Source organism: Pinus tabuliformis, chromosome 7 (genome assembly GCF_031772625.1).
Source record: "Pinus tabuliformis cultivar Carrire ecotype Pingquan chromosome 7, CPIR1, whole genome shotgun sequence".
In the NCBI taxonomy this organism is placed as follows: Eukaryota; Viridiplantae; Streptophyta; class Pinopsida; order Pinales; family Pinaceae; genus Pinus; species Pinus tabuliformis.
The window spans coordinates 1,119,556,251-1,119,700,429 of NC_142293.1; the positions used below are offsets into that span (position 1 = coordinate 1,119,556,251).

Below are 144,179 nucleotides of genomic sequence, written 5' to 3' on the forward strand. Positions count from 1 at the left end.
GCATATGTACAAAGAATGAATTCTTTATTTGGATCTGCGATTTTTAGTACAGGGGATATGGTTAACAATTGTTTCAGATTATCAAAGCTTTCTTGACATCTAGTTGTCCATTTAAACTTCACACCATTTTTTTGCAAGGAAGTGATATGATAGGCTAATCTTCAGACGGCTTCTATGAAACTTCAATAATATCCTGCAATTCCCATGAATGAGCAAATTGCAGATATGTCCCTTGGTATGGGTCAATTCATGATATCCTCAATCTTTTAGGGATCCATCGATAATCCTTCCTTGGAAATATCATGTCCCGAGTATTGTATTTTGTATTTATAAAACTCACATTTGCTGAGTTTTGCATATAGTTAGTGTTCCCTTAACATTTGTAATACTAGCTTCAAATGTTATTTGCGTTGCTCTTCATTCCTAGAATACACTAGAATATCATCTATGAACACTAGCACAAACTTATCAAGGTGAAGGTGAAGTATATTTTCCATCAAGCAAATGAAAGTTGTTGGTGCATTCGTGAGACCAAAAGGTAACACAACAAACTCATAATGGTCGTATCTGGTTCTAGAAGTTGTTTTCTAGATATCCTAATTCTTTATGCGCAGTTGATGGTAACCACTTCTTAAATCAATTTTTGAAAAAAATGTCGCTTCTCTCACCCGATCAATCATATCATCGATTTGAGGCATTAGGTATTTGTTTTTTATTGTTAATTTATTCAACTGGTGATAATCAATCCACATTCTAAATGTGCCATCCTTTTTCTTGACAAAAAGTACAGGTGCCCCCATGGTGAAACAATGGATATGATGTATCCCTTGTTCAAGAGCTCTTGTAATTGCATTTTCAATTCTAACAGTTCTAGTGTGCTCATCCGGCACAGGGCTCTTGACACAACAATGGCACCTGATACTAAATCAATGGTAAAATCTATGTTCCTATGCAAGGGTGACTCTGGAATTTCTTCTGGAAAACATTTGGAAAATCCTTAATGCTCGGTAAAGTATTTAAATTTCCATTTTCTGTTGATTGATCACTAGTTTCCACCTATACCACATACAACTAACATCCTTTCCTTGCACTTATTTTCAGTTGTAACGTTGAAATTTGTCGAACTGATATTGGTTTTGGCTTCCCTCTAATTAACCTTGTGTGTCCATTTTGATCCACACAACTGATTGTTTTCTCTAGGCAATTTATAACAACTACCTGCTTTTCCAACCAATCCATGCCTATCAACAGATCATAAGATCATAAGGAAAGAATATTTAAACATGTTGTTGTAAGATAACCATTTAGATTAAGAAGATGCTATTTAATTCGACTGGTTACTTTTCTTTTGGTACCTGTATCTAACTGTACCAACCATGCATTCTTGAACCTTCCAGATTTTAGATTACACCGTTCCAGAATTTGGGGGCTGATATAACTTAAACTAGCACCCAGGTCAATTAAAACAGACAAAGTTTGGTTTAATATAGTACCTTCGATTTCAATCACAATAAATTTATGTTCAATTTGTCTCTCCTCCAACGCTGCACTAATTCTAGCAATATTCTGTGCAATGTCATTCACGGTCCCTGCCCCTTGAATTGCCTGAATGTTCTTTATAGATCTAGAATTATGGGGGAAATCTCTTCGCAAGTGTTGTTTTTCGCAACCCCGACATTTTAACGGTTCTCTCTCCTTTATGCTATTGTTTTTCTTGCTATTCAACTCTGTGGTTTTTGAGCCAGTATAATACTGTGCAGGCGGAAGTGCATTTCCTTTACTAAACTTCTTCCTTTGATGATCCTTACCAAAATTCTTGAGGTAATAAGGTTTTTGTCTTTTCACGCTCCCTCCAACCTTATTGCTCTCCTTGTTTTTCCATGATTTTCCACCTTCACTTCTATTCTTGAATTGTTGGTAACACAATCTAGCCTTCCTCACCACTTCATCCATTGATTTTGGGTTATCAAACTCAATTCTCTCTTTATACGAGGCTGGAAAACAATTTAAGAATTGTTGTACTTTGGCCTTCTCCTCTTTAAGGTAGGGCATGTACTGTAACAAGTTTGTAAACTTGGCCACAAAATCATCCATGGTAAGCTGTCCCAACTTTAATTCATGAAATTCCTTGGCTCGATCATCATAATAATGCTCGCTAAGATACCGTGACTTGAACTGCTTATGGAATTCCTCCCAAGAAACTGTCTTTTCTTCTAATAGCTGCACACTTTTTACCCCTTCCCACCAAAGCATAGCTTTACCCTGCAACTGATAAATAGTTGGCGTGCCTTCAAATTACTCTCGTATTCATACACCTGGAAATATTAATCATGTTTAGCAGCCATGCCTCTACATCCTCCTCTCTTTCCCCATCAAAAGTAGTGGGCTTGATCTTCCTAAACTCCCCCTGTAACTCCATCTTCTTCTTTCCTTTCCACACCTTTGGAGAATTATGACCTGACCCTTCCCCACTTTTATATTTTTCAAATTCTATCATACTCTTCTTTCTTTTTAGCCCTTCCATCTCTATACTCTTGTGGCTGGACTTTTCGGTCCATTCCCTAATCAGTTTTTCCTGTTCCTCACTAGATTTTAGTAACTGTTCATTACTTCTCCAGATCTATGTCAATTCTTGTTGCATATTTATCACTATATCCATGAACTGAGAGGGTAGTGAGGTGCTACCTTCACCTAGTTCCACATACAAATACTCCCCACCGGTGATAGCTGGGGGAGAGTTCTCCATCCTTCTACTGTAGTCTGCTTCAATTCAGAACCCTATGAAACATACCAATTACCACCAATAAGTTACATTTAATTCTACTACTTCTTACTATATAACTATGGTGGTGCCTTTTGTCTTAAGAACAGTGTGGTAACTAGTGCTCTGATACCATTTTTCAAATAAACAACTTCCAAAGAAACTCTATAATAAATAACATTGTAATACTATATATGGTGTGTGCTCTTTAAATTTTTTTTCCTTAGTGTAAATACATGTATAAATAACATCTTATGATAAAGATTGCCCATATTTATTTTGAATGGTATTTAAAGTTAATGCTCCTTTTTCCCTCAAATTACTCTATGGTATATGATCCACCTTGATTATGGTTTATACTTATGTTCCTAAGGCTTGCTATATCAATCTTGGCTCACACATATGTTCCCATCGATTATATTTATTACGCCTAGTTCAAAGTTATCATAACCCATGGTTGGGCGCTTATCGTTGATTAATTTTGTGGGTTAGACCCTGTTTGATCATGGCTGCATCTTAGTCCTTAATTAGGCGCTACAGTTGCTACCGATATAACACCTCATCCTCCAATCCGCTTGTTGCACATTGTTTAGCCCACATGAACTTGGAACTCTATCACATGGTCTTCACCGTAGCTGAGGCGATGGGGCTTCAACGGTTCAAATCCATCCTCACTCGTTAAGGGCAGAGACTTATCCACACAAAACCCTAATTATTTTCCCTATACGCCTTATCTCCTTTGGTTTTGTTCTTCGACTACCCAGGATGAGGCTCTACAAAAATGGAAGGTGTCCTTGACTTCGACCACCACCGCATGGATTCCATGTCACTATCTTGTAATGTAGGGTGTCCATCTTGTTCTAGGTCTTTGCCTAATCCAGGTGGTTCTAGAGACATGCAGAAGTCCCAGAGGACTCAACAGGGGTCAAAATTCAAAGTGACCAGATTTTTCCCAAACCAACAGCAGATCGAATTACTTGTCGCCCTGATTCCAACGGTGTGAATGACACTCAAATCCGATCTCGTATGGAAGAGATAGATCCAGTCAAAGTTGCGGTCAAAGTTGGGCAGTGGGCTAGGTTTAAGTGTCCTACAAATTCACCGTCAACCAGCGTGGGAACCTAGCTCTCGAAAGTGGGCGAATTTGTTGGATACTTAATTTGTCTAATATCCCTTATATTAGACAAAATCACAACAATGGTTATTGTTATTAAAAAAATAAAAAATTAAAAAAGGGTGGCAGGCCATGACCCCCACCACCTCCATCGGACCCCAACCTGCATAACAAATTAATATTAAAAATAGGGCCAACGGCCATGACCCCGCCGGACCCTCCAACTACTCACACAACCAAACATATTACATAGATTATATATGGCGAGGCGGGCCACCTCTGGTGGACCCGGCCCACGCCCCCCCTCTTGTCACATAACTCTTTAAAACAAATGTGGAGCCGGTGGGGATTGAACCCACCTGACCCACATGTGCCGACCCCCACCAAGTAGCCCCATGTGACATTTAATACAACAAACAAACACCAAAACCGCACAGTCAATGTAACCATGCCAACCATAACCATTACGTATTTTGTCATCGTTACAAAATGGTTTCGCAGCGTGCCAAAAAATATATATATGCATGCCGAATTTGGCAGAGGAGGGGTTTGATCCCCCGACCTCTCCTTAACCACTTCTCCATTTTTACCAATGCGCCCAAACAACCTACTTGTTTTATCTGCCCACAAATTTTATTATAAACCCACATTTCCTCAGTGTGCGGGTGATGAAGGCAGAGCACGGAGTTCGAGACAATTTTTTAATTAATCACTGGTGGAACCATGAGCATGGAGCAGAGGCAGGCAAAACCATGATTGAGCCCAACTTTTAGGAGGGTGGAATTTTTCCAGTGTCCAAATTGGACAAACCTTATGTCGATCTTACACCTCCCAATGACACGAACCTAATGGCGCAGACAGAATTTTGATCGAAGCAATAGATCTTCAAATGACCTGGAGGAGGGAATCTTTAAGGAATCTATGGGGAATCTAAAAGATTCCAGTAGCCCTAGATTTTCACTTTGGCAGAATTCAGAAATTTGATAGTCAATTTTACACTATTTGACACCACGAATTTGATGGTGTAATCAGATTTTCCATTTGATCATTCCATTTTCAGCCACTTTTCAAAGTGGAGTGCAGGTGTCAGCATTCAATGTGCGAGCAGTCATTTCCATGATATTCGACGCCACGAGATTGATGGTACAGCCAGATCCAGCAGTTTATCATCCTCTTCTTTAGATAACTCCTTGATGTGAGGTATATGCAGTGTGATCATGTACTTCTTTGTCTCTTTGCTTGAGATGCATTGTGTTGTATAGATCCATGTTTGATGTGGGATCTTGTTTTGTTCTTGATGTGATATGTACTTATTTTCATGTTTTGATTGGGATCCCTTTGTCGCCATGTTGACGGGATACTCATGTGTCACCATGTATGTTTGAATTGAGATCCCTTTGATGCCATGTTGGCAGGATGCTCATTATTATCATACATGAAATTATGTCATGCTGATAGGAGTCCTTTTGTGAATGAGAGTTCCTGCAGCGGAACATCTCGTGGAGCCACTCCTGCATGAGGGAATATTCCTTGCATGATATAGAAAACGCATTCATGTACATCATCACTCTTTCCAACACTAAATGAAGTGGGCAACACCATCTTGACACCGAGCCCGGAGACGTAGTCCACACTGGACGAACTCCATTATCAACGTCTTGTGTTTTATGTTGCTAATTCTTGTCATGTTCCTTCTTCTTTACAACATGCATATATTTTCCTTTATGCTTTTTTAAATGCAATTCTAACAACATCACGGAAGCAAAATATCTTGGTTAAATCCAGGAGTTGAGTCAACTCGTATCAAGTTAGGTATCAGAGCGGTCTTCGCATGGATGTGAATTGCGAGCGTGAACAATGGAATGTGCAGCGATGGAGGATGACAAAGCAATGTTAGAGACCATGCTCAGAGTGTCCCAAAAGGTGGAAATAATGTATGAATATCTACAAAAATAGATAGAGGAAAAGCAACAATTACAACTTCAGTTGTGAGCCATGGTAGAGGACCTAGAAGAACTGAAGCACAATAACCAGAGTCTTCAAGCAAATAACACTGAATTGAAGATACTTCTACAGGAAGAGAAAGAGGAGAAACAAAGTTTGCTACTACAGCTCCAAGATAAGGACAAGGCATTGGAAAAGCTTAAGCGTGAACTATGTGAGGTAAAAAGTAATTCTACGTCTTCATGTATGTCTTCTGATGATGATTTTGTTGTTTTTGGAAATCATACCACAAGAATTGGCTCCAAACTGCTGAAGAAAATGGGGTATGAAGGGAAAGTTTTGGGCGTTAATGGCCAAGGCATTGTCCACCCCATCAACAACAGATGATGAGAAACCCTCATCAGTTCTTTCCAACTCGACAGTGGAGGTAAAAGATGTTGATTTCCCTTCAGTTTCATCTTCACATAGTATGATTTCTATTGGAAATGTGGAGATACCAATTACAGGGACAAACATGAGGCTCCTTACCAGGATGAGGTACAAGGAAGAAGAAGAACTTGGTGTTAATAACAAAGACATTACTCAGCGATTAGAGGTTGTGCAAAGACCTCGATTTGTAGGCTTGGGATACAACAAAGGAGAATGATCGAAGGTGTTAGATGCTTCCGAGACATCATTGAAATCTTCAAGGAAAGAGAATGATGGGAACACATCACCATCATCCCATGGCAGTTCCCATTGCAGGGAAAGAACTGAGGCAAGCTCTCATCGCCATAGTTACACCAGAGACAACAAGGAAAGGTATAACAAGTCTAAATATTCGAATGTTCATTTCGATTATAATCATGTTGTTAATGATGGACATAAATCAAGGCATCGAAAAACATGTAGCTTTTGTGAATTACATAACCATACAATTGTTGAGTGCTGGAAGAGAATGACAGCATGGAAAAGGATGAGGCGTGAAAGAACCTCTCAACAGTAGGCAAAGAAGAAGGTAAAGAAGATCTGGAGGAAGAAGACTTATTGCAGTCATTGCGACAGAGGTGGCCATCAAAGAGCCACATGTTGGAGGCTCCATCCATAGCAACGCCTCAAGGACAAAGCATCAGTGCATGAACCAGGTGAAACAATCGTTCGACAAGCAAAACCACCACAGGGGGATGACCCATTCACATCAATAAGTGAAAAATGGTTTCTAGATATGTTAGCTTGTCATGGTCGTGCTTTTGTAAATCATTCGTTGCATTTTAAGATGTAAAAGTGATGATGTGTTTGCCATCACTTGTTAAGCAACAATGATGTCTGGTCTTATTTTGTGATGCATTTTAAACTGTGAAAGTGATGATGTATTTCCATCACTTGTCATTGGCCTTATTTTTGTGAATCATGTGTTGCAATGATGATGTGTTTTCCATCACTTGTTGAAGCAACAATGATATTTTGGCCTTGTTTTCATAGCTGGGGCATTGTTTCCATTTTGATGTAAACTTGACCACTGAATATGTGTTACAAACTCGTGGAAAGTATGGGATGCTTGGGTCATTAGTTGTTCATGTAATTCAAGCATGTGATTTTCAAAACAATGTACTACATGTTTGCAGAGGTTGCAGGTGTCAGCTCATCGCTTATGGCTCCTGTGGTGAAGTAAAATTATAAGTGCGGACACAAACAATTCCTCTAGCCCGATAAGGGGTCTATCCACTAACAAGTCATTCTATGGAAGATTTCCTTAGGTTAGAACCAATTAAGAGGGCCTACCTCTTAGTACGCTTATCCCGTTTGGTGATGACCTTACTTGCTCGCTCCAGCTATTTCCCATTTCCTTCTTCGAACACCTAAAACAAGTAAACAACAACAAACAACAACCATGATAATAGAAAAAATGTAATTCAACCTAGTTAACAAGTCAAGAAACATTAAGCCATAAACATGTGAGATGACACATTATGTAGGAAATCAATCGATAGTTGCATATATATTGAATCAAGAAGAGATTACAACCATTGTCTTGACATTGCTATTCTCCTCTGACAAAACCAGGTTCCCACACACTTCCGTTAGCATTCGGTGATGGCCTCAACAATGATAGTTTTAAGGCTCTTCCCTTTAGGTTTCACACTAAACCAAATTCACACTTCTCTCTCACACACAACTAGAGAGCTACAACTATGAATAGCTTTTTGTTTACTCCAAAGTTAATTAGCACTAGCACACCAACATTAACACTAGCTTGTGCTTGGGAAAAATGGAGGTTTATATAGCATGAATGGATGGGAGATGGTTCCTCTTCTCATGGGAGAAGGTCTTATCTCTTGAGGTAGTTCCATCCTTATAGGGGAAAGGAGCCCAAACTAACATCCTTGACTCCATTTGGCTCAACCATTTACCAGACTTCCGTTACGAAGCTTCTAGAGCTGGAAGCTTCGGCTCCTTATTTAAAAAACTTTCCAAAAGAGGATCAGTGTGACTGGAACAAAGCTCAGTCGCTCTGGTCGGCGCTAGGGACAATGTTAATCCCTGCATATCGGCATAAGGAGGACAAGGGTCATTAGCGTCGGTATTGTAAATTGGGAAAAACATAATATTCTTGGGAAATGGTGCAAAAGGGAATTGTTCTGCTCATGAAGTGGGACACAATGGGAGTTTCTTCATGAGGGAAAGCATGTAGGGTTCACTGTAGAGGTCCTCCAGGATCAAGGAATGGGGAGTACAGGGATAGTGACAAAATGATGTGTAAAAAATACCCCGTAAAGCGTGAAGGCCGAACTAGAGTGAGGGATGAAATGATTTATGACTCAGTGCAGGGAACTGAAGTCTGTCATCGGAAAACCTGCAAGCAAGTACAGATACATATACATAAAAAAACTCTGTCAAATGATACATGAATCGTGGTATGGATGAAATCATCCATAGAATGATCATGTAAATGGATCCAGGCATGGGCGTAACCATTCGATGAAGAGGATCATATCGAAACCAAGGTATGGTCGTAGTCATCCAATAATGAGAAGGATCACATATAATAACTCATGGTATGGTTGCAGCCATCCATCTAAGAGAGACGTGTATATCAACATAATCATGTCACACCACTTTGCAACATGGACTTTTGTGATCTGACCCCAGGGTCTTGCGCTCCAACACGACCCGATCAAAGTAAAAATTCTAACATGTGAATAGATGTGTTGACGTCGAACATGATAGAAAATCGCTTGATTACCAGCCAATGATGTAAATTGTTAACAAGCATGAGAGAAACCACCAATAATGACAATGGTCCTCAAGGTACTATCAGCACAATTCATGGAATGTGAATAGAGGAACTGAAGTCGAACACCCGTGAAATCACTCGATCGAAAGCCAATGATGTGAACTTGTCATCAAGTGTGAAGAACTTGCCATTAGGGCATGCAAGCTCTAAGGTACTAGAAGGGAGTCTCTCGGTCAACTTCCCAGATAATGAGCTGAAGTTGACAGGAAGTGACCATGTCGAAGGAGGGCCATAATGTATCCCACATCATCGACACGAGACAAAGGGATGCAAAATGATTTTGGATGATACAGAGAATCAGGGGTAAGTGTAACTGCAGAAGGACAACTCTTGAACATATCGGCGACACGACTGGAAGTTTGGCAGATTTTGGATCCATAGGATTGGTGGTCATGATGACGGGGCAGAAATCAAATAGAAGTAAAAAATGAGTGGCCTAACCCAGAAATGTCAATGATGCAAAGGAGGATATCCCATCCTGACACGAAGCAGAAAGTGTCATGTTCAAGAGTGAGCTGCCGACACAACTGATTAGATTTCCAAATTTTTCCCCACCATTTCTGGTAGGTACCCCAATTATTTTTTAGTTGAAAGCTTGAAGGGGATAGCATATTCTTGCACTGTAAGTTCATCCTTCTGACGAATCCGACCTAGTAAGTTTAACGAGCCCTAGGAAGGAGAAGCTCATGTTCGTCATGGTGACGAATCCAATGTCGTTTTAGTATTTTAAGGAGTTCGAAAAAGGTGTAACTCAGTATCTTTTTCATGTTTAGAGAGTTTGAAAAAGACACAAAAAAGAAAACTCCACATGGTCCCTTTTCGTACATTTGTGTCTCTCGAGCCCGAAAAGGTAGAAAATAATACTTGAGAGAACTGCTTGACCATTTCAGTCAAGGAGTACCTTTTTCGTAAATAGTTCATCCCAGCCTGAAAAAGGGGTAAACGTATACTGGGTAAGCGACGTTTTGCAACCTTATGAGTTCAAAACGACAATAGCTCGACAATCTTTTCGTGTTTAAAGGGTTAGAAAAGAGCTTGAAAGCGGACCCCCCATTTTATTCTCTTTAACGAATCAAAAAGGGGAAAAATACTCAGCAACCTTTTCATGTTTTACGAGTCAGAAAAGAGCTTAAAGGTGACTCGTCCTGGAGGAATGAGTGGTATAAATGGTAGCAACTGGTTCCGACAATGGAGGAACTGCTCAAAACATGTAATGGCCAAGAGGCTCGCTAACAAAACCACTCATCGTTGTGGTTCCTCAGGAAAGGAAAAACAACTAAGTGAAAGCATATGATCGGCGAAAGAGATGGTAACGATGGAATGAAACAACCAAGGTTCATCATAAATTAGCTAATAAAAAGGGCAATCACGGGATGTAAATCGGGCATGGGTTCATTGTTACACAAGCTTGAACCATGGAGAACTTTGCTTGGATTCGGTTTCATGTTTACACAAGCTCGAAACGAAAAATTATGCTTGAATAAGTTCGCATGCCCCTAGCATAATGACGCAATCGAGGTACATGACCCCTAAGCTTCATTTCAATCAACTAGATGGATGGAATGAAGGTTCACTTTCGAGATCTTGGAAAGACTCGACTGGGATTTTATAAGATCTTAATCAAAGACTCAATTTGGAAAAGGGAGTCGCTTCATTTTTTAATGAGGTTGACACAGTAAAAGAACTATCCTCGAGACCCTTGTTTCATTTTTTAATGAGCTTGACACAAGACAAAGAAATATGCTCGACTCCTTGATTCATTTTTTAACGAGGTTGACACAAGACGAGGAACTATCCTCACAATTCCTTGTTTCATTTTTTAATGAGGTTGACACAAGACTAGCAGCCACCCTCATGACGTATTTTCATGACCCATAAGAGAACATGGCTCCTAAGAGGTCTTCACTAGATGGAAGAACCACGCTCTAGGAGGAATACATGTCAATTGGTACCATAGATAGATTGGGTTCCAATGCCCCTATTACATAACGTACTATGCCACATAATTTACGTGTGGCAGGGAAGGTACTGCTTGCAAAGAAGAGCCGATAGGGGACAATGGTTGGAAAGGAGGCACTTGGTGACCAATAAACAACAATTGATCAATGGTCACTATTCTTCCTTCATGTGGAAAACAAACCACACCTAAAATCGAAGAAATAAGAGCTCCCATGACATAAACATAGTCACGTCCAAGGAGAAGATTGAAATCTAACGGACCTTGGACTACCATCACATCTATATAGACGGTCTTTCCTCCCAAAGTAATAGGGAGCTTCAGAAGGATCCCTAAGGGCTGACTGGTTTCTCCGTTGAAAGCCAACAGATTCTGGGTGAGAGGCACAAGCTGTGGGGAACCAAAAGCTTGCCAAGTAGTAAAAGACATGATGCTAACAGACATGCCTTCATCTAATATAGTGCCATGTACTACCATATTATAGGCTTGTACTGTAATCTGGAAAGGCACATAAGATGGGAGGCGGAAAGAAGTCAAGTGACTCCAATCGAAAGAAACGACATAACTACTTGGTGGGGGCATCATATGATTGCCCCCATGCTATACAGGAATAGGAGAAGGACTCTCCTGAACAACTGGGATGAGAGGGTCACTCTTCGATTCATGAGAATCTTTGGGGACGAGAAGAACTTGAGCAGTATGATCACCACTCTCTTCCGGAACGGAGTGATCAACTGAAGGTGGAGACAAGTCGACACTCTTTTTGACCAATGGTTGGTCGGGAACAGACACAAGAGAGTCACACTCAGGAAGAGCGGGATGGGCAAGAGATGTACTCAAGTCAATCTCTTTACCAATTGAGAGAGGGTTAGAAGAAAGCCTCTAATAACCAACAGGAAGTTGGGGTTGAGGAGCTGCAAGATTTTCCAAAAGTTTGGAAGCTTTATCCATAAGAGGACAAAGGTGAAGAAGATGCTCTCCTTCACATAACCTACAGGGGAATCTAATCTTCCCTTTCTTCTTACCATTGCTAACTGAAGGTGCAACATCGACATGATCTCCAGAGGCCAATGGGGATGGTCGATCCAAATTTTGAGACCATACCTCTAAGACTCTGGGAATGCCAGGACAATCTCGAAGGAGATGGTCACCCTTACACAACTTGCAAGTGAATCGAACCTTTCGTGGAGGATTAGAAGATTTGTCTACAGGAGGTGCATTTGGAGTAACAACCGCATGGTTGGCCTCTCTCTTATCTAACTTCTTATTCTAAGTCTTATTCTTATTCTTAGCCTCCTGGTTACTATATTTGAAATTTTCACTAGGCGAAGTAGAAGAGGAGGGTGAAGAAATGGGGGAAGAAGGCGAGGGGTCAACCTTAGAATCATCGTGATGTGATTCAAATGAAGGAGATGTTTGGATAAGAGTCGGGACGCTCGGGACCACCGAGGTCGAAAACAACCAGACAGGTAGACCAATGGTTAACCCAGGAAGGGACAACGTCGCCATATAAGGAGCACCAACGTTTCCAAAAGAAGGAAAAGGACCAGGATTCCCATTTGAGGGGAATCCTTGACTAATAGATTTTGGAAATGTTTCCATTGGAATCAACCCTAAAGAATTACTAAGGAATATAACTTTAACCAGGAGTATTTCATGAGAAGTTAATTTTAGAACATTGAAACAAAACTTTGCCTTTTCATGTTTTAAGAGTCGAGAAAAGGATGAAAGGTGACTCTAGTCGCTTTCGGAATTAACTAGCTTGAAAGGACAAGTGCTTGATGATATTTTCAATTTTAAAGAGTCAGTAAAGATAAAAAATGACTACTCAGGGTATTCTTGGCAAAAGGATTACCAGGTAACCGTGAACTACAAAATACCTCCCGGTGAACCGAGAAGTACGAGCAGGCAATCTCCCCAAATTCTGTGTTTGGTGTATCACATTTACAAGGCAACATACTCAACTTCCTATGGATAAAGTATTGCAACCTAGAGTGGTCTCCCTTTATATACTCGACGGTACAGGGAGCACAATTCCATACTAGTGTTGTCTAATTCCGAAGTGAACGATAGCTACTAGGTTTAAAGATGCCGGAACATGCCTCTAGCCTAGACCTCTAAATATAAGCGTTAAGTTTCAATGATTCCTTAGGTTAATTCAATAAATTTTAAAGGTTGATCTTGAATTAGGTTTCAATTTCAAGGCCCTACCATTGTCATTTGACAAAACTCCTACATGCAGCTATATGAAAAAAGACCCTTTCAATTCGATGAATTGTCTACACTAGAGAGGGTATAAAACACACAATCAAATTAAAAAAACCAAGCAACCAAAAGCAAAATTATTTTTCACTACTTCACTTCTCGAGAAAATAAACTAATGAAAAATACATTCCAATTCCTAATTTCCTGACAAGTACACTCTAACAGTGCTTTCAAAAGTCCCGGATGCGGGTGGTTATAATGCATAACAGGTCAGTGGCTCGTCATAAGGGCATGTGTCAGCCCAGACGAGCCACATATACCAGGACGATTCACATATGGTCTAGCCACGTGATGCATTTAAGAACGGAGGCGATGGTTTATTGCAGTGGAGTCCTTTCGGCATTTACTGCCCTTCTTGGTAACGGGAAAATGGCGTTACAAAGCCATGGTATCTCTGTCATTCTCCCGCAGTTTGTGTTGGCTCACGCTCTGGTTCTGAGGGATGTTGTGGTGGCTCACTCTCTGGTTCTGAGGGAGGTTGCGAGGGGGTATTCTTGCTCTCTGAACAATTCGGGGATGTATGACATCTCTGTCATTCTCCCGCAGTCTGGCATAAGGTTTGGGTGCTCGGAGGTTGTGTTGGCTCATGCTCTGGTTCTGAGGGAAGCTGCGAGGGGGTATACCTGCTATTTGAACAATTCAGGGACGCAGCGTGAGCGCCAAAGGATGATAAGTCGGCGCGGAAGTTCCAGAGGTCGGGCTTCGTCTCAGAGGCAAGCCCCCTCCCCCTCCTCCTCAATCGAGGTTTCTTCCGACCGCAGACGCTCCAGGGGACGGGCAGTTGGCCGAGGTAGAGCAGTGGAACACCGAGAAATTATGGACTGTAGGCACTCTGCACATCCCATGGTGAGATATCGTATTCCATGTACTCTGTCAAATTCTACTTTCTTTGTTACGGTTTCGGTGGAGCATTGCAGCAATCCTGGAGGTCAAGACGATGCTCTTCAAGCCAGCCCTCCGCGGATTCCTGGGTCGGCTCCCACAATAGATATGCAAGTTCCTGCCATTGATATGTTGCGCCCTATCCAAGAAGGCTTCTCCCCAGATCCTGGGGCAGGCCCAAGTGAACCTGCGCAGCGAAACACTCTCACCGAACCGGACATCCACAAGCTTCCCAGATGCAAAACGGAGGAAGATCCGCACACCACTGATGATGACTAGCTCGCTCTGTAGTTCGCCTCAGGTCTCTGAGAAAGGAATTTTTTCACTGTCTGCTCTCACCGCTATCTTATATGTGTCAGGTCTTTGTCCTTATGTAATTCTGTCCTTATCTGTTACAGTGACGGATATCTATAGTTGTTCCAGTCTCTATGTGTTTCAGTTTCGGCTAATCATGTATGTTCAGTGTCGGTCTCATGACTGTCGATTTGGTTCAGTGTCGGTCTTATGTAATTTTGGAGATGATTATTCCTGAGCTTACTGTCAGTCCTTCGACAGGAATCACAGGGCTACGACTCTGTTGTAACACTGATGATGTAAATTTTGCCTTTTTTGTAATATAATAGCTTAGTCTGATTCAGAAAAAAAACAAAAAAAACAAAAAAAAACAGTGTTTTCAAAAGCAAAGAGAATTCTTTTCCTTTTCAAATGCCAATGCAATCCTAGTCTTCAATGATGCTAACTACCATAACATATTGATGCAACAAACTAGAATTTTATACTTTTCATGAAATGACAAAATGAATTTCTCATAAAACACTTTAATGAAAAAGATTTCGAGACAATCGGTTCTCAAGCAAATGAGAAACACTAAAAGAGAACCTCTTTCAAACTAATGACACAACAAATTTACCAAAAACAAGAAAAGAAATGTGATCTATGCCGGAAAAGAGATGTTTAGACAAGCAAACAAAACTCTTCAAACTTGTGTAATGGAGGTCAAAGCTGTAGAAGGACCATAAACGAAATGCAAGGAGTAAATGCACCAACAACTTGACTCACTGAGTTCACAATCAACTAAATGGATGACAATCTAAATTCTCTAGTGCCACTAACCATCCAATGACCCAAAAAATCAAGCGAAAAGAAGGCAAATCAACAAGCAAATAAACCAAATGAAAAGCAACTTTCTAGTCATGGAGAAGACGGTCTAAAAATCTTACAGGGTAGAAATCATGAGAGAAAAACACACTGGCCAAGATCTGGGGTAAACCCTAATCTTCACTTACAGGCATTGGTGCGACTGTCTAACTGACAACAAGCACCAAAAGGGGGTTGGCACAACTGTTTCTCAGCATATCGCATTGATCGGTGCAACTATCAGCGAATTAAGCACGCTGAGCGAGGATGAAAAGAAAAAAATAAAAAATTTCAAAAGTTGGGAACAGACTTGCTACTATGAATTTCAAACCCAGAGCAGTAAGTAAAGGAAATCAAACAGAACTATAGGGAAATGGTGAAACTAGAAAATTTCACACAAAACCATGGAATTCCAAGCAGACAAATAGAAGGATTGGATTCCCCAGCGGAGTCTCCAATTTGTGGTGAAGTAAAATTATAAGTGCGAACACAAACAATTCCTCTAACCCGATAATGGGTCTAGCCACTAACAAGACATTCTATGGAAGATTTCCTTAGGTTATAACCCATTAAGAGGGTATACCTCTTAGTACACTTATCCCGTTTGGTGATGACCTTGCTTTCTCGCTCCAGCTATTTCCCGTTTCCTTCTTCGAACACCTGAAACAAGTAAACAACAACAAACAACAATCATGATAATAGAAAAATTGTAATTCAACCTACTTAACAAGTCAAGAAACATTAAGCCATAAACATGTGAGATGACACATTATGTAGGAAATCAATCGATAGTTGCATATATATTGAATCAAGAAGAGATTACAACCATTATCTTGACGTTGTTGTTCTCCTCCGACAAAACTAGGTTCCCACACACTTCCGTTAGCATTCCATGATGACCTCAACAATGATAGTTTTAAGGATTTTCCCTTTAGGTTTCACACTAAACCAAATTCACACTTCTCCCTCACACACAACTAGAGAGCTACAACTATGAATAGCTTGTTGTTTACTCCAAACTTAATTAGCACTAGCACACCAACATTAACACTAGCTTGTGCTTGGGAAAAATGGAGGTTTATATAGCATGAATGGATGGGAGATGGTTCCACCTATCATGGGAGAAGGTCTTATTTCTTGAGGTAGTTCCATCCTTATAGGGGAAAGGAGCCCAAACTGACATCCTCGACTCCATCCGGCTCAACCATTTACCAGACTTTCGTTACGGAGCTTGTAGAACCAGAAGCTTTGGCTCCTTATTCAAAAAAAATTCCAATAGAGGATCGGCATGACTGAAACAAAGGTCAATTGCTCTGGTTGGTGCTAGGGATAGTGTTAATCCCTGCATTTCAGCATGAGGAGGACAAGGGTCATTAGCGCCAGTCTTGTAAACTGGGAAAAACAAAATATTCTTGGGAAATGGTGCAATAGGGAATTGTTCTGCTCATGAAGAGGGACACAATGGTAGTTTCTTCACGAAGGGAAAGCATGTAGGGTTCACTGTAGAGGTCCTCCAGGATCAAGGAATGGGGAGTACAGGGACAGTGACAAAACGTTGTGTAACAGCTCCGAAGGACAAAGGTGAAGGAGAAGGAAGGGTGACATATCGGATACTTGTAAGTGCAGACAGGGTAAAAAGAAGTTGTAGATTATTTTTCATGCTTTTGGAGGACCAAAAGCTCCTTAGTGGGGAGGATTGATCCAGGTAGCTCCAAACACATGCAGAAGTCTCAGAGGACTCAAAAGGGGTCAAAATTCAAAGTGGCTAGATTACTCCCAAACTAGCACCAGATTGAAGTACTCGTCGCCATGATTCCAACGGTGTGAACGACACTCAAATCCGAGGTCATATGGAGGAGAGAGAGATAGTCAAAGTTGGGTAGTGGGCCAGGTTTAAGTGTCCTACAAATTCACCGTCAACCGGCATGGGAACCTAGCTCCCGAAAGCGGGCGAATTTGTTGGATACTTAATTTGTCTAATATCCCTTATATTAGACAAAATCAAAACAATGGTTATTTTTATTAAAAAATAAATATTAAAAAAAGTTTGTGGGCCATGACCCCCACCACCTCCATCGGACCCCAACCCGCATAACAAATTAATATTAAAAATATGCTCGGCGGCCATGACCTCGCCGGACCCTCCAACTACTTGCACAATGAAACATATTACATATATTATATATGGCAAGGCAAGCCACCTCTAGTGGACCCGACCCATGCCCCACCTCTTGTCACATAACTCTTTAAAACAAATGTGGATCCGACGAGGATTGAACCTGCCCGACCCACGTGGGTTGGCCCCCACCGGGCGACCCCATGTGACATTTAATACAACAAACAAACACTAAAACCGTACAATCAATGTAACCACACCAACCATAACCATTACATATTTTTCCATTGTTACAAAACGGTTCCACAACGCGCCAAAAAAGATATATATGCACACTGAAAAGGATATATATGCACACCGAATTTAGGAGAGGCAGGATTTGATCCCCCAACCTCTCCTTAACCACTTCTCCATTTTTACCAATGCACCCAAACAGCTTACTTGTTTTATCTGCCCACAAATTTTATTATAAACCCACATTTCCTCAGTGCCCAGATGGCGAAGGCAGAGTGCAGAGTTTGAGACAATATTTTATTTAATTGCAGGTGGAACCATGAGCGTCGCGCAGACGCAGGCGAAACCATGATTGAGCCCAACTTTGAGGAGGGCATAATTTTTCCAATGTCCAAATTGGACAAACTTTATGTCGATCCTACACCTCTCGGTGACACGAACCTGATGGCGCAGATATAATTTTGATCTAAGCAGTAGATCTTCAAATGACCCAGAGGAGGGAATCTTTGAGGAATATAGGGGGAATCTAAAATATTCCTGTAGCCCCATATTTTCACTTTGTCAGAATTCAGAAATTTGACAGTCGATTTTACACTATTCAATGCCACGAATCTGATGGTGTAATCATATTTTCCATTTGATCATTCCATTTTTCGGCCACTTTTCAAAGTGGAGTGCAGGTGTCAACATTCAATGTGCAAGCAGTCATTTCCATGATATTCGACGCCACGAGATTGATGGTACAACCAAATCCAATAGTTTATCATCCTCTTCTTCAGATAACTCCTTGATGTGAGGTATATGCAATGTGATCATGTACTTCTTTGTCTCTTTGCTTGAGATGCATTGTGTTGTATAGATCCATGTTTGATGTTTGATGTGGGATCTTGTTTTGTTCTTGATGTGAGATGTAATTATTGTCATGTTTTGATTGAGATCCCTTTGTCACCATGTTGATGGGATACTCATGTGTCACCATGTATGTTTGAATTGAGATCCCTTTGATTCCATGTTGGTGGAATGCTCATTATTATCATACGTGAAATTATGTCATGGTGATAGGAGTCCTTTTGTGAATGAAAGTTCCTACAACAGAAGATCTCGTGGATCCACTCCTATGTGAGGGAATATTCCTTACATGATATAGAAAACACACTCATGTACATCATCACTCTTTCCAACACTGAATCAAGCAGCCAACACCATCTTAACACTGGACCCGAAGATGTAGTCCACACAAGACGAACTCCATTATCAACATCTTGTGTTTTATGTTGCTAATTCTTATCATGTTCCTTCTTCTTTACAGCATGCATATCTATTCATTTATGCTTTTTTAAATGCAATTCTAACAACATCACGAAAGTAAAAGATCTTGGTTAAATCTGGGAGTTGAGTCAACGCGGATCACTACCAACTAGTTTGGATTGGTTTTACCTTAAGGTGGCTTGGTATGCCACTCATTCCCTGCATTCTCTCTTACTGCCAGAAAGGAAGTTCCAGAGGAGAATGACGGAGGCCATACCCTATGGTTCCATTCACACCAGATACATCTCTTTTTGCCCCTCTTGGGATTTTTTTTTTTTTTTTTATTGGTAAATAGACAACCATTACTTTTATCAATATTCTAAATGCACTTCTGCCTAATAATGGAGGTGAAGGTTCGCTATAGGGCCAAGCTTGGGATTTAGCCGGTTGGAAGTTAATCGCCCTCCAATTCGCCACATTACACCTTAGGTAAGGTTTATTATCTTTGTATCCGTGAAATTGGTTCACCCATTCGGGTATTCATCACTATTAATGTAAATTGTGTTGGGGCTTTTCATGTCTTGGTTCATTTTCAGGAGGAGGACCCATGTTCCACCAACGTTACACAGGTAATTCCTGCCCCCCCTTCCCCTTCCTTCCTCTGTGTGGATATTCTCCTTTGATATAGATTAATGTTTCTCCTTCACTGATAGTTTTATTTTCTACTGCCTTTGAATGTCACAAGTAAAATTTCTAGCGTTCCTTTTAGCCACACCCACCGGTTTCCTAGCTTTTCCGATTACTAATAGGCGTTCCTTCACTTCCAGGTCAGTTCCTTTGACTAAAAACTCCCTCCCAGGAACGTTTTATCACTGTTGAGGAGTTGGGAAGAACACATGGTTTTCTTGTTCTTTTCTAGGCTTGCCCTATTGTTGCTAATCTGGGACTATCGGTTATGGAACTTTTCCTTTCGGTTCGAGTAATTTAAGGACATTAGGTTAAAGAACGAAGCACTTCCTCGACTCCCTCGCAGATACATGCTTGATTAACTTTTGTTTTAATGGCGTTAAACCCCCGTTTCAACGAATCTCGTTTATTTTTCCTTTTTATTGCTGGTGGTACATGTGCGGCTCTATTCCGTAAAGTTGTGCTATTAGCTGTAATACTATTGGAACAATGACCTTTTTCGATTATTGAAATATTTTCGACTTGCAGTAAACGTGAATCTCGTTCACTGTTTTTTCCTAGCTTGATAGATGGTTCAATATTTCGTCTATCGTTTAAGATTGATAATAAGAATGGGTTTCGTTCTTTGCCTTATACTCCTGAATGATCTAGGAATATTTTTGTTATGTCTTGGAAACTTGCAGCAAAAATACATATCGCTCTTGCCTTGATACCTTGAATGAATATATACTACTTATGCAAGTTTTGAGCATGATTATTGCATCGAATCCACTATTGTGTTTTATTTCTCGCAGTTGCGCTAATGTCGACCACTACATGCCCAGGGTATAAATTAATAATTTTACCCACTCTCGTATATGTTGCAATATGTAATTTAACTAGGAGTTTCCATTCGAGTATACGCTGCATTATATGTTTTAAATGGGAAGTACCATCCTTGTATATGCCGTAACATGTAAATTAAATTGCAATTACATTTATGTTATAATGGGTATGTCTGTGTGTGTTTTTTATGCTATTTCCTCTCTTATTCAACATGCACTTGGCTTGTAACTAAACAGTCGATGCGACTTACTTTCTAAGTCTACCTTGAACCTTGTTTTTCCAACTCTCGTGCTACTAATGTTATTTTATGTATATGCCTCTAAATTACCCGCATTACAATTTACAGCGAGTTGCTACTTGTTCGATTCATTGTACCAGTCACTATTCTACATTGTGTAATTACAATCCTTATCTAGGTATTTTTTATTATAATTTCTCAGATTAGGATAAATACTTTGTACGAGCATAACACTTCTTTTCTGCCTAATAATTTCATTTCCTTGAATAGTAAAATTAGATTTATTCCATCTTGTTACTTTTTGGTTGCTAGTTATTTTATGATTCGAATAGGATGGAACTGTGGAATAGATAGTGACCCACCCTCATTCCTTGGATCTTAGATGTCTCTATGGAGCAGATAATTTACCCCTAAAGATGACCTTTCCCTCCATCTGGGTTTTACTTCAATTAAAATTTATTCCAACCCGTCAACTTCAAGTAGAGACACATAGGAACCCCCCCCCTTGGGGTTTCCTTTTAAACACTACTCCTAGTTTCCATGACCTCACTTCAACCCCACTCAGCCGAAAGAAAGGATAAGGGTAGTTATAGGGATTGGAATTTGGATACCCCATATGTTACTTCCTGAAATTTCTATAAGAAATATTAACTCATGCTTGTAACAACTTACGACATTTTTTTTTGGTCTCTCTCTCATTCTTCATCCCTACCACACTAAGTCTTATTATATGGTCATATCGTAAGATAAAATGTACCTTTTTAGCATCAACAACATAGTTGTATGCTTGCAAATTCCACCAATTTGCAAGGTTCAACATGCAAGGTTGTAACCACTCCCAAACCAGATTTTACTGATCTACACAAAGTGTCTAATCATACCCTACCTATGGTTTAGCTACAAAGTTGCACATGCAACCCCATCGACAATCAATTATCCACAAAGGATGCTACACGTGAGCCACCACCCAGATACTTTTCCTTTTTCACTATTGTACTCATATACGTGTCAAACTTTGTATCCCCTTAACCAACTATTGCAAATATTATTATAACATGAAATTAAAATTAATTCCAGCAATGCATAAATCATCCTCATAGAAGAACAAAGACTATCGTGAATATTATCATAACAAAAAACTACAATTCTTTCCAACAATACAAAAATTTATCCTTATAAAAAGAACAATGACTACCAAGGTATTCTCAAAACAGAAATTTACACTTAATTTAAGCAAAACAACAATCATTATTATTCTAACCAATTCACAACCTATGACAAGCAATTTAGTCTGGAAATCGTGTCTACGAAAACACTGATCCACGCAACCTTGAACCAACCACTAGTTCCCCCCAAGCTAAGATGTTCTTGCATGGAATCAATAACCCCCTTTGATTCCACATAATGTGTTTTTAACATTATGTTTCCAACAAATTTTTCCTTGGCGGCGTCTCGCCTTTTAGGGATCTGCTCACCCTTCAACCTAGGATTTTCTTTTTTTTTTCCTCATAAAGATTGCTTTTCTCTCTCGCAGTGCTTTTCTCAGTATTTATCTTCAACTGAGTATTTTTATTTAAGGAATTTTTAATCAAATATGATCCACTCCATTTGTATATCTATATATATATATATATATATATATATATATATATATATATATATATATATATATATATATATATATATCAACTTAAGGTTACTTATTTTGTTGTTGTATAATCTAAAAGCTTCAATAATATATTGGCTCGAGGATTCTTTCAGGGTTACTTTAAAATCGTTCATTTCCTTACACTTTTTTTTGTAAAAGATTTTGACTACACATGTAACAACTTGCCAAAGGAAACAAAAGATCACAAACATTTATTTTCCAACCAACAACAATATTTCCTTGATCATGTGAAAGGTCATATGATAACTTTTTAACCAAATACATTTGAGAACATGAATGCTTTTCCCTTATGACCCAAAGTATGAATTACAAGGTCAGGAATCAAAGTGATTGACTTAGACTAGGTATTCATTGGTTTTTATTCTCAGTGATCCATAGATAAAAACCCTCTTGTCATCACTACTTCCTTATAGACACTAAGGAGTGAGTCACCAAAAAAATGCAACCAATAGAACCAACTTGAACATTTGGTAGCGTGCAATATGAGGTGAATATGTATGTATGTGCTCACTCAAACGAAATGTTAAGGTCTTAAACAAGGAACATGACTCTGCTAGTTTTTTATACTACCCACCCACACACACCTTGTATGTTTATGAGCATTAACTCGACAAAGCGTGACTAATGTAGTCATTTAAACAAAGATGTTGAGTTTGTTGAGGTTGGAAGAGGGTGAGGGCCTAAATCAAATTGTGTCTACATTATCCAACGTATGAAATAAATTGTGATTGTTGAAAAGACCAAATAAATTAAATGACTATGAGCATTTCAGAGTGATCATGAATATATATAGCATTCAATCGTAGTTCTCATAGAGACATAGATATAAATTGGTTATTGTAATTAAGCATAACTCATAATTCCTAAAAAATTAGAGCATCAACCAAGTACTTATCTATATGATTCAACGACAATTGAAGGAGAGACTTCCACTCTCCTCCTAACTATAGTCAATTACACTTTGAAGTCTCTTGTAGTTAATCACCCCTGAGCCAGATCCAAGGTATGAAAAAGCATAGGTCTTTTGACAGTGATATGGTAATGAAACCCAATAAACAAACAAATCGGGGTGATGGTCATGATGAAAAGTGATGTGAAGGTTGTCTTAGTTCCAACGTTGGATGGTTAACTAGAATGGAGAAAAATACACCATGATTAGCGGAAGATGATATGAATTTATATTATTTTTCCCACCGCCTCTTGCAGCGGAGTGGGGGCACCACCCTAATTCCTTCTCAAGGACACTTTGTCCCCTCAAACTTCGAGGAGAGAACATATTGACTTCTTGTCAGAAAACGTAACAAACAACAATCCATCTCATACCACCCCATGATGAGGTAAATTTATTAATTTATATTAATAATTGAATTTGCTTACACGTAAATTATGTCTGCTTAAACGCATCAAGCACATTTAAAATGGTCCTTAGAGTATGACAAGAAATATATTTTTTTTATCACTTTTCTTGAATTTAAATACTTATTTTTTTAACATGAATGAAATTGAGATTGAAGGCTAGTTCAATGTTTGTGAGAAGACAAGAAAATGCCACTAGCTTTAATGGGTTTGGTTCCGTTAAGTCGAGAAAGGGGGTGAATGAATGAATATTTGATGTAGAGGACATGTGGTATTCTCTATTGGATTGTTTTGAGACCAAAGGAATATAAAGTTTTGATTTTATATGATTGATCGAAGATGGATGCATACAAATTATGAAGAAGGGAGCTATTTATGGTTAATGAATTGGGTTGTATAAAATTAAAAATGCATGAATTTGGAACGTTGTTATAGTTTTTTTTTTTTTAGTAAAAACAAGGGTTGATTATTCTGAGTTGTGAAGGTTCGGTAGTTGACCCTATGGATAGGGTGTGGCTTTTCAGGGTAACAAGTAAGACTCAATAATTTTCCTTAAGACCAAGGGTTCGTATGGCGGTTTAACCTTCAATTGTCTTAATTAAATTATTTTTTAAATAATTAATATCAATTATTAATTAGAGTTTTGGTCAATCATGGTTCTATCCATACTGATGTGGTTATCGTCGCTATATGTAAAATAGTAGGGGTAAACAAGGGAATGTTACAAACCCCACCCCCTTAAGAGAACATCGTCCTGGATGTTCTACAATAGGGAACAAATGTAATTTGATCATATAGCCATGGTTCCTTGCATTGGCAACAAATGTTATGCCTTGTGGTTTTTTATAGTCCAACCATATCATTCAATGTATTCACAGGGTCATATTCGGCTCCTCGGTTCCTGTAGCATACCCAATGCTTGCTTGATCCCAATTAGTATGCCCACGAGTTCTCGAAAAATAATTTATTTTAGTATCTTGTTCCTTATAGTCACACACCTTCCAAGTTCAAGCATCCCCTTCTTTGCTTCATCAGTCCCTCGAGTGATCCATCCCCTAGCAAGGCTTCCTCACTTAGGAAGAGTCTTCACTGCCAAGGTATCCCTCTAGCTTGTTTTAAAAACACAACACATGGTAATGGAACCTCATGGCGATGAAAGAACATCATTGGTTTCTAGTGTCACTACAATGGCCTAGTTATCAACGTCTTCAAATTTATCATTCTTTCACTATATACTCTAATGCTATCATATTGATATTGTTTTGTTTTGCAATCAACCTCATACATTTGTGTTGGATGGTTTAATAGTTTACCTACATCATAACCACACAATTCTTATAAGATTAATCATAAAACTTCAAAACATATATAATCATAACTTAATCATAAATTTCTCTAAATTGATAATTGATACTTATCTTTGTAGTTGCTCTTGCATCCTTAGCTTTGCAAGCACTAAGTGGTTTTTAAACCAAGCGACCACTTAGTGGTGTATATTCTCCACGTAGTCTTCTGCCAACTTTTTCTTTAAATCCAATTCACTAAGTGGTTTATCAATCCCTAAGGAAAGTACTCAATGGCAGTTATACTGCTCCATGCAATCTTTTTTGTACAACTCCAAACAAGCCTCCCCTCTCGCTCACCTGCTAGTAAGTGTGTGCAAGTACCATCAAGGTAGTCTTTTGTCGACATGAATATTATTTACCACCACACCTCCATTATCATCACACCTCCATTATCATCACACCTCAAATATGATCACACCTCCATTAAGGTAGGTGTTATTGTTCAACAAGTATATAAGTGGCTAGCTAGCACTTTGGTGGTGGTAATAGTCTAACTATAAGCATTGAGTGGTTTCTTAGCCCAAGTTAGCACTTAATGGCATATGTGCTTCGTGATTTGACCAAGGAATCGAGCTAGTTGTTAGTATATGTGTTGATACAATATTCAACATTTCCTTGTCATAAACATAAAATAAACATGAGAACAATAATGTCATAAGCATATTAGTACACAAACAAGAGTTGACCTTGCTCGATGGGTCCCTTACATGTCAAGAAGTATTACTAGGTAACCTTATTAAGTTACTCCAAGCATACCATAGTCATAAGATTTAACACAGAGATTACTCATCCACCTACTATGATGGCTTTCATCAGATGACTTATCACATGAAATGGCATCATTATACATTCATCTCATCATTAACATATTCATGAAATGTAGAATATGGCAAGCAATGTTAAGGATTAGGAAAACTTCCTTCTTATGCTATTTTCATAGTTATCATGTCATTGTCTAATTTGTCTAAGTGGGCCCCATCCAGGCCCTTCTGGCTAATCTATTAATTCTTTTGCCCTCTACTGCAATCACATGTAGTCACATAAACAAAAGACTATATAGTACATTGAATATTCATATTCACTTCCATAAGAGTACAAAACACATGAAAAAATGTTTAAACAATGCCTTTCTCAAGGTTTTCAACAAATTTAAGGTTTCAAAAATCCTTCAGAATGGTTTAAGAGAAATATTTAGCATCTTAGATAGCTAGAGGGGCTACTCCCTCATATTTTCTTGCATTTCTGGTTATTGTTTTAGGTATATGGAATTTATATGAGCTTTTCTTCCTTTGATCCTTGTTAGGGAAGTCTCTCCTCATTTATCCTTCTCCACAATTCTAGCATGTCAATGGCTTTCTTTTCTCTCAAACCTTTGGATGTTATTCTTTGACTTTTTCATTATGACACCCTTCTATGTTCTCAGGGGTCGGTCCAAGTTGTAACATTTCTTGCATGTAGCATGAATGTTGTAGCAGCTTCGTGTTCGACTTTTCCTAGCCTTGTTTCCTTCTAATGAGTCTTTAGTTTTATTCCTTGCAACTCTTTAATTTGGATTTTAAGCTCCTAAAGGTTTTTGTTATGTTAGGGAGGCTTTATGTTCCTTGTTGAGGATGGGCTTGGTCCACATTTTGCTGAGCCATATTGTTGTCCATTCTTGCAATTAAAATCTTATTTTGTGCAGTTACACACAACAAACTATTAAGCATAATCATATTAATTTGTTACCTTGTAATGTCAACATTAAGCAAATTGATCTGAGGCATGTTGTTATGATGTTGTTCACACATCAAATACCGATGTCAGTTACACAAAATAAAATATATGTACACATAAATACATATGTAAGTTCATCGTCAATATACATATAAATTATTAGGAAAAACTTCTAGTTTTCAAGACTATCAAGTCCTGGATATAAGAAAATTGTCCCCACTCTCATTAACATCACCATGTGATAGTTGTCCTAGAGCATCAATCATATCCTTATTTATCTAGGCATAAAATTATCTTTGGTGCCCATTTTATTGAAGGATTCATTCTAGATACAGTGTAGAAACAATGTATATGTTTCCTGAGATTTTCTTTACTCATGTCCATCATGGAATTGGAGACTACTTCTTTATCCTTCGGGGTCAAGTCTTTTCCGTAATTGTGTTCCTTTGATCAGGGAGTGGAGTACTTGATCTATATGTATTGTGCATGCTACAATTGTTTACTTTAGTTAAATTTTGAAGTCAATCATAGATAGTAACAATGTTGTAAGTATACTTGTAACGATATATTAAGTATGAATTCAGATGCAATGTTGCTCATGCTATGACCAAATTGTCATTTTGATTATTAGTTTCTTCAGGTTAAAAGCCAAACTTTAGGCATAAGTTGAATCTAGCATAGGTATATTAATTTATCAGCTTAGCCTTAAGTTATTTGGATTTCATGTTAATCGGAATTCACAAAACATGTAAACATACTAGTAAGAGTTTTGATTATAAAATTGATAGATTATGATCGAAATCATATATGGAAAACTATTATGTTTCATCTCTGGTTTACCTAGATTCGGTCTCTAAATTTCATTTTCAAGGCCCATTCAATCTATGTGTTGAACCTAGGCTCTAACACCACTTTGTAACATTTCCTACCACTCCTTGAATTATTACAGGTTATGGTAAGTTTCATTGACGTCTAACTTTAATCTCATGATGATCATTAACATACCAAGCTACCAAAAATGCCATTTATTTGAAACTTGTAGAATAATTGTTATTGTAATTATCAATGTCTAGCTCGCCAGAGAGCCTCTTGATGAGACAAATTATTTCGATGAATCAGGATCCAGATTAAGAGTATTTCTTAAAGGCAAATCTTACCTTGTTAATGTTGACCATGTTATCACTCATATTCCATGTGGCTCTTAAGTGATTTACACACATATGTGACCCACATCACATAAACAAATATGTATATATACATATAAGCAAATGTATAAACAAATATTTAATGCAATATGTTTATGCATATAATTCTACTTTGTATAGCCAAGATTTATATCCTATATAGACCATTACACACATGTATAATCAATTATCTAAAAACATGCATTATCTAGCAATAATTTAAAGACATAAATATTACCACACGATATTGCAATAGGTTTTAAATGCACCTGATGAAAGTCAACTACTTTATCTTAGAACCAGGGGTTAAATTTGACGGGTGCTTCTACCCGTCAAGAAATTTTTTTATGACGGTTTATTTTTAAATTACCCATTACATGACTTTTTTAATTTATTTGTACAAGTTTTAGTTAATTTCTGCAAATTGTATTCATAATTGTTGCAAAATTTTCATTCTTTGTTGTACCAGTCCACTTAAATATCATTGCTATACTTTCTTTTTAAACATCTTAATGAAACTTTTCTATGATTTTCCCTGGGCGTTGAAATGTTCAGCTTTTTTTTTGGGTATAATTTCATCCTAAAATTATCTAAAAACAAGCCAATATTTACACCATAATTTTGGGTTTTCAAATTACATTTACAGTATTGTCTGATACATAAAAACTAAACGCTACTCCCATCCCATCCCACTACAGTATAGAAGAGATATCTGATAAAAAAAATATCAACTAACACCAGTTTAGAGGAAAATAATATGCAGGATACCACAAATAGTAATTTTTGTGAAATAATGTTGATATTCACTGCTGGTATTTATGGCAAGTAAATTATTCATCCCTCCTAGTTGTGAATAATCACTGATAATGGTAGCCAGGGGTTAAATTTGAATAATGAATATATAATCAAATTAAGAAATTGTTCACATGAATTCTACACTTTCTACACTTTCGGCAGAGAAGAAAGCAAAATACAAAAATACAATCCAAAACAAAGTAAACTAAAAAACAAATTATCAAGCATTAAAATTGAACGAATCTAAACTAACACAGATTGGAAAAACTCATAATGAGAGCCTCTAATAACACAACACTAACACAATATGTGGCCTATTAGAGGCTTATTGTGTTAGTGTTGTAACCAACAGATGCGATGAATCCGGAAAACAGAATCACACAGAATACAAATCGCAGAAGTCTCAAATCCATAAGTGATTATGGTTATGATGTCTACACGTTGACATGGTTATGATGTCCATTGCAGACAATTAACAAAAGCAAACTTTGGTCACAGTGATGACTTAGTTACTATTTAAAACTACACTAAAATAATTTAATTACAGTTTAATTTTAAACTAATTTTAACGCAAATAATTTATAAATTTAAATTTATATGATTTTTTTTAAGGAATATAATCTATAAACGATTTTATATAAAACATTTCATAATCATAATTGCCCACAAGCGAATATCTGGAAAAATTCAAAATAAGCACAGATTTGACCATTTAAAATGCAATTCGACACCAAACCTAGATTGACTCTCTTTTCTTTTGTTTCTGCAATTACTCGGCATAAAATATAACTTGGTGATTACATTATGCATACCTCAGAAAATAATTGCAGGTACTTCCCTTCCAATCTATAACGTTACGCCCAAACTTTGTGACTTCCAAGTTCCTACTCACAACGCTTTGCCAGGTAAATCGTAAGACTGAATGTAAACCAAAGGAGCGAGGTGGCGAGGGAAAGAGACATTATGATGCATGTGAGGTAAGTACCAGCGGAATCGAAGTAAATTTGAAGTGGTTGTCACTTCTACATTTATAATAGTAGGGCTAAAGAGGGGAATGTTACATCTCTCATTTGTCACCCAGCATTATGTGACAGAGCTAGTCGACATATGTGTAGAGATATGTTAGTGTATTTATCAATAAACCTAATGCCTTATAGATTATTGGTGGCCAGTTTCGTTTACATCCATTTGGTGTAGAGGAGGTTAGGTTCCTATTGCTAATGGTTACAACACTAACACAATAGGCCTCTAATAGGCCACATATTGGTTTCCTTTTTTTTTTTTTTTTTTTTTACAATGTCGGCTACTCATATATTAAAAAAACCTTTTGAAAAGAGATCTGGTACAAGACGGGGGAGAATATGAGAGCTAAGGCACAAAATCGGGTACGCAGACCCGCAATCCTCATAGCTTCTCTTAATTGAAAGCAAAACTGAAAATAAACGGCTATATTGCCTTACATAGGATCCTCCTAACCAAGCAAATTTGCAATGCATAAGATCATGGATAGTGTTGAGTGACCGAGTCTTCCTTCCGGGCGCTGGCTCTAGTCGAGGCTTCTGCCTGTTGGCTTTCTGTAAGAGTGCGAAGATGGTCGATTACCGCCTCCATGTGGATGCAGCGGTCCTTTAAGTCTTCAATCTCCTTTTTTCTTTTTTCCAGCTTCTTTCGTTTGGAGTTTTTATCAGCATGGTAGTCCTCTTTTAACTCCTTCAGCTCTTTTTTCACACTGTTAATCATAATAGTATGCGCCATGCACATGTTGCATTCTTTGTTGTTGAAGAGGTTCCCCATAGGGTCTCTGTTCTGGCCTTGGTTGGATGGCTGGCCTTGCTTATCCTCCATCGAGATGGCTTGAGGATGGATGGCAGAGAGCGCACTGAAATTGCGAAAGCCTGAAGCTACCTTGAAGGAAGCGAGATCACTGAGAGGCTGAAGATTTAAACGGAGGAGAGAGGATCTCAAGAGCCTCGGGAGGGCGTTGCTGAGGAGACCAGGAACACTGTTAGTTAGAAACAGAGTAACAAGAGAAGGGAGGTGGCTTACCCTGATATCAGAACGGAAGGCCAGTGCACACGGAGGAAAGAGAGAACCCGAACTGCGCCGAGACTTTGGGGAGGCTCTTGAAGCTCGAACTCTATTTGTGGAGAGGATGGGAGGCGATCCACATTTTATAGAAGGAGGGAGGTTCCTAAACCGAGAGGGGAGGGACTGAGTGAGGCCGATCTTGGATGGAGCTCGGTCAAAAATCATGATTGCCCTGTTGTCCATACGCATGCCTGAGACATAGGCTTTGTAGTGATTGCAGAGAGGGCCTTCTTTGGAGGAGCGCGGGATCACGCAAACTCTGATGGTGATGATGAGCTTTGTGACACGAAAACGAGGAGATCTCCCATAGTACTTGTTTGTGCAGCTTGGGGATTTGGAAATAGATTCGGAAAGATGGCCTGGGTGATTGAGATGACTTCGCCCTTGAGATGAGACGGCTGGATGCTTTGGCTTACGGGATGTCTCTGACATAAATTTTGTCATTCTCACGAACCTGTCCAAGTCTCCTGTTGACCGCTTGGTTTGCTTGCTGGTCTGCATCTTTGTTAAGATTCCTGAGAACGTGTTTGAAAATCACTTCTCCAAGCGCTCTGGTGTTCTCCATGATTCGATTTTTGATATTGTTGAGAGCCAATTGCTTAAATTCTCTCCCTGTTATCATGGTTGCTATAATTATAGCTGAATCCCCTAGTATCAGAATGTTCTGAAGGCCGAGTTTCTTTGAGATATGTGTGCCCAGGAGGAGGCCATAGGCCTCTGCTCTGTTATTAGACATTTGGCCTAGCCCCCATTCAAAGGAAACCATGAGATTCCCTTGCGCGTCCTTAATGATCCCGCCAGCGCCAGCTTGACCAGGGTTCTTCTTAGAGGCCCCATCGAAATACATTGCAGGTCTGTTTTGTCTTCTTATCCAGTTGTTAATTTCCTCCTCAGTGCCTCGAAGCTTCCAGTCCTGGTTGCAGTTCTTGTCCCTCATATGATTTGTAGGATTTGGTTTAAGATTGAATTTACCCAACCAGACCTTTAGCCTCTCATCGTCGATCTCCATGTCTGTCTGGGTTATCCCTTTAGCTTCTAAAGACTCAGCAATAAGGGCAGTAGATTTGGCCACAATGCCTGATATGGTAGGCTTATCATTGTTGAAAATGCAATTATTTCGAGCCTTCCAGATTTGCCAACACAAATTAGAAGGGATGCTGCTCCAAAGCCTGTTCACTATGGGTTTGCCTTTTTTGGGTTGATAGAGTCTTTTGTCCCAGCTTTTATGGAGGGCCTGTATCTGAGGGGGAAGGGCCTCTGAAGTGATTGTATCAGAGAGGAGATTCCAGCATGCTTTGGCAATCGGGCACTCTATGAAGAGGTGAGAGATGGTTTCTTCTGCTAGCCTGCACATGCAACACATAGAAGGCCCCTGAATACCTTGCTTTCTGAGGTTCTCAGCAGTTAGGATTTTACCATGAAGTAGAGTCCAATTGAATAATTTGATCTTAGGGAGGCATTCAGGAGTCCAAACCGCTTTGTGCAGGGGCCAATTGTTTACCACAGAGATGTCTTGAAGGGCTTTATATCCTTCTTTAACCGAGTAATTGCCTCCATTAGGGCCCCAAACGAACTTGTCTTCTTTCCCTCTGTTGGTGGGGGTTGAGCCACTGAGGGAGCATTTGAGTTCATCCCATAGCTTATCTAATTCTGAAGGGAGGTTGAGAGGAATCCAGCCTGCCCAGCGGTCATCATCCCAAAGAGAGATGTCTGAGAGAGAATTGAGGTTGGACTCTGCCATCCACCGATGGAGGGGAAAAAGGTGGGGAATGGTGTCTCTTGCTTGAGATCCCATAATGCTATCTTTCCAGATACTTACTCCTTTGCCATTTCCAGGAGCTCTAGAGATCAAAGGTTTGCAGAGGGGAAGCGATTTCTTTATGAGATTCCAGGTTGGGGTGCCTTGTCTCTCAGTGATGTTTTCTGTTAGGATATTGCTGTTTGAGCCATTCAGATATTTCTTCTTTAAGACAATTGCCCACCAAGCTTCTTTTTCATTAAGGATCCGCCAGATGAGTTTGAAACCCATTGCTAGATTGGCTAGCCTAGGGACCCTGATTCCTAGCCCACCTTTTTCCATTGGGAGAATTACTTTTTCCCATTTAACCAAACTGAACTTCTTCGTATTCTGCTTGCCTCCTTGCCACAGAAAGCTACGCATTATTAGCTCCATATGTTTATGGATGCTTGCCGGGGCTAAGGTGATAGCAAACTGATAAATGGGGAGAGAGGCGAGAATGGATTTGATTAGAATCGATCGGCCTGCTAAATTTAACCAGTGCATTCCCCAATTTTGCAATTTACCTCTGAGTTTTTCGATGATCTTGACCCAGATCCCTGATTTGATTGTTTCTTTAGCCAGAGGCAGCCCCAGGTACATGAAATGGGACCAATTTAGCTGGGCTGGTATTTCCATGATGTAGGATATACGCTGAATGATATGGTTAGGGACGTTCCATGTGTATATCATACATTTATTGTTGTTCAGTTTGCCACCAGAGGCCTGAAGGAAGAGGTCCAAGGCTTTTTTGAATCTCTTCGCCATAATGCATGATGCGCCACCAATGAGAAGGGTATCATCAGCAAACAAGGAGTGGTTGATACCTTTCGACCCTCTTATAATTTCAATCCCTGTTATTACTTTTTTCTTCCTCATGTTTTCCAATTTTGAGCTAAGAGCTTCCGCCATGAGAATGTAGAGAAAAGGAGAGAGCGGGCAACCTTGTCTCAGGCCCCTAGTGCTTTTGAAAGCTTTGCTGGGTCTCCCATTAATGAGGGGGGCTGTCCAATTGCCTGAGATGCACTCCCGCACCCTGCTTATGAAGAGCTCGGATATACCAAGCTTTTTGAGGACTGCTTGAAGGAAGGAATGGTTAACCCGATCAAAAGCGTTTGCCATGTCCAGTTTCATTATCATACCCTTTTCTTTCCTGTTGACACTGCTTTGAATAGCCTCTTGAATGAGAATTACGTTGTCTACAATTTGCCTCCGAGGAACAAAACCACCTTGGTTTTCAGATATGAGGGAGGGGAGAATAGGTTTGAGCCTGTTGGCAAGGATCTTAGTTATGATTTTATAGGACACGTTACAGAGGGAGATAGGGCGGAAGCGATTAAAGGAGTGAGGGTTGGGTTCCTTGGGAATTTAGGCTAAGAAGGAGGATTTCATTCCGCTGCCCATCTTGCCTTTTTGGAAGAAGTTTCTTACTGCTCGAATGTAGTCCTTTTTGATGGTGTCCCAATGAGACTTGTAGAAATCCACCGTGAAACCATCAGGTCCCGGGGCCTCACATATTGGTTTCCTTATGATGCATTATATTGCTAGTTTAGTTCAGAGGCCCTAGTTAATTAGGTGGTTTACCATTATTTGTGATAAACTTGTTTTGCTCTAGATCATTGTCGTGCTTTGTTTGATGGGAGGATTGTCTTCCCCTTTGCTTCAAAGTTATTTATGTTATTTTATGAGCTATTTTCGATTATTAAAACTACATTTGATTTGCTCCCTTTTATGCACATATGGGGGCAAATGATGCCCAAGTGGTGCTAAAGGGGGCAATCATGTAGACCGATTAGTTTAGAGGTATTGGATTTATTAGAGAGTGAGGATGATCACATCCTTGATCTTATACAATACAAATACATAGAGAGGGATCAACAAGGATGTCAAAACATCATATTTATTCCAACCAAGCCACTAGATTGAGAGGTAGTATTATTGTTATATTTTGATTAATCTATATGCATATTTTTTGTATAATTTCAAGGCACATATAATTCATTGTAAGATTTTGAATAAATTATTTAATTATTGTTGTCTTCTATTTTACAAGTGTTGGGATGTATGTTGGGAAGGTGCTTCCTCAACAACATGAAGAGAGGGTGAGGTATATGAACCACTTTAGGTACAAAGGCTCACTGTGCCATGCTGACTAGATCATAGATACCATTAAGAAGGATCATGGATGCTCTAATGACTCACTATTAATTAGTCCTTGATTGAGGTAGGGAAATTATGTTGGACCTTACACCACTATGGGTGAGCCTTCCTTATGATATGACATTATTGATGTCTCATTTTGTTATGCTCTCAAATACTTGAGAGGTTAAAGGATCACTATCATTCTTCTTCTTCAAATTCATATATTTCATATTTGTCTATAGAGGATGGTGGTCCTCCACCTCCACAATCTCCTCCATAAGCAAAACGATCACTATTTATTCCATGAATATATTGCCTGACATCTATTCCATGAGAAAACTTACCACCATTTCCTCCTCCAACATCATTCTAACCATCATCTCCTCTTCTACTAGTAGGTCAAGCACCATATCCTCCTTATAAGAGATAACTTTCCACAATTTTATATGGTGAAGGTGTTTATACCTGTGGTTCTATTGGTGGAGCTAGTTGTTGATTTGTATATATTTAAAATTTTGATGTATATTTACATATATTTGATATTATCATTTACATATATTGTGTCTTTTCAAATCACTTTAATGTTGATGTTGTTTTATTTATAAAATGTATTGTGCATATGTTAATGCTTTGTGTCATTAATGGTTTCTCTACTTTTGAATTAATTTCGAGATAGATCATTCATTGAAATTTGAGATGTGGTATTTGATATATTAAATTATGTATATATGACATAGATATTGACTTTGCTATTATTCTTCATGTATATTATGTATTCAATATGTTGTTGATGTTGATGTTAATGTTCATTTTATAAATCTATTATTTATGTTAATGGCTAACATCATAAATAATTTCTTTGTTTTAAAATCAAATTTTAGATGTATTAGTCATTTAAATTGAGATTTCATATCTTACTTAACTTTAGTTATAATTATGTAATGTCACTTTTCCATGATAATCGTTTAATGTCATGTTGGTGCAAGAAAAGTGCTCTTCAATAGATAAGGGTTTCTCCTAATACGAAGTCCTAATTAGACCTCACACCAAATTGGATAGGAGACCCATTTAGATTCTAGCCTGACAACCATTACTTGAGATGCATGGGGTTGGTGATGAAATGTAGAATGTAGTATGTAACATGTAATTAGTTTACATATAGAAACTAAACTATTCTAATATATCCTAGCTAGAAGCAAAATTAGCTGAACAAATAGAGGGCATGATAGATATTTGTACTTATACTTTGGAAACATATAGTTGTTAAGGAAAAACATAAACATATAAACATGAATAATGAATGCAAACATAGCAGTTTGTAATAGCAAACCATTCACAAACATATATCTACCATCTTAGAACAATAAACATGATATGAACAACATGAATGCAATAGTTATAACCTAACTAAAAAATAGTCAACATCTGAAAAATATAGCCTTATAGTGGCACAAATGATAGTACTAACATCAAAAATAGTCCACAAAAAGTCCACCACACAAAATCATTACTCCTCTTTGAAAAATGGCCCTAAGGGCTTCACCAAATTAAATTTCTTGAATTAGTTCTCAAAATTGAAAAAAGTAAGAGCTCTTGATACAAGGTGCTCTTGAAAACCTATATTCTATAGGTTGTAAGTGCTTCTTGGGATTTCTTGCATTCCCTTTAACAATAACAACCATCTGGCTTCCTTTATTTTTTCTTTTTCCTAAACTTTGTGAAACTATATATTATTTGGAAGAGACTATAATCAACCTTGTTATTTGTCTTTAATATAGAGCGCCCAAACCTTACATTGGAAAAATATTCGTAATACTTGCCTAAAAATGAGTTCTTCAAGAGAGATTTTATAATATGTCACATCTTTGGGCATGATGCCCATATTTCTTTTTAGTGGGCTCAAAAATAAATTGATCAAATTTATATCCCCGAGGGCCCAACTATAGGCTCTTTTATTATGTCTTTAGTGATTTTGATCACCATCCCATTAATAATTCCTCTAGTGTTGATGTGGTCTTCTAACTCTGCCAAAAATTCATCTATGGACCTTAGTGCACCCATATTTTTATGTAGAAATTCCTTGTAGATTCAAACTGCTAATTGTAATATGCTAAAACAATAGATTTGAATCTACTCTACTCATCAGCGAAAATAATTAATTTATCGTGAAATCACGTAGAATACAAGAGAAAGAATTCAATCAACATATTACACAATGATTTCCCAGGGAAAGCCACAACTAAAAACCACGTCTATTTATATATTGCATTAATAAGAAAATATGAGAAGATTACAATGCTTTGCTCAAGCCCGAGCAACCTCTGCACTATCTCTATCTGTCTCACTGCTTCCTAGACAAGCCCATGCCAATAATTAACCAATTTTCTGCTTGACCAAGTCCCTATTTCCTTGCGTTGTTTCCTTGGGAATTAGGCCCCTATTAATTAGGGAAATTTCACAATTGGAATTGCGCAATCCTTGTAGGCATTCCTCTGACTGCATGCACCACATGTACAATTCAGATGATTATATAATTGATATTACATTGTCCTTGAACTCCAATCTCAACTGGGTAACTCTTAGATATGGCATGCATGAGTTATTTATGAGTGAAACATTAGTTTATTGGTTGATCACTGCAGGCAACACCACACTACTAGACCTCCCACTAGTTCCTCCAATAGTTGGAACTAGTTTAACTAACTTTAACTCAGTTAAGTTGAATTAATTAATTACAAATCAAAATAAACTCAACCATGGCTCCTATAATGTAGGACACACTCTATATGACTCAAGTTAGACACTCAACTTGAATTAATTGAGCCAACTAAGTCAAATTAACTTATTTAACCAATACAAGTTGTCATGAGATGTGGAATTACAATTTTATTTTCAACACTCCCTCTAAACAAGAAAGGGACTCGCATCTATCCCAATCCAGTACCTATGGAATGTTCTGCATGCAACTCTTTTCACTATTGTTGTTGCTACTACAACATTTGCAACTGAAAAGCATCCAAACAAAATAAACTAGATCAATTGTGTCTGCAACTGTCTACTAGGAAAATTGTGTTGTTGCTAACTCTGCTACTGAGCCCCCTACTTTGTTGTCAAAACTGCTTTGCACTCCTCAGTATTTGACTGACACTAATCCTCCTATTACTAAATACTGTGGGCCCCCGTACCAAGGTAATGATCTGTGAGACAGACATACCTCAATGGACCCTGCCCAGTTTCTGAAACTCTTGGACTAAGGTTTCATATCTTCCCACCTCACACCTAGATGTATGGTTGCATGAGCTCCCTCTACCCACTTGGCTTGAAATTTTCCCCTACCAGAGGTCTTTTCTTGAGTGGGTGTCTCCACTCGGCCTCCTCTCTGCTTCTCTAATTGTGGTTGCTCCACAACTTGTTGAGGTTGCTTATGAGGCTGCATGTTGAGAGGTAATTCATGGTCCTCTCAACCACCAAATTTATAACCTTTTCCTTGCTCTTCAAGGCTTTGCATACATCTTGTACCTCAAGTGCATACAGGTTCTTAATCGCACACCAATCTGCTTCACTTGTCCCGTGGCAATGTGTCTAAGGAAAATGTTCCCTTTGCTAAATATCACATCGTAGCCACGGTCTTCCAATATCGTGACGGAAACAAGATTCTTATTTAGACCCAATACATACATCACATCCTTTAGCCTGAGATGGGAGCCAGACTCCCTTTGAAAAGTAATGGTACCAATGTTCGTCATGCTATACCTTTCGTCGTCTCCAAACTCAAAGTTCTACTTGAGGTCTTTCTCCTCCAAGTCACTGAAGAGATCTCTGTTCCTCATCATATGGAACGAGGCACCGCTGTCAAGATACCACATGCTACCCATTACTATGCTTTCCATGCATGCAATGAGAGTAAAATCAAGTTCCAATTGTGAAGCTAGAGCTTCACCTACTGTTGCTATTGCAAAGTCCTTCTTGCTTTCTTTCTTTTGTGGACATTTCATGGCATAGTGCTCGAACTTGTGACAGTGAAAACACTTGATGTTGTACAAGTCTTTCTTCTTTCTATCCTTGCATTGAGACTTCCTTCCTTTGGCTTTATTTTCTTTGCTGACTAATGCAAAATCCTCTTCCACTTCTTTGGATTAGGTCCCATCTCTGGTGTTCCGTTGAATCTCCTTTTGCACCAAGTCAGACCACAAACGCTCCCACTTTGGTAGCTTCTCCCTCCCATTTATTGAGTCTTGATAGTTGAGCCAACTCCCAATCAGTGCCTAGAAGCGTTATGCTGACCATATTGTCTTCAACAACTGTCACACCAACACTTCCAAGCTCATCCCAACATTGGGTGAACTTATTCAAGTACTTTGGTATTGTGTTTCCCTTCTCCAACTTGATTTTCCTGAGCTTGTCCTTTAGTGCCAGCTTTCTGTGTCACTATTGTTTTGAAACAACTTTGTCAAGGCCTTCCACATTGCATATGGAGTCTCCTTACCATGGAGGTTCGATACAATATGATCTCAAACTCCTTATAGGATAATCCTTCTTGCCTTTGCAACACATTTTCTCCACTTTGCAAGATCTTGAGCATCAGCTACTAGAGGCTTAGGAATATCTTTGTCTATGAATTCCTTAAGCCCGTTGTCTTCCAACACTGCCTCCGTCTTTTCCTTCCAAGCAATATAGTTCAAACTACCATCAAGGGCATATTCGAGTCTCAATTTGTAGAACGACATCCTGCTAGCTCTAAAGTATGATAATACAAATTCGATTTCACTTGCAAGATACAAACTTGTATTCTCCTCTTCTAGATTGATTTATGCTCTGATACCTAGTAGAAATTCCTTGTAGATTGAAACTGCTAATTATAATATGCTAAAACAATAGACTTGAATATACTCTACTCATCAACGGAAACAATTAAACAATCGCGAAATCATGAAGCATATAAGAGAAAGAATTCAATGAACACATTACACAATGATTTCCTGGGGAAAACCACAACTAAAAACCCTTGCTATCTATATATTGTATTAGTCGGAAATTATGAGAAGATTACAATGCTTTGCTCAAGCCCAAGCATCCTCTGCACTATCTCTATCTGTCTCATTTCTTCCTAGACAATCCCAGACCAATACTTAACCAATTTTCTTCTTTCCCAAGTCCCTATTTCCTTGTGTTGTTTCCTTGGGAATTATCCCCCTATTAATTAGGGAAATTCCACAATTGGAATTGAGCAATACTCATAGGCCTTCCTCTAACTGCATGCACTACCTATACAATTCAGATGATTATACAATTGATAGTACATTGTCCCTGAACTTCAATCTCAACTGGGTAACTCTCAGATCTGACATTCATGAGTTATTTATGATTAAATCATCAGTTTACTAATTGATCACTGTAGGCAACACCACACTACACTGTAGGCAGCACCACACTACTAGAACTCCCACTAGTTCCTCCAATAGTTGGAACTAGTTTAATTGACTTTAACTTAGTTAAACTTAATTAATTAATTACAACTCAAAATAAACTCAACCAGGTCTCCTATAATGTATGGGACACTCTACATGACTCAAATTAGACCATCAAATCGAATTAACTAAGTCAAATTAACTTAGTTAACCAATACAAGTTTTCATGGGATGTAGAATTACAATTTTATTCCCAATTTAATTCAAGGACAAAATTAAATCAGGATTTTCTTGATGTTATTTTCAACATTTCTTGTTGCAATTTTCAACACGAAAGTTGACATCACTCAATTATTTTCTTAATAGCTATAAGAAATCACTTGTAATTGTTGATTGATGTAGAGATATCTTTTTCAAGTGTAGCGCCTTGTTAAACAATTGTTCAGGGCTATATAGTTGAGTTGGTTCTCTCTTTTTGTAAGATTTGGAAATTGTAGGTATGTATTTTGATTTTTCGCTTGCCACTTCTTTAACTTGTCCATAACAAACCAAACTCCACACAACAATAATTTCTTGTCCATGACCTTGTTTAACGATGTAAGCAATTGTGTAGCCAAGACTTGGAATTCTTTTAGGCTTTTGTGCATATGCCTCATGGTTGTTCTCAACCTTATTGTAATTCAAAGGCATAGGCATATGCATTGGATTCTATGATATTGGTTTTGTCTCCTTCATAGAATTTTATTTCTTACTCTAGGTCATGGATTCTTGATTTATAGTCTTTAATCTCCTAAGCCATGTTTTTATATTTAGCTCTGAGGCTTATGAAACTTCCACCCCAATTGATGCTATGGATATGGGGTCCATCATAGTGCCTGCCAAATTTGGTTTTTTTGTGGTTATTGTGTGTATTGGCACTCTTGGTAATTCCAAATTCTTATAGGGTTGCTTCACATTCCTCTCTCTTACTTTACCAAAAATGAATGAGTCCAAGTTGGCCGCTATGTTTGATTTGGAAGGGGTGAATGCACCCAATCCAATATCATTGAATGGGAAGAACCTCTTATAATCATTGTGACTGGAGTGTTGACAAAATTTTTTGAAGGGACAATATCTATTGGATTTGTATTATGTGCCTCTTCTTATTTTTTGTTCTCCTCCTCCTCCTCTTTCACAAATATTTTTCTTCTTCTCTCTTAAGCCTCTAATCTTATTCCTTTTGCTAATATCTGCTATTCTTTCTACAATTTTTTCAAATTCTCTTCTTTTTATCTCTTATTTTATACTTCTTGCTAAATCCTCAATTCTTCAACCTCCTTCTCTAATCTTTCCCTCTCTATTGTTGCCTTATTTGCAACTTCCTTCTCTAGCCTTTCACTTTTCAAGCACATTTCTAGTTTGTCTTTTGTTGGCTTGGAGCCATTCCTCTTTCCGAAAATAACTTTGTCAAGAGAGTGCTCTTATGCATAGCTCCTCTTCCTATCACACCTCATTTTGGTATGGCCACCAGTTCTTGTAGGTTTTGTAATGTTAGTTGATGATATCTAGCAAGTCATCTTGTTGGAACCTTCTTCACTATGGAAAGTTTCTAGGGTCTTTGCTTCTTCCAATGCCTCCTTATTTTCCTTGAAACTATAGGACCCTACATAGATGGGTAGTGAGGGATAAGAGGCTTTTATGTCTCACATTAAACCATCCTCCAACTGCAGGAACAAGTATTTAATAGGTAATCTCCTAAAGGGATAACCTGTCTATTATGAACATAAGGAGAAGATGGAAAGGTTTTGTAGCTCCGTAGACCCTAATATAGGTTCCCCTCTTACATACCAATCACTTACCCTGCTAACGAATTTCATTTTTCTATATAACATGCAACTAGTAAGTTCACATGACAACAAATGATATAGCAAAATAATGAATTTCTCACATATTTTGGTGTAGTGGATCTAATACTTGTCTTCTCACAAGTTTTGGAAATAGATTGGTATTGGTGGATTACTAGGTTGTCATTTCCAACCCATTCCTCGAAAAGCATTGACAACACGAGTCATGTCAAGCCAAAAAGAGGTCATGTATAAGGTTAGATGCTTTCCAAAATCTATCTGTTTGGCTATCGAGATGGCCTAAACCAAGGAAGTTAAGAAGGTTTATCCTCGTTAAATTTTTTTTCCTATTTTGGTGATTGCACATATCAAAGGAACTTATCAATCCCTAACCTCTATAACATATTTCTCACCATAAAGCCCATTGAAGAGTGCTACTATAATATTATATGGAGTCCTTAGTAGGCTAGTTTGTTAGGCTCGTGTTCTCCTTGCTCTAAATATTTTGTCAAGTACCCACCAGCTCTTCATGACATCTCTAGAATTTATTGGCAATTGAAACATCCACACATCAAGAAGGTCAACTTATGTTGTAGGGAACTTATAACATATATCTGAGGTAGAATTTTGGTATGAAACAAAGGTTTTCCCATCAGTGTCTGGGATAAGCCTGTGATTAATTTTATCCCCACAAAAGAGTCAAGCGATGGTCTCCACTTGAGGAAATATAATAGGACATGTAGCTACCTCGTGCAATTGAGATTACTCAGTGGACTATTAGACTTATTCATTTGGATTGGATTCTCCATGGAGAAGTGGTATTTTTAAGTAAGTCTCCATATGGAACATTTGGAAAAATTCCTAACACATGAAGATTTTGCTAGCTTCCATGCAACATTTTGTGACACCATATGTTTTCCTTGGCATATGAATGAAATATGCTTGCAATTTCTTTTCAAATTCAATTATGGATTCATTTTTATTTCTAGCCTTCTTGAAAGGCATTTCAAGATCCCGCAACTCATCCATGTAAACAATAGAAGATATTAATAGTTTTAATTCTAAAAAAAATAAAAATGCTCGTGTGTGTATAGTTGGTAGGGGATTTTGATAAGCTCTCATCATTTATTGTTGATCATTTTTAAGGGGAATCTCTATTCTTAAGAATTTCATTACAATGCGTTGAATTCACACTTATACTTGCGGGGGGGGTGTGGGGCGGCGCGGCGGGGGGACCCGAATCAGTATAAGACACATTTTTACTTATATAAACTTTCAAGAACCATAATAAATTAATATAGTAGGAAATCTATGAAGCACAAGATATATGTGGAAATCCTTTCATGAGAAAAACCACATAACTTCTTTATATAATAGTTCTTATAGGCACCAACCTATTGTTACAACAATTTGTAAGCACCAATCTATAGGAGACACCAATACCCTAATTTCACAAGTTTGTAGGCACCAACCTACCAGAGACACTGATACACTTAGCTTCATGAATTTGTAGGCACCAATCTACAAGTGACACTAATCCCCTCTATTTCCAAGTGTTTGCAGGCACCAACCTAGTAGAGACACCAATCCCCTCTATTAATTCTATTCACTCACTTCTCACTATAATATTTTGAATCAAGAGCTTCCTTCAACTCATACTTTCAAAATAGGTGCTTCCTTCAACCCACTTTCAATGTAAGTGCTTCCTTTAGCCCACTTTAAACATATGCACTTCCCTCAACCCACTTTCAAAATTGGTTAATCATAACACTATGCACTTATTACTATATACATCATGCAATCGATGAAACATTACGACCCCACTATGAACATATGAACCACATGTAACTTTGCGTTATGTCCTTGTTCTTACCATAATATTGGGATATCGGAAGAAATACCCAAAAGTATTAACAAAGAAAATGCCCACAAAGCACCTTTGTTTCGGTCCTTCAGATGAGAAATATTTTTGTCATATGTCCGTGATTCCTTTTTTAGTTGACAACTAAGTCCATTAGGATATTGGGTACTAGAGGATTGTCAAGTCACTTACTTCATGAAACTCCCAATATGACAAAGTGTGGTATAAGTAACAATATATTTTTCTATTGTCAAACTAGGGGCATTGATGGTCTAAAGCACCAAAATTCCCCTTTTCACCATAATTTGGAAAATACCCTGAATTGCCTAACACTGAAAATCCTCAAAAAACCAAGATTTATGGGGCCCAAAAAATGGGAAAATTTTCTTTCAACTATCGGTCACTATTCTATTAGTTGATGGGCATGATCACTGGTATATCAAAATACAAGGATAACTACAACATTTCATTTTAACCAAACTCCTAATATGCTGGTATGCCAAGGGTCTTTAGCTCCAAGTGCTACAATTTAAGCTCCCTGCTTCCAAGGGTTTTCACTGGGGGCTTCTGGGTATTAGGATACAAGGAGATCTATGGGAATATTCTTTAGTTAATTGTCCCAATAAACCAATGTGAGTAGGGTTTTTAGCCATTCGATGCTAAAAACCTATTGAAGACTCCAATCCCCACTATTATCTACTTTGTAATTTCTTTGCAATGGTCTACTCTACTGCTTTGTTCTCTAATTATATTGAGTCACTTCTCACTATGTTATTTTGAATCGGGTGTTTACTTCAACCCAAACTTTCAACATAGGTGTTTCCTTCAAACCAATTTAAACATAGGCGCTTCCTTCATCCCACTTTCAAAATTCAACACTCATAACATTAAGTGATTGTTACTATCAACAACGCAGATCGATGAAACATCACAACCCCAATGTTGAACAAATGAAACACATGTAACTTTACATTATGTCCTCATGCTTACGATATTACCAAGATATTGGGAGAAATCCCCAAAAGTATTAACAAATAAATTGCCTGTAAAACACCTTTCCTTTCATCCTCAAGATGGTAAATCGTTCTATCATCTATCTATAATTCCTTCGTTAGTTGACAACTAGCTCCATCAGAATATCAAGTATTGGAGTATTGACAAGTAACTTCATAAAACTCCCAGTATGACAAGGTCTAGCATGCTAGATAATTTTTATGTCCATTGTCATTATTAGGGGCACTTGAAGTCTTAAACACCAAATTTCCTTTTTTCACTAGAATATCAAAAAATACCTGGAATTGCTTAAAAAAGAACATCCTCGCAAAATGAATACTTCTAGTGCCTAATAGATTGCAAATATTTATTTCAAGTAATGTTCACTTTTTTGTTAGTTGATGGGTGCAAACATTAGGATACTGAGATATGGGAATAGTTTCAACATGATATTTTATCTAATCTCTCGATATGATGATATGCCGAGGGTATTCAACTCTAGGTGCTATAATTTAAGCTCCTTGCAAGCAAGGGTTGTGGATGAGGCATTCTGGGTGTTGATATACCTGAAGATTTGTGGATATGTGCTTTAATGAAATGTCCTAATAGGTCGCCCTGATCGGGGTGCGAGCCGAATGCATTGGGATTTCAAAATGGTTTAACATGAAGTGCATGGTACAAGGACAATGTTACACCACCCCTCACACACTCAATTTGTATGGAGAGGTGGCCTCACGCATGTAGCATATTAATGGGATAGGAGAAGGTGGAAAACTTGCAATTAAGTAGAGTTTTTATGGTAATTCCACAACAGGGGTAAGTAATTTTATGTTTCAAGGAAGGGTCTAGATATAGGTCTTCTCGCAGATCGTTTCAGGCTCGAGACGGTGCTCCAAGTGGTCCACTGCATGGTTGTAGTTGACCTTCGCTCTGCTACGGTCTCTCTCAACGGGTATGTTTCTTTTCTAGGTTTTTATAGCCTCGCCTCCCTTGCTCGCCAAGTCTCTATACTTTTTCTTTGGAGGAGTGGTCATTTATCGATGTTTGGCATTCAACGAAAGTTATCCATGGTTGTTGGAAGGAAATTTCCAGTTCTATTGATGGTTTGTATGACTTCTACACTATTGTCTCTGTATATTTTGGAATTCTTCTTTCTCGCATGGGAATGTACTGGGGGTGTCTAATAAGGCAATTTATTTATCTCTCATGCATGAATGTCTGTGGAAATTGTTTTGAATGTTCGTTAGATGTATTGGTCCATATGTACTGGGTTTTCAAGGTACTGGTTTGTAGTCACTTGTCTCCTTACCACATCCTAAGTTGCCTTAAGAAGGCCTAATTAAGTATTCCTGAGCTCTGGGGCCTGGTCCAAATCATTATCGATGCTTATTGTTGGGTAGGTTGTTGGTATACTTACTATATTATGCCTTCATGCCTTGATAATTTGATAGGTTTTCATGTTCGGCAAGGGTTTTGGAACTTTAAGCTTATTTCTTGTCATGTGGCCAAGGTTCTGTCGCCCTTGTCTCCAGTCTGTATTATTAAGGGTTCTAGTTTCATTAGCCACATGGCTTGTTCTGCGTCAGTAAAAGATCATCAAGCTGGGGGTAACCGTGGTCGTGGCAGGAAACCCGGGCCAACCTGTGAAGGGAGCCAAACCCACCCTCGTCCAGCGAAAAGGAAAGGTTGTAAAACAAGCTCTCATCTTGTTAGAGATGTTTCCCAAGCCTTTATGGTCCATCAACTCATTTATGATTGGGAAGTTTAATTGAATCAAGAGTTGCGGGTAGAGACATTGATATGGGTGATTGACAAGATTTGGTGTTGGACCCTAGTCATTCCAAAGGAAAATCCTCTCAGTACAAGCAAATAGTTTATCTTTACTAGTTAATGAAAAACATAGTAGCCAAAGCTATGGTAAACCCTCCCGTGGACTCCTCCAAGACTGCTCAGGGACTCTCGGAAATCCATAAGGAATTTCAACTGATTCAGTTTCAACTTAAACAGCAGAATGGGCATCTCAACTGCATTGAAAAACACATCCCATGCCTCCCGCAGACTAAACTTCCTGGTTCGAGTGTGAAGGATACAACTCCAATGGATTCTTCTGACGACTAGCAACATGTTTGGTTTAATTTTGGTTCTTAATTTTGTATATGAAGAAGTTATAGACTTTGCTTTCTGTTTTTAGTTATTTAGAGTATAGGAAGTTTAAGGATACTCAGAATTATATAGAATTGCTTGTAAAGCTTAAACTTTTTTGTTTTTGGATGGCATATAATGCAATTAGGTGGCCAATAGATCTGACTTCCCTTTGGGAGAGTTGAGGCCACCTAACCACTTTCTTTCTGGTTGTAACCTGTCCTTTTTTGAAGAAAATGAATGAAAATGTCCTACCAAGCTTACAAAATAAAATTGTCCTAATAGGTCACTATACCAAGGGGATTTAGCCCTCAGGTGCTATATGTGAGCACCCTCGTGACCAGGGGCTATGACTAGGTGCTTACTAAGTATTGGGATATTGGAAGATCTATGAACATGTGCTTTAACAAAATTTCTGATTGGCCGGTTTTCCAAGGAGTTTAAGCCCTTAGGTGCTACACCTAAGCACCTTCATGATTAGAAGCAACAATATACCAAGATATCAAAAAAATTCAGAATATACCTTATATAAAAATTCTGATATACCGAGGGTTTGATAGACGAACCATCAATTTATGGCAAAGGTTATGTGTGTTAACTAATGAAGCAACACAAGATAAATTGAAATTGCAAGGTTTTCCTAGTTGTAGAAAAATTTTAGGTTTTCCAATAATTTTAAAGTAATTGCGCACTTCACGCTTTGGACCTACTTTTGACTTCTTCTTCATTCCACAGACCTACCTCCCACTTCCTCGAACCCATATTCCTCACCTCATATATCTACTCCTCAACCTCACTCTTGCATGTTACTTTGCTACTCGAGCTACTGTGCACCTCATATCACATTCCTTCTCATCATTTTTATGCAGTAATGTACTTCACCAATCATATTATTTATAGATATTTTGGTTTAAACCTTTGCTAATCTAACTTCATGTGCACTCCCTTCGACTTCGCTACGCTGACTTGAGAGCTTGTCTTAGCTAACATGTAAAAGGGTCCCCCCCAAAACTTTGACATCAATGACAACATTATAACATAATGAATTCCCCCAAGAATGTGTAGCTTGCACTAAGTGGTGAATTTTGTGTACTTCAATTAAGTTGGAGAAGGTGAAAAGGGAATTGATGTTTGAGGGATTTTGGTTAGGAAATGAAGGCCAACCCCCTATGGATAAACCCCTTTAAATTTCTTCATTTCGTGCTCTATGTTGATTGTCTCCTATGAATCTTCATTTGATTGTGTCTTTTCCTTTTGAGGCTATGCTTCATCTACTCTTAAATTAATGTTTTCTACTACTTTTGCACAATATTTTACTGTAACATGTGTATCCCTTGCTTCTAAATGAATAACCAAGGAATATTCCTTCATCTATTATGGAATTGAACTCCCCTAAATTGTCTTCATTTATATCTATGTGGCATTTGCTCCCAAATACTTTGAAGTACTTGACTGTAGTTGGTCTACCTTTCCATAATTCACAAGTCTTACTATTGTTCATCTACTATGAGCTCAATTAAGGATGTAAATTGTTGTATTAACCATTTCTTCAGAAAATGTGTCTAGGAGATTTTCTACATTAAGCATTGTTCTTGTCATCTCTTGCGTAGTTCTATTCTTCCTTTCAACAACAACAATTTGTTGTGGAGTCTTTGCTACTAAAAACATGTCTTATAATCCCATGTTTTTCACAAAATTCATTGAATTCATCAAGTAAACTCACCTCCTATGCCTTGTCTCAAGCATTTGATCTTTAGATTAGTTTCATTTTCAATAATAACTTTGACGATTTTCAACTTCTCAAATGCTTCAGATTTTTGTTTTACGAAAGGAACCCATGTCATTCTCATGTAGTCATTAATTAGAAGAATAAAATATTTCTCACAACTGGATGTTTTCTTATTACTATCCCATAGAGGTATTTGCAATCCTTCAACTCATCCATGTGAACAATATAAGACATTAATAGTTTTAGCTCTAAAAAACAAAAATGTTCATGTGTATGTAGTTGGCAGGGGATTTCAATAAGTTGTCATCATTTAATGTTAATCATTTTTAGGAGAAATCTCTATTCCTAAGAATGCCACTTCAATGTGTTAAATTCACACTTATACTCAGATGGGTGGGGGTGTGAATCAATATAAGACAATTTTTTACTTATTTAAACATTCAAGAACCCTTAGAAATTAATATCATAAGTAGTTCATGAAACACAAGATATATGTGGAAACCCTTTCGAGAGAAAAACCACAAAACTTCTTAATATAATAGTTCTTGTAGGCACCAAACTATAGGAGACACCAATACCCTCAATTTCACAGGTTTTTAGGCGTCAACCTACTACAGACACCAATCCCCTCTATTAATTATGTTCAATAAATTCTCACTATGTTATTTCGAATTAGGTGCTTCCTTCAACTCAGACTTTCAAAATAGGTGATTCCTTCAACCCACTTTCAACATATGTGCTTCCCTAATCCCATATTCAAAATTGGGTACTTATAACACTATGCACTTATTACTATCAACAACACACAATCAACGAAACATTACAACCGTAGTGTTGTACATATGAACCACAAGTAACTTTGCACTATGTCCTCATGCTTACCATAATACTGTCATATTAGGTGAAATCCCAAAAGTATTAACAAAGAAAATTCCCACAAAACACCTTTCTTTTGGTCATGAAGACAAGAATTTTTTATGCCATTTATCTACAATTCCTTTGTTAGTTGACTACTAGATCCACTAAGACATTGGGTATTGGAGGATTGACAAGTCACTTACTTCAAAAAAATCTCGATATGAAAATGTCTAGTAAGACTGACAACCTTTCTGTCTATTTTCAGTCTAGGGGCAGTGATGATCTCAAGCAACAAATTTCCCTTTTTCACTGGAATTTGGAAAATACCCTAACTCAATTAACTTTGAAAATGCTTACAAAACTAGTATTTTTGGAGCCCAACAAATGGTAAATATTTATGTCAAATATCAGTCCCTTTTCTATTAGTTAATGGGCATGATCATCAAGATATCAAAATACCAAGATAATTGCAACACTTCGTTTTACCCAAACTCTTAATATGGTGATATGTCAAGGGCCTTCAACTCTAGGTGTTATAATTTAAATTCCCTATGACTAAGGGTTGTGATTGGGGCTTCTGAGTATCGAGATATCAAGAGATATGTGGGTATGTTCTTTAATGAAATGTCCCAATAACCCAATGCAAGAAGGGCTTTAGTCTTTACATGTTAAATACCTATTGAAGACACCATTCCCCTCCATTATCTACTTTGTAATTCGTTCTGCAATGGTCTACTTTGTTCCTCTATTCTCTAATTTTGTTGAGTTACTTCTCACTGTGTTATTTTGAATTAGGTGCTTACTTCAACCAAGAATTTCAAAATAGGCACTTTTGTTAACCTACTTTCAACATAGGTGCTACCTTAAAACCAATTTAAACATAAGCACTTCCTTCATCCCACTTTCATAATTGAGCATTCAGAAGACCATGTGCTTATTACTATCAACAACACACATTGATGAAACATCATAGCCCCAATGCTAAACATATGAACCACATATAACTTTATGTTATGTCCTCACACTTACCATATTACCAGGATTTGGAAGAAATCCCCAAAAGTATCAACAAAGAAAATGCCAGCAAAACACCATTATTTCGATCCTCAAGGCCATAATTTTTTACGTATATATATATATATATATATATATATATATATATATATATATATATATATATATATATATATAAAATTCATCCATTAGTTGATAGCTAGCTCCAATTGGATATCAGTTATTGGAGGATTAACAAGTCACTTCAAAAAACTCTTGATACCACAACTTTGGTATGACAAATAATTTTTATATCTATTATCATGATTGGGAGCATTGTTGTCTTAAACACCAAATTTTCAATTTTCATCAGAATATCGGCAAATACATGGAATTATTTAAGACAAAAAATCCTCACAAAACAAACACTTTTGGGTCCCTATAGACTACAAATATTTATGTCAAGTAATGTTAATTTTTTTGTCAATTGATGGCTGTAATCACCGAGATAACTGCAACATGGTATTTTACCTAAGCTCTCGATATGGTGATATGTCAAGGGTTTTTAGCTCTAGGTTCCACAATATAAGCTCTCTGCAAACAAGGGTTTTGACCTAGGGATTCTGGGTATCAGGATACTACAATATTTATGGATATGTGATTTAATGACATGTCTTTATAGGTCAATATGTCAAGGGGATTTGGCCCTTAGATGCTACACTTAAGCACCCTTGTGACCAAGGGCTATGACTAGGTGCTTACTGGGTATTGGGATATTGGAAGATATGTGAACATGTGCTTTAACGAAATGTCTATTAGGTTGATTTTCTAAGGGGCTCAAGCCCTTAGGTGTTACACCTAAACACCTTCATGATCAAGAGCAACAATATCCTGGGATATTGAAAAAATTTAAAACATACCTTATATAAATATTTCAATATAGTGAGAGTCCAATAGACATGTCATCAATTGCCAACAAAGGTGATTTCCATTAACTGACGAAGCAATACAAGATAAATTGAAATTGTGAGGCTTTTCCTGTTATAGAAATTTTTTAAGTTTTTCGATAATTGCTCACTTCACGCTTTGGACGTACTTCAAACTTCTTCTTTGTTCCACGGACTTGCCTCCTACTTCCTCAACCCCCTTTTCCTCACCTCAAACCTCTACTCCTCAACCTTTATCCTCCATGATAATTTTCTCCTTCAACCACTTTGCATCTCATATTACATTCCTTCTCATCGTTTCCATGCACTAATGCACTTCACTAATCGTATTATTTATAGATATTTTGGTTTAATCTTTGTTAATATGACTGCATGTGTACTCCCCTTGACTTCACTAGGTTGACTTGAGACCTTGTCTTAGCTAACATGTAAAAGGGTCTCCCTCTAAAATTTTAAATTAATGACAACATTAAAACAAAATGAATTCCTCAAAGAACTTGTAGCTTGCACTAAGTGGTGAATTTTGTGTACTCCATTTAGGTTGGAGAAGGTAAAATGGAAATTGATGTTTGAGGAGTTTCGATTGGGAAATAAATAACAAATCCTTGTCTCTTATTTTTCCATGTGAAGACATTTCTTATGGGTGAGGATGCCTATTTTTTGAATCCATGTTAGGATTGTATATTGCATTGACTGAGTTTGGTGTTTAACCCTTCTAAGAACTAAATCACTCAATTATTTAAGTCAAGTGCCATTCGATTTTTTAAACTCAACCAAATGCACACATTTTTAAAATTGCTTCACTTATGTTGGCATACGAGATATAGAAGCTTATGAAATATGGACCCAAAACACTTAATGATAGAAAATATGGTTGGTCAAAACGATGGTAGTATTAGCTTTTTGCAAAACCTCAACAATGGGAATCAATCCACAATGGGAGGAGTTTGGAAAATTCCTTTGAAATTTATGCATGAAAGCTTCCTGAGAAAAACATAAGATAAAATCCCTAGTTGACAAGGAATTATGTATTCCTTCAGTAAATATGAAAGTTGTATATGAGGAGGTGTTTGACAGCATGGAGTTAGTACAACAAATTATGCAAGTGTCTAGGCATCGTCACTTGAGCCATCTATTTGATTATTTGATTAAGCGAAGAGGTTAAATCGTAAAAGAAAATGGGAAAATGTTCTTTCTATAACCAAGGTGACCCTTTTTTTAACTTTTTAAATCCTTTTAAAAACTACCACATTAATTTTCAAATCAATGTTGTGTAGAAAGATGTGAAAAAGGCTCAATGTCATGGCTTGGGAAAGCTTCTCAATCTGTGATAATGAAAAAAATTCTGAAGCTTGAAATTTTAGTGGGTTATGGTGTGTCACAAGGGAAGGTATCTTCTAATGTGACACATCAGAAAAGAGGAAAAATGTCAACAAGTATGATATGTTGCAACTAGGGAAGCTTTCGAACTTCACAATGTATCGTAGGGAAAGAGTTTTCAAGTGCGATATGCCACGAGGAACGAAAAATTTAGGAGATGAAACATTTCAATATTTCCAAAACTTTTATAAGACTTCCTATGTCATGAAACAAACAAATTTTTATTTGATGCAACATAGCATACCCAAAATGGACTTTGATTTGATACATCACGACGAAAGGAAGTTTCAATGTAATGGACTTTGATTTGATACATCATGACGAGAGGAATATTTTTACAAATTGAAAGTTGTAATAAGGTAAAATGCTTTAAAATTTCAAGTCAAAAGACCAAGATAATCTCTTAAAGGCCTAATGGGATCTAAGAAAGGTATTTAAGGTTGGTTTCTTGAAAATCTCCTATGTTATATGATTAAATCAAAGACAACTTCATAAAAGTTTAAAAAGTATGAGATATAAAAATAAGGGGCCCTAATTCATTTCTCCTTCATCACGTGAGAAAGACCAAATGTTATTAAGAATTTGATGCTTGCTCAACATGTCATGATATAATGTTTAACCACTTTCAAGGTGAATTCTTCGTAGTGCAAGAATAGATAATTTTTTATTAAACATGTGTTGCATCTTTGATTAGATGATTCAATTAGTGATTTCCCAATTTTATTAATATTTTAATTAAATTATTTTTGTATTAGATTAAATTTATTTGAAAATATTTTTATTAAAATATTTATTTAAAATATGTGAGGGGGTGATAGGAGCAAGATTGGTTATCCTTTTTCTCGGAGGAAATAATTGTCTTATGCATGGGATGGGATCAATCTCAAACAATCAAGCGGGAGCATACACATTACGTTGATAATTAATGTTGGAAAAAGAATGTCATTATTCATCTCTGATTGTAGTTGGAGATTCTAAACTCATTCTCCATGATATATAAGTTGATTCACTGCCACATGAAAATTGGTTGAAAAGTATAATGAAAGGAATCATAACTATCCTCCCCTTTTTTCTTTCCATTAATCTATATCATTTTTTTGGGTAAAAAACCAAGAATCAAATCTAATGGAAAACAAAGGTGTGAATTTGAATTTGGGTGCTTCAATGGGAAAGCCTCGTGGTACCCTCTCCCTTGAAATTCTCTTCATGGAATTAAAAAATCAAGGCTCCCCTCAGCGTTGGTACCATTTGTCTAATCAAATAATACACAATGTGGAATTGAATCAAATGAATCCCCTTGCAAGGGTGCTTCAAGTTCATTTTTAGTAGGCATACCCCAAACCAATTCAAGATGGGTGCAAAGAAAGGTACCATGTAGACAATCATGGTACTAAGTGTGAAAGTAGTAGAGAGGTTTTTTCATGTCATTTTCTTCTCAAGGAAGGATATGTCATATGAGTTTGGTTTGATTTGGAATCATGGTGAAGGGAAACAAATCAGAAACCACTCCCCATATCAATTGTACTCATTAGAAAGGTCTATGTGGCATATGACACACGATGATGTACAATTGATTAGCATATTGATTTTGAAACCTCTGTTTTGGAAGAAAGGGGGAATGGAAGCAATTTTTTGGCCCCGGTCAACGGTTCTTTTCCAAGTCTAGCGCTTGCAACAATAGGTTATAGAGGGGGGTTTTGACTCATGCATAGAACCTTCATGGCCCAAAGTACATATTTCCCTGTCGAGTCAATGATTGGAAAGCTTAATAACAATATGTGCAAGCGGTATCCTCTTTTACTCTAGGATTAAGTTGGATGGTTGTGGTCAAATTTGGGTTTATATTGGTTCCTCTCCATTGATTCCAAGCACTTAGGAAACTAATATAGGTGGATATTTGTGGTCACCCACCTATCCACTGGCTCATAGCACAATTTTCCTATTTTGGCAGTTTATTTTTTTATTTTTGGCAGATTTCACATCCTGAAATTTTGGAGCTGTTTTTAGGCCCTAAACAATGTTCATTGGGGAAATTGGTTGATGGAATTTTCTAGCTTTATTGACAGTTAAAATTTTCACTCCTTCGATAGACCTTTCCAATGGGCTATCGTGCATGTCAAAGAAAGATCGTATGCCAAACTTATGACCCTGGGAATTTCACGTTCCAACTTACCCCATCAGGGCCCATAAGCCTTTAGCGCTTCATCTCCCAGGCTTAGGTTTTTGAATGTTTAGGGATTTATCATTTTTTCTTCATGATAAAAAGGCCTCGAAGCCTCATTGTAACACAATTCATGGAGGCATGTAGTCGTCTTATCTCTTCTCAGAGATAAGCGACCACCATTCGAGTAGTTTTCCCTTATTCTGCATGTAAATAATTTCAACATTTTTCATTTATTAATTGAAGCCAAGTTTTGTTGCATCGCTATGTTTTGGATTTGAGTTATATTTCATTTCACCGCCGTCATAAATTCAGATCAATAGTATCAGACTGGTCTCCTCTTCCTCTATTTTTTTGTGCATGTCCCCAACGAGGTCGAGGTATAAGGAGTTGGGACTCAAACTGCTTGAGCCCTTACAGGATCATCCTCTCCAACTCTAATGGCCTCCCATGCCAAAAGAAAATAAATATGATGGAGAAATACATTCTATCAAACTATTGCTCGAAGAATCCCTCGAGCGACAAAGGAACGAGATGATGGATAATTTTTCCCATGTCCTTTAACATACACCAATAAGTGACACATCATCATCCAATAGCCACTCCGGAGGCGTCATCATACAGGGGAATCCATAAAAATCCAATTGAATGATAGATCAAAATCATTTACTAGAGGCATTGATTCCTCAATGAGTGGGTTTGTTAGGATAGAGTTAGTTTTGATTGCCATGTAATTCATTAAAATTAGTCAATTATTGTAGTTAGTTTAATAATGCCCAAATTGGTCCATTCAGTCTTATTTCCATGGGTCTGGAGTGCCATGTAGTAATATATTTATTAATTTATTGATTTTATAAAATAATCAGAGTGTGTGGAGTGGAGATATTTTTCCGAATAGATATATGAAAATCAATCCTTCTGCAACCTATTGTTTTAATTCTTAACTAGTCCTTCTGCAATCATAGTACTACCCATTGGATGCACAAATATACACATATAACATTGCATAGAATTGTGAAGCATTGTTTTTGTACTGCGTGAGTGGGAGGTTGTAGGAGTGAGGAGGAGAATTAAGAGAATAATAAGTGGAGATTGAAGTACATAGATAGGGCAATTAATACTTAGTTTTTTAAGCGTCGATGAGAGTCTATCTGTTTATAGAGGATGAGAGAGGGAATTGATTTTTTCGTCAACAAGAATCCATCAGGAGACAGTGTTGGGCTGATGTGTCCCAAGAGTGTTTCCCCGAAAGGTCGAAAGAGGGGCGCACAAGGGAGCAATGGGATGAGTGGACACTGAGCTGACATGTGAAGTCGTCCAATAAGGAGGAGGCTAGGATAATGTGGATTGTGAGTGGGACCGTGAAGGCAATGTTGACTCCTCCCAAAAAGATGAGACATGCATACTTTGAAAAGGAATTTGGGTCGATAACTAACGGGAGTCGAGGTCAACCCATAACGGGAAAATCCCCAAGTTTGTCTCCCGTAGGTTTCCCTTTGAGCGCAATTTGGAAGAGTTATGGTGACGTAAGTCCAGTATGATACGTACAAGTCGAAAAAATCAAGGAGATGGGACCTAGGTCTTGAGGTGCAATTGTATTCCATAGAGCAGGAGGTAATGTAAGTGACAAGAAATAAGAATGGGGTTGCACCAATAAATAATATATAAATCACTTGGTATCAGTGGCTATTTACATAGACTTGACCCCAATGGTTTTTATAAAAAGGTAATCCCCCTAATAAAAAGTTTCAGCTGTGGTGGTTCCAGTTTGGCTTAGGGACATTAAAAGGGCATTTTTTTGGGCCTCACGACCATATAAAAATAGCACGTAGCATAAGGCTTGCACTATTTGGTATCAGAGCAGGTTTTGAATCTACTCCAGGAACAATTAGTTGACCATGGCGCACAAAGTTGGACAAGGTGCCAAAGGAGGCCAAAAGGGACAAAGGCCTGTAGCCAATGATGACGTAATGTGAGCTATGCAGCATTTGGAAGAAAGAATGGAAGCCATGGAAACCAATAAGCAAAGAGAACCTGAAGGTGGAGATGTAAGTGAGGAAGAAGAAGAATGTCCATAGGAAGAAGCAACTCAAGATGTTGTAGAAGCCAAAATATTGAAAGTAGTTCTAGGATCCGCCACAAAGGAAAAACCCAATATATCTTATTACACTGGTAGCATGAATCCAGAGGAGCTTATAGAATGGACTGCATAGATGGATAAATTCTTTGAGTATGAAGAGTTGAATGAGGAGAATAAAGCCAAGTTTGTTGTCACCAAATTGAAGGTACATGCAACTTTGTGGTGGGAGACTTCAAAGGTCAAAGTCCACAACGACAACAAGAGGGAGACTTCAGAGGTCAAAGTTAATTTTCCCTAGTACAAGGAAGAGGCAAATGAAGAGATATTTGTTTCTACATGTGTGGCAAGCTTGGACACATGGAATATGAATGTCCAGAAAATAGAGATGCGGGCTAGAGAAGTGTTGTTGTTTCCCCAACAGAAGAAAATGAACCAAAGGTATAGGAGGCAGAGAATGTATCAGAGAAAAAAGAGTCTCTATCACTTAAGAAAGTGATGTTGAAACGAAAGAAGGAAATTGTTAAGCCAACTTAGAGGAAAGTGTTGTTCAGGATTGCTTGCAAAGTACAAGGTAAATGCTACAAGGTGGTGATCGATAGTGGAAACATGGAAAACCTGGTGTCTACAAAAGTGGTGGAGAAATGAAAATTGAATAAGATGAAGCATCCAACACCTTGTAGGCTGTCGTGGCTTCAAAAGGGTAATCAATTATTGGTAAATGAATAGTTTGAAGTGGAGTTGCAAATAGGAAGCTACAAGGATAAAATCATATGTGATATCATGCCCATAGATGTGTGCCATATTCTCTTGGGTAGACAATGACAATTTGACAGAGGTATTGTGCATGATGGAAAGAAGAATATTTACAAATTCTAGAAGGATGGCATCAACCATACTTTATTTCCATTATAAGAAGAGGGGATATCTGAGAGTAATGATTCCAAGGCATTGTTGTTGAGTGGAGAATAATTTTTGCATCAAATGGAACATAATGAGGTGAATTTTTCTTTGGTGTGTAAACCTAGGTAATTCTTAATTTCAATATTGTGATTGATTTACCTTTTAAGATTCAATATGTGTTGAATGAATATAGTGATATTATAGTGGATGACTTGCATAATGAGTTGCAACCTATGATGAGTATAAGTCATCATATTGACTTAACACCAGGAAAAAGTCTACCAAATAAAGTTGCATATAGAATGACCCCTCAAGAGAATGAATAAATCAGAAAGCATGTGTAGGAGTTGCCAGGGAAAGGACTTATCAAAGAGAGCCTTAGTCCATGTGAAGTTCCTACATTGCTCATCCCTAATAAAGATGGTAGTTCGTGCATATGTACATACTCTAGAGCATTGAACAAGATCACAATCAGGTACATATTTCCTTTACCTTGCATGGATGATTTATTGGATTGTTTGAGTGGTGCTAGTTGTTTCTCTAAGATTTATCTAAAGAGTGGGTACCATCATATTAGGATTAGACATGGAGAAGAGTGGAATATAACCTTTAAAACCAATGATGGGTTGTATGAATGGTTAGTCATGCTATTTGGGTTGTCCAATGCACCTAACACCTTTATGAGATTGATGAACGAGGTGTTAAAGGAGTTCATAGGGAAATTGGTGATTATATATTTAGATGACATTTTGGTTTACAACCAGTCCAAAGAAGAGCACTTGAGGTATTTGAGGTGTGCGTTAGAGAAGTAGCAGCAAGAGAAATTGCTTATCAATTTGAATAAATGTCCATTCTTAAAAACAAAGCTTGTGTATTTGAGCTTTGTCATATCCAAGGATGGTTTGAATATGTATCCTAAGAAGGTAAGAGATATTGTTGATTGGCCCTCTCCTAAAAGATTTTTTGAAGTTAGAATTTTTCATGTTTTGGCTAGTTTTAACAGGAAGTTCATTGGGAATTTCAGCAAGATGAGTGCTCCAATTGTGGAAACCTTAAAGAAAGACAAACACCCTTTCCAATGGAATTTTTAAGTAGAAAATGGTTTTCAACTATTGAATAAGAAGATCATAGAACAACCTGTTCTAGTGTTACCAGATTTCAGCAAGCCTTTCCAAGTGAAATGTAATGCTAGTGCAGAAGCGATTGACGTTGTGTTAAGAAATGAGGATAAATCGATAACATATTATAGAGAGAAGTTGAATGAGGCAAGGAGGAAATATACTTCTTATGACGAGGAGTTTTATGTTGTGGTACAAATAAATGGAGAAATATTTAATGTTTAAATAGCTTGTTTTGTATATATATAATCATGCCCTTTAGTGATTATGCAACAACCCAAATTAAGCCCAAAACATGTAAGATGGATTGAATATCTCCAAAATTTCAAATTTTTTTTTAAGCATATTAGTGGCCAAGCAAATAAAAATTTTGATGCATGGATCAGGAGTAATTTAACTATGTAGGAAATTCAAGTCTAGATCATGGGGTTTGACTTCATGAACGAGTTGCATGAGGAAGATGTAGATTTTAAGGAGGCTTATAAATCTTGTAAAAACATAACAATTAAAGATAAGATCTCGCGGCTTAATTATATGCTTCAAGAAGGATTATTTTTTAAAAATAATCAACTTTGTGTTCCAAAGTGCTCGATGAGAGAGAACTTAATTAAAGAGAAGCATAGTGGAGGTCTTGGTGGACACTTTGGACATGAAAAGACATATGAGCAGCTAAAGCATTTTTATTTTTGGCCAAATATGAGGATTGATGTGAAGAAGTTTGTGAGTAATTGTAGAATTTGTCAGCATGCAAAAGGGAAGAGCTAGAATACAAGGTTGTATACATCATTAACAACTCCAGATAGGTCATGGGATTCGGTAAGCATGGAATTTTTATTGGTTTTTCCCAAAACTCAGAAGGGTAACGATGGAATCTTTGTTTTAGTGGACATATTTTCAAAAATGGCCCATTGAATTCCTTTTTTTAAAACCAATGATGCTACCCATGTTGCTAATTTGTTCTTTAGAGAAGTGGTGAGATTGCATAGAGCGCCAAAGAGCATTGTCTTAGATCGAGATACCAAAATCTTCAAACATTTCTAGAGGATTTTATGGAAGAAGTTAGGAACTGAATTGAGCTTTAGTTCAACCTATCGCCCTCAAATTCATGGGTATACTGAAGTAGTTAATAGGATTTTTGGGAATATCTTAAGAATCTTTATTGGAGACCATCCCAAGCAATGGGATCAGGTACTTGCCTAGGATGAATTTTCCTATAATGATTATCCAGATAGAAGCACACAGAAAATTCCTATTTAGAATATGTATGGGATGCATCCAAGAGGAGTGCATGAACTCATAAACTTGGGAAGAGCAAAACGAAGAATTATATCAGGATAAGACTTTGTGTCAACTATGCAAAAGATCCATGAGAAAGTGAAACATAAACTGCAAGAGAGCAGCCTCAAATACAAGACCAAAGCAGATCTCAAGAGGAGAGATAGAGATTTGAAGTAGGAGACTTAGTATTGACACATTTGAGGAATGAAATATTTCCTCAAGGAGAATACAATAAACTAAAATTAAATAAATTTGGTCTTTATAAGATCCTTAGGAAATTTTCATCCAATGCTTATGAGGTAGAGTTTCCACCAGGGATTAGTATCTCTCCCATCTTCAATGTTGTAGACCTATACAAGTATCAACCAAGAGAAATGGTATAAACAATAGATTACGGTGGAAAATGATCAATTCAATGGAAGAGGCAGCCTAAGAAAATTTTAGACAAAAAATTATTAAGAAGACCAAGGCCAAGGAATACTATGAGTATGTTGTTGTTTCTACAACACCCTCCAAAATTTTTGCTATGTTCAAATTTTGGAGCCTACCTGCTATCTTGTGAAGTGTTTCTTTTGGTTGTCAAGTGTCATTTTATGTTTTAAAACATGTTTCAAGTGCCCATGTCCCTTCCTAAGTGTCATCGAGTCACTAGGAATAACTATAGTGCACTTTTGAGTCACAATGCACTTTTAGTCACAAAAAGACAATTACATGTCACAACCACCCATGTTCTGCTTGTTTCACTTGGAGAATGTTTGTGAACTAGTGTTTTGATGTATACTTCTTAGTCTTGGGTCCTATCTTAGTTGTATTGATGATTTGAAGTGTATAACACTCGATATTGCTCCTAACTCGTTGTATTTCTCAATGCTTTACCCTTCCATACTTAGTCAGTTTCCTAACCTTGCAACTTCTCCTTCGGTCTACAAAGAGTGCACTGCACACTTCTAGGCCCTAGAAGTTACACTCCTTGTCAGCTAGAATTGTGCCTTGCGCCATCCTGAGCCTCCTCTCTCTCTCTCTCGTGCACTACACAATTCTTGTAAGCAACACCCTTCTCCTTGTTGCTTACTCTTCCTCCCTACACTAGTCATGCCTCTGCCTCCTAGTATATCACACATCATGCTTCTAGTGGGTAGTGATGCCCCTCCTTGTGCCCTAGAAATACGACATTCACCCTCCTTGTGGCCCTAACCTTCCTCCCTAGCGCATGGCGTATTCCTAGTGAACAATCCTTGAAGCCTTGCCTCCTGAAACTGCGTCGTGTGCTCACCTTGCCTCCTCCTCTTCCAGAGCTTTACATGTCACAATCTTAGTGAGTAGTTCATGCCCCCTTTGTCTCCTACAAGTGAATTATGTGCCCAAAAGACCTCTCTTTCTCTCCCTAGAACATTGTTGAGCCAAAATAATTACATTACATGAATCATCATAGAGTATGATATTTCTGGGCTAATTTTTTCTTTCCATGAGTGATCCATACCTGCAGTTGTTCTCAGTAAGCATGGAAAAATATGTTGAAGGAGATTTGTTGAGAGAAGTTATACGAGGCATTTTGAAGACAAAGACACAGAGGCACCATGTTGCAACGATTGAAGGAATTTTAGATCTTGATAGTCAAAGTGACTCATGAATACTCCATAATATCTATAGACCCTTTGGAGGGAGAAAAAAATTACAAAATGTTTTAAGTGTTGAAGACATAATGGCAATGTCGTCACCTCTCAAAGAAATTCATGTTACAAGTCACTAGGGTCCAAGTCATTAGTTTCAAATGACTTGTCTTTTTTTCATCGCATAATGATATGGAAAACGATGATGTTATTTTGGAAAATATTGTAAATGTAAATATGTGGAAGTCCAAGAGTCACATGTGGACAAAAGATTCACTAAGAAAAGTCCAAAATTCCAAAGAAGTCCAAAGGTCACACTAGAAGTCCAAGTGTCATGAGGGTAGTTCAAGGGTCATGGGGATATGAAAGGTCATCCCTCTTGTTATAAAAGAAGCCTCATTAATCAAGTAAAATACTTTTCACCTTGGCTTCTCCAACTAGGCATTAGATAGAAATATTGTTCTTTCGGGGAGCAAGTAGTGGCTTAATGCTCCACTATTGGAGCTAGTGGTGTCTCATTGTAACCATGTATCTTGGAAATTTCGCTTAATAATTTGAAGCTCCTTGAGCTAACACACTTTCACACATGTATCGTGAATATTGTAAGACTATTCTTTAGATGTTTCTAGCATGTATTTATGTTTTCCATGTACTAAAGAAATTGAACTATTTAATTGGCTTTGGGGTTCATCTTGTTGAATGCATGTGGCATTTTCTTTAATGATATTTATGTCTATGTGAACTATTTCACTAGATTGTTAACAATTCTTACATATGCATGTGCATGTGTCTTTATTAGAATAGTACTACTACGTTTCTTCTAGAGACTCACTTTCCCTTACCTCTTGGTGAAAGAAACTTGATACATTTTGCAATTGAACATTTCACAAAGCTTACTTACTTTCTCATTCGAAAGTACATGCATGTTTCTCTCTTATGCTAACTATCATAGCCAAGGAAAATCTCACATTCCTTAGATAGGAGAGGCATCTCACCTAAGTCTAGAACGTGCTTTTGAGGTCACTTATGATTAGATCCAAACAATTTGACCTATTACTCTTTAGTTTGCAAGATCTCTTGCCTTACTTCCCATCGTTGCTATTCTTCGTCATAAGTCCATAAAGAAGGAGGCAAATTGTTGTGGTGTGTTAGTTTCTTTTGTGGAAGATTTGACTATTGCAACCCTTGAAGAGTTAGTTGATTCTTTTAAAAGATTACATCAGCAAGGGGATCTTCCACCTATTGAGGAAAATATGGACGGTGACGGCGAGGATTTTCAATTCTCTGACGAAGAACAGCAGGGAGAATAAGAACATCTTGATCATAATGAAGATTTGAACGACGAAGGAAATGACTCTTCAAAATCGAGGGGGGAAAAGGAGGAGGAAAATGAAAACATGGCTGATGAAAAATTGGGCTGGATGACCCAAGGGCCTTTTTCTCTTCCGAGAAATCTTCATTGTATGCCTAAAAGCCCAGAAAAGTTGTTTTCAAAGTTTGATCTTGATAAGAAGACAAAAGTTGAAGACCACATTGATGACTTCTACATGCACTTGCAAATTCTAGAGGTACGTTTTGATGATGTTTTTGAAATGTGGCAACAAGAATATTCCAATTTAATTTGTCCTTGAATTAAATTGTGAATTAAAATCGAATTTAGTCTTAATAGCTACTTGGAAATAATTAATTAAGTTATTTTGACTTAATTAGTTGGAGAAATTCAAGTTAGAAGTCTTTTTGAAGTCATGCAGGAGTTATCCCTTAAATTAAGGAGATAAGATTGAGTTATATTTGAGCTGTAATTAGTTAACTCGGTTTGCTGAGTTAAGTCCAGTTAAATTAGTTCCAAATTGTTTGAGAAACTAATAGAGAGTTAACAGTCAGTTGATGCATGCATGCACTCAACTAGTGTACTCCAGTTAACTGAAGATTCCCTCATCAGGAAATCATGCATGTCTATTCTGAGAAAGACCCAATTGAGATTAAAGTCAAGGACAGTGTACTATCAGTTGCATGTGTTTTCTTATAAAGAAAACTCATCCATGCAATCAAGGCATCATTCCTTGAGGATTGCGCAGTTCTGATAGTGTGTGAGATTAGAGTGTTCCACTTGGTGAGGTGAGAATCATCCCAGAGGAACAACGCAAGGAAATAGGAGCTTAGAGGGCAGAGAGGAAGGCTTGAGAGAAGCCAGGATTGCCCGTGAGCATCTGTGAGGATTGTACTGAGAACTGGCTAGCTGTGAGAGCTAAGGCTTTGTATAATTCCTATGTATTTTCGTTTTGTATGATATGCAGATAGTGAGGTTTTTAGCTAAGGCTTTCCCCAAAGTATTTTCATGTGTATTGTGTGATTGATTCTTCTTCTTCTGGTTATATTGTTCAGCTCGATCTTTAAGCTTCCTCAAATTGATATTAGAAGTAGGTTATAGTATTCTTCTTTGATTTATATTGCATTATCGGGTTAACCTACTGTTAGCACTTGAAATTTCACCTCAGGCTGAAAAGGCAAATCTCAAAGCTACATCAAACCATTCAGCCTCGTAGCTAGCCCTACGGGGCAGGAGAAGAATCTCTCTGGTCAATCTCGGTAAATTTTCAATAGGAAGAGATGACCAATCAAGGTAACACTGATATTAGGCTAGTAAACTGATTTGAAGGTTGATTTGGGGGTTTTTGGGGTTTTTGGTGGCAAATTGAGGAACTGCAATTTAGGGTGCGGGGATTTGACACAGTTTCTGCAGGGGGGTCTTTGGGGCAAGGTAGGAGCTTGTGTAGATGTCTTTAGCTGAAGTGGATGATCAGGAAGAGAGATAAGAAGGCTAAAGAGAGCAAACAATGGATTTGAATTCTCTTTAGACAGTAGAAAACATAGAAATTAAACAAATTTGAAAGCAAAGCATGGCAAGCATGAATTCTAACTTTATCACTTCATTTGTTTAATATGCAGCAGTATAGAAAGGAAATGAATCACATAACAAAGCTTACAATAACATGAAGAGACACACCATCAACACAATGAGTCCACAAGAATCCCAAAGATGACTGCAAAACCCTGGTCTTCCTTAGCCAAAAATTGCAGAGATACAAGTGATAATACAATGATAGCTTCTCCCTCAAGAGTCCAACCATGAAAATGAGCAAAAGAGTGCATAATATAGATGATCTAACCTCTTTCCCCACCTCTAGGGGTCGAGCTCCCCTTTCTAGGAGCTGTTTCAACTACTTCTAAACTGAGCACTAGATAATAGGCAGTCAAAACAACTTTCTTCTATAAGCTAGGAAACCTATCCATACATTAAATATTTACCATTTACATTCAAGAAACTTCTAGAAGAGTTAAAGAAGAGTAAAAGTATCCAAAAAGTGCCACAAGTACAGTCAAGAGGACCACCATCGACCTCAGAAAGCCAAACTGGAGCTAAACTGCAAATTCTGGGCTGAACTGGTCAAATCTGGCACAAATTCCTCAACGGGTCGCGCACTTTGGAGCCCTGTTTGGAGGCCTTCCCGGTGTCAGAATGAGGTGCAGGATAGCTCGTTGGAAAGGTCTCTGAGTATAATTTCCAACCCAACTAGAATTTTTGGATTTGGAGGTCATTTGCCCAGTAAAAAGTCAATTCTCCCAAGACTACTTCTGCAGCTCAAAAAAGGGGCAGAAAGTCAAAATTTGGCTGTATTTTGACCTTTTGGAGGCCCAAAACTCCATGAAAACTCAAGGTAATGCATGGGCATATGTAACTTTGCATGAAAAATCCAAAAATGCTGAGTTTTTGCAAAACGGAGCTACGATGACAAAGGGTCTCACCGGGGGTGAGACCCGTTGAGAAGCCAAAACCTGTAAATTGCCCAAAAATGTCAAAAATGAGCCAAAACTTCCAAAAAATTTTGTGCTTGGTGCTGTGAAGAGGCTAGTGGGTGTCATGATGAGTGAGAGAAGCCTCGGCCAAGATGCGGAGGGGGTTGGTCTTCTTCTTCCTTTTAAGAGCCTCGGTCAACCTTCTTTGGAACATTTTCATCTTTGCTTTACAAACGTGCATCCTAGCCCAATAGTGGTTTTTCATATTCCTCAGCAGCCTTTTCTCTTGGTTGGCCTTAGCCAACAGCCTTTCCAAGTGGGCATTCTCCTGAATGAGCAATGACTCCCGGTCAACAGGCAATGGATCACCGGGCCTCCTACGGTTTAGGACTCGGTCACTACGAATCCTCCAAATCTCATCAAGTGCCTTCTCCTCCTCCAGCTGTGTGTTCCGCTGCTCTAGATATGTGATGGTCCATTGGGCACCCTCAAGTCTCCGCTGCAAAACATCATTCTCGGCCCTAAGCTGCTGAATGATCTCCTTTGCCTCTTGGCTAGGAGAACTGACCTCAAGATCAATCACTGGATCCTCATGAACCATGGGCTCTTTGCCCCTCTGCAATACCTGTGCTGGCGAAGAAAATGAGGCCCCTTCCACCTGCTGTGGAGATAACACTCACTGTTCTGAAGATGAAGGCGAGACCCCTTCCACCCGTTGTGGAGATAATACTCGCCTAGCTGCTGCAAATAAGGCCCTTGGGCCTTTCTGATAGGTGACCATAGGAGTGGAGCTGACATGTTGGGTGATGGGAGCATCAGGCTGCTGAGATGGTCCTCCCTCCTCATGAATAGCCTCCTGATGTGGCTGAGGTGGCACTGTGAAAAACTCACGGGAGATGAACTCCTCCCATGAGATACCCTGCTGAGTCAACTGATGAGAGACTATAAGCTGGATCAAACCATAGTGACAAAGGCTCCTGTACTGCTGGGCCGGGTCTTCCTCTGCAACATGGGCACCATCCTCTGAATGTTCTGAAACAGGAAGACCGGGAGGTTCATCATCCTCACCCGGGTGAAATGCATCAACAGGCGAATGTGATATGAATACACCTGTGAAAATCTGCCCTCACATGTAAAATAATGCATGATAAGTCTCATGAGGGGGGCATACTCACTCCGAAGAAATCTGAATGGGAAAACACCCGTCAACAGTCTCACAAATGATGGCCGGACATAAGGCTCAAAGTGAACAAAATCAAGTAATCTGCGCTTAGGCCACACCTCACCCACATTTGGTATCCCTGTAGCCTCTGAGATCACCTCGGGTGTCAATATGAAATTCACCCCTACAAGAGTGACATGTCCATCATGGAGGTGTAAGACAAACAAGCGGGCCAACTCTCTATGATGCTGAATCTGAGAGAGCCTCTCACAAAACTGATAGCATGACATGTACTGGAAACAATTCAGTGCCAAAGGACAAGCCTGTAACTCTGCCAAAGAAGTAGGCTCCTCCCTCTTATGATGACCTCCCTTACCCCCTCTACGAGGCCTCCTCTGTTCCTCAATCTCTGTAGATGATGAATGGTCATCACCTTGCTCATAAGTCTCGGTATCTGACATGGTTTTGGAGCAAGGTGGACAAACTGAAGGACAAATTGAACTGCTGCCTCTGCCTACAAAAGTACTGAACTCTATGTTGTTTCAAGGGGAAAAAACATGAGGGGAATGTTAGGGGAGGGAACTTCTTAACGAGGAATGGGAATATATGAAAATAACAGGGAATTTTCAAGGGAAACTTTACAAATTGTCATGCATATAGGAACACATTTTAACATTGGGAAATCATTTGCAAAGAACATCTCATATGGGACAAAAACATGTATGATAATGAACATGGAAGGGGCATACATGTATCAATAGGGACATAGGGACACCATACACCAAATTTGCTTATAGGAGTTCATGTGTGTTATAAGGCAAATTTTTGCTCTTTTTGTTCTTAAGGAGTACATGCACATTGTTTTCACATAGAGGGAAGGTTTTCATGTACAAGGGGATATCAAGGGTATATAGGGGTTATGTACATGCCTCTAGATATACAGCAGCATTTATTTTCACATGACTCTTTCTTTATTTAGAAATGTATCTTTTCTTTTTGTTTTATTTTTTTGCATGTGTATGGTAGAGGGAATTAGGGTTTTGTGTGCTTGTGAGAGGGGTAGGGTTTATAGCTTAGGGATGGGGGAAAAAGTCAACATTTTATGTACAAATAGTATGGGACAGAGATGCAAGCATGACTATGACTGAAAGAGGAAAAGAGGGAAGGGACCAAATGGGAAAAAAACACTTGAAACAGTCACAAAACCCTAGCATTTTACAAACATTAGCAAGCAGCCATATTAATCTATTCATTTGCAAATTTAGAAGATGAAATCATAGCATACATCCTTATTTTCACCATCAATATCAACAACCATGCATTAAGAGCCTACCTCGACCGATTGAGCAAATTTGAAGTGGAATGAAGGAATTTGATTGAAGTTTTGGTGGCAGACAGTTGAACGGGTCGCGCACGCTCCCCAACGGGTCGCGCACAGCCCAACGGGTCACGCCCGTTATAATTTTACACTGCCGGAGTGCGCTGGACGGGTCGCGCACCGCCCAACAGGTCGCGCACAAGCCTGGACGGGTCGCGCACCTGCAAACTGCCCGAAACCGTTGCAATTTCGCCTCCTTCGCCTATCACTCTCTCACAATCTCTCTTGCAAGCTTGAAATGCACAATGAGAGTGAAAGGAGGGAACATTACCTTTTATAATCTCATTTGAAAAAATTTCATCCATAAACCCACTTTATAAAGTCTATTTTGACACTTTTTAAAACACTGATTTTCTTGGTTTCCTTTATCCTGAAGTTGACTTTTTGAGTGCTTTGACCTGATTCTTTTTGCAGGTAGATCATCTGAAGGACTGTGGCAAGGGGACCAGGGTTGTTGCTGTCTTTTTGAAGACATTTTGGAAATTTATTCTTTTTACAAAAATTATCATGACCTTGGCTTTAAAAACAGGGTTTTTAAATCCAAGGTTAAAAATGAACTGTACATGATGAAAATTTCAAAGGAACATGTTTACCATCCTCCCTCTGGCTTGCTGGTCACTCAAGGACTTTCAGAGACATGACCTTGCTAAGACAACTGACCAAAACCCTAGACCTAATGCCTAGTGGACCAAATTTTGCTTGAAGACTCACTGAAATGACAAAATTTGACCTTGACACTTCAAAATCACTTTGTAAGAGCATATTTGATCACTGGAGGAAGGCTGGAAAGACTGACACTAACACCTACAACAGATTTTCTACATGGTATCAGAGTTGGATTTGTACAGATTGTCTACAGGGTTTAGAGTTGTGAACAATATACTAAGAAGTGAAGTCGAAGTTTGAAGTTCAGGGTTGCAGGTGCAAATTGAATTCATATCATACTTCAAGGTTGGCAAATGGCGTTCTATGGCTTGAGACTCGAGTATGCCTTGGAAGGTAGCTCGAATTACATAGCTTGGAAAGATAGAATGGAGGCTGTATTAGAAGACAATGGCTTGAAGGAATTCATTGATCAAGAAATACAAAAGCCAGCTTCAACTAATGCACAAGAGTTGGATGAGTGGAAGAAATGTGTGGCGAAGGCCAAACAGATCATCCTTGAGGGAGTTCGAGACCATATTGTCTTGAGTCTTCATGGGAAGGATACTCCATTTTCAATGTGGAAGACATTGAAGGACCTCTACCAGAACAGTAGCGACCAAAGGAAATTGGCGCTGAAGTATAAGCTTCGAAGAATCAAGATGGAGAAGGGCGATAATATTTCAATATATCTGAACAAGCTCAGAACCTGCAGAGATGAGCTTAGCAGTGTGGGAATAACTATTGTCGATGATGATATGGTGACCCTCACTCTCTTTCGCCTACCAAAGAGTTGGAATAGCTACCAGGACTCTGTGAATGGAAGGGAGAAACTACCAGATTGAGAATGAATGTGGTCGGATCTTGTGCAAGAGGAGAACAGGAGGAGCACACAAGATGGTTCTTCATCCAAGGATGATGATGAGGAAAATCTGGCCTTAGAAAATAAGGCAAGGAAAAGGAAGGGGAAGGCTTCCCATTCCAAATCGAATTCTTCTCATGGAGGGAAGAAGGGTGACAAGTCTAAAGTGAGATGCTTTAATTGTCACGAGATGGGACATTATGTGACTAATTTCCCATTGAAGGAGTCCAAGAAGGGATCCTCAAAAGGATTGGAAGGTGAGGCATTAGCCTCTCAATTCGAAATGGACTTTACCCTCATCGCATGCATGGTGTCATTGATGATGGGTGGTGTTTGGTATCTTGACAGTGGAGCCCCATTCCACATGACCGGTGATAAAAGTTTATTCAGTTCCTTGGAGGAGAAAGATGCGCATAGAGATGGGTGACGACGGAAGGTATAGTGTTTCAGGAGTGGGCATGGTTGCCTTTAAGAGGGAGCATGGAGCTCCTATCACCTTGACAGATGTGAAGTATGTGCATGGACTGAAGAAGAACTTGGTATCGGTCGCAATGTTGGAGGACAAAGGCTATGATGTTGTCTTCAGTAAAGGAAAGGCGTTCCTAAGACACATAGCCATGGGTCAGACCAAGAGGATAGGGATTCGGGTGAAGAATCTCTATAAACTAGAGGTAGAAGATTGTGCAGCATTGAGTACGAAAGCAGAATTGGTGTAAAGCCAAGATATTGGTGAGTTGTGGCATAGCGGTTGGGCCATTTGCATCATGGGGCTTTGAAGATAATGTAGTAGATATCTACTGGACTTCCCAAAGGTAAACTTGAGCAAGTTGACACATCCAAAGGTTGTACCTTGGGAAAGTACACCAAGGCTTCCTTTCATGATCGAGACAGTCGAGTAAAGGCTATCTTAGAGTGAGTTCATACTGATGTGTGTGGACCATTCTTGATGGCATCCACAGCGAAGCAAAGGTATTTTGTGATTTTCATTGATGATTATTCTCGTAAATGTTGGATTTATTTCATGCAGAAGGACCAAACCTTCACAAAGTTTTGTGAGTTCAAAGCTTTGGTCGAGAAAGAGTCAGGGAAGAAGATCAAGGCCTTGAGAAGTGACAACAGTGGAGAATATGTCTCTCAAAAGTTTAAGGAATTTTGTGCAGCAGAAGGAATTAAACGAGAGTTGACGGCACCTCATAACCCACAGCAGAATGGGGTGGCCAGGAGGAAGAACAGAACTATTGTAGGGGAAGCACGGGCAATGTTGCATGACCAAGGCCTACCACTTCACGTGTGGGCTGAGGCATGCAACACAACGGTCTATTTGCAGAATAGAAGCCTGCATCGCATACTTGGGATGAAGACACGAGAGGAAGCTTTCTCCGATAAGAGACCAAATGTGGGTCACTTTAGGATCTTTGGCTCATCAGTATATTGCCATGTGACAAAGGATGCACGGAAGAAGCTTGAGCTGAGAGTAGAGTTGGGGATACTTGTGGGGTACACTGATACACCTCCCAACTATCGGGTGTACTTGCCTACCAGTCAGAGGACAGTGGTTCGTAAAGATCTCAAGTTTGATGAGCAGAAGGCCATGCGAGTTTCCCTTGATAGGGAGTTCCAATTACAAGCTGTGGAGTAACTGTTGGTTCCTAAGGAGGAGGAGCCTCAGACTAATGTGGAGCAGCAGCATGCAAAGGTTCCAGGAGTGGAGACATCCACTCAAGCAGAGTCTTCCAGAGATGGAGGGAAGCGCACAAGAGAAGCTAACATATTGTTGAAGAATGTGAGAGAGAATGTGGGAGCACCATCTTCTTAGCGCAGACAGAGGAGGTCACCTGAGAGGTACACTAGATACATGGCCCTTACTGGGGAATGTGTTGAGACCGAGCCATGTTCCTTTGAGGAAGCAGTACAGCAGCTGATTTGGGTTGATGCAATGGTGGAGTATGACTCCATAGTTCATAACAATGTTTGGGACGTGGTTCCGAGACCAGAGAACAAGTCAGTGGTGAGTTCCCGTTGGCTTTACAAGGTAAAGCAAGCTGTTGATGATGGGAAGATCATGTTGTTGCAGTATATTTCGACAAAGGAGCAAGGTACTGACATTTTGACAAAGGCATTGTCAAAATGTAAATTCGAGTTCCATAGAGACAAGATCACGGTGGCAGATAATCCCTTTCTTGTTGAGAGGGAGTGTTGAAATGTGGCAACAAAAATATTCCAATTTAATTTGTCCTTGAATTAAATTGTGAATTAAAATTGAATTTAGTCTTAACAGCTACTTGGAAATAATTAATTAAGTTATTTTGACTTAATTATTTGGAGAAATTCAAGTTAGAAGTCTTTCTGAAGTCATGCAAGAGTTATCCCTTAAATTAAGGAGATAAGTGTTAAATTAAGGAGATAAGATTGAGTTATATTTGAGTTGTAATTAGTTAACTCAGTTTACTGAGTTAAGTCTATTTAAATTAGTTCCAAATTGTTTGAGGAACTAATAGAGAGTTAACAGTCAGTTGATGCATGCATGCACTCAACTAGTGTACTCCAGTTAACTGAAGATTCCCTCATCAGAAACTCATGCATGTTTATTCTGAGAAAGACCTAGTTGAGATTAAAGTCAAGGACATTGTACTATCAGTTGCATGTGTTTTCTTATAAAGAAAACTCATGCATGCAGTCAAGGCATCATTGCTTGAGGATTGCGCAGTTCTGACAGTGTGTGAGATCAAAGTGTTCCACTTGGTGAGGTGAGAATCATCCTAGAGGAACAGCGCAAGGAAATAGGAGCTTGGAGGGCAGAGAGGAAGGCTTGAGAGAAGCTAATATTTCCTATGAGCATCGTGAGGATTGTACTGAGAACTGGCTAGCTATGAGAGCTAAGGCTTTGTATAATTCCTATGTATTTCCACCTTGTATGATAATACAGATAGTGGGGTTTTTAGCTGAGGCCTTCCCCAAAGTATTTTCATGTGTATTGTGTGATTGATTCTTCTTCTTCTGGTTATATTGTTCAGCTCGAACTTTAAGCTTCCGCATTTGATAGTAGAAGTAGGTTATAGTATTGTGCTTTGATTCATATTGCATTATCGGGTTAACCTACAGCATATTTTCTACAGATGTTGCTTGTAGACTTTTTTTGTACACTCTAGAAGGTAGAGCATCAATTTCGTATCATAGTCTTCCACCTAATTCAGTTCATAATTGGAGGGGGTTCAAAAAGCTATTCTTAGATAATTTTTTTGATGATAAAGACTCCTGCCATGTAGCTCAAAGAACTTGGAAATCTTTAAATGGGGGACAAGAAAAAAGCTAAGGATTTTAATAAGAGATTTACATGTTTACTGAATAATTTATCACTGATGTTAAACCACATGATTCAATCACCAAATATTATTACATTTCTACCTTCAGTACTAACATCTATGTATTTGTTAAGAGAGTTGCAAATGACACATTGATTTGAACTTTGCAGAAGCAATTGTTGTTGAGAAGTACTTGTGTTCTATTAGGGTTATTGAGGATCATGAAGATTCTAAAGATTCCAATGACACTAGTAAGGAATTTCAAGCCTCTTCCACTAAAACCAAAGAGAAATATTCTTTTGATATGAAAAGCTTGGCTAAGTATTTAAAGTTTCTCACTAATGAAGTATTAGAATTAAAGAGAAAGTCGAGTGAGGCATCTACCAACAGTAAGTCTTTCAAGCAACCTTTCTTTAAGAATAATAATAATCAACTGGCTAAGTCTGGGAAGATCTCCAATGTTGTGCTCAATTTTGAAATTTTTTGCATGGATAACTTTTGTACTTTCCATCAGGAGAAACATTAAGAGAAAACATGCCCACAATGGAATCACAACAAGAATTCTATGATGACCAATTTCATAGACACTTTATTAGGAGAGGAGAAATCTGAGCAGACTAAAGAAGCAAGTGAACCAACCATGGAAAAGAAAAATCCAGGTGTTTTCTATCCAATTTATGCATTCAACATTATATATAACGTTGACAAACAAAGTGCTAATGAACCACCAATGAGTGAAGCTCCTCCACAACAAGAAACTAAGCAATATAAATTGAGGAGTAAAGGGTTGGTTTTTGGGAAAGACCTTAAAAGGAAGTTGTTGAGAAATATTTTACCACCTACTAATCCTACTCAAAATTCACAAAGTAAGCCTGGAAGTGCTCATCCTACAAAGAACACTTCCACAAACAACAAGAGTAAGTTCATCACTCCTGAGACTTCAACCAAGGCTACACCACCCACACTTCAGCATGACTTGTTAAAGACAGAAGTATTGATTACAACATTATTGAGGATATGAAAAGGGATTGTGTCAATATTTTGATCTTTGAGCTCGCAAAAAATAATAGGACAACATGAACTAATCATCCAAGCATTTGCATCACAGCCTCCGACAGGTAATGAAGATTTTGCGTCTCAAGTTGTGTCTGGTAAGTCTTGTGATATACTTGAGTCTGTAGTTAATGTTGTTAATCTGACTACTAATAGTATTTGCCCCCCTTTTCCTTTAACATTTGATATCTTTAACTATAATTTCCATAATTTCCTCATTGATTCTGGTGCATCTGCAAATGTCATGCCATTATCTATCACCAAAAAGATTAATGCCAAATGGGAAAAGGTTGATGCCCGAATCATACAATTGGATAGATCATTGGTCCAGGAGATTGGCGAACTTAATAATGTTATCATTTATTTATCCTCAAACCATAGAGTTCACAAATGCATCAATATTTTTGTTGTGGACACCTACATATGGCTTGCTTCTAAGTAGAGACTAGTGCAATAAGCTACAAGGATACTTTTCTACAGACTAGTCACATTTATGGCTTGCTTATAAGGGAAAAAAATAATCAGATTTGAGTAGAGAGTGAGCATTATGTGAAATATATCATGGCAACACTTGAGGGACACAATGAGCCAACTTCCTTCACAGATGTCTTTTTTGGAAATTTCTTTCTAGAGGTTGACCAAGGGTGTTACCAAGCGCAACCATCCCCTATACCATCTGATACGCAGTTGGAGCTCCTTCCTCGCACTCCAACTAGTGCTAATGAAATATGTGATATAGATGTACATACTACTAGTGTAGAAACTAACTTGGTAGAAAATAATATCTGGACTCTATATTTTGACAGTTCCAAAACTCAGGACGGTTCTGGCGCTTGTTGTATTCTTATTGACACTCAAAATAAAAATAAAAATATGTCTTGTCATGCCGCTTGGAGTTCAAGTGCATGAAAAACATTGTTGATTATAAAGTACTAGTTCTAGGATTGAAGAATGTCATAGACCTCAAGGTGTAAGTGCTTAAGGTAATCAGTGATTCAGAGATTGTTACCCATCGAGTACGAAATACCATTCATTGTGTTTCACCTAATTTGAAAAACTACCAACAAGAGGTATGGTGCCTTATTTCATTATTTAAAGCATTTAATATTAATTATGTTCCTAGAATTCGTTGCTGCAAATGTTTTATCCAATGTAGCTGCTAGGATGTCACCATTAAGATGGATTTTATAAAGAGATTATTTATAAGCCATTTATGCTTGATAACGTAACTAAATTTTGCATATTTAATTATGACTAGTAGATAATGCACTTCATGGCCAATGCAACTACTTTCAAAGATGCAGTTATTGAAGAAGATGAGAACTAAAAGGGTTTGCATGAAGCGACTCAAGTAGCTAAGGGGAATAGTATGCCCAAGGGTGTGGTATCCCTTGAGAAATTATATGAACTACAAAACCGTTTTAGAGGAACAGTAAATACAAAGACTCGGAGCTCAACATTGTGACAAGAACAATTAAATTTTGGAACCAAGGAAGATATGATATATGTAAACCTCAGTACATGTTTTTCTCCTCAAGAATGACAGGATTTCATCTGGATTTTCAAAAAATATTGAGATGTTTTCGCATAGATGTATGATGATTTAATGACATATGATACGCAAATAATCCAATATGTGATTCCTAAAGAAGGGGTGAACTCATTGGGGCAGAAGCTAAGGAAATTTCATCTGATGCTTGAACCTTTAATTCAAAAGGAATTAAGGAATTTGTAGGATGCTCAGATCATCTTCAAAGTTTTTCATTCTACATGGGTTTCTAACCTGGTTCCTGTTAGGAAAAAGTCCAGCGAGATACACTTGTGTGTTAATTTTCCTAGCCTCAATTGGGCTTTAGATAAGGATAATTACCCCATGCCATTTATGTAGTAGATACTCTACACGGTATCTGGGTCAGAAATGTTCTTGCTACTAGATGGATTCTCTAGATACAATGAAGCTGGTAATAGAACCAAACAAAATAACGGCCACCTTTAGAGAAAAGTGGGGAACTTTTTCTTTCAAGAACATGCCATTTGGACTCAATAATGTTGGCACTATATTTCAACGGGCCATGAACATCACATTCAATGGATTGATCGGCCAGAGTGTGGTCGTCTACTTGGATGACGTAACAATAATTTCCAAGAAAAGATATGATCATATACATCATCTAAAATAGAATTTTGAGCGATTTCGCAAGTATGGGATATCACTAAATCTGAAAAAGAGCATCTTCAGTGTGTTATGGAAACCTCTTAGGACACATTATCACTAAGATTGGAATCAAGGTTGACCCGGAGAGAGTCAAGACTATTGCTCAAATCCCTTTTTGTGTGAACAAGAAAGTAATGCAATCCTTCTTTGGAAAGATTAATTTCCTACGGAAATTCATCTTTGATTATGCCCAGATTGTTAAACCATTATAGGATACGATAAAGAAGGATGCCATATATAAGTGGGGAAAGAGGGAGAAATATGCCTTCACCATAATCAAGCAAGCTATTGTTGATTCTTTAACTTTATACAACCCAAATTTTGGAAAATATTTTCTATTATACATTTTTTCTTCTAACATGTCCATTGTGGTCACATAGAAAGACGATCAAGAAAATGAGCGGCCTATATCCTTCATGAGCGCTAGTTTACAGGGATCAGAACCGAATTATCCCACCATTGATAAGCAAGCATACACAGTATACAAGGCAGTTAAACATTTCAGGCCTTACCTTCTAAAAGCCCACATTATTATATATGTGCCTCATACAACAACCAGATCACTCTTTGTACAACAAGAGTTGGGCAAGAGGATGGCGAACTAGATAATGTGTTTATAAGAATATGATCTTGAATTCTAGTTGGTTCATACTATCAAAGGTTATGGTCTCTACCATCTTGCAACAGAAGAAATGGATTCACTAGAAGAGGATTCTTCTGGGTGGGAACTGGAGATAGAGATGTATAATGTTGAGAAAGTTCCCCCAACAAGTACAACCACGTCTTGGTATGAAAATATGCGGCAATACTTGGAGCACAAATCCGTGCCTTCACATCTATTGACTAAATAGAAGAGGAAAATATGACTTAAAGCTTTGTCTTACCAACTTGTGAATGGTGTGCTTTTTTGGAAGCACCACAATGGTGTCCTGCTAAGATGTTTAGAGCCTCCAGATTCTGAAAGGATGTTAAGAGATCTTCACAATGGACCAGTGGGCGGACACTTTACAGGTGATACCACTACTCACAAGGTGACAAGGGTTGGTTATAATTGGCCCACATTATTTAAGGATGCTCACAACTATGCCCAAAAGTGCCAAGTTAGTCAAAGGTGTGTTGGTCATGATCAGAAGTTAGTCACCCCATTGCTATGCATAACAATTGAGGAACCATTTCAAAAGTGGGGATTGGATGCTATTGGAAAAATCTTTCCTCACTCATCAAATTAACACTAATACATCTTAACTGCAACTGATTATTCTACTTGGTAGACCGAAGCAGTTCCATTAAGGTATGTTAATGATCAGGAAGTCATTCAATTTCTCAAGCAAAACATCCTCACCAGGTTTGACATTCCTACATCACTTGTCTTTGATAATCCAACTTATTTTTCTTCATTATAGATTTTTGAGTTTGCATTAGGAAATGGTGTTGTTTTAAATCATGCATTAAACTACTGCCCACAGGGGAATGGTTTAGCTGAGTCTACAAACAAGTACCTAATCCGTCTTATCAAGAAAATCATTTTCTCTAAACAAAGGAACTGGAATAATGCTTTGGTGAATGCATTATGGGCTGACTGTGTCACTCCCAAACCCTCTCTGAAGACCTCTCCCTACTTCCTTGTATACAGAAAATAAGTTATCCTTCCTCAGACCATATACCTTCGAACCTTGCACCTTTCCTAGGAATCTCAAGGAAAACCATGTTTGTTTGTTTAGAGTAGGATAGATACCATTCTCAAGCTAGAGGAAGATAGGCTGAAAACAGAAGAAAATTTTTCCTTACACCAAAACCAAATCAAGCGTTGGTTTAATAAAAAGTCTGCAAGGAACAAATAGTTTGGTGTAGGAGACCTAGTTTTGAAGTGGGATAAGGCCCATGAAGAGAAAGGAAAGCACACCAAATTTCAATCCATATGGATTTGACCTTATACCATCATTTAAAATCTTGGCCACCATTCTTACAAGCTGAAATCCTTAGATGGAGGATTTACCCTCTTCCTATCAATGACCGAGAGCTTAAGAATTATTTCCAGTAGCAGCCCTGGGCTATGTTCCTACCTCTGTACAGTTTTCTTTTTTTACCTTATCTTATTTATCCTGTCATGTCTTGTGTTCTTTCTAGTTTGTTTGGTCAATGTACATAAATAAGACCTTGTGTGAGAGTGTATGTATGGCACAAAAGAACAATGTGGCAGAAATGAAAAGGGATTGTGACAACTACAATGCTTGGTTATTTGTTAAGTCTCATTGTTTGTTTGGGTCTAAGTGATTAGTCAAGTAATTTCCAGACGGAAAATACGAGTCATGCAAAATGGAAAACTCTTAGTGGACCTATGATGTCCGTACCTTTGGATCTATTTTATTAACTTGGAATTTTAGTTAATGATGTGTTCATGCGTTGACCTGACTGGGTAGAGAAAGGAAAGGACAAAACCTTAAAATGATCATATCAATTTCAGACATTATATGAATCCCTTTGAACAAGGAATAACCTCCTTTTCATATAAAATAAGATGGGATCTCTCTTCCACCTTCAAATAAATAAGTACCTTTGCACATTCTAATAGTAACTAAAGAAATAGGTGAAGAAGAGAAAGGCTTCCTACACAAAGAGGTGAAGAAAGCAAATCCACTGGGGTACTGAACAGGCTTGCTGGAAATGACGCAATGCTTGTGATTCCTTGAGGTGACTCTGTCGAGGTACTAAACAAACTTGTTAGCAGCGGAGCAACATCGGGGAATGTGCTTAACATATGATTATCAAAAGCTCATTATATAACATTTGAGGTATAAAATGGGCCTCCTAAGGAATATTATAAGATAATAGTGGAAATAATAAAATAAGATTAGACCACCTCATCAAGTTTTGGAGGGAAAAAAGAAAAAACTACTTTTTCAACTCGTATTTTAAACTTATCTCCCTATGATTTTACTATAATTTCAAGCAGGAGCACTCATTGAACACAAAAATTATTTTTTCATCCAAGGAGTACCCATGTTTCATACTTCCGGTGGACCCCACTAAATGAAAAATGTGAAATACATGAAAAAAAACATGATTGCAATCAATATTTTGTAACACCCTCCTCCCACATCTACCCAAGTAACCGACCAACCAGGTTAAACATGTGACAAGAATTTACTATGTATGTTTCGACCTCCTAAATGAAGTTAAGGAAGTGGAACCAATGGAAACACACCATATAGACCTTTAATGTCAGCAATAGAACTCCTAGGAACCATCCTAACTTTTCTGCTAACCAACCCCTGAGTCCCACTGAGTTTTTAAGCTATTAAACCTCTTGACACTCCCTTGCTATGGGTATCACAGTGTCCATAGAGCTCTATATGCACCCACAAGCCTACATACCTGCGTCCAAGGACTATTTCTAGTAGACCTGTGCTAGAGTCCGTGGAATTTAAGGCACTTTTCAAACCTAGAATTCTGGCCACTTCCCATAACTTGTTGTGACATCCATAATCCATTAAACACATGATTACAAGACTAATAAACCAAAAACTAACTCTAGGACTAGGCCTAGCCATCCCCAACCGGGACTGACATTCTATCAAACACCTGGCATGAATGAAATCTACAGGTTTAAATAACAAATCTATGCATAGGGGTCTCATACTTATCTGAGATTCGCTATGAGGCATTTTTTCCTTATCACTTTAGATTTAGTTTCATCCATTAGGTCATAGATACATTGTTCATTCATTTACAAGTAAAAACATGATGAGAGCCATACATAACGACTGTCATAATACATATTTGTAACCAACGTAATAACAACAGAAATACCAAGGAAACAACAACCATATAATCCACATATAAACCAATATAATACTCATGAGATAAAAAGGAGAAATAACCTCATATTAATGATGCAAAATCCAACCTGGTATGGGACTACCACATTCCACCCGACCATAGAATGGCTGAGACAAATCTCTCTTCAACCATTCACCCCCATTCCATATTCCAAGCATGAATGTGGGATCTCATAAAACACATCAATCAAAACCATCTAAGGCTTTCAAAGGCCAAACCACCTCAACCCATCAAATAGTGATTCCACTTCATGGCCGGACATCACAAAACCATCATTAGATTGGTCTCTACCCAAGACTTCCAAGGCTCCAGAGCATTTGTTCCAACCCGACTTCTAGGACTAGTAACTCAACCCACAATTGTCATCGGGATTCCAGAGCATTTTTCTAACTAGGGCTTCCAGTACTAGTAACTCAACCCACCAAGGGCTTCGAGAGCATTTGTCTAACCAAGGCTTCTAGGACTAGTAACTCAACCCAAGTTGTTACAGGGCTTCCAAAGCGTTTATCCAACTAGGGCTTCCAAGAACTAATAAATCAAACCAAGCTAAAGGAATCCTAAGAACTAACCAAAACAAAACAAGGAAATAAACCCACAACACCATGGCTATCCAAGAAATGGAAAGGCTAGGAAAATCCACTGTCAATATAGGCAATCCTCCATGATAGTGACAGATCATAACCAATAAACCACATGTATGCACCATGCATCCAAAAATAGTGAGGAAAACATACATGCAACTTGGTACCTGCAAGGAAAAACTCGTTGTAGATGTTGATCCCTATGTCCTCTTGCACTTTCATGCTCTTCCTTTGCCTTCTTACTCCAAAACTCCAAGTATGCCACACTCTCCAAGAGTGCTCCAAGAAAACTCTCTATGTCCAAGAGTGAGAGAGAGAGAGAGAATAATGAGAGAGCTCCAAAACTGAACTGACCAAGCTTACACTGACCAAGCCTGCCTACTGATCCTATTGTCGATTCTATAGACAACCTCTGGATTGCGAAGAGACCAGTTCCTAGTACATCTGAATCTGGTGCATCTTTGATAATTCTTCAAAGGATTTGAGACACCATTTACAATATTTCTTACAAATAGAACTTAGTTGGTTCAAACAACTTAGGAAAGACACAGTCCATGAGTTCTTTATATATATGTGAGGTACACAGTGATATAAAGTATCAATCAAAGGAGGCCAAAATGACCCAAGGAGTTATATATCATTTACTTTAATGTGATTGTGGTAGCAAAATAAATAATAGAAGTCACCCATCATATAGAGCTCAAGATATCGAGTATTCTACACTTATCTGGATTCAGAAAGAAATGACAGTTATGTAATAGTAATGGATGCAAAGACTCATGGAGTGCATTTAAAGATTTAGCTTCCAAAAACTCATATATAAATTTTCATTAACATCTTAACTCAAATGAATCTGTATAAATAAGGAAACATGTCTGGCAGCTACATAACACAAAATCTAAGAAGAACATGAACATTTATGAAATTACAAAAGAGAGGAGACATACTGTAATCCTAGAATGAAGGAATCACCATTGATATGCATTAATATTTTGAGTAACACATACATGAAAGAACCAAAACGTTCTAAAAAATAACACAGAGTTTCTTTCCAAAATCATGAACCTTTTCTTCGTTCATCAAAATCACATATATAGGCCTCTGTAGACAGAGATAGGCCATTAGAGCGATATTCTTTCTTGATTCAGTTCATTATGTCAAAAATATCTCAAGACTTCAGCATGTGCACATGCACAACTGTTTCAACTAAAATGTACTCATTATAACTTATCAAAGTAAAAGTGGTAAGTAAAAATAACATAAGAGTAGTCTAAAATGTCAAAGCTTGGCATGATCTAGAGAATCTTCAAGAGCAGTTGGATGATGAGGCTTGGTGAGACGCATGCGAAGCCTGAGGATGAACCATTTGCATGATAGGTGGATTAGCGAATTATTCACATCTTTCCCATAAGGCTGGAGGAGGCTGAGGAGCATAGCTAAACCTTTTATAGTTGATCTTGAAATCAATTACCCCTGAGTAGTCCAACTTGCGGTGAAACAGACTCCTAACCATCCCGAGTAATTGAAATTCCTTCTTTAAGAAATTTACCATAGTTGTTCCTTTTAGAGTAGTTGTTTTCTCGTGAGATGACCATGCCTTACTCTTTGCTTCTATCATCTTCTAATTGTACTACTCTTGTGGCAGCAGTTCCCCACAAGGTCTTGAAGGTTCGGTAACCCAACCTGCAGGATCCTATCAAATTCTTCATTGAAAGCAGCCACGTCCTTCTGCAACCTGATGAGGCTCTGCTTTGCTTTGACTTGGCCTTCTTCTTTTGAAATTACCTTATAAATATCCATGACTACACTGTTCTAATCTGCTATATCCATTGGCCTCAACTCCTTTGTTGGCCTCTCATTTCAGAAAATGAATGAATTTTAATGCAAACTGGGAGTTCCTTATACTCACGTCTTTAGCATTTGTCAATGGTGGTCCAAATTCTACACTGATGGCTCTTTTCTCATGTATCAGAGTTATATGCTCCAAAATGAGATTTATCTCTTTGATGATCTCGTCCCATACCAGCTGCCTGGCCTTAAGGAGAGACATGTTCCCTTTCAGCTTAGCCTTTGGCTCAGTTATTTCCTGTGTTGAACCCTGCAAAGTTTTAGTGACATGTTCAACATTTTCAACTAAGGCTTGCAATTGTTTCTCTTTCTAAGCTAGCTGGGCTTTGGTAGTGTCTAAGTCCCTTTGGTTCTTCTTTATTTCACTTTCAGAGAGCTGCAACTCAGTTAAGGCCTAAGTGAGGTGATCAGTGGGGTTTGGGGATCTTCAGGCACCACTATTATGCATACATGAGAGTCAATATTTTGTTGTAACTCGGCCATAGATTATTCCAAAGCCAATACCTTTTCTTTGTTGTCTACCAACTCCTTTGCCAGTTGTTCTTTCTGCCTCTCCACTTGTACCAGCTCCTGTGTTTGAACATGTTCATTGTCGGGCATATTTAGTTTATGCCTTAACTCCTGGTCTTCTTTTTTAGTTTCTTGTAGGACGACCTCTACTGTTGATTTGTCATCTACGTTTACGCCTAGTTTGATAATCAAATCCTTATATGAATCTTTCTGTAGATATATAGCTCTTGAGTTGGCATTTTCCACTTTTATTTTATTGAAGATCTTGGTTATATATGTCTTTGCTCTATTGATAGTCATAAGGTTTTTACCCAAGTCATTATACAACATCTCACCAACCTGCTTATGTAAGTTGACTTTATCTGAGAGAGGGACACTGGCCAAATTCAAGGATACATCCAGGGTCTTGAACTGAGGTCCTTCAGGTAAGATCTGTATTGATGGATGTCGTAGTGAAAACTTCATTTCATCCTTCTCTAAGTCCATGGCAGTTAGTAATCGGGTGTGATGAGGAGTAGATTTGGAAACCATTGTTCTCTTTAATCTCTCTTTGATCTTTTTGTTGCTCTCATTAATGGCCCTTCCTATGGGCCAACTAGGTCCTGCAGTAACAACATTGTCCTTAGGATCTGGAATGGCTACTTCAGTTTTTGGTGAAGTAGTGTCTGCTGGTGGGTTCTCCAGGTTGATCTAAAAGGCTGGGTGATCTGAAACAATCTTCTCTAACTATATATTTACTTCCTCCTCTTTCTCTTCCTCTTCTGGATCATGAACCCTAGCCTTTTTATTTATATGATCTTCCATTGTATCGACACCCCCTGTTGAGTCATCATCCCTCTTTGTTCCTTTGCCCGTACTGACTGAGGACTAGGTCTTCTTCTCTGTATTCAAAGACCATGAGTCAAAGTTAGCTTTCCATTCAATTTTGGGCTTAGGTTCATGCATGTAAGTCGAAGATTTATTTTTTTCTCTCCTTCGAGCAATGATGCCTTGGGGATCATAGTGCCAAGTGTCACCCTTTTCTAGCTCCATAGATTCTAGTAACGTCTCAATTGTTTTGAAAACCTGCCTTGTGTTTACCACAAAGGGGCATACTAGCTATCCCATTTTGAAGACGTAACCCTTCTTTGTTGGTAAAAAATAAAGCAGATCTACACTGAGGATATGCCAGATGAAGTCAAGGGAAAAGACCCTCATTGGCATGAATACTGGTAAATGATATGGATGAAGTTCACAACCGTAAACCTGTATTTCTATGTAATCCTCATAGAGGTACCAGTCCCCTATCATGGAATCTTTGCTGAGTTGGAGGAACTCCTTCTGCTGCGGGAAGATTCTGGGAGGAGGGTTTCCATGAATAATACGGTAAGCAATAGCCATGAAAGTCGAGATAAATTGGGAATACCCACCTAAGCCAGGCCTCTTCCTCACTGAGACATTCTAGTCAAAGACAAAATTTTGATGTTTTTTGGGAGAGAACACTTGGAGATCTAGACATGAGTATACAGGAACATGTAAAACAAAAGGGAGTAGTAACAGAAATAATAGGAAGGAAGGAATAAACGAAGATGAAGGCTTATAGAAGCAGATAGGTATAACAAGATTTTAAGTAGATAGTTGGGTTTCTTCATCATATGCATAAACCCCAAGGTGGCTTTATTTATTATGTATGAGTCATATTCGCCCATTAAGGAGGTAATTACAGTCAGGATGGGTCGAACAAGTTTTTGAAAGAGGGTTATAGGTAACCACTTCTTAGAGGGAAGGGATTCCCTTTCAGGGGCAAGGATTTTGTCTAGGAAATTTTGCTCATCAGGGGGAAGTGTAACAAAGTGATGAACTAGGCATTAGGGGAATTTTTAGGTCTAAAATGGGCCTCCTAAGGAAAATGTACAACCAAAATAAAATTTATAAGAACCAATAGGATTCAAGGTGATGATGTCAACCATGGGGGATGATTCACCATTTTTGAGTTAAAAAGTAAAAAGATTAAAAAATAATAAAATAGTAAAACTACTTTTTCAACTCGTATTTTCAACTTATCTCCCTAAGTTTTTATTCAAATTTCGAGCAGGAGTACTCGTTGGATGCAAAATCTAATTCCTCATCCAAGGAGTACCCATGTTACATACTTTCGATGGAACTTGCTACATGAAAAATGAGAAATACATGAAAAATGTGATTGCAATCATGTTTTTCATGTTTTTCTCATTTTTTGTGTAGCAGGATCCATCGAAAGTATGCAACATGGGTACTCCTTGGATGAGGAATCAAATTTTGCATCTAACAAGTGTTGTCACTCAAAATTTGAGTAAACCCATAGGGAGATAAGTTGAAAATACGAGTTGAAAAAATAGTTTTTTATTTTTTCCCTCTAAAATTTGATGATGTAATCTAATCTTATTTTATTATTTCCACTATTATTTTATAATTTCCTTAGGAGGCCCATTTTAGACCTCAAAATTCTCCTAATGTTGGCATCAGTGAATGATTGTAATGTGGGGGAAGCGGAAAAAATTAACGCCCTTTGAATTAGGGTAGGGGTTATTTCCATAATTTTAACCCCTGAGGCAAAGAGGAAGTATTTTTTGTCATCTTGGTACGCTTCAGCCAACCAGGATACAAATTCGGGGAGATGGTGAATAGTAGGTGCAATTTGGAAGTAGAGACTAGAATTGAAAACCCTAAAAGGGTCTTCTTTCTTTACGTGGTTAGAAAACAGCTCACAGCGGAGGTCAGCAAGCGAATAAGGACAAGCAGGGTCTACAATTTGACTCTCTACATCAACCAAGGGTTTGAGACCAGTGGACTTGACCTCACGAGTTATGGGAGTTGTGGGAGCATTCTGCTTCATTTTATTGAGTGAATAAACAAGAATACAAGTGGTTGGGGTGTTGGGTTACCTAGAGCCCACAGGAGTGTTTGAAAGTGACTTTGGAGGTGGTCCTTTGCGTTTGGGAGTATGCGGAGAGGTAAATCCTGCACAGGTGACCAGGCAGGGATATTCTTATTGAGACCAAATAGTAGTTGTCGGGGAGGTTAATTTAGGCAACAGGTGCTTATATAACAGAAGGGCATAGCTGTCCAAGTGGCGAATTTGGGGATTGGCGTAGGATGACACGTGGTAGTTAAGGATTGGTCTACAACAATGATTGTGAGTTTCGAAGGCATGAACAAACCAAGCGCTTTTACCTTTACCTTTTACCTTTTACCTCATACCCTTACCTTTTACATTTCAAGCCATGCGGCCTCTGATCTTTGAAGAGCAAGCGGGAGGAGTCCACCTGGCGGGTGGTCCCAATCGCATTACAGCGGACAGTACTGCGGACGAGGCAAGTCTCTTGCTAGCCACTAGAACTGATCATGACTGTCAAATCAGCACTGACCTTTCAACGTTAGGGCTCATCATGTTGTTATCCTTCGTGCATGTGATGCCGTCAGAGTTGGTACATATGAGTGGGGGATGTGGATGGAGAGTTGGTATTATATTGAAATTAATTTATTTTAATATATATATATATATATATATATATAGAATAAAAATTAAAATAAATATAAAATAGTTAATACCTTTTATGTGAATTCATAGTCCCATGAACTTTTAATTTAATAATAGTATAACTAACTATTAATTTAATAATTATTTAAATCCATAACTTTAACTTATTTTAATTTTTAGTTTTTAATTAAATATAGTGTTATGCCCCCCTTTTCCCTGGGTCCGGTCCAACTAGCTGTTTCCTAGTCAAATTTAGCCGTTAGTTAGTCAACATAGCCATTGCCAGGTCAAAAATTTTAGTCGTTGGATGTTCTGCTCTAACTATTTAACATGCAATCTAGATCTGATTCTTCAACTTGTCCTAACGATGAACCACACTGGTTGGTTCAAAACGCATCGAAAAATGAAATATCATGAGATTTACGCCGAAAAATCTCTCAAAAACATATATATTTCCATAATAATCTCTTTATTAATGCTTCAGTTATGCTTACAGACTCAAGACTACCTTGCGCACTCAGCTGCAGGGGTCCATGCACTCAGCTGTGGACTCTACTCTAGGCCTCTGTGCACACAGCTACAGAGCCTCTCTTCTACTCTAATACTCTTCACTCTTCACTTCTAATGACCCATTACATTCAATCTTCATCAACTATCATTATGCCTTAGACTCTCTAAGACTCTCCTTTTTATACAATCCCATGGTTCGCGGACCATGGGTAGGTCTATACAAGCCAACACAACTTACATAAAAGAAGGGAAAATCCCTTTATGACACTTACTATCTACGCGCTCTGTGACCACAACTTGCGGAGACTTTACACTTTACATAACAAAACTTGGGATTTCTGCCCCAAAACTTGGGCTTTTGCCCCAAAATTGACCACAGGGGACCCTGTCCCAACAGGCCCCCAACACAAATATCATGACTCACCCCTGAGTCACTTTGCTAGCACGAAGATCTTACTGCAAAGACCTCCCAGCTCTACTTGTGCTACTGCTACCTCGGTCACGCTCTGCGTGGCTGCCTGCTTGATTTTCTCCCCCAGTTGCTCGGTTTTTGGTCCTGCGCTATCTTCCTTTACCTTTTGTTGCGTCCTCTGTAGGCTCGCTAGCTTCTCCTCAATGGTGGTAGAGATAACATAGGCCACGTCCAGCCAACACCCCAATTTGGCCTTAAGGACCACCTCTTTGCATTGCGCTGCCTCCACCTGTTCGAGCAATTTCTTTGCCTCGTGTAGCTTAGCCAATCATTGTGATATGGCGACGGTGCACGTTGTCGCTCTTGCTTTGTCATATTATTGTTGCAATTCTCGGGCCTCTGTGTTCAACCTCTGTAGGTTAGGATCCTCATGCAGAGTCGTAACAACCTCCATAGACTGCTCAAAGAGCATTGTACAATCTGCCACTGCGACATCTACTGTCGCGACCCGATCCTTTACAGTTGCCTCGCGCTGTTCTCTGACCTCTAGTGGAGTTGAAGGCTATGACTTCAACTCAAGCTCTGTGATTTTAAGATTCAGTTCAAACTAAACCTTGGCCATCTCTATCCTTGCATCACGTACATGTGTAGCCAACTTCCTAATCTTGGCCTCCACCGGCGCTTCTTCTGGGATATGCAGTTCTGGAACGATTCTGCATGCTTCGGCTACCATTGTTGCGGTTCGCTCATTCTTCTCATAAACCTTCTTCCATTCTTCTAACACGGTTGCCTTCTCAATGAATATATGTTTGTTGTTGACTTTCTGCTTGCTGATCATGCACAACACGCGCTGCTCTCGGACCTTAAGCTCTACAATCACACCTGCCTGCAGTGTGTGAAGGAATTCACAGGGGAGCGCGGCCAAGTTGAGGCCAACATTCCTCAAATCCCTGACAGTAGCCTTTTCAGCCTCTGCCTTCGTGTTCAAAGCTCCATCTGGCAGCGTGACTACCCGGAGATCCAAGGATCGAACCAACTCTGCTGCTTGAGTGGTCCCCGACGCCAAACTGGTTGATGTCGTGTTGCTTTTCCCTGCACCTACCTGCATTCTAGTGGTTTGGATCTATAGCTCGCGCAGACCCGTCTGTATAGCGACCAGTGATTGCTTCTGCTAATGCTCAAACTATTATAGTAGTTTCGTTGTCATGTCCCTTACCTTATCTCCAATATCGTCCAAATCACCCTCCGTCAAGGTGATTGGATCAAGCGATGATTTGGAGGCTTTGGTCTTCTTTCGCTATCCCTCCTTTTCTTGTTCCCTATATCGCTTTAAGCAGAAAGGTGTGCTCTTCGGATCTCTGTCACCGTGTTCTCACTTTTTTTCTTCCTCCGTTTGGGGTGAAGGAGATTTCTAACTTCTATCAGAGCCGCGCTCTTCCTAATTTGCTTGTTCCTTTGTGGCATGCTCCACTTCTACACGGGCCTTCTCCTCAGTCTCCTTATTCCACTTTTTTTCCAACTGATGCACCTTCAGTTAGGCCACTCCCTTTTTCTGCTTCTCTGCGGACTTGCTAGTCCCGATGGCCAAATCTGATGGTGTGTACCAATCTATTGGCCATCGCTTAAGGACTTCGGCAATGACATCGTCTGTAGCCAAGCAGGTAAGATCATACCACTTCTGATCTGGATCCTTTAGTGCGTGGATATAAACGCGGTGGAAGTCTGCTTTGAATTCCGCATACCCAGATAATTGTTCAAAAATGGTTGGCGACAACCACAGCTTTCGGTTGATGGCGATATGAATGCTCATCTCCATTAATACCCAAACACTTTAGTTTCTCGAACCCGCACAGTGTCCTTTGTGGCCCACAACGAAGCAAACTTTGCTTCTTCTATTAAATATATCTTAATCATAGGAAACTCGCTGTCCTCCGGCAACTCCCACGTGACTAGCACAATTGAGAGTAATAGCCAGGAATAATGGAAAATATTGCTTTGGTCCTGTGCCTCTCTCAGTTCGCGAGGAACTCACTACACAAGTAGTGATCCCAGTTGAACTGTACGCCCTTCGTGCACTGAGCCGCTAACCAAGCCACTGGTGTCAGCTCCTCATCTGTGCGGCACTTCCTCATCACTTTGCCAGCCAAAATTTGGGTGGCCACCTTCACTACGGGGTCAGTAATACTGGAAATAGAATACCCGCATGCTTTCTTGACAAGTTTGAACTTGTCCTTCATCTTCTTGGCGAGGTCACGCTCGCCCGTCTTGCCACCAAATGCCTTTGCTAGATTCAGTCCTAAATGAGGGAGTAATGTGATCCTATGGATCATCATATCAGTGATTGGTATCGGCTTAGTCAACCACAAGCACCCATCATGCACAAGGCACAGCAACTGCTTAATGACTATCAAATTTATAGGGGCGCGGTGGTAGTGAGGCACCCATAGGAGGTTCAACAACCCTGCCTTGTTTACCCCGCGAATCCATTCCACCAGCTCCAGCGTGGTGACACCAGACTCCTTGTAGAATACTCACTTCATGAAGGTATCAATAGCCAGGTGGGGAAACCGCTCAACGTCTCCCAAATCCCAATCTTCAAGTTTCAGATGTGGGATGCGCGCCAAGCGCAGACCTTCAAAAGTGATTTTTTCTAGCAGCAGGGGTGTGTTCAAGAGGAACTATCCCTCATCTGGGTCCTTTGGGACCTTCACCTTGCCTTGGCGCAGAGGGATGTACTCCGACAGCTTCAAAATGGGGTCTACCCCCTCAACATCTATGTCTTTCGCGCCCTCGTCGGCCTCCAGGTCTACCACTTTTCCTTTCTCCTGCGCGGTTGGCTTTTCTTTCCACTGCACCTGTGTAGCTGCATGTTTCCTCGGTGACTCACACACTGGCAACGTCTTCTTCTATTTATCCTTCTTTGGCTCTGGAGCCTCTCTCAGCAGTATAGGCTTCGGCCTAGGTGACCTCGACGCCTTAGGAACTGCTACGGGAACCTCCATACTCACGACTTCAAGGGATGCGCCCTTAGAGGCAAAAACGCCCCCAGTACTAGTGGTCTCAGCTGGTGCAGACATGACGTTGGTAATGAGGTTCCAATCAGATTCAGGATACTGCTTGGACACAAGGCTTGGAAGCAAATTCTCAAAGAGCTCATGCAACAGACAGCAAGACTCAGAAATTCCCAGAATGCAAAGTGTTTCTTGCTAGATGACCATCTACAATTTATAGGAAAATTTGAATTCAAATTCGATCGTTCCCCCCAAAATCCATCCATAAATGCGAGATTAGCGGCAGATTTCCAAAGATTTCACACTTGATTTTAGCCTTAAATGCCTTAAATGTCGGTCACTCGCTCTGCTTAACCATCTTCTGGCAGTCAAATCATGAACAGTGACAGTAATAGTCACTTTTTAGCTACATTTTGTGGTCTCTCCTTCTGTAGCGTAGCTCCCTTTGCGCATCTGCTGATACTGTGACACCTTTCTATTTTGCACATACCCCTGTTCGCGCATCTCTACAACCCGGGTAGTGTAGTTTATAGTCCTGCACCTCCTTGCAGTTTCCTAGAGCGCTAAGACTGTGCTACCGTCATATAGTCATCTGGTCGGATCCTCGGTGTATGGCTTCAATCGGCTGCCATTTACCTTTCCTGGAAATGGATCTCCATTCAATTTCACAAGATGAATTGCTCCACCATCGGTAATCTCCTTGATCACATATGGCCCCAACCAATGCATTTGAAATTTTCCTAGAAATTTATCAAACTTGTTGTCATATAATAAAACTAAATCATTTACCTTGAAGGTGAGTAGTTTTATGTACCAATCGTGCCATGCCTTTTCGCGCTCCTTCTGAACTCGTTGATGGAATCTAGCCAAGAACCTATCTTCCTCCAACTCTGTCAGCTCCGCGAGCCACTCTTCTAAGGCTTCGCGGTTCATCATTCCTGTGAATGTTGATATGCGTAGGCTAGGCACAATGTACTCCATAGGCATCATAGCCTCTACGCCATAGACCAACCTGAAAGGTGTCTATCCAATCAGCTTCTTACAAGTAGTTCTATAAGCCCATAACACTGTTGGTATGTGCATGTCCCAATCATTCCTCTGTGCATTGCAAACCTTTGTCAGCACATTATCCAATATCTTATTAAACGCTTCCACGTCCCATTGGCCTGACGATGATATGGTGTGCTCTTTTGATGATAAACTTGGAATTCCTCTGTTAGCGCGTTGATCCTTTCATTTAGGAACTGCATACCGTGATCACTCATCAAAATCTCTGGGAAACCCAACCTGGTCAGCACATATTCAAATTGGAACTTTGTTGATGTTCCCCTGCCCTGTACAATCCTTCACAGGCTATGACTCCGCCCATCTAGTCAAATACTCAGTCGCAGTGATGATATACCATGCACCCGTCTTCTTTTCTAGAGGCTGAATTGGTCCTACAAAATCAATTGCCCACTTTTCAAATGGCCGCAATGACACTTATGGATTCAAAGGTAACTCATCCCTCCACGATGGCCTTCCCATCCTCTGACATGCATCGCAAGCCCTACAATATGCTTTCAAATCCTTATGCAATATTAGCCACCACAACCCAACGCGTAAAATCTTTTGCACTGTTGCTTTTCCTGCATAATGGCCTCCCACAGATCCTCCATGAGCTTCAGCAATGATACTGCTACGTTCAAAATCAGGCACATAGCGTCACATTATTTCGTCTGATCCCATCTTATACAAGTGACCTGCAATAACAGGGAAGTCTATCGCACGTACCACTAATTCCTTCTTTTGTTGACTAGTGTACCCCTTTGGAGTTGTTCCCATAGTCAGGAAGTGGATGATGTCTACAAAATGATTGTCTTCCATGCTCACCACAAAGAGCTGCGCGTTAGGCAGTCCTTCTTCCAAATTAGTGGGCTCCTCTCTTGTTTCAATGCATGACATATGATCCGGTCCTGCATTCAATCATCCTGGCTTCACAATGACTTCGAAATCATACTCCTGAAACAAAAGCAACCATCTGCATATTTTCCCCCCAACACAGGCTTGTTGACCAGGTACTTTAATGCAAAATGGTTTGTATACATCTTAAAGTGTCTGCCTAGCAAGTAATGCCTAAACTTCTGGAGCATGTACACCATATCCAACCCTTCGCGCTCCGTCGTTGAATAGTTCTTTTCAGCCTTAGACAGCTTCCTGCTCGCAAATGCTATCAGGTGATCCAGTTCTCCTTCACTGGCCTGTGTTAGTACTGCTCCCAATGTAATACATGACACATCCACACGCACATGAAATTCCTTGTTCCAATCCGGGAAGACTAAGATCGGCATGGTGACCATATTCTCTCTTAACACATCTAGGCTCCGCTGACATTCCTCATTCCAACAGAATGTAGCATCCTTCTTCAACAGTTTTTCCATCAGTGCAGTAATTTGAGCATAACTCTTGATGAACTTTCAGTAATAACCAGTATGACCCAGTGTTGCACGCAGCTATTTAACACTTCTTGGCGCCTCCAAATTGATTATAATCGTGATCTTAGCTAGGTCCACCATTAATCCTTGTCTGCACACTACATGACCCAACAAGATTCCAAAAGGGACGCAAAATAAACACTTTTTCAAGTTTAGCGTGATCTGATACCTCCGGCATGTATCCAACATCAAGCGCAAACTAGCTACATGGAATTTGACCAGTCCAAACACCGTCCAATCATCAAATTATACCTCCAAAAACTTGTGAATAAACTCTTTGAACGCCGCAATGACTACACACGAAAAGATCATTGGCGCATTCTTAAGTCCAAAAGGCATTACAGTATACTAAAAGCATCCCCACTCAGTCACGAAGGTTGTCTTACTCCTATCTTCCGGTGCGATCTTTATCTTATGATATCCAGAGAACCCATCAGTGAGTGAATATGTTTCCTATCCTCCTACATTATCCAGCACTTCATCAGTGAACAAAGTTGGAAAAGGATCATGTACGCAAGCATCATTCAGCTTCCTGAAATCTACGCATATCCTTATTTCATCCTTCCACTTCTTTTCCTGAACTACCATAGGACTTACCCAATCAGAATCCTGCACTAGTTCAATGATACCTGTGGCAAACTTTTTATCCAACTCCAAGCGGACCTTTTCCTTGTACTTAAGATTGAGGCGATATGGCCTCTGCTTCACAGGCTTCGCCTCTGGTTTCAACATTATCTTCATCACTCCTAAATCACCTATTATCCCCTTCAGGTCTAAAAAATTTGTAGGGAAAAAATCCTGGTATTCACATAGCAATTTAGCGACCTTATCCACCATAGCATCATCCCAATAGTCCCCTATCTTTGCAAACTTCAGCTCAACCTCTGTTCCAATGTTCACTTGTCTTGTTTTCAACGGCGGGGTTATATCTGGGTTCTCTATCTGCGGCCCCTCAACTTTGCGGTGACCTTCTGCCTCTGGGATATTAATGTTCCTTGTATCCTCCTCTTATTCATCAGTAGTCACATTGTATCACTCCAGCGCATGGCGCAGATGGGTGGTCTAATCAGTTTGAATCAAATCCAAGGGATCCTGCAGATTCTGAAGATCGCTGCCTTGACCTCCTGCAACGCTTCATCAATGCACTCGAATCCATCCTCAAAGATGAATGTCATCAAGAATCCCTGTCTCAAAATATCCCATTCGTCCATGTCGTGGCGGAGCTCTGTCTCCAAGTACCAATTCATTGGTATTACATCTAAAGTGTGACAAAACAAATGCACCCACTCTGGTTGTGGTTCTACTCCATAAGCATCAGTCCATTTTGCTAAGTGATCGCGCGGATCACTCCTCCCATCATATTTCTCTGTTAATCGCACCTTTGGGTGACCAAACCGCACCCTCATCATTCTTCTATATTCGCGCCATCCATCAAAATTGTCTTTATGTGTACCCCACCATCTTGCAGGCATAACGTGCAATGCTAAGTCCAAGGCTTGGAAGCGATGCTTCTCTGGCACTTCCCTTTCAAATGCATCCAAAAATTTATCAACATCAGTTAAACCATCATAATAAGGCAGACTTCTTACCTCCGAAAATATGTGGCGAAGTGATTTAGTCATCATGTTACAGCGCAACATAGATACTTCGTGTAATCGATTATGCTAGTGTTCCAATTCTTCATCTAAATCTGAGGTGCAGGAGCTTTCGCGGTCCCATACAATACGTCCATCTACTATCAGATTCACCCTATCTTGATCTCGTGTCGTTATCTTATAAATCTGGTCCAAATCATCATCACTTTCATAACCGCGGACCGTCTCAGTACAATGCAGTCCTTCTACAGGGTCCAAAGGTACTACTACGTAGAGCGCTTTCCTCTCAAATGACATTTTCTGCTTTATCAAATTGATCACCCCATTCATGTCAATAGCCCAATTGATACCAAGGAGCGCAGGGTAGGGATTGTTGTCATCGACAATCTCTATCACTTCAAAATCAGCCAACGCACTCACGCCTTCAATATCCACTGTCACTCTCTACAATCTTCCCATGGGGATAATCCTTTGTTGATTCACCATCCTCAATTGAATAGGAGACCATTGTAGCGCAAGTCTCCCCATTCTCTCCCATGTTTGTTTCGGCAAAACATTCACATTTAACCCAAGATACATAATAACTTGGTCCATTTCATATTCGCCTATTTGTGCGGTGAGCCTCATCTCATGCCTTGTTCTTACCTTATGCCTACCAATTTTCCTGACCATGCACGGTCCCTCAAGAGTATTTTCTTTACCAGTGCATTTATTGATCAACTCCTGTAATCCTTTTACGGCCTTGCTATCATGTAGAAGCTTCATATAGGTCTCCAAAAAGATAGTAAGCATGGATGGGTCCATTTCCGCAGACTGCTTATCCTGACTTCCTGAGGTAGAAGCTTCAGCAAAGCTTTTCTTTGCTTCCATGAAGGTTTCTTTTGTGTGCTCCAGATCAAAGCCAACCTCCTTCTCTGGAGCTTTGCGTACCCATTTGCTTTCTTCGGGTTGCTTTCCCTTATCTTCACCAATCGTCATCCCACTTCAGAGCACGATATTTACATTAGGATCCTCTTCACGGGGTTCATCCTGCATCGTCTGCAGGTTCTGGGTAGGTTGTTGAGGCTGCGTCCACTTTTCGCGCATCTTAGCTATTAATACCGGGTAGTATTCTGTCGCTTGGTCAAACTGAGTATAGTATCGGCACAACAGGCGCGTCGGGTTTGTACATTCTCACATGTAGTGTCCTAGCCCTCCACAATTGTATCAAATAACTTGTCCCTGACCTCGCGCAAGTCCTCCTCCGCCTCGACTCGTCCACGCCCCTGATATCCTCCTCGCGCTCCCCCAGCGCCTTGATTTCAAGGCTGAGTCTCTGTCTACATCTGGTATGCGGGCGTTCTCTCCATCATTAACTCATAACTACGGAAATTGCACTCATCATGACCTACTGATTTGTAAAAGTTGCAGAAGAGTTGTTGCGGTGTCTGTATAAATTTCTGCAACAAGTGACAATTGTCTGTCACATGTTTTCCAGCTACCTGACAGATAGCACACCACAACGTGGGCCCCGTACTTGGTCCTGCTTGAGCTTCTGGTCTCAGAGGCATCGGCCCTCCTCCTGCAACATAATTCGCGAAGATAGGGCAATGATCTTTATCATGCCCTTGACCCTTACATTTTAAACACCAAACTTCTTCACGCACCTCTGGCCGAGCCGCTCTATCCTTCTTCATACTTTGGAATTCTAGGAAAATATTTGGCAACTCCACGTGAATCTGTTGAACTCCCAACGCAACATCTTGAATTGGTATCTCATGCAATCACATCGCAATCTCCAGGGCTTCCGCCTGGGTCCCAATCTTTTACTATGATAAAGTAACCCTTAAATGAGGCAAGAGTGAAGCCACAAACCATTCGTGGTGCTACCCATCCTTAAGATTCATGTTAGCTTCACGGATCTTGCATTTCAATCTCTGATCCAACTCCCAAGGTGTCTCGCCATGATTCATCATGATCTCCTTGAATCCCACGATTGATTGCGCTTTAGACTTGGGTCTATTGAATTCCTTATTCAACGCAGTTTGAATATCTGCCAACGTAGTCATCGGGTTATCAGTGCAGTACTTAATGTACCACGTTAGCGCGCACTCTTGTAAAGCAGTAACCAATGTTGCTTTCTTCATCTGATTGTTTGTAATGTTCTAGGCTTGCCACTCAGCCTTCGTGACGAACCAAAACTGGTCCGGGTCCTCATTTCCCAAGCCCTTGAAAACGGGAAACTTCACTGTATTCGCCATATTGAACGGTGGTGGATGTGGTGGCAGTGTGGGCGAAGGTGTATGCGGCAGAGGTGAAGATGGAGGTGGTGTGGGAGGATGGGGTATTCGTGGGAACCCTCGCCTTATTAACTGGACAGTGCTCTACGAGGAAGCCTATGTTGCTTCTTCATCGTCACTCAGAGGAGACTCAATCAGCGAGCTATATTCAGGTCTTGTTCTTCTTCTATCCCTGAATAAATTTCCACTTTTCATAGCTTCAAACATCAAGGTAATTGCATAACCCACTTTTCACACAAGAGCATTTTAATCCAAGTATTCAAAGATCTTAAAACTTACCTCGTGGTCCCTTGAAGAAGCGTTACTCTGCTTCCCTGTAGCTGACTGATGTATCAACCATGAACTCTGTCACAAATCCTCAGATGACACGATCAAGCCAGTGATCAACAGCATACACGATCTTATCTTCATAGGATTCTAATCTCCGCACTAACTTCGAGGTCCACACTATTGGACCGCCAAGCCTCCACCTTCCCTGGTCGTCTGCCAATTTAGCAATCCACTCGTATATTTCGACCGGGAAGGAACAGAAGAAAATTTTGTGTATCTCTATGTACAAATACTTTTCTAACCACTATTATTTCGTCAATCGTGGGTTCCTGTTTTCTTGTGCCTCAAATTCGTAGATCTTTCTATCCAACTAATCTTCAATTTCCTTCTTAGTCGGATTCCAATGATGTGACATCACACAACTCTTTATGCAAATCCCGGTCCTGGTAGCGAAACCATTTGTTGGCTTAGTGGGTCCTGACTTAGGTTCAGAGTTCAGTTTTCCAAACAAATCCCTACATTATTGGCCCTTTCGGCATCAATCTGCGTAGCGGGGACAGAAGTCTCACCTGAAGCAGTATGGGGGGATGTTGGAACCAAGTTTCTGCACCCTAAGATGATTGTGATGTCATTTTATACCCTAAACCTACCTTCGCATAGATCGATAAGCCCTTAAGCCTTATCCATATAACTTCCTTTTACAAGCCTCTATACCTTTTCGAAGGTCTACCACTGTCTTTCGCGGGCCTTAAACAAGTGAAACAACCTCTTACGCGCCTCTGTAATTACTCTTAGTTCTGTATTTACCCAGATCGGCCTAAGTATCGTATATCTTTAACATGCATTAAGATAGTCTTCACGTGAACAAGTATTAATACTTGCGTTCATATAACAATGTAAACCATGCAAGATCGCGCATCAATATAGGATTAAATCATAAACCCATCATTCATCATAACATAAATGCAATCATTCATAATAGAAGTAAATGGACAAAACATAGATATTTCCATAATAATCTCTTTATTAATGCTTCATTTCTGTTTATAGACTCAAGACTACCATGCGCACTCAGCTGCAGGGGTTCGCGCACTCAGCTACGGGGGTCCACACACTCAACTGTAGACTCTACTCTAGGCCTCTGCGCACACAACTACAAAGCCTCTCTTCTACTCTAAGACTCTTCACTTCTAATGACCCATTACATTCATTCTTCACCAACTATCCTTATGCCTTAGACTCTCTAAGACTCTCCTTTTTATACAATCCCATGGTCCACGAACCATGGGTAGGTCTATACAGGCCAACACAACTTACATAAAATAAAGGAAAATCCCTTTATGACACTTACTATCTATGCGCTCTGCAACCACAACTTGTGGAGACTTTACACTTTACATAACAAAATGTGGGCTTTCTACCCCAAAACTTGGGCTTTTTCCCCAAAATTGACCACAGGGGACCCTGTCCCAACAGGGGAACATCGTCCTCGGTGTTTGATGACACCTATAACCAACAAGACAGCTGAAAATAAAACCTACTTCCCATGGAACTTTATAACGTAGCTTGTTGTGGTATCTACAAGGACCACTGCTGAAAAATGACAATCATACCGTTTATTGGAGCTTTATAACACAACTCATTATGGTATTTACAATAATAACCACATAGAATCACTTACACATTTGCTTCACCCATAAATAACCATACTGTCTATGGAGCTTTATAAATCCAACTTGGTACAATATTTACAATAGTACACATATAGAAACATATGCACATTTTCTCAACTAGCAAATAAAAGGACACGATGCCTACATCTGCAACAAGGGAAAATAGAGGCTCACACCTCCACCCTCAAAGTAATACCAAGATTTACCTCCTTCCCAGGAAGTCCATTATCCACTGCAAAGTCAAATATGCATCCACTATCCTACGCTACAATCCTGCGCCACTTGTCCTTTCAGTGAACAATTATCGGCTCATTGTTCCAGGGCACACTCCCAATGTGCATTTGATTCCATCTGGAAATTCTAATGACCAGGGATATATATAATATATATATAGATATATATATATATATATATATATATATATATATATATATATATATATATATATATATCCCCGACCTTCCCTTCTCTGCTACACAGTCCCTCGGGAAATCTGGTCACACACCTTCCAACTTCTGTTGGCACCCCCATCCTGGGCAGTCCATCCTTCGGCAAGGTTTCCTTGCATCAGAAGGTCCAAAAAAAGGCTTATCCCTGCCTTAAACCTTCATATTGGTCATAGGATGCTCATGGCAATCAATGGACACTATTGGGTACCAGTGTCCCACAAAGGTCCTACTCCTGAAGTGCTTTACCAACATATTGTTTCCTATTCCAATTCTTTTCACTGACATTGCTAATTCTTATAGTCAGTTTCAACCACCCAACCAGGCATGTTCATGCATTCCTGTACCAAGCACATAATTTCCATTGGATTCAAAATAAATTGAAATAACTTCAAATCATACCTCATTGGTGGCCCGTCAATAAGGTATACTTGCAATTTTGTTCGCTTCTTGTCACAACAAGTTAATCTAGCATCTTTTACCAAATCATCATGTATAAACATAGCACATCAAGTTAGCTTAGAACACAACCATCATAGATCAAAATCATAAATCCCATGTAACCATCATAAACCAGAATCATAGATCACATGTAATCATCATAGACCATAATTATAAATCACATGCATAATAAAACTGAAATAAAATACTCATACTTATCCTTTAATTAATTCCTTAACTTCTACCTTTGTCCTTATTCCGTTCGCACTCTAGATCGGTTGCCACACCTGACAAAAACCAAGTGCCTTCTCCTCAACCATGTGCACATACACGTAATGTGAATCACACACATACAACCACACACGACATACAACACCGTCCAATACATGCATCTACACCTGACACACAACACATACACCTACACCCAGTGCACAACACAACACAATACATGCGCCTACACCCGGTGTACACCACCACACAATACATACACCTACACCCGACGTACAATACAATATATACATCCATACCAAATGTACAACCCCACGCAATACATATACGTACATAGAGTACAACATAACGAATACACATGTCACAATGTACACCACCACACAATACATACACCTAAACCCGATGTACAACACAATATATACATCTATACCAAATGTACAACCCCACGCAATACATATACGTACATAGAGTACAACATAACGAATACACATGTCACGATGCCACAAATACACAATGCACATACATAGTATTGCATGTACAGAACACAATGTACAACATGCACATAATACCACATGTACACCAATACCACATGTACAACATTTACATAGTACCACCTATACACATCACCATCTGCACAACATGTACACGGCACCACCACCCACACAACGCATACACAATGCCACATGTACATCGTACCACCTATACAATGTGTACATAACGTCAGACATACACAACACCACATGTAAGACATGTACACGACACCACATGTACACATCACCATATGCACAACATGTACACAACACCATATGTACAACATTTACACAACACCACATGCACACAACAACACATGCACACATCACCATATGTACATAGCACTGCATATACAACATGTACATAGCACCATATGTACACAACACTACATATCCAACATGCGCACAACACCATATGCACAGAACACTACATATTCATCATGTGCACAGTACAATATGTACACAACACCACATATCTGACATGTACATAGCACCATCTATACCTAGCACTGCATATGCAATATTCACATAACACTATCTATACCACCATGTACATAACATTGCATAAACAACATGTACACACACTATATATACACCACACCATATGCGCACAACATCACAGATGCAACATGTATAACATATACAGCATATGCACAACAGTAGTACCACACTTCCAAAACCACACTGTCTCTACCAAGCAAATTTTCTTCCAGTGCCTTATCCATTCTTTTCCCAACATGTCACAAAACACACTGCTTTCATTTTGTTGATGTATCCCTCAATATAGCCTTCCCATAACATAAACATAATATAATCGCATAATATCAACTCATAACCACATGATACTGACCTCATAGATTTGCCAGGGATACTCCTCCCAATTGATTCCTCGTAAGACTAGGAAACTCTTCATGCCATTCTCCTACATAAGTAATCATTCTTCCACAAGAATGTTCCCTGATGACCCTATCGGACAGTGACACAGATACATGGATACATACATACATACACATAAGCATTAGCATAAACAATCATGACCCTGTCAGATAATGATATGCATTCATACACATACATACATATAAACATCAACATAAAATAATAATGATCAAGCTAGTCAACGACATACATACATATTTATGTACATATAAACATTAGCATAACTAATCATGATCCATGTTGACCCTGTCAGACATGACATACATACATACATACATACATGTATACACATATAGATATCAGCATAATCATGTTCACAACGTATTTACTAGATATCATAAGTTTAAGGTTAAGAGAACTCCCTTTATGCATGCAACACATGTGCAACATCGAGAACAATAGTCCCCAACATAGACAAGGCATATGACGCCTCAAATCCATTCAACTTACCGTTCTTGATTACCTTTCCCATGGATGTCTTGTCATCGTCCATTTACACCAATGGACCCAACTAGTCCAACTGGTTTTCATAGTCTTTCCTTCAACTACCCTTATACATGCACTGAGCTTCATCCAGGTCTTACCTTACATGTTTGGTACCACACATCTCTCCCCGAGTTCCATTAATTTTCCTCCTTCCCAACTAATTCCGAATACTCTCAAAACATAAAAGGCAATACCAAAAAACAAACAAGAAGAACACCATGAAAAGAAATAACAATACGACACCGTAAACAAAGTGGCAAGGCCTTGCACTAGACATAAACAGAGTTGCAAACCAAGAGAAAAAAAAAAGCATAAAGAATCGAAATCACAAGACTCTCAATAGACACCATGAATCAATCCCCATGGTTCCTAATGCTTCTAAAGGAAAGCTCAACCTGAGTCTTCTTCATAATTTCATGGCAGTGTCTTTGCCATGCAATCCCCTGCATCATATTTCCATAAACACACCACTGTCAGTGCATAAATAAACATAACAACATATCAGTTACCTTACCTTGTTGTGGCAAGCACGTTGCCTTGTAACTGAGCACATCCATGTCATCTCTCAAGGGACTCCAATTCCTTTGATGAATCTAGCCATAACTAGAACCAGTTGTTATACTTGTTAAACACATATTTATGAATATAGCACATATCCTTGTGATTTTAGACAAATTCAAGGTTAAGAATACTTCTTGTATGCAAAGCACTCATTCGTTTGGAATTAGGGTTTCCAACCATAGCCAAAGGAATTCTTGCCCAAATTCTTTCTTTTACCTTTTTACCATGCAGAAATTTAGTCTTACTATGCATTGCCACATCACCCTATGGATAGTTATATAAACAAATCACTTATTATCTTGTCATGCTAATACTAAGCATGTTTCCTGCAACCGCTCACACATGTCAACCACATGTTGAAAATATCAAGACAATCATGTATATTAATTTGAAATCGACCTTTACCAAGCTTAACAACCATGTTATAACCCACAGTCAACTCGCATTCATCAGTCATAATACATAATGCTACAACTATCACCCACTTACACTCAAGTACATGTTAGCTACCTCAACACATATGTGTGAGTAAAATCATCTTAAAACGAGATTGTTTCTTCATGCAATCTTACAGACACATACTCATATCATACAATTAATCAAACATTCAAACAAACTATAAAAGTACCATGTTAGGTGAACCAACTAGGTGACATGATAGATACCAAACTCTCAAACACCAAATAGATGACATAATCAAACATTCAAGCACAAAGTAGATGAAATAAGCAAGCTCATACCTCAATGTATCTCATGGGAGGTTACCTTGTCTACACAATCAAGCTAGATTACCACGATATAACTTCACAACATATCAACTCAACCATAAATAAGGTCATGATATCCATAATAGTCACTAGCTAACATATTCACATCATAAACTCATAACAATTATCATTCATACACAATAATCACATATGCACAGTCAGTTTTGATTAGTATGACATAATATCACAACATATTAACTCATACATGAATTTCATAACCCTAACCATTTGCATAGACCAATCCAAATTAGTATGATACATATAACGACGAGATCTTAATGTAATCACCCTAATAATCAAGTTACTAGCATATAACAATAAGAAGTTAACCTATCACATACTTATCAACAACATGTAACATAATCATCAAGTTAACTGTCATAAAACAACAACAAGTTAACCTATAACATACTCATCAACAACATATAACATAATCATCAAGTTAACTATAATATAACAACAACAAGTTAACCTATAACATACTCATCAACAACATATAACATAATCACCAAGTTATCTAACATAAAATAACAATAACAATGCCTAAAACCACAGGGTGCCATTATTCATGACTATCTAGAACATGTGCATATAACTACACTAATCAACTAGCATCTATCATGTATGTAACCATAACATCAAAAGAATGAAAGGCATACACATAACCACAATGCATATAACGATCATTAACTTACATACCTACATGCCCAACATACAAACCTATATGACAACATGCTCTTGCCTCGAGGTTCATTGTTGCAACTTCACTTTGATGGTCTGCATCTCGTACTCTATCGCGGCCAACACGTTAGCATCATTACACACCAATAACATCATGATGACCTAAAATGCATACAATGACCTCACAATTCATGTTTGACCTACCATACATGCATAACCATAACCATGAAAATGCATGCATAACAACATATAGACACTAACATGCATAGCAAATGCATATACAACCATACACTAATGACAACACATTCCACAACAACACCATCAACCTTCACATGGCAAAATCACTACAACCATGATCAACACCATGCAAATGAAACAAGCACATAGTCTCACAACACAAGAAACACATATTCAACCGAACTAATGCATGACCAACGCACCCAACCAATCTAGTATAAGGGGTGAACCATGCTTTGATACCACTTTGTAACACCCTCCTCCCACATCTACCCAAGTAACCAGCCAACCAGGGTAAACATGTGACGAGAAGTTATTATGGTACGATTCGACCTCATAAGTCAAGTTAAGGAAGTGGAACCTATGGAAACACACCATACAAACCTTCAACATCAGCAATAGGACTCCTAGGAACCATCCCAACCTTTCTGCTAACCAGCCTGTGAGTCCCAATGACTTTTTAAGCCATTAAACCTCTCGACACTCCCATGTTGTGGGCATGCCAGCAATCAGAGAGATCTAGATGCTCCCATGCTATGGGCATGCCAGCATCTAGAGAACTATGGACGCTCCCACAAGCCTACATGTCTGCATCCAAGGACTATTTCCAGCAGACCTATGCCAGAGTCCGATGAATTTAAGGCACTTTTCAAGCCTAGAATTCCATCCACTGCCCAGAACTTGTTGTAACTTCTAGAATCCATTAAACACATGATGACAAGACTAATAAACAAAAAACTAACTCTAAGACTTGGCTCAACCATCCCCAACCGGGAATGACATTCTTTCAAACACATTGCATGAATGAAATATACATGTTTAAATAACATATCTAAGCATGGGGGTCTCATACTTATCTAATAACTATGAGACATTGTTTCCTTATCACTTTAGCTACAGTTTAATCCATTAGGTCATAGATACATTATTCATTCATTTACTAGTAAAAACATGATGAGAGCCATACATAACCATTATCATAATACATATTCGTAACTAGCATAATAACAATAGAAATACCAAGGAAACAATAGACATATAAACCAATATAATACTCATGAGATAACAAGTATAAATAAGCTCATATTAATGATGTAAAAGCCAACCTGGTATGGGACTACCACGTTCCACCCGGTCGTAGAATGGTTGAGTCAAATCTCTCTTCAACCATTCACCCTTGTGCCATATTCCAAGCATGAATGTGGGATCTCATAAAACACATCAATCAAAACCATCCAGGGCTTCTAGAGGCCAAACCATCTCAACCCATCAAACAAAGATTCCACCTCATGGTCAGACATCACAAAACCATCATCAGATTGGTCTCTACCCAAGACTTCCAGGGATCCACAATGTTTGTTCCAAACTGGGTTCCAGGACTAGTAACTCAACCCACGGTTATCGTTGGGCTTCCAGAGCATTTTTCCAACAAAGGCTTCTAGGACTAGTAACTCAACCCACTAAGGGCTTCCAGAGCATTTTTCCAACCAAGGCTCCCAAGACTAGTAAGTCAACCCACGTTGTTACATGGACTCCAGAGCGTTTGTCCAACTAGGGCTTCCAGGAACTAATATCTCAACCCAAGCCAAAGGAAACATAAGAACCAACCAAAATAAAACCAGGAAATAAACCCAGAACACCATTGCTATCCAAGAAATGGCAAGGCTAGGCAATTCCACTGTCAATCCAGGCAATCCTCCATGCCAGTAACAGATCATAAGCAATAAACCACATGCATGCACCATGCATGCCAAAACTAGTGAGGAAAACATACATGCAACTCGATACCTGCAACCAAAACCCATTTTAGTTGTTGATCCCTATGTCCTCTCGCACTTTTCTACTCTTCCTTTGCCTTCTTGCTCCAAAACTCCAAGTATGCCACACTCTCCAAGAGTGCTCCAGAAAAACTCTCTGTGTTTAGGAGTGTGAGAGAGAGAGAATAATGAGAGAGCTCCAAAAATGAACTGGCCAAGCCTGCCCACTAATCCTTAGAATCCTTTTTATGAATGAGGCATCTATTTTATTCATTTTCCATTATTTTCCTTCAATTTCCTCCTCACATGCAACCTGTGACCTTTCACTTTCCTTTTCTCCTAAATAAAATGCCAATAAATTCCCCATGCCTTTCCAAAGCCTTTGCCATTGCCTTTGCCAATTTCCTTTAGCCATAATAACTGAAATGAACACCCACTAGGATTTTTTTCCCACCATTCAGCTTGGAATACGTGTCCCATCAACCGTGGTCTTATATATTTTTACATGGAGTTTTAACCAGGGTTGTTACATATTTGTTCATGTATTTCAAATTTTTTGTGTAGTAGGGTCCATCAAAAGTATGCAACATGCATACTCCTTGGATGAATAATTAAATTCTGCATCTAATGGGTGATCCTACTGAATAATTGAGTAAAATCACAGGGAGATAAGTTTATAATACAAGTTGAAAAAGTAGTTTTTTTTTCTTTTTCTTTTTCTTTCTTTGTTTTCTTTTCTTCTTCTTTTTTCTTTTTCTTTTTCTTTTTTTTTTTTATATATTCTTACATTTTTACTCAAAAAATAGCAAATCATCCCCCATGGTTGACATCATCATATTGAATTCTATTTGTTCTTATAAAGTGGACTTTTGTTCTACATTTTTTTAGGTCCATTTTTTACCTCAAAAATTCTCTAATGTGGTACATTATTATGCTTTCCTAATCGAAACAATTGAGTCTAACACGTCTTTGAATTTGTTCAAGCCAAGCAAATAGGAGAATCTAGGCGTTAAACCAGGATAAGTGGTGAAGCTAGGGTGATCCTGATGATGATTCAATACTTCCTGAAGGGCTAGACTCTGTGTTGAAAGCTAGACCTAAACAAAGAAGTTGAAGTTCATATAGTGTGTCACCAAGTTTTGTTGTTGCTACAACACCCTCCAAAAAGTTTGCTATGTTTTAATTTTGGAGCCTACCTGTTATCTTATGAAGTGTCACTTTTGGTCGTCAAGTGTCATTTTATGTTTTCACACATGTTTCGAATCCATGTCCCTTCCTAAGTGTCTTTAGATCACTAGGAATAACGATAGTGCACTTTTGAGTCACATTGCACTTTTAGTCACAAAACAAAACTTATGTGTCACAACTGCCCATGTTCTTCAAGTTTCACTTTGAGAATGTTTGTGAATTGTCATTTTGATGTATACTTATTAGCCTTGGGTCTTGTTTGAGTTGTATTGATGAGTAGATGTGTATAACGCTTGATATTGCTCCTAACTCATTGTGTTTTTCAATGTTTTACCCTTCCATACTTAGTCAGTTTCCTGACCTTGAAACTTATCCTCCGAGCTAGGAAGAGCGCATTGTGCACTTCTAAGCCCTAGAAGTGACCCTCTTTGTCATCTATAATTGTGCCTTGTGCCATCTTGAGCCTCCTCTATCTCTCATGTGCATTGCACAATTCTTGTAAACAAGACCCTTCTCCTTGTTGCTTACTCTTCATCCCTACGCCAGTCCTACCTCTGCCTCGTAGTGTAGCACACTGCACTTCTAGAGGGTAGTGATGGTCCTCCTTGTGCCCTAGGACTGTGACCTGTGCCTTGGCCTTCCTCCCTAGCAAATGGCATAATCCTAGTGAACAATCCTTCAAGCCTTGCCTCCTGGCACTGTGTGTCATGCGCTCACCTTGCCTCCTCTTCTTCCAGAGTTGTGGATGGCATAGTCTTAGTGAGTAGTACCTACCCCCTTATCTCCTGCAAGTGCACTATGCACCCAAAATGCCTCTATCTCTCTCCCTAACACATTTTTGAGCCATAGTCAGCACATTGCATGAATCATCATAGAGTAGGATACTTCCAGGCTAATGTTTGCTTTCCATGAGTGATCCATACCTGCAAGTGTTCTCAGTAAGCATGGGAAAATATGTTAGAGGAAATTTGTCGAGAGAAGCTGTCCAAGGAGGCATTTTGAAGACAAAGGAACAGAGGAACCATGTTGTGAAATTTGAAGGAATGTTGTATATTGATGGTGAAAGTGACTCACGAAGACTCCATAATCTCTTTAGACCCTTTGGAGGGAGAAAACAATTACAATGCAAGACCTGTTATAAGTGTTGAAGACATAGTGGCAATGTTGCCACCTCTCTAAGAACTTCATGTTACAAGTCAATGGGGTCCAAGTCATCAGTGTCAAATGACTTGTCTTGTTATTGTCACATGATGATGTAATTTTGGAAAATATTGTAAATGTAAATATCTGGAAGTCTAAGAGTCACATGTAGAGAAAAGAGTCACTAGGAAAAGTCCAAAAGTCCAAAGGTCATACTAGAAGTCCAAGAGTCATAGGGATATGAAATTTTATCCCTCTTGTTATAAAATAAGCCTCAATACTGAAGCAAAATACTTTTCACCTTGGCTTCTCCAACTAGGCATTAGAGAGAAAGATTGTTCTTTTGGGGAGAAAGTAGTGGCTTAATGCTCCATTATTGGAGCTAGTGGTGTTTCATTGTAACCATGTATTTTGTAACTTTCGCTTAATAATTTTAAGCTTGTTGAGACAACACACTTTCACGCATGTATCGTGAACATTGTAATACTATTCTATAAATTTTTGCGATATGTGTTTATGTTTTCCATGTACCAAAGAAATTGAAATATTTCATTGGCTTTGGTGCTCATTTTGTTTAATGTGTGTTTCATTTTCTTTAATAATCGTCATGTCTATGTGAACTATTTCTTTAAATGGTTAATGATTCTTACATATGTATCTGTGTGTGTCTTTATTAGAATAATACTACTACTTTTTTTCTAGAGACTCACTTTCCCTTCTCTCCCGGTGAAAGAACCTTGATAAATTTTGCAATTGAACATTTCACAAAGCTTACTTAATTGCTCATTTTAAAGTACATGTGTCTTTCTCTCTTATGCAAAATTTGCAGACAAGGAAAATCCTTAAGATAATGGAAATCTTGCCATATTTGGGATGGGGCTCCTTTACCAAACGATGTGAGGTCTAATGGGGACTTCATATCAGGGAGACCTCCTGTGTGTTGGTGGTATCCAGCACTGTCAACAGAACATTTAGTCAAGTGGAAGGACCATTTAGTATCTAATGTAACTTGGATGACTCCCACATTACTACAAAAAAGTGGCAGAATTGTTGAAAACCTCGTGGGAAACAGCCCATGAATTCTTTCTTCCTTAGGAGTATGAGGACAGGGGCACCCATAAAAATCCAATTGACCGAGAGGTCAAAATAATTTACCAAAGGATTTGGTTCCTCAATGAGTGGATTTGTTAGGATAGAGTTAGTTTTTATTTCCATGTAATTCATTAAAATTAGTCAATTGTTGCAATTAGTTTAATAATTCGCAAATTATTCCATTTGATCATATTTCCATTGATCTAGAGCAACCAGTAGTAATGTATTTATTTATTCATTGATTTAATATAATAATCGAATTGTGTGGAGTGTGCAGTGGAGAAATTATTCAGAATAGATATATGAAAACCAGTCCTAATGCAAGCTATTATTTTTCATCCAAAAGGGATCCTAAAAACCCTCTAAGTCTTCAAAGATCAAAAACTATCGCGAAGGAAAAACCTTCACAAAAGGCAGATTACACTATCGGGAGAGAAAAAACATGAAAAATGGCCAAAAACAGAGTCTATCGAAGGCTTGAACAACTTTGCACAAGAGCCGTCGGATCTGGCCAATCAACGGTCCAGATCTGATCGGCATATCGCAATCGGCGATGGCAGGCAGAGTCTATCGGAGGCGGCTTTATGGGAAGTGCGATAGCGATCAGCACGATTAAACGAGGACCGTCGATCAAGCGCGCAAATCAATGGTCCAAGTTCAATCGCGCTATCGCATCGCTAATATATATATATATATATATATATATATATATATATATATATATATATATATATATATATATATATATATATATATATATATATATATATATATATATATATATATATATATATATATATATATATAAGGACTTAACTGTGGCCCGAAGGATCAGCGATATGTGATTGCGATATCGCAATATCGCATCGCAGCATTATAAAGGGGTGATGCCAAGAGGCCAGCGACCATGCGATGCGCCAATAGCCGATAAGGTCGATCAAGCGCGTAGATCAATGGTCCAGGTTCAATCGCGTTATCGCATATATATATATATATATATATATATATATATATATATATATATATATATATATATATATATATATAAGGACTTAACCGTGGCCCAAAGGATCAGCGATATGCGATTGCGATATCGCAATATCGCATCGCAACATTATAAAGGGGTGATGCCAAGAGGCCAGCGACCATGCAATGCGCCAATAGCCGATAAGGTCGATTGGTGCAATCGGCGATCGGAAGCCAAAAGAAATATGCGACTTGCGATATGGTCGAACTCGAAAGGGTTATGAGTGAGATATTAAAATATTTGAAGTCCGAAATGAAGCCATTTTGTCGGGATTTTCTTTGTATTTGGGATTTTTCATAATAAACCCAAATACAAAGGAACCTGCGACCGAGCGACCTGCAATAGCGATACAAAGGCAGACCCGATGGATTTTAGGGCAAAGTTAATAATATTTCAAGTCCGGAAAAAGGAGTTTTGGCGGATTTTTACAGCGTTGTTGTGTATTTCTCTGTGTAAACAGAGAATGACTGTTTTAGGATTTCTAATGCTCCGATGGTCCCTTCCGTTACAAAACAGGTGGCCACCATCCCTGAAGATGTTCAACAATGATTGTTTAGCGCTCAGAGGGGATTTGAGCAGATACAGGTTGGGAGCCAGAGAACCCAAAGGGGAAAACAAACAGACAAACACCGATTGGCTTAAATTCCACTAAATGACAGAGACAGGAGAGGCAGTACTGAGACAGAGAGAAGACAGAGACAGAAAGTGAGAGGGAGAGTCTGTGTACTCAGAGAGACTTGAGGGATTCAAGTAAACTCCTGTTGTTTTGTATCTGTTGTGTTGAGACTCAAATTGAGCTCACTTTTGTAAAACTCTGCTCTTGAAGACATAATAGAGAGGTCACCACTGAAGGCTGGACCAGGAGATGTAGCCCAGGAGTTTTGGGTGAACTCCTTGATTATTTTGTTGTGTTATGTGTGTATGTCTATTATGTTTCTCTAACTTCTCATTGTCTATATTATTCACAATCTTATCGATCTGTTGCACTAAGTGATATAGGCAAATCCATGCACGACTCTGTAATACCTTAAAAGTAATCTAAGATCTCATTTTTAGATCAAGTGGTATCAAAGCTTTAGGTTTGCTAAGGTTAGAAAAGCTTGTGCTGGATTTTTGTATGCTAACCAGGTCAAAGCTCAAATTGGGAAAAGGAGAACTTTTTGAGGCTAATCCAGAGATTGGGAGAGTCTATTCTCAGAGGAGAATGACAGAAGAAACTCCATGGGAATAAGAAGCCCAATTCATGGAAAGTTTTATGGCCATGCGAGCCATGGTGGAAGCGATGTATCAGGAGTTTAAGAAAGTTCAAGGTAAAAGCACTTCAGCACCTCAACCAGATAAAGGAGTAGAGGAAACTCTTCTAGTTTCCCATCCAGAAGGCAAAGGAAAAGAAGAGAGACCTTCTCTACCATCTACTCCCTCATCATCTTCTTCACATAAAACTAACCCTGAAAAGAAAAAGAAGAAAACATCTTTGATTAAACTAGATGTGAAATTTGATTTGCCAATTTATGATGGAGAATTAAATGCAGAAAATCCTGATAACTGGATTAGATAGATTGATGTATATTGCAGGGTGCAAAACATTGATTCAGAGAGGAGAAAGATTCAGCTGGCTAGCCTTCGCCTTGGAGGAAATGCACTAGTGTGGTGGGAAGGCAAGACACAAGCTGATCTGAAGAGACATGGTAAAATTCTTTCTACCTTGAATGAATTTGTTTCTACCATCAAAAAATAATCCTATCCTCTAGCTTATATGCAAGCAATGATGAGTTGGAAAACTCTTCACCAATTAAAGGGCCAAAGTGTACAAAATTATACCCAAGAATTTAGAAAAAGAGATTTAACTCTAGGCATATCTCTAGACTCACCTGAAACTTTGTTGAAGTATATAGGTGGTTTGTATAGCTATTTGAAGCACACCATTCTCATGTTTAATCCCACTAGCCTAGATGATGTATCAGTTCAGGCTACACATCTAGAAGCTAGAGGCAAGAATGTGAACCCAGAGATTGGGGGATCATCAAAACCTTCTACAAGCAAGAACAAGGAAAAGAAGAAGCTGAAATGGAAGGAGAGGAAGACAAACGTTGTACAGAAGGACAAACCTTCATGCACTCACTGCAAGAAGGATGGACACAATGATGAACACTACTGGTCTTTGCATCCGGAGCTGAAACCTAAGAAGTTTGGTGGTAAGAAGAAGAAGACTGTTGTTGCTATTCAGAAGGACTTGGGGTTAGACTTAGGTGATGAAGCAACAGTCACAGCCACAGGTATAAAAGGTAAAAATTGTGAAGCATCTACAAGTAATTCTGCAAAATCTATTGATAATGAAGACAATGAGAGGAAAAGACATGAGATTTTTCATATTAGAGTTATTTCCAAGCATCAAAAGATTGATACTTTATTTAATAGTGGATCACAAGTAAACTTGATTTCTAAAACAATTGTAAAGAAGTTGGGATTGCTAACAACACCTCACAAGAGGCCATATCCATTAGGTTGGGTATGTGATAAAGCAAAGCTACAAGTGACAAGACAATGTAAACTTAGGTTTTCTATGGGGTCAACATTTGTAGATGAGGTTGAGTTAGATATAGTTCCCTTGGATATATGTGGTATTGTTTTAGGAAGTCCTTACTTTATGATAGAAAATCCATTTTCTATAGGGCTGAAAATAAGTATCAACTCACTAAAGATGGAATCGAATATATTGTAAGAGCTCATAAACTCAAAAATAACTATTCTCTCATAAACTCAGGGCAAATGAAAAGAATTGTAAATTCATGCAAGTAGTTTTTACTAATGGTTGTAAAGGAAAGGAACCCTCATAAAACAAATGTATTTGAAGGCTGTGATGCTAAACAGAAAGTTGAATTAGTTAAAGTTGTTTCAGAATATGATATCCTATTTCAAGAACCTAAAGGTCTGCCACCCAAAAGGGAAATAGTACATGATATTCATTTGCGGCAAGATGCTCCATTACCTAACATCGGAATGTACAGGTTATCCACTTTAGAGAATGCAGAGATCAAGAAGCAGGTACAGGAGCTGATCGATAAAGGGTTCATGAGACCAAGCACATCACCATGTGGATCTCCAATCTTACTGGTGAGAAAGAAATATGGTTCGTGGAGGGTGTGCATTGATTATAGAGCACTTAATAAAATAACGATCAAGAATCATTATCCTCTTCCTCACATTGATGATCTATTAGATCAGTTGAAAGAAGTAGATTACTTTTCCAAGTTAGAATTGTGTAGTGGCTATCATCAGGTCAGATTTGCAGAACAAGATGCATGGAAGACTGCTTTCAAGACAAAGCAAGGGTTGTATGAATGGCTGGTTATGCCTTTTGGCTTAACTAATGCTTCTTCCACTTTCATGAGAGTTGTGAATGATGTACTCAAACCTTTTATTGATGATTTTGTAATTGTATATTTAGATAACATTCTTGTTTTCAGTAAAACATGGGAAGAACATTTGAAGCATGTAAATCAGATTTCAGATGTTTTGAAAAGAGAAAATCTCTATGTGAAGTTATCAAAATGTGAATTTGACAAAACAACTTTAAATTATTTGGGTCATATTGTAGGGGATGGTGAATTGAAGATAGATCCCTCTAAGGTCAAAGTCATTGTGAACTGGCCTAAACCCAAATATGCTACAGAAGTTAGAAGTTTCCTAGGAGCAGCACAATATTGGAGAAACTTTATTACTAACTTTTCCTTGATTGCAGCTCCCTTACATGCTTTAACAGGATTGAACGAGGTGTTTCAGTGGGGAGGCAAACAACAGAAAGCCTTCGACACCTTAAAGGAAAAAATTAGTACAGCACCAGTACTAGCACTGCCAGATCTTCAACGACCATTTGAGATTGAAACAGATGCCAATGACTATGCCATGGGAGCAGTGTTGATGCAACACGGTAAACCCATAAGCTATCATTCTGAGACATTTAATTCTGCAGTAGTTAATTATCCCACATATGATAAAGAATTGTATGCATTAGTGCAGAGTGTGAAAAATTGGAAACATTACCTAATGGGCAAAGAAACAATTATACATACAGATCATCAACCACTTCAATATTTGCACTCACAAAATAAACTACAGCAATCAAGACACTATAGGTGGATGGGTTTTCTACAGCAGTTTCATCTTGTCATCAAATATAAGAAGGGCATACACAATAAGGTTGCAGATATGTTATCCAGACCAATCATAAATGCATCTACTATACTTAAGCATAACTCAATAATGCATGAAAGCTACATTAAACAATATGCTCAAGATGTAGATTTTAAAGATGTATATGCAACTTTAAGTCATGGCAAACAAGTAGAAGAATTGGATTATTATGTTAACCCTTGTATCAATTGGGAAAGTTATGCATTCCAAAAACTAAAAGAGTTAACATAATCCGAGAAGCACATACTTCTCTTATATCAGGCCATTTTGGGGTAAGTAAAATAGTTGCACAACTGCAAAGGTTCTGTTATTGTCCAAGAATGCATGAAACAGTTTCTAGATATATTAAAGGGTGTACTATGTGTGCTAAAAGCAAGCCCAGTAATAGAAAAATAGGCTTGTACACTCCAGTTCCAGTTCCTTCTCGTCCTTGGGAAAGTGTTTCCATGGACTTTGTTGGGGGATTGCCAAAATCTAGAAAAGGTCATGATTATTTATATGTTATTGTGGACAGGTTCAGCAAAATGTGTATTTTAATACCTTGTAACAAGCAGATTACAGCTGAACAAACAGCAAAGTCGTTCTTTCAGCATGTATGGGTTCATCAGCAAAGACAGAAAGCAGGGTGAAGGTAAGAAGATGAAGCCAATAAGGTATGGGCCTTTCCAAATACTTGAGAAAATTGGTGAAAATGATTTTTTCCTTGATTTGCCAGCTTATATGCATATCTATTCAGTTGTTAATGCAGAGAACTTGAGACTATATGAACCTTCATTGATTGAAGATCCCGAAGAGCAAAGTCAGTTGCCTTCTATTGATGAAATGTTGCCTGAATATCTCAATGAGTTGCAAGAAGATACAGTTCTGGACAGGAAGGTGAGAACTACACGCAGAGGGGATGTTGAGTACCTGAGAATTGGACTCAAAGGTTAAAAACCAAGCAGTGCACGATGGATAGAGATTGGACAAGTGAAGAAGCTATATCCTCACTTGATTGATGCTTAAAAACCAACTTTTGGTGGTCCAAAAGCTTTTCAATGGGAAGGCGTAATCCAAAAGGGATCCTAAAAACCCTCTAAGTCTTCAAAGATCAAAAACTATCGCGAGGGAAAAACCTTGAAAAAAGGCGGATTACACTATCGGGAGAGAAAAACATGAAAAATGGCCAAAAACAGAGTCTATCGGAGGCTTGAACAACTTTGCACAGGAGCCGTCAGATCTAGCCGATCAATGGTCCAGATCTAATCGGCATATCGCAATCGGCGGTGGCAAGCGCAGTCTATCGGAGGCGGCTTTATGGGAAGTGTGATAGCGATCAACGTGATTAAACGAGGACTGTCGATCAAGTGCGCAAATCAATGGTCCAAGTTCAACCGCGCTATCACATCACTAATATATATAAGGACTTAACCACAGCCCAAAGGATCAGCCATATGCGATTGCAATATTGCAATATCACATCGCAGCATTATAAAGGGGTGATGCCAAGAGGCCAGCGACCATGCGATGTGCCGATAGCTGATAAGGCTGATCGGCGCAATCGATGATCGGAAGCCAAAAGAAATATGCGACTTGCGATATGGTCGGACCCGAAAGGGTTATGAATGCGATATTAAAATATTTGAAGTCCAGAATGAAGCCATTTTGTCGAGATTTTCTTTGTATTTGGGATTTTTCATAATAAACCCAAATACAAAGGAACCCGCGACCGAGCGACTTGCGATAGCGATACAAAGGCGGACCCGATGGATTTTAGGGTAGAGTTAATAATATTTCAAGTCTAGAAAAAGGCGTTTTGGCGGATTTTTACAGTGTTGCTGTGTATTTCTCTGTGTAAACAGAGAACGACTATTTTAGGATTTCTAATGCGTCGATGGTCCCTTCCGTTACAAAACAGGTGGCCACCATCCCTGAAGATGTTCAACAATGATTGTTTAGCGCTCAGAGGGGATTTGAGCGGACACAAGCTGAGAGCCAGAGAACCCGAAGGGGAAAACCAACAGACAAACGCCGATTGGCTTAAAAGCCACTGAATAAAAGAGATAGGAGAGGCAGTGCTGAGACAGAGAGAAGACAGAGACAAAAAGCGAGAGGGAGAGTTTGTGTACTCAAAGAGACTTGAGGGATTCAAGTAAACTCCTACTGTTTTGTATCTATTGTGTTGAGACTCAAATTGAGCTCACTTTTGTAAAACTCTGCTCTTGAAGACATAATAGAGAGGTCACCATTGAAGGCTGGACCAGGAGACGTAGCCCAGGAGTTTTGGGTGAACTCCTTGATTATTTTGTTGTGTTATGTGTGTATGTCTATTATGTTTCTCTAACTGCTCATTGTCTATATTATTCGCAATCTTATCGATCCGTTGCACTAAGTGATATAGGCAAATCCATGCACATGAGTCTGTAATACCTTAAAAGTAATCTAAGATCTCATTTTCAGATCAATTTTAATTCTTAACCATTACATCTACAATCATTGTATTACCTGTGCACATATATACACATATAATATTGCAGAGAATTGTGTTAAGAGATGAATTAAGTGTTGTGTTTATAGTGCGCAAGTGGGAGGTTGCAGGAGTGACGAAGAAGCATTAAGATTGTAATAATCAAAGAACAAAGTACACAGTGGGGGTGATCAATACTTATCTTTCTTAAGCATCAACATGAGTTTGTCTATTAATAGAGGCCAGGAGACGGAATCGATTTTTCCATCAGGAAGAATCCATTAGGAGATGGTGTTGGGCTAACGTTTCCTGAGATTTTTTCATCGAAAGGTCAAAATAGGGGTGCAAAAGGGATCAACAGAATGACTGGATGGACGTCAAGCTGACGTGTTAGGTCATCCAATAAGAAGCATCCGAGATAACGTGCAACGTGAGTGGGGCCACAAAGATATTGTTGACTCCTCCTAGAAAAACAAGACGATCACACTTTGAAAATGAACTGGGGTCGACAACTAACGAGTGTTGGGGTCAACATTTGATGGGAAAATCCCAAAATCTGTCCCCAGAGGTTTCTCTTCTAGTGCACTTTGGAACAACGAGGGTGATGTAAGCCCAGAATGACACATACATGCCGACAAATCAAGGAGTTGGGACCTAGGTTTTGAGGTGTGATCATATTACACAGAGTAGGAGGTAGTGTATGCATCAGGAGCTGTAGAGCAGGGTCATGCCAACAAATAATATATAAATCACTTGGTCTCGGTGTTTATTAACGGAGAATTGAGCCCGATGGTTTTTATAAAAAATTAAGCCCCCTTCCTCAATTTATTACTAATAAAATGTTTCAGTTGCAATGGTTCTAGTTTGACTTAGGGACATTAAAAGAGAATTTTTGGGGCCTAGACACCATATAAAAATAACGCCAATAGTAAGGCCTGCACCGTGCCACCCCCTTTAAGGTGCAAATTAATTTTGATATTCCCATATTTGAAGGCCAGATAGATGCAAATGCTCTAGACAAATGGTTAAATCTACTAAAAGGATATTTTTCGGTCCATAATTTTTCGGATAAATAAAATATTACTTTTGCACTCCTTAAGGTCGCCACCCATGTCAAGGATTGGTGGTAAACCTATTGTGAGAAAAGGACCATGAAGGAATCCAAACTATTTTTAGTTGCACCCACTTGCAAAACTTTTAGGGATGTTTTAAGGAATAGTATCACCTAGTTGGAAGCTATGAATACTAGTACATGAGATGGACCACACAACAACAAGAAAGGGATTAAGCAATGCTAGAGTTCACAAATGCTTTTCCTACCTTGAGCAACAAGTTGGGTATCAAGGAATTTGAGCGAAATTCAGTGCTCAAGTACCATGGTTGTCTATAAATATACATCCAAACAAAGAAGGAGTTCCTGGAAATCTACTCGCTTGGTGCGACATAACTATATGCTATCAAAATCGAGCAAAAGTTTAAATAGAAGAAGTGAGACTTTGGATCTGCAAATGCTTCACAACAAAATAAGGGAAAGAGAAACTCCAAAACTAAAAAACAAACGACATAGCCAGGGTGTACCACCCAAGGACAACCCATCGAAGAGGAAAAAAAGAACGGTAATGAGAAGATGAAGAAAGACACAAGAAAGTGATGTGAGTTCAATAAGAGTTGTTAGTTTATGTAGCTTAGAAGGTGTTCTAGTCTCAGGAGGTGTCAATGAGACTAGGAACATAATTGAATTAAATATCTCCAAGAACAATTTATTTTTCTAAAGGTAAAATGTCTTAATTAGATTTAATTAACCAGTTTTTATTATCTTCCCAAGTCTAACTTAGGGAAATGGGTTAATTGATTAGTATTAATTGAGACAAGTTGATTTCTCTCTAGTGACTTCTAAAAAAGTGACTTGATGGAGTCAAGATGATATTAGCCTTCAATTTTTATTAGATCATGGTTGTTTGTAAATGAGAGAATTTAAGATTAGGAAATCAATGAGACTCTTGGAAATACAATTCGAGTGAGCAAGGGTGTTGTGATATCATGGAAGACACCAACAACAGGGTTCAATAATGATTGATATCGATTTGCCATAGATAATTTATTCACAATGATTTTTAGTTTCTTGGTGATAGAGGGGGATCGAATTATTCTACAGAGGCCAAGTTTCTCCAGGTGGTGTAAATTGATAAGAAAAGGTCAATTTTCCAAATAGAGGTTGAGTTTCCATTGCAAAGGCGAATATGCCAGAGTGATCAATTTGCAAGAGAAAACCCGATTTTGCTAGAGAGATATATTTTGTTGTGGAGACTGAATTATTCTGCCAAGGAGTGTGAGTTGTTAGTGGATTCTCCAGGCCGCATGTGTGGGTGGATTATGGGTCGTACAAGAGGGATGAATTGCTTCATTGAGCCTAATAGCTTCCAAGGGGTAGAAGTTTCTTGCAAAGTGAAGGAAATAATTTGTTTGTGATATGCTAATTTATGGCAAGAATATTATGTATTATTTCACTTACAAATTTGTTGAAGATTAATAAAACCCTCATCTACAAAGCTGGTTTTCACCACCTTAATGTTTTTCTAGGGACAATTTTCCCAAAAATATTGGCGTCCATTTATGTGTTTGAGTTTCTCAGTTCCTGTGGTTTATTTATTTGGTGAAATTTGTAGTTGTGTTTTTATTCGTTATTTGTAGTAAATTAATTTGTTGGGACAAATAATCTATTAAAAGATAGGTGAATAATTACCAGATTAACTATAATAGAAATTTCTCATGGTATCATAGCATATCTAAGGGTAGAAGAAGCTTAGCATAAGGTACATGAAGAGAAAATCAGGGGTTTATAAAACCCATATCAACTTCTTCATATTTATTTGGCGTTTGCTTATATTTTCTAAGGGTTTTAGATATTGCTTCACCTGGATTAAGAGATCAGGACAGATTGGATGGTGCATTTAACTTTGGTGTCTGGATAGCCATGATTTTATTGTTGCTGGAAGAGAATGGTGTTAGGGAATATGAGATCTATTGTTAATTGTGCTAATTTCAATTTTAGATAACTGCTTAACATTTGCTTCATGTGCATAGGTTTCCTTATCGTGTATGTGAATGATAACAGGTAAATTTATGTCAAGTTTTATGTCAAATTCATGAGAAAAATAGCATAAAAGTAAAGTGTTGTACAACAACAATCGAATGTACAACAAACCATCAAAATGAACATTTAACACAATGTTTGGATGAAGGAGTTCACCCATCCTAGGCTACATCTCCTTGGTCCAACTTCCATGGCTTGGGCCTCTATATTAGCTCAAAATGGAAAAAATGATGTTTACAATGCTCTACTTCTCCTGAAACCTACTTCAATGTGCTCAGAACATCAAAATCATCTAGGAACACATTTTTTTAATCCCAATTTGGTCGAATTTTGCAAAATTTATGGCAAAAATTGTTTCTCCTAGTAAAACTCCACTAAAACTAGAGGAACTCCAGTTAGTCCCGTTAAAACTAGAGGAATCTCCGAATTTATCGGACCCGCTAACTTCTCTGCCAAACTAAACTGCAATTAATTAAAGATAAACATGTGTTAATTATGGACTAATCAACAGTTAGCGCTAATACTGTGCGGTTATGGCTAGCCATTAGCATTAAATGTGGTAGTGGTCACATATGAGCGGAAATGTCACGGTTATGGTTTGCATTATGGGTTAGCTGGCCACCAATTCCGAGTGGCGTGGTCACATGTTGGCATAAATGTCGCAGTAAATGCCATGGTTTTTGGTTAACCGTAAACCAACGGTTATATAATAGTGATCACATGTGAGGGGGTTGGCCCATGGGCTGGCTCCCTCCTCCCCCCAACCACCAAGTCATAACATCATGAATACAATTCGCAACCATATACAATTAAAAACTGAAGTTGTGGTGTAGTGGTAGTACATGGAGTTTGTATAACGCAGGTCCCGGGTTTGACTCCTCGACCTACCATAATATTTTTCTTGCTCTTGCGCGCCGATAGCCTGACCTTTGGGGAGGGACACATGGCGGCCTCCGGGCTTGCCACATGTCCCCTCCTCATTGGTCTACCTCTAACCAATAGAATCGCTCCAAATCACCAACCTGCAAACCAAACACAGTATGCCACTTGGTGAAACCTGATTGGACATTGACCAATTCGTTGACCTGCCCAGTCACCTGCCACGTCAGTAGTACGGATTACTGACTGTGCAGTGACTATACCTTTTTTTGCAAAAATTCCTCTATTTGGCAAAGCAGACAGAATGTGATATCTTCCTCATACAAGCTCGGTTTTGAGTGAAACGAGTTGCGTTGGGATCGTATCACCGAGACGGACACGGTCGTTCAGGTTTTGAGTGATTCTGAGAACTTTGATTTTTGAGCTAAATACTGAGCACCTAATCATTCCTCCCCATTGGAAGCCTTTTGGACCCCAAAAGATACTATCAATTGTTCAGGAGGTGAGGGTACAACTCCCTCACCTTCTTGATCTGTAACCATTTGGCCTTAGAAGGTTTTTGTCCCTTGAGACCCACTTGAAGGTATTCGACATTCCCTCTCTTCGAAGTTTTGGTTCTTCTGTCAAGTATGAGATCTTGCTGAAGTTCATCAAGGTATTATAGCGAGAAATCATCTATTGATGGCAGTTGAACATGCTCTCCTTTATCATCAATCAAAGGAGGCTAAAAAAATCTCAAATTCTCAACATTAACAATAGAGTATATTTGCATATAAGGAGGCAAATCTAGCTTAAATGCATTGTTACCAATCTTTTCCATAATTTTAAAAGGACCATAACAGATTGGCTTCAGCTTTTTACCTTCCCCTTGAAGTCTCTCTTTGCTAATATATAACCAAACTTCATCTCCAACTTGAAATTTATGATCGACATAGTGTTTTTCATGCCTTTCCTTGTAGCTGCTCTGACTCTTTTCAAGTTGTTCTTGCACTATGTGATGTATCAACTGAATTTGCTCAATGAACTTCCTTGCCTTATTGATGTCGCTATGACCATCGATGGTGACATCTTTCTCAAAGATGAAGTCCAATGGCGATCTTGGAAAGTACCCAAAACATGCCTCAAATGGCGATGTGTTTGTGGAAGAATGCTTTTCCCTGTTGTATGCATGTTGTATGTAATGCAACTGTTCATCCCACAACTTGGGATGTTTGCTGCAATATCCTCTAAGAAGATGAATAACTATCATGTTGACCACCTCAGTTTTTCCATCTGTTTGCAAATGAAAGGTTGTACTCTTCTTCAACTTAGTGTCCATCATGTCACACAAATTTGACCAAAAATTTCCAACAAATTGAGAATCTCGATCACTTACAATGGGAGTAGGAAGACCAAAATTAATCCAAATATTTTCAAAGAAAAAATGAGTTGTTTGTTCAACTATAATTTTCTTTTTACATGGTGTTAGTATACACGTCTTACTGAACCTGTCTACAACCACACACAAGTAATAATGACCTTTCCTTGACAATGGAAGACCTCCTACAAAATCCATTGAGATACTCTCCCATGGACGTGAAGGTACTAGAAGTAGAGTGTACAATCCTAGTTTCTTATTGCTAGGCTTACTTGTTTCACACAAAGAACACCCTCTAATGAAACGAGATACATTATCAAACATGTGTGGCCAATAACAATACCTTTGGAGATTCTCTATTGTCTTGCCTACACCAAAGTGTCTAGTAATCAATGAAGTTTGCGCCTCCCTTATGATAATGTTTCTTTCTCCCTGTGGAATACATAACTTGCCCAAGTGATACAACAAATTGTTATGCACATGGTAATTTAACTCTTCAATTTGGTTTCCTTGCCTCAAGCTTGCATACACATTTTGAAAGTCGTTATCATATGCATATTGCTCAATGTAACTTTCATGTAAAACATAATTATGCTCAAGTAAAATAGATGAATTTACAATAAGACTCGAAATCATATCAGCTACCTTATTGTAGACTCCCTTTTTGTACTTGATAACCAAATGAAATTTTTGTAGAAAACCCATCCATTTGAAGTGTCGTGATTGCTGCAACTTTGACTATGACTGTAAGTATTGCAATGTTGATGGTCGGTATGGACAATGGTCTCCTTCCCCATCAAGTAGTGTTTTCATTTTTCAACAGTTTGTACCAATGTGTAAAGCTCTTTGTCATAAGTGGGATAGTTAGTCACATTACCATTAAAAAATTTCATAATGAAATGAAATGGGCTTACCATGTTGCATAAGAACTGCTCCCATGGAGTAATCACTAGCATATGTTTGAATCTCAAATGGCTATCTAAGATGCGGAAGAGCCAATATCGGTGTTGAACTGATATTTTGTTTTAAAGCATCAAATGCTTTCTGTTGTACATCTCCCCAATGGAAGACTTTCTTGACACTAGTCAATGCATGTAGTGGTGCTGCAATGGAAGAAAAATTAGCAATAAATTTCCTCCAATATTGTGTTGCCCCTAGAAAGCTTCTTACCTCTGTAATTGTATTGGGCTTGGGCCAATTCAGAATGACCTCAACCTTAGAGGGGTCTATCTTCAGCTCACCTCCTCCAACAATGTGTCCCAAATACACTAAATAAGTCTTGCCAAATTCACACTTTGACATCTTTAAAAACAATTGTTCTTTTCTCAAGACATCAAGTACTTTGTTCACATGCATGACATGTTCATCTCTGGATTTGTTGAATATGAGAATATCATGTAAGTAAACAATGACAAATTCATCTAGAAATGGTCTCAATACATCATTCATAACTCTCATGAAAGTAGTTGGAGCATTTGTAAGACCGAAAGGCATAAGAAGCCACTCAAACAATCCTTGTTTAGTTTTAAATGTGGTTTTCCAAATGTCCTCTTCAGTTATTCTAACTTGAAGATAACCACTTCGTAAGTCTAACTTAGTGAAATGCTTTACATACCTCAACTGATCAAGCAAATCATCAATTCCTGGGAGTGGATAACAATTCTTTACCGCTATTTTGTTCTTTGCACGGAAATCCACACACATGCACCAAGTCCCATCCTTCTTTGGCACCAAGACAATGGGCAAACCACATGGCGAAGTAGATGGGTGTATGATACCTTTGTTCAGCAATTCTTGAATTTGCTTCTTGATTTCCATGCTCTCCATGATCGACATGCGATACATGCCAATGTTTGGAAGTGGAACATCATGTTGCAGTTGTATCTCATGTTGAATTCCCCTCTTGGGAGGTAACCCCTTTGGTTCCTAAAACATCTCACCATGCTTGCTTACCACATCAAACAAATCAGATTTTAATTTATCATCACAACCTTCAAAAGATTCATAATCAATATCATTCTTTTTATTGATCATGAGAAGCCCAAAAATTTTACTTGCATTTACTAGTCTCTTCATTTGCCCTGCATTAACGAAAGAAACATTTAACTTTTTGCAATGGGCTCTCACAATATACTCCACTCCATCCTTGGGTAGTAGATATTTGTTCGCATGGCAATAAAATATTTCTTTCCTATCATACAAATAAGGACTTCCCAAAATGATTCTTGAGATGTCAAGCGGAACTATATCTAACTCAACTTCATCAATGAATTTTTAATAATGGCAAACCTGAATAAGAATTTCCTTGTAACCTTTAAATTTTCATTATTGACTATACAACCCAAGGGATATGGCTTGTGCTGAGATACAGTTTCAAGGTTTAGCTTTTTTACCAAGTCTTATGAAATTAAGTTTGATTGTGACCCACTATCAAATAATGCATCAAACTTTGTATGGTTTGAAATTACCCTTACATGGAACAACTCTATCCTTGATTCTTCATTTGGAGTGTTGTTGTGACTATGTGATGAACTAGTGCTTGCAATAGCTTCTTATCCTTTTGTGACCATGGCTGAAATCTTGGTCTCATCACTAGAATCCGATCCAAGATCATGTTGTGTGGTAGTTGTTATCTTTTGTTTTCCCTTATTGTTTGGTTTATTAGGCCTTAGTTCAGGATGTAATTTCCAACAGTGGGTTTCATCATGCCCCACTTTGGAACAATGTTGGCATATAGTTTTCTCCCCTTCTTTCTTCACACTTGCAGTCTTCTTTCCTTTCCATTTTCCACCCTTCTCTTTCTCCTTACTCTTAAATGGATTCTTCTCACTACCCTCTTCTTGAATGTTCTTTCCTCTTGCTTCAAAGTGTGTGGCTTGCACACATACATCATCTAAATTGCTTGGATTGAACATAAGGATAGTATGTTTTAAGTAGGAATGTAAAGCCCCAATCTATTTCAATAGTGTATCTTGGGAATTCAAGTTTACTCCTAACAACAAAGCCCTCTTCCTAAACTCTTGGGTATAGTCTTGAACTTTTTGGCCCTTGAGTTGCCTAAAATTTTGCCAACTCATAATGACTTTTTTCATATAGGCTAAAGGATAAAACTATATTTTAATTGTAGAAACAAATTCAACCCAAGAAATGGATATCTTACCATGAATTCGCATTTCCACTTGAGTCTTTGCTTCCCACCAGACTAGTGTTGCTCCTTCTAGCCTCAATGAAGTCATCTTCTTGAAGGTTCTGAATTCTGCAATAAACCTCCTAATGTCGAATCCAATTGTCTAACTTTTCTACATTGACCTCATCATTGTACATGGGAAGTTCGAACTTAATGTCCAATTTTGAGTAAGGGAGTTTTTTCTTTTGGGGCTTTTGAATGAGTATGAACAGTTTTTGTGGTGGAAGTGGAAGATGATGTTGTTTGAGATGATGAGAATGATGAAGATGATGAGGAAGATGAAGATGGTGGAGATGGAGGAGGCTTTCCTCCATTACCCTTTGAATCCTTCTTTTCATATTTTTTATCTCCTGAGCTTCCCTCTTCATGTGGGGACTTGGAACTCTCTCCACCCATTCTAGTATTCCTCTATTCATAGAGGACTCTAACCATGTCGGTTAAGTCATAGAAATTTTTCTTGAATGATTCCTCTTATAAAAGACCTTCAGTCTCTCCTGCTCTAGACATGATGGATTTGGATTCAAGCTCAGCTTCTGGTACTTCTTGTACCTCCTCAATCTCAATTGAAGGTAAACCTTGAGGTGTTTCAAGTGTAGCTGGGATTGGAACTTTGGGTATTGTGGCCTTGTGGCTCTCCTTCTTCTCGGCATTACCTCAGGAGTTACAACCAACAGTTTCCCTTCTCCTCTCTGCAACTTTAACCTTGTAAGCATCACAAATTTGCAACCAGTAAAACCCTACTTGCACAAAACTCAAGCAATCAAGCAAATAACCTTTGCTCTGATACCAACTTGATCTGTTGTTGAATGTTAGTTTTGTTGTGCTAATTTTAACTTTAGATTTAAAAACAATTGCTTCACATTTTCGTCATGTACATAAGTTTCCTTATTGTGTATGTGAATGATAACAGGTAAATTTGTGTCAAGTTTTATGTCAAATTCATGAGAAAAATAGCATAAAAGTAAAGTGTTTAACAGCAGCAATCAAATGTACAACAAACCATCAAAATGAGCATTTAACACAGTGTTTTGATTAAGGAGTTCACCCCTCTTGGGCTACACCTCCTTGGTCCAGCTTCCATGGCTTGGGCCTCTGTATTAGCTCAAAATGGCAAAAATGTTGTTTACAATGTTCTACTTCTCCTTAAACCTGCTTCAATGTGATCAGAACATCAAAATCACCTTGGAACTCCTTTTTCTGATCCCAATTTGGTCAAATTTTGCAAAAGCTATGACAAAAATTGTTTCTCCTAGTAAAACTCCACTAAAACTGGAGGAACTCTAGTTAGTCCCACTAAAACTAGAGGAATCTTTGAATTTATCAGACCCGCTAACTTCTCCGCCAAACTAAACTGCAGTTAATTAACAATAAACATGTGTTAATTATGGACTAATCCACAGTTAGCGCTAATACCGCGCGGTTATGGCTAGTTGTTAGCATTAAATGTGGTAGTGGTCAATATGAGCAGAAATGTCACGGTTATGGTTTGTGTTATGGGTTAGCTGGCCACCAATTTTGAGTGGTGTGGTCACATGTCAACATAAATGTCGCGGTAAATGCCATGGTTTTTGGTTAACCGTAAACCAATGGTTATATAATAGTGATCACATGGGAGGCGGTTGGCCCATGGGCTAGCTCCCTCCTCCCCACAACCACCAAGTCATAACATCATGAATACAATTTGCAACCATATACAATCAAGAATTGAAGCTGTGGTGTAGTGGTAATACGTGGATTTTGTATAGCGCAGGTCCCAAGTTCGACTCCCCAGCCTACCACAATATTTTTCTTGCCACTACGCACCAATAGCCCGACCTTTGGGGAAGGACACGTCGCGGCCTCTGGGCTTGCCACATGTCCCCTCCTCATTAGTCCACCTCTGACTAATAGAATCGCTCCAAATCACCAACCACATTATTCCACTTGGAGAAACCTGATTAGACATTGACCAATTCGTTGACCTGCCCAATCACCTGCCACATCAGCAGTATGGACTACTAACTGTGCAGTGACTGTACTTTTTTTTGCAAAAATTCCTTTATTTGGCGAAGTGGACAGAATGCGATATCTTCCTCGTACGAGCTCGATTTTGAGTGAAATGAGTTGCATTGGGATCGTATTGCTGAGACAGATGCGGTCGTTCACGTTTCGAACAATTATGAGAACTTTTATGTTTGAGCTAAATATTGATCACCTGATCAATATGCAACTAGTGTTGTAGCCATGTAGGTATATGCAACAAAACTTCTTGCATACAAGAAGGAAACATGTAAAGGCGAGGCAAATAATCCTAGCTCAGGTCAAGGATCATATTGTTCCACATATTGCAGATTTGGGTACAATTAAGTAGATGTGGGATGTCATCCTAAATTTGTTCCATAATGCTACCATCAACAGGAAGTTGATTCTTAAGGAGAAGCTGAGAAATACCTGGATGAATAAGGGAAAAGGCGTAGTTATTTACCTCACTAGAGTCCAAATTCTCAAGGATGAGTTAGCAACTGTCAGAGAGAAACTAGAAGATATTGAGCTTGTGCGAACAACCTTGAATGGGTTCTCAAAGTAGTGTGATGTATTTGTTCAAGTGATTAATGGACGAGATACACTACCGAGTTGAGATCGTTTATGGAGCGATTTCACTCTAGAGGAGCTTAGACTGAGTCTTCTCAGTGTTGGAAATACTAAGAGGGGGGGTGAATCAGTATTCCTTAGCAATTAACACTTTTAAATGTTTTCTGAGCATTAGTTAATATTCAATTATTATCAATGTTTATCCAGTAACAATAGTAAACAAAAGAACACAATAGGCACAATAATTTTAGGTGGAAAATCCCCTCCAGGTCAAAAACCACCGAAATTTTTTCTAATCAATTCTTTAATCTTCATCCCCAACTGAAATGAATGTTACAACTTCCTAGAGTTATAGAAAAGCATTCTTATATAGCTCCACTGGAAGGATGCCCCAACGCCCTAGTTTCTTCAGTAGTCAACTGAAGGGATGCCCCAACATCCTAGAACAACCTACCACCCTAAAGTGTTCAGAAGCTCCAACCTTTAAGTGACTTCATGCACCTGCCTAGCACCTCCTTGCCACCCTATAATGATTAGAAGTGAGACAAGAGTGTGGACTCTTCTACCAAGGACAATGATCCATGATATAATATGATTTACAATGATTTTCTTGTACTTGTCCAAACACCAAATCACATTATGACCTACAACCCAACCATGAAATCATCTCAACAGTGACTCCTATACCTCCCAACAATGCCTCTTCGACTCAAAGCAGATTAAATCTTTTACAATAATGACTCTTTCAATGATGACTCTTTTACAACACTCGCTTTTTTACAAGACCTGACACACGACTTGACATTGCTTCTTGGATCACTTGCAGTTGCTGAGGTAATTTTGTCCTTGCTTCAAGTAGTGGTACTTTGACATTGCATGTCCTTCTAGTATGTGTCCAAGTTGTTCTAAAGTGCCATCCTTCCTGCACATGCATTAACAAGCAAGACCCAAACAAATACAAAACAATATACTTACGATGCCTTGCAAAAACATATGTCAGAGATGATACTCAAAATTCAAATGAAAACACTAATCATACATGCCTTGCTATAGGAGACTTACCCTTGACTGTTGATGTGTGGTCCTTACTACAATGATCCTTGAATGCATACTTTTTCTTGCCTTCTAGGAGCTCGATATTAAATCTATTGTATCTACGTAATTTAGGATCTACAAGGTATGAAATTCCATTCTATGGTAGCCTTGTAAGTCCTCTTTCCAACCCCATAGGTCTATTTGAGATTGGATTCTTCAAGAAATATTTATGCCCAATCTCCCACGATGTCCTAATTATAAACTAGTTCAGTAGAGCGAACTTGTACGATGTGCCATGTTTCATTGTTTCGACCTTCGGCCATGAAAATGATACCCAACAAACTACACCCAGTCCTATTTATATCATTGTTTATGAAATTTGATTCCAATGCTTAGAGAGAAATTATAACTATTTTCCTGAGGTCACCCATTTGACATGGAATTTCGGAGCCTGCAAAAACCCTAACTTCCTCAGATCATATCTCTGAAAATATAGCGAAACAAGATTTGAAATTCGGTCATGAGGTTCATCAAGATTTAGGCTCAAATAGGTTTTAATTTAAGCTTCTGAAGCTTCATAGAAAAAAAACGTTATATCAAAAATTCCATGATGGCATGTTTGAAGCAGCAAGATCCTAGAATCCAAGGCTCTAAACTTTCTTCACAATAGACCTTCAAACTTGATTATAATTTTGTGCCCAACCAGACCTCAACTAAACCTTAAAACACCTGCAACATATCCTGCGTTAGAAGTTCACGAGAGCCGAAAAATTACAGAGGTCTTATCACAAGATAGTTCGTTGAAAAGGGCTTGCTAGAGGAGGATATGAGGGTCACTATTTATCGAAATGTCTTAAGTTGAGAGTGTCCTCAACAAGTGAAAGTTGGAGCAATTTTAGGAGCATAAAAATTTATTAATCATTTACTATTCAATTACCACAACCAATGATGAGTGCCATGCCACAACCCCATGGGGTTTTAGCCTACTAACTGGGGTTACTAACTTCAAACATGAATAACTCTCAAATTGTGAAGAACTACGTGGCATGCCATATATCAATGGAAACATCTCGACAGGTAGAATCATCTAGAATATCCTTGACTTAGAATAGGTTGAGTTGTCAAGTCAAAATTCCCATGCAAGATCGGGGTATCCCTTGGTGTTGCTTAGGTTGACACCAATGACAACCACTGATCAACAATCTCCCCCTTTGGCATTGATGATAACACAAGTACTCCCCCCACAATTATGACACCTCTTCCTACCACCTTCTCTCCCCCTTTTTAATCAGTGGAAAAGGGTAACTCCCCCTGAAAAACTATCATCCTGCGGACTTGTACACACCTCCACTCCCCCTTTCTACTTACTTAGATAAGAGAAAGAATCTAATGAGAATTTGGGAGAATCCTAAGCTTTTGGCGAAGATACTCAAATTCTTCACGAGGTAATTGTTTCATAAAGATGTCAGCAATTTGTTCCTTTGTAGCCAACATATTCAAGCTTGATATTCTTTTCAGCAACCTGCTCTCTAACAAAATGATATTTGATCGAAATGTGATTTGTTTTGGAATGCATCAAAGGATTCTTGGAGATACTGATGGCATTGTTATCGCAAAAGATGGGAATGGGCTCGTCAAACTTGACTTGAATGTCTTTCAAAGTTTGCTTCATCCAGAGAACTTGAGTACAATAAGTTGCTACTGCGATATATTATGCTTATGTTGTGGATAATGAGATTGAAGACTGCTTTTTACTTAACCATGAAATAAGGCAACCACCTAGATATAATGTTGCTCGATTGGTACTCTTACGATCATCAACACTTCCTGCCCAATTTGCATCTATATAAGCTTGGATAACTAGATCATTTCCTTTGGGATACCATAAACCATATTTCGTTGTGCCTTTAAGATATCGAAGAATTCTTTTGACAGCAATAATATGAGATTCTTTTGGTGTTTCTTGAAATCTTGCTACTTGTCCAACTGCCGACATTACATCTGGCTGAGAAGCTGTCACATATAGAAGGTTGCTAATCATAGATCTATACAACCTCTGGTCCACATCCTTTGATGAATATTCTAAGCTTAAATTGCAACTTGTTACCATTGGGGTAAGTACAGGCTTGCAATCTTCCATCTTGAATTTTTTGAGCATTTCCTTGATGTACTTGGTTTGATATATAAATATTCCTTTATCCTGCTGAGATATCTAAAGCCCTAGAAAGTATGTGAGCTCACCAAGTAGAGACATTTCACTTTGCATCTTTATGGAAAAGTTTTTACTTAATTTTTCATCATTGCTTCCAAATATTATATCATCCACATATAAATCAATAATCATTAGATTATCTTGATCCACTTTCACATAGAGATTGTTGTCAGCGCTTCCTTTCTCGAATCCTTGTTGATGTAGATATTCATCAAGACAAGCATACCAAGCCCTAGGAGCTTTCTTGAGACCATATAGTGCCTTCTTTAATCTACAGACATAGTCTTCCTTGTCAGAGAGAAGAAAACCTTTGGGTTGTTCAATGTAAACTTCTTCTTCCAATTCACCATTTAGAAAGGCTGACTTAACATCCATTTGTTACACCTTGATTTTTCTCAAGCATGCATAAGCAAGAAACATCCTGATAGCTTCCATTCTGGAAATGGGAGAAATTTTTTCTTCAAAATCAATTCCTTCTACTTGTGCATATCCTTTGCAGACTAATCTTGCCTTATTCCTAGTAACCTGTTCATCCTCATTCAATTTTTTTCTGAAGACCCATTTAGTTCCAATAACATTTTTATCCTTTGGTCGTGGAACCAATTCCCAAGTGTCGTTCTTCTCAATTTGATCCAGTTCTTCATTCATAGTTGCTACCTAGTGTTCATCTTGACTAGCTTCCTCAAAATTGCTAGGCTCAAAAGTTGCTAAAAGAGCAAGGTGGGCTTGTTGTGATGAACGAAGTTGTCGACTTCTTTTGGTTCTAATTCCTTCATTTATGTTTCCGATGATTTGATTTGACGGATGATTCTTTTGACACCATTCTTTTAAAACTTTTGGAGAAGTTTCTTGTACATCCTGCTGATTATTTCTTATTTCCTCTTGGTTGATTGTTGTTTCCTTATTTAATTGGTCTTGTTCTGGAACTTCTTCTTCATCCTTCATAGATTCTACCTCAGATCCCTTAGATTTTCTTGAAGGGACAATCTCATCATTATCCTTTGGAACACAATCTTCATCAAAAGTAACATTTATGCTTTCCACTATTTGTTTTCGCCTTAGATTGTAGCATCTATAAGCCTTCCTTTTGTGTGAATAACCAACAAAAATACCTTCATCAACACGGGAATCGAACTTGCCCAATTTTTTATCTTCTCTTTTGATGTAGCATTTGCTTCCAAATATTTTGAAGTATTTGATGTTAGCTTGTCTTCCTTTCCATAGTTCGTATGAAGTCATGTTACAATTGTTCCTGAGTAGACCTCTGTTTATAATGAATATGGTTGTATCAATTTCTTGAACCCAAAATTTATCATCTAATTTTGAGTCATTTAACATTGTTCTGGCCATTTCCTGTACGATTATGTTTTTTCTTTCAGCAACTCCATTTTTCTATGGTGTTCTGGCTGTTGATAATTTCCTTTTTATTCCATTTTCATCATAGTACTACTGAAATACCTTGGAAGTGAATTCTCCACCATTATTTGATCTCAGACACTTGATCTTCAAATCGGTTTCATTTTTGACCAATTCCTTGTAGATTTTAAAACACTCGAATGCCTCTGACTTTTTCTTTAAGAAACTGACAGCTGTCATTCTAGTGTAATCATCTATCATTAGCATAAAGTATAATTCTTCGTCTAAACCTTTTGTTCTCATAGGACCACATAGATCAGTATGTATTAATTCCAATGGACGTGATGCAAAGTGTTCTTTTGTCTTGAACTCAAATTTTGTCTATTTGTCATGCCTACAAGCTTCACATATCGTATTGGTAGGTTTTGAAATTTTCAGCATATCTCTTACTGCTTCCTTTTTGTCTATCCTGACCAAATTGTCAAAATTTATATGTCCCATTCGTTTGTGCCATAACCAACTTTCATCTTATTTCGCCAAAAATCACCCTTTAGGTGCCTCATCCAAAATATATATGTCATTTGGAGCTCTGCTTGTTGTAGCCACAATTTTACCAAACTTGCCTTTCCTAATTTCACATTTCTTAGAGTTGAATAGCATCATGTGTCCTTGATCACACATCTATCCAACACTGAGCAGATTGTGATTCATATTTTCAACCAACAACACATCCTTCGCTAATGCATCCTTGCTTCCAAGTGTGACCATACCTGCTCCTATAACTTTTGAAGACACGTCATTTCCAAAAGACATTATTTTGTCCTTCTTTTCTTTCAAGGATATGAACTTATTTCTATCTCCAGTCATATGTGTTGAGCAACCACTGTCAACATACCAAGCGTTTCTATTTCTTTGAGATTTGAGAGCGAGATCACACTTTTCAGTCTCCTTTCTCCATAATTGTTCATTCTGATTTTGCGAGAATTCCGTTGAAGAACTTCCAAGTCTGCAATCTTTAGCCATGTGTCCAAAATTGTTACATTTGTAAAATTCAACATCATCTCTCAAATGATCAAATCTGTTGCTATTTTGTTGAGTTCTGGAATATATATTTCTGAAAGATCTCCTGGAACTATATTCATTCCAAACGTATGTGCAGCATTCTACAACTCTATGTCCAAACCTTCCACATGAATAACAATGACCATAAAATATAGGTTGATACCTGGGAGGAAATCTTCTTCAAGGAATTGTCTTCAAAGGTTTTTCATGTGAGTCTTGATCTCTTAATTTAGTTGGAAGGTCTCCCTGCTTAGTAGATTTTTCATATCCATCATATTTTGTTGTCATAAAAGGACTTGCCTCCTTTTCAGATTTTTCTTTGTAACCAAGACCAATCTTGTCACTGGATGATCGTTCATTGTTGATGAGTTATTTCAATGCCTTTGAGTTGTTGGCGTAGTTTTGAAGAGTTTTTCCATTTTTTACTTCCTTTCGTAGAGAGACTGTTTCAACTTCCAATGCTTCTCTTTCTTTGTTGCTTTCCTTTAATTCTTTCTTGAGCGATTCTTCAATTTGTTTGTATTCTTCAACCTTGATTTTAAGATTTAGGACTTGTTCCCTTTCTATCTTTAATTTGTCTTCAAGAGCATTGACGTGCTTCTTCCCAACCTTGAGCTCTTTGATAACCCTGATGACTTCGTTTTAAATTCAACCTCAGTCATCTCTTCTTCTTCGTCTCTTTCTTTGTCAAATGCCTCTTGCTTATTGTGCTTGGCCATAAACAATACTCTTTTGCTGATTTCTTCTTTGTCATCATTGTCTTCATCAGATGAGGAGCTATCTTCTTTGGAGAAGAAACTCTTCTTAAACCATTTCTCCTTGCCTTGCTTGTTGAACTTCCTAGGACCTTTCTTTCCTTTTATAACAACCTCATTTTTGTCAGGACACTTGGCTGCAAAAGGCCCAACCTCACCACAATCAAAACATATCAACGTAAGTTTGCCTTTAAATTTTCCCATACATGTTCTCATATTTTGTGTGAAGTAGGCAAATTATTTATCTAGAAATTCTTTCAGAGTCTGCTTTTCCCTACTAGTATTCTTGGATTGCGGAAAATGTTGTTTCTAAGTGAGATGTACCATAATCTTCTTCAACCCTCATTTCATATGCCGTGAGAATTACATGCAATTCATATATGTTGAGATTGGTCAGGTTTGATCTATCTTCCAAGACAAATACCTTTGGGTTGAATCTTGCTGGCAAGGTTCTGAGAATCTTTCAAACAAAAATTTTCGTGTCGATAGGTTCTCCCAAACCTTCCAAGGTGTTTGTTGTTTCATAAAAAAACTGAAAATATGCAGCAATATTTTCATATTCCTTCATTTTGAGTTGCTCAAGTTTTGCACTGTAAATTTGAAGATTTGCTTCTTTCACCTTTGAGTCACCTACATATATATTTTCAAGCTTGCCCCATACCTCTTTAGCAGTTTTGCAACTCAATACCTTAAGATAGATAGATTCAAAAAGCCCACTGATAATAAGATCTTTATCCTTTGCATCATATACCATATTTTTCTTACCTTGTTCATCCGAGGTGGGTGTGAAGCTCTTGTCAACGATTTCCCATACTTCATATCCTTGTGCCGGCAAATGAACCTACATTCTTCCACTCCAAAGTGCATCATTATTTCCATTGAACAAAAGAACTCTATTATTAGTATATTCCATGATATCCTTCTAGTTGTAAGACTACTATTGAAGGAACCAAGCTCTGATACTAATTGTTGGAAATACTGAGAGGGGGTGAATAAGTATTTCTTAGCAATTAGCACTTTTAAATCTTTTCAGAGCATTAGTTAATATTCAATTATTATTAATGTTTATACAGTAACAACAGTAAACAAAAGAACATAATGGGCACAATAATTTTAGGTGGAAAACCCCCTCTAGGTCAAAAACCACCGAACGCTTTCCTAATAAATTTTTTAAACTTTAGCCCCACCTGAAATGAAAGTTACAACTTCCTAGAATTCTAGAAAAGAATTCTTCTCCAGCTCCCATTGGAAGGACACCCCAACTGATCCAGGTGGATATTAGTGGCCACCTTCCTATTCCACTTGGACCCCCACCATTGTTCTATCATTTTTTTTTTAGTTTCCTTAATTGTAGCACAATTTACTATTTTTGGCAGTTTTTGGGGTCCTGAACTTTCGGAGATGTTTTGAGGCCCTAAACGATTTTTTTTGGCAATGAAATCTATGTGATTTCATCAAAATCGCATTTTTAGTTGTATTCCTCGTAAAGATCTTTCCAACGAGGTATCATGCACGACAAATGAAGATAATATGACCAAGTTACGACCCCGGGAAGTTGGCTGCCCAACTAACCCCAACAGGGCCCATAAACTCTTGATGTTACATCTCCTCGGGTTGGGGTTTTGGTTGTTTAGGGTTTTCTCTTATTGTAAATAATAAAAGGGCCCCTGGGCCTCATTGTAACTCAGTTCAGAGGCATGTAGTCATCACATCTCTTCTCAGAGATAAGCTACCATCACTTGAGCTATCTTATCACCTGAGAATGGAAATGAGACTAGCTCGGGCGATGGTAACTTATCTCTGAGAAGGGATGTGGGGAACTTTGATGTGGAGAAGGCAATGAAAGTACAACATAGTTATGTTTATTAGTTGAAACTTTCATAAGATTTTTGCAAGTATATCATATCTTGCACTTTCTGCACCATCGCCAAACCAACCATTAAGAAGCGAGGCCTATACACCCCTCTAACTACACCCAACTAGCCTTAGGAATCCATTTCAATGGACTATGTGTTTAGCCTTCCTTCTACAAAGCATGGTAATGATTGTGTGTTTATGGTCATTGATAGACTTTCTAAGATGACCATCATGGTTGCCTGCTAGAGGACTATCACAACAAAAGCCATTGCCAAACTCTTCTTTGAAATAGTGTGGTTACATTTTGGGATCTCACAAACCATAATATCATATCAGGATAGTGGGTTCCTAAGTGCATTCTTTTCGAGCCTCTGTTCATTGTTGGACACCAACCTCACTAAGTCAACTGCCTTCCACCCCCATACTTATGGCCAAATAGAGGTCATCAACAGGATGATCGTCCACATTTTATGCATGTATAACTCAAAGCATCCATGAACATGGGATGAGATTCTTCCCTATGTTAAACATAGCTAGCACAGAGCTCCCCATAGCTCAACTAGCCACATCCCCTTTCAGGTGGGCCTGGCATTTCAACCATTGTGTCCCATTGATGTTGCACTACCCCTTGCAACTACCAAGGTAGACTCTACACATGTTCAATCTAAAGTTAACAAAGCTACCAAATTTATTTAACAAATTCAACGCATATGCTAGTAATTTCATGATGTCTTTCAAAAAGGAAACACTAAGTATAAGGAACACCATGATCAACGTTAGGTGCCAAACAAGTTTCAAGTGGGAGATAAGGTTTGGTTGCATCTACAGAGGGAACGGATTGCAGGGGCCCATCAAAAGCTTCGACCACTCTACTATGGACCTTACACTATCACCAAGTCTATGGTTGAAAAAACTTTTGAGACAATTATCTCCCCATTCCTTAGCATGACCCTAGTGTTCAATGTGAATCGCCTTAGGCAATACTTTCCCCCATTGTTGAAAACATCATAAATTTGCAAATTCGATGACACCACAAGTAATCAACCCAAATTTTATTAAGCAAGATACAATAGGTAAAATCATGGATAGACGGATTAAGAAAACTCGCCAACAAAGGATCTAGTTGTATTGGGTTGTCAAAGAAGACCAACTCCTACACCAAGGAAAGTGGCTCAGTAGGGACCAAGTTCAACAAAAGTTTCTCATCTCATGGAGGCACTCAACACAATGGGGACCACTGCTTCCTAATGGAGGAGGAGTTATCTAGGTGGATATTGGTGGCCACCCACTTGTTCCACTGGCTCACTTCACAATTTTCCTATTTTGGCAGTTTTCTATTTTTGGTAGTTTTCAAGTTCTGAACATTCAGAGTCGTTTTGAGGCCTTAAATGATGCTATTTAGGGAAAGATGTTGATGGAAATCTTGGATTATATCAATAGGAAAAATTGTATTCCTCATATATCCTTTTCAATGGGTTATCGTGCACACCAAACAGAGATCATATGCCAAAGTTATGACCCTAAGAAGTTGACGTTCCAACTTACCCCGTTGGGGCCCATAACCCTTTGGCGCTTCATCTCCTAGGGTTAGGAATTTGAACGTTAAGGGTTGATCATTATTTTTTCATGATAAAAAGGCCTTAGAGCCTCATTATAACATAGTTCAAAAAGGTGCATAGCCATCACATCTCTTCTCGGAGATAAGCTACCATCGTTCAAGCTAGTTTGCTTTTATTCTACATGTAAATAGTTTCAACATTTTTCCTTTATTAATTGAAGTCAAGTTTCACTATATCTCTATGTTTTGGATTTGAGTATGTATTTCATTTTCTTTCCTTCACAAATTCGGATCAAAAACTCTCTAAAGGAAAAAGGTGTATGGGAAGGACAATAAAAGGCATTTTGTGAGGGTGGAAATCCTTCTCAACCAGGAAGTGTTGCAATCCATTGTATGTATGATATGCTTTGTAGTTAATGCAATTAATAGTTTTGTTTTGTTCTTTGTCGCTTTTACTCTAACTTTTTATTTGGTTTACATTTTTGGTTGTATGTGGTATGATGGGTACTTCATGATTCTATATGAGGGGTTGATTAACATACATGTTATTAGAATACCTTTGAGGTGGGTGAAAACCCATATTTGTTACAACATGGAGAAAAGTGGAGAGGGTGTATTCTATAAGGGCAAAGACAATATAATCTATAAAATTAGAGATGTGAATTACATCACATTCCATGCCACCAATTGTCGATATTGTTCCCATCGACCTGTAGTGAAGGGGTTGTTGGGAAAAACTAGCCAAACTGTAGAAAATCCTGTAGATTCACAAGCTAATGCAATTTGCTAAAGCAAGAGACAAGAATCTACTTCTACTCTTTACATCAGAAGCCCATAAACATCAAGCAAACAATAATCAATAGAGGAAGAGAATAAAATGCACATAACACAATAAATATCTGTGGAAAGCCATAACTCAAAACCCCACTATCTGTTTTGTATTAATCTGGAAAATCAAGATGAAATTACAATGCTTGTTCTCTCTAGAACAATCCTAGCACTCAACAAATTCAATCTCCAACTCAGAAGCAAGCTCAAGGCCAAATCTTAGCCAATTCACAAGCTCTCCAAGGCTCTATTCCAATGTTTAATTCCTATGAAGGATAACCTGTATTTAAAGGGATATAAAGCCTCTAAAAATAGTGGATCAGTTCTTGATTGCATGCACTATGAGTGTAACTCAGAAAAATCTAAAACAAATAGTACACTGTCCCTGCACTCTAGTCTTAACTGGGTCTTTCTCAAAATCAACATGCATGAGTTTCTGATGAGTGAATATTCAGTTAACTAGAGTAGCACTGCTGGAGTTCATTAGTGTCACCACTGACCATTAACTCACTATTAGTTCTCTCAATCAGTTTGAGAACTAATTTAACTGAACTGACTCATGAAACTAAGTCTTCTATTTTACAACTTACAATTAACTCACACTGGACTCCTACAAAGTAGGGAGAACATATACATGACTTCCCAAAGACTTCCAACTTGAATTTCCTAAGTTAAGTAAGTTTAATAAACTTAATTTAACTATTTTAAGTTGCTATGAGAATAGAATTCAAATTTAATTCACAGTTTAATTCAAGGACAAATTAAACTGGAATTTCTTGTTTCCATTTCTCAACACTCCCTCTCAACAAGAAAGGGATTATCAACCACCCCGGTCCTATCTCTGTGAAACTCAAATTTACATCTTGAAAATGTCTTTGTCATGGTGTCAGCATCTTGCTCCTCCGTGGGAATGTAATCTAACAACATGATCCGCCTCAATACACAATCTCTAAGATGATGATACTGGATATCAATATGCTTGGACCGATCATGAAAGACTAGAGTTTCAGAGAGTTTGATACAACTCTGATTATCATAATAAATCATTGTCGGATCCATCTGTTGACCAAACAAACCAACCAAGATCTTCCTCATCCAGATAGCCTCACATGTTTCTTGACTTGTAGCCATGTACACTGCCTTTGCTGAACTAAGTGAAACCGATCTTTGTTTCCTGCTGTACCAAGAAACTGTCGCTAACCAAATATTAAAGATCCTTCCCGATGTGCTCTTCCTTTCGGATGGACTTCCTACCCTATCTGCATCGGTGAAGCCTTGAAGCTTCACTCCCTTTGTCCGTATGTACCATAACCCAAACTGAGTAGTGCCTATGAGGTATCTCAATACATGCTTTGTCGCCTTCCAATACAACTTGATAGGCCTAACCATCGCTTGACTAAGTTGGTTAACTACATAGCACATATCCGGTCGAGTGTTCACCAAGTACATAAGTGAACCCACAAGCTGCCTATAAACAGTAGCTTCCACTACTTCCCCTGAAGTAGCGTCCTCCTTCCTCCAATTACCAGCTAGAGGAGTCTCCATGGGTTTACTGCTCTCCATGCGAAATCTCTTGAGTATCTTGTTGGCATACTTGCCTTAAGATACAAACAAATCCCCATCTCCCTACCATACCTCCATGCCAAGAAAGTAATGCATGAGCCCCATGTCCTTCATCTCAAACTCTCTTGCAAGGTCCTCCTTGCAAGATTTGATGAGCTTCTCATCACCCGTGTTACAGGGAATAGTGTCTACACAGAACTGCTTATCCCACTAAGGTGTGGTAGCTACCTTAGAAACAAACAAAGTAAAGCTACTTTCATTTTTCCTTTATGAAATATAGATGAGAGAAGAACAAAGAAGACCAACCTCTGTCTTGCGCTTATCTCCTAGTTCGATTCCTCTCTCTCTTGATAGTCTTTCGCTACTTGCTCCCTTGTACGCCCAGCTTCACAGAGTACCTGTAGGATCACAGTAGCATAACACTATACAAGAACATGGATCTATAATCATAAACAATCTAGGATCATATGTAAATTGACCATACAAATGCATAAAACATAAATGACACAAGAGTATGGAGGAAAACTTGAATAGCTTTTATTGATAATCAAGAAAGAGCCAAGGGAGTTACAACCAGTTGTTCTAACCCAGCATCATCCTCTCAGCAAGTAAGCCCTTCTTCACCTCATACAAAGCTTAGATCACCCAACACTATGATGTTGTCTCAAGAAACCAACAGCAATTCCTTACAAGATGCAAAATTCCAGCCTCCAACCTCCAGATCTCTGGGATGAGAGATCTATATATAGATATTTGCAGAGGTGTGAATCAGCTCTGGGTTTTTGATTAGTGTCTTCTCTCTGATAGTTCTTGATTCCACTTGGAGATCTCATTGATCTCTTACTCATCCTTGGGCGATTCTGAGAGGCAAGTGTCCCAGGAGAAGTTTCCGAAGATTCCATGATCATCCACCTCGCAAACTGTCTCTGCCGCTTGTCTTTTCTCGTCCATCGCACCCCATAGAAGGGATTTTTGAAATGCAACGCACTTCCCGTGTGTACAAGGTGAGATGCATCGCACCTTGGCCATGGAGCAAGTGAAATAATCCAGTTTTGACCAGTTCTGAGTAGTTTTTCATGGAGAACTTCTGGGAGAAGCTGTAATCAGTTGACCTTGTTCCTTTAGGGGTTAGAACAACACTTTTAGGGACTTAGGAGCCCTTGGTTTATGGACATTTTATGCTTGGGGTTGCAGTGTCCAAAAATGTCTATAACAACCTGCCAATATGAGATCATCTACATAAAGTACAATGATCAACAACTTACCTTCCACGACTATGTGATACAGGTTTGCATCTACTTCACTCTTTGTGAAGCCCAACCCAGTGAAGTAGCTATCTATCCTGGTGTACCAAGCATAGGGTGCTTGCTTCAGCCCATACAATGCTCTCTTGAGTCGGCACACATGCGACTCACAGTCCAAGGTTTCAAAACCTTCAGGATGCTCTATGTACACCTCTTCCTCAATCATGCCATTGAGGAAGGCAGTCTTCACATCCATCTAATGGATCTTCCAACCCATCTGTGCTGATAGTGCCAAAATAGATCTGATTGATGAGTACCTTGCAACAGGAGCAAAGGTCTCATCATAGTCAATCCCCTCTACCTGTGAAAATCCATGGGCCACAAATCTGGCCTTATGCTTCTCCACACTACCATCTACAACTTTCTTTACCTTGTAAAGCCAACGGGAGTTCACAACTGACTTGTCCTCCGATCTCAGAACCACATCCTAAACACTATTTTGAACTATGGATTCATACTCCTCCACCATCGCATCAACCCAAACCAGCTGCTGCACTGCTTCCTGAAAGGAAGAGGGCTCTAACACAACACATGCACCCATAAGTTCCATGTATCCAGTGTACCTCTCTGGTGACCTCTTCTGTCTGTGTTGAGAAGAGGGTGCTCCCACATTCTCCCATTCATCATCCAACAATCCGTCAGCCTCTCTAGTGTGCTTTCTTCCCTCTCTGGAAGACTCTGCCTGAGTGGATGTCTCCACTGTCTAAACCTTTGCATGTGGTTGCTCCACATCAATCTGAGGCCCCTCAACCTTAGGAGCTAAAAGCTCCTCATATGCATGTAGCTCAAGCTCCCTCTCAAGGGATACTCGCATGACCTTCTACTCATCGAACCTGATATCCCTGCGAACCACTGTCATCCGATTGGTTGGCATGTACACCTGATAGTTGTGGGGTTTATCAGTGTACCCCACAAAGATCCCCAACTCTGTTGTTGGATCAAGCTTCTTTTGTGCATCTTTGGTCACATGGCAATAAACTGATGACTCAAAAATCCTGAAGTGACCAACATCTGGTCTCTTACCGGAATAAGCCTCCTCTCATGTCTTCATCTCAAGTATCCAATGTGGGATATGGTTCTAAACATAAATTTTTGTGTTGCATGCCTCAGCCCATAATTGTAGTGGTAGGTCCTGATCGTGCAACATCGCCCTTGCTGCCCCTACTATGCTCTTGTTCCTCCTCTCGGCAACCCCATTCTGTTGAGGGTTATGGGGTGTCGTCAACTCTCGTTTAATCCCTTCCGCTGCACAAAAGTTCTTAAACTCATTGGATACATACTCACCACTGTTATCACTCTATAGAGATTTAAATTTCTTTCCAGACTCTTTCTCTACCAATGCTTTGAACTCACAAAACTTTGTGAAAGTTTGATCCTTTTTCTACATAAAAAATACCCAGCATTTACAAGAATAGTCATCAACAAATATAACATAATATCTGTGTTTGGTCGTAGATGCTGTCGAGAATGGTCCACACACATCTGAATGGATTCTCTCCAGAACAGACTCTGCTCAACTGTATCTGTCTCCAAAGGAATACTTGGTGTGTTTTCCCAAAGTACAACCCTTGCATGTATCAACTTGCTCAAGCGTACCTTTGGGAAGACCAGTAAATATTTGCTACAATATCTTCAAAGCTCCATGATGCAAGTGGCCCAATCACATGTGCCACAACTCGTTGATGTCTCGACTCAACATCTTTTCTTCTTTTGAACACAAAGCAGCATAACCCTCTAGCTCTATCTTATAGAAATTTTGAGCTTGAATCCCTATCTTCTTTACTTGACCCGTGGCTATGTGTTGAAGGAACGCCTTTCCTTTGGAAAATATCACATCATAGCCTCTATCCTCAAGCATGGCAACGAATACCAAGTTCTTCGTTGGTCCGGGTACATGCATAACATTCTTCAAGGTGAGTGGATCCGCATGCTCCCTCTGAAAGTTAATAATGCCCACACTAGTAACACTATAATTACCATCATCACCCATCTCGATATGCATCTTGAGATCTTTCTCCTCCAGTTCACTGAATAACTCCTTGTTGCCAGTCATGTGGAAAGAAGCTCCACTGTCTAAGTACCAGACACTTCCCATCATTGAAGATACCATGCATGCAATGAGGGAAAAGTCCAATTCGAATTGGGAGGCCAAAGCCTCACCCACTGCTCCTCCTGAGGACTTCTCCTTGGACTTCTTCGATAGACAATTTGTAGCAAAGTGACCCATATTGTGACAATGAAAGCATTTAACTTTCATCATGCCCTTCTTCTTACCTACATGATAAGAATCTGATTTGGAACAATAAATTTTACCTTTCCACTTCCTTGCCTTAATCGCTAAGGCACAATTCTCTTCATCATCAGTCTTCGATGAAGAGCCATCCCTGGTGTTCCTCCTGATTTCATCTTGCATCAAATCCAACCATAGTCGTTACCAATCTGGAAGCTTCTCCCGAC

At 38.7% G+C, this 144,179-nt stretch overlaps 1 protein-coding gene across 1 annotated transcript; it reads right to left on the reverse strand.

Moving 5' to 3' along the window:
* Nucleotides 1-31,245: 31,245 nt before the first annotated feature.
* LOC149251452 (uncharacterized) lies at nucleotides 31,246-83,710 on the reverse strand. The gene is made up of 3 exons (XM_089453888.1): nucleotides 83,219-83,710; nucleotides 82,756-82,964; nucleotides 31,246-33,880 (listed from the first exon to the last, which is right to left on the reverse strand). Exons 1-3 carry the CDS (start codon nucleotides 83,708-83,710, stop codon nucleotides 31,246-31,248), a joined length of 3,336 nt encoding a protein of 1,111 aa, XP_089310014.1.
* Nucleotides 83,711-144,179: the final 60,469 nt, after the last annotated feature.

Bases quoted from the DNA above. Each gene is read 5' to 3' on its own strand.
- LOC149251452 (XM_089453888.1), bottom strand. From the start codon at position 83,710: ATGGACTTAGAGAAGGATGAAATGAAGTTTTCACTACGACATCCATCA. The intron at 82,965-83,218 runs GTATTGGCTTTG...AAAACTTTGCAG, and splicing joins TGGTAGACAACAAAGAAAAG to GGTTCAACACAGGAAATAAC. The intron at 33,881-82,755 runs GTTTGCATTAAA...CCTTGCCAACAG, and splicing joins GTGAGTATAAGGAACTCCCA to GCTCAAACCTATTCTCCCCT.